Source organism: Esox lucius, chromosome 22 (assembly GCF_011004845.1).
Source record: "Esox lucius isolate fEsoLuc1 chromosome 22, fEsoLuc1.pri, whole genome shotgun sequence".
NCBI lineage: Eukaryota > Metazoa > Chordata > Actinopteri > Esociformes > Esocidae > Esox > Esox lucius.
The window spans coordinates 13,418,071-13,538,341 of record NC_047590.1 but is presented as its reverse complement, the minus strand read 5'-3'; the positions used below and the strand labels follow the sequence as shown (position 1 = coordinate 13,538,341).

At 42.0% G+C, this 120,271-nt stretch overlaps 6 protein-coding genes across 16 annotated transcripts in view; 3 read left to right on the top strand and 3 right to left on the bottom strand.

The window, feature by feature from the left end:
* Nucleotides 1–2,171: 2,171 nt before the first annotated feature.
* Nucleotides 2,172–10,595, bottom strand: tmeff2b (transmembrane protein with EGF-like and two follistatin-like domains 2b). The gene is made up of 8 exons (XM_010864014.3): nt 10,004–10,595; nt 7,968–8,077; nt 7,290–7,419; nt 7,170–7,214; nt 6,632–6,725; nt 5,433–5,581; nt 2,709–2,973; nt 2,172–2,577 (listed from the first exon to the last, which is right to left on the bottom strand). The coding sequence occupies exons 1-8, from the start codon at nt 10,182–10,184 to the stop codon at nt 2,523–2,525; spliced, it is 1,029 nt and encodes a 342-aa protein (XP_010862316.1). The 5' UTR covers nt 10,185–10,595; the 3' UTR covers nt 2,172–2,522.
* Nucleotides 10,596–17,559: 6,964 nt separating this feature from the next.
* pjvk (pejvakin) lies at nt 17,560–19,893 on the bottom strand. Its single transcript, XM_029116573.2, has 5 exons — nt 19,492–19,893; nt 19,022–19,217; nt 18,761–18,902; nt 18,473–18,590; nt 17,560–17,867 (listed from the first exon to the last, which is right to left on the bottom strand). The coding sequence occupies exons 1-5, from the start codon at nt 19,700–19,702 to the stop codon at nt 17,560–17,562; spliced, it is 975 nt and encodes a 324-aa protein (XP_028972406.2). The 5' UTR covers nt 19,703–19,893.
* Nucleotides 19,894–22,242: 2,349 nt separating this feature from the next.
* On the top strand, nt 22,243–61,485 carry LOC105005814 (collagen alpha-2(V) chain). Its single transcript, XM_013133079.4, has 54 exons — nt 22,243–22,520; nt 27,189–27,437; nt 29,970–30,188; nt 31,704–31,720; nt 32,092–32,124; nt 32,336–32,368; nt 32,585–32,638; nt 32,826–32,918; nt 33,149–33,226; nt 33,866–33,910; nt 34,021–34,074; nt 34,577–34,630; nt 34,743–34,796; nt 35,099–35,152; nt 35,339–35,392; nt 35,485–35,529; nt 35,681–35,734; nt 45,834–45,878; nt 46,233–46,286; nt 46,513–46,611; nt 46,819–46,863; nt 47,356–47,454; nt 47,929–47,982; nt 48,502–48,609; nt 48,729–48,782; nt 48,869–48,967; nt 49,127–49,180; nt 49,292–49,390; nt 49,525–49,578; nt 49,761–49,814; nt 49,945–49,998; nt 50,094–50,147; nt 50,435–50,479; nt 51,381–51,479; nt 51,646–51,753; nt 52,026–52,079; nt 52,284–52,337; nt 53,481–53,534; nt 53,627–53,680; nt 54,330–54,491; nt 54,611–54,664; nt 54,834–54,995; nt 55,725–55,832; nt 56,640–56,747; nt 56,992–57,045; nt 57,132–57,239; nt 57,944–57,997; nt 58,229–58,336; nt 58,494–58,547; nt 58,646–58,753; nt 59,104–59,503; nt 59,801–59,997; nt 60,232–60,474; nt 60,575–61,485. The coding sequence occupies exons 1-54, from the start codon at nt 22,433–22,435 to the stop codon at nt 60,719–60,721; spliced, it is 4,839 nt and encodes a 1,612-aa protein (XP_012988533.4). The 5' UTR covers nt 22,243–22,432; the 3' UTR covers nt 60,722–61,485.
* Nucleotides 61,486–68,316: 6,831 nt separating this feature from the next.
* Nucleotides 68,317–89,406, top strand: LOC117593750. Its single transcript, XM_034289909.1, has 5 exons — nt 68,317–68,356; nt 71,134–72,428; nt 87,904–87,988; nt 88,505–88,738; nt 89,298–89,406. The coding sequence occupies exons 2-5, from the start codon at nt 71,156–71,158 to the stop codon at nt 89,404–89,406; spliced, it is 1,701 nt and encodes a 566-aa protein (XP_034145800.1). The 5' UTR covers nt 68,317–68,356; nt 71,134–71,155.
* Nucleotides 89,407–105,417: 16,011 nt separating this feature from the next.
* On the top strand, nt 105,418–117,579 carry LOC105005813. Of its 4 annotated transcripts, XR_004575147.1 has the most exons (4): nt 106,149–108,139; nt 115,194–115,350; nt 116,236–116,271; nt 116,534–117,579. XR_004575147.1 is itself a non-coding variant. In XM_034289676.1 (3 exons), the coding sequence occupies exons 2-3, from the start codon at nt 108,006–108,008 to the stop codon at nt 113,711–113,713; spliced, it is 1,482 nt and encodes a 493-aa protein (XP_034145567.1). In that variant the 5' UTR covers nt 105,418–105,551; the 3' UTR covers nt 113,714–114,053. The 4 variants fall into 4 exon arrangements, 3 of the variants coding, with proteins under 3 accessions (XP_034145567.1, XP_034145566.1, XP_019897758.3); XM_034289676.1 differs by lacking the exons at nt 115,194–115,350; nt 116,236–116,271; nt 116,534–117,579 and adding exons at nt 105,418–105,551; nt 112,366–114,053 and having other exon boundaries at nt 108,006–108,139; XM_034289675.1 differs by lacking the exons at nt 115,194–115,350; nt 116,236–116,271; nt 116,534–117,579 and adding exons at nt 105,418–105,551; nt 112,366–114,053 and having other exon boundaries at nt 108,003–108,139.
* A 2,579-nt stretch (nt 117,580–120,158) lies between these two features.
* Nucleotides 120,159–120,271, bottom strand: part of LOC109614907 (collagen alpha-1(I) chain-like) — a 7,565-nt gene continuing 7,452 nt past the window's right edge. For all 8 annotated transcript variants that reach the window (XR_004575148.1, XR_004575149.1, XM_034289680.1 and 5 more), the window contains one exon: nt 120,159–120,271. This exon is cut by the window's right edge. The gene's annotated coding sequence lies outside the window, so the exon portion shown is untranslated.

Here is a 120,271-nt window from a genome sequence, read left to right as displayed (position 1 = left end):
AGGGGGTGTGTCCACACAACACAGATTATTTCACCGTTCAGACATGACCCCTTTAAATATAACCTATGTGCGTCTCCCGAAGTTAAAATGTTTCTCATATCAAGTTCAAAGGAACAGCTCGAAGCACGAAAAAGCCCAAAAACATCACCATGGAATAGATCGGAATTCCTCTTTCAGATGGACTGTAGTTATGTGTTATTACACCCCGATCAGATGGAATGTCACTTAAAGAGACAGAATTCTCCGTGTTATAACATGACCCCTGTGACATACTGTATGAATGACAGGACACACACACACACAGCCCAGTCTTCTTAGGGGAAGGGAGAGGTGATATCATGGAGGTTCCATACAACACTACAATCATTAGGAAACCAGCGTCATTACACTATGTGTGTGTGTTATGTGTGTTGTGTGTGTATGAGCACAATGTGGAAACATGGCCGGGTGAGATCAGAATAGATCCTGTAACCATGACCCACACAAAGACACACAGACACACCAGCCCTCACACTGGAGTGATCTTACTGTTGGGAGTCTGTGAGACTGTGTGAGTCTTGGCCAATTATGCAAGGTGTCGAAATATGTGCCAAGCAGAGATGGGACAGAGCGAAGAGGGTAGAGAAGTAGCAAGATAGAGATAAAGGAGGAAAGAGGGGGGTAGAGGGGAGGAAGAACAGATAAAATGTGTATATTGTGCCTCAGGGGGCTGGGAGAAGAAACAACCCCATTATAACTCTCCTGGAAAGAGAGAGGAGAGGAATGAGGGAAAGGATATAGTCTAGAATACCTGGAAAGAGGGGATGGGTGGGGTAGTGGGAAAGAGGGAGATAATAAGAGTGTAGGATGGATGTATGGCAAGGACTTGTAGGAATAGGAAAGGGCTGAGAAGAGAGTGGGGAAGGCTGCAGAGTGAACTAGGAAGCTGCTTGCCTCGATGTCAAAAGCACATGCATGCGTTGTGTCTGTGTGCGTGTTGTGTCAGGAACGCCTGGAATTCCCAACTGGTCCCTCCTCGGACTATCGCTGGAGTTCCCACCCTCAGCTGAGTTCACGCAGGACCCTGTGATAGTGTTAGACCGACAAACAGACATTAAGGTTTTACTAAACTTGTGGGGACCCAGGTCATTTTTTTTTTTTTTACGTTATTACCATTTCAAATCATATTTTCCTAAACTGTTAACATAACAGAGACCCTTTCTCTAGAAAACCTCACTGTGATAACGACACCATAAATGCTTTTTTGGCCTAAACTTTACACCTTCAACTACAATGTTAGTTGAAGGTGAAATGTTAGTTGTTTCAAAATCCTTTTAGGGATTTTTGGTCCCCACCACACAATGTGTTTTCTAAATGATTCCCTATTTTCCCTATATCCTTACTTAATTCTATCCATAATATCAAATGCCAATACCTAAATTTTTTGCCAGAACCTAAGGACAACGCCTAATACTACAGTATATGATTGCCCCTAATTAAAAAATAATCCCAATTTTTACACCGAACTCAATTTTAAATGTTCTCTAAACATAACCTCTTAGCCAGAAATAGTATTCTTCCCTATAAGAAGAGGCAAATAAATCTGAATGTCAGGCTTTTCTATAATTGTTGTGAATTTATAGTAAAACAATAATCCCATCCACACACACACACATCACGTAAACATGGCTAATTGCTTCAACCATTCACCCATCTCCATTTTATAGATAAAATTGATTCTGTAAAGTAAGCAGGTTAACTCATTGAGGCACATTTGTTTCATATTTTCACTGACATCTGAAGAATCCGAATAAACGGAAGAGCCAGCTTAGACTGCAGAACAATACTACCATCTAGTGGCCAGATTGAGTGAGTGCAGCTCAGACGCCACAACTTCACATCAATCGGCCGCGTAAATAACACGCACAACCTACTCTTTAAGTGGAGGAATGAAAACACGTGGAGCCAGACAGTCTGCTGGAGAGACACCCACACCTCTGATGTTTTGTGATTGTTCTCCGGTGTTCTAACAGCATCTGTGCTGACGGCTGATGTGGCAGCATTGATTTCAGGGTAATGGCTGAGGAGCACTCAAGACTTTGACGGCTCCGCTCTTCAAACCGCCTGCAGACAGACTGTCCCATAACACCTCTCTCAATGGACACACACCCACACACACACATGTGGTATAAATTATTTATTCACAATATTGAAAAAGGGTGACATCATCATCATTATCGTTCCCACATTGAGGTCCAGACCCCCCTGAGCGTTAATACTAAAGTAGTCCCATTTGGTGGTCGTGTTTCCTGCTCACATTTTGCTGTCAGTGAGCTCTCAGGTCGCTATCCATCCTTAACCTCTAACTCTTCCATTGAGAAATAACGGCCTGCCTCCGCAGAGATGTCTGGACCGTTATGGCACATTTAGACACTTAGTATGGACCAGATAAGATACAAAGTGAGCAGACGGGAGAATGGTGGGTAGTGGTAAGTACATGTCTGGGCCGTGTCTCTGCATGTGTGTCGGGTGACGAGTGTGGCTTACGGGGCTCCGGTCTGCTTCTGACCTGACTTCCTCTTTCTCCCAGGACACTTCCTGTCAAATAAACAAAAACAACACCAGCAACAACAGTGAGGACCACAAAAGATGGAGGAGATGATAATGAATTAGAGGGTTACATGACAAATGTGCGTACTGACCTTGTGAGTGTGTGTGTGTGTACTGACCTTGTGACATACACCACCACCAAAGAAATCATAGTTAACTGCAGTGCTCCGATAACCGAGGCAATAAGAACGTAGCGGATCTTTCCGGTACCAGGAACCACAAAGAGGACACTGTAGTCGTTTTGTTCACACTGTGGCCCACTGAACCCGGCGTGGCAGTTACAGGAAGGCAGGCCCCGTTTGTCAGGGTACTGACAATCTCCATGGAGACAGTAGTTCTTGTAGCGGTCGGGACAGGGGATGTAAAGACCCCTTAGGCCCTCCCCTGAAAATGAGAACAACCAACGGTAAGTGAGGACCTACTGGACTGTATATTATAGGCATCTGGCGCTGAATGTGTTGGGTCCAGTGTGCCGGTAAGGGCACAGAGGACAGACAGGTGTTGCGGTTGAAGGGTTTAATATATTTGCACTGACCCACAGTGACATAACATGGACACTAGTTAATAGATGGACATTGGTTTACATTAAAACGTGTGTATGGGCAAAAATGGAATAATTGGTATTGGCCAATTGCTGTAAATTTGCCTGATATTGTACTTTGATATTGTTTCCCCTGTCTTCATTTTACCGTGGTGCCACGACCAAAGCTGCCAAAACTAGAATAAAATAAATTCCTTTTTGGGGCCTGTCAATTAAACCAGCACACTCTATGCAGACCGTCCGTGCAGAAAATCTGAGTGTGTATTAAATGTTTTAATCAATACACAGCATACTCATTCGTTTTGCCACCGGCTTGGTGAGTATTGGTGATGAATCTGAAAAAAACCCAGCTGTCGTAGCGTACCTAGCCTACGTGGAGTTAAAAGCATCTACCAAGAGAGGGACAATGTTAACTTATACCCTCAGGGAGATCGCATTGCTGTGTTCGCCAGTCGCTGAAAGGTACATTGTGTATCCACAAAAAACATTTCTGAGCACCACTGAGCACCACACCACGACGGACTTACCCTATCTGAAAGGCTACGTCCCTTTGAAAAAGTTTAAGATACCCAAGACGAAGAACACAATCTAATTCTTACTACCCAATGGTACAGTCACTGCCTTGCAATTAGCTGGGTCATTGGCTTAGCCCAGGGGATTAGCCCAAGGGTCCCCCAGAGGGTGATGCATTTGGCCTGAACTGTCTAGGTTTGGGGTTAGCAACGGAATATGGTTGACTTGCCTTGTCGCGCTCTAGCGACTCCTTGTGGCGGCTTTGAGGCCTGTGAGCTCAGTCGAAGTCAAATGTCAGGGAGTGCAATTCTTCAGAAAGGTTTAGAGGAAAGCATTGGATGTGTTTTGGAAGACACATATCTCAACTTTGACTATGAGTCATCTGGACACATTTCACAAAGACAAATAGGGTCAAAAGCTCTAGTATGAGACCCTGTCGTTCGGTAAATGAACGACAGGGATGTTTTAGGGGATTGAGATGATGCAATGCTACTGAAACAATCAAACAATCAAACAATCAAACAATCAAACAATCAAAAAGCATGACTGGTTGGGGGATAGCTTGTGTCCAGCCCCAGGCATTAGGTTTTACATTTCAATTTTGAAAGAAGCGAAGCATATCACAGGCAAGCTTACGCCACACCAGTGAACATTTAAATGTGTCATATTATCTTCTGATCTGTTGCTCATGCTTCAATTCATATAAAACGACTGAAATAGGCTATTGTTGAGCAGCTGTGCTTTCTCCTGCATCAACAGCGCCCCGGGCGATGCAGGACCATGGACAGCACTGTCAAACACAGTGGGAACACCTGCCGATAAAAGAGACTGCTAAACACTGAATGGCTGGCAACTCCTGATGAGGCACACCGGCAACCAATTCAGCCCCAATAATGGGCAGCATAAAAGTGCTCCTGAGGAACAAAAAATGGCAGAAATCCACTAATCCAGTGTCTGATACTGGCACACTATATAATGGATACTTGAGGAACTCTCAAATCCATTTTATGTTATTTAGAGGTGGATATAAATAGCAAAATTAGCCTACTGAATAATGGCAAGTAAACAGATATGACCTCATTAAAGCTGACATAAAATATACCTAGACTGAAAGCAGGAAAGGCAATGGCCCGGATTCATGAAACGTGAATATGATCACATTTCATCTTAAAAAATATAGTATCTCTTATTTCTGTTGTTCATGCATTTGTAAGGTTTGAATTGCCTTTGTGTATGTAATGCGCTAGACAAACCTATAAGTGAGAGTATAAATAAACCAGTGGTTATGGGTCGAGCAGTTACCCTAATGATGGTAGAGCTTGGTCTTCTACTGGATCTCGGCTCTGGGCTGAGACGTGAAAAAGTATTCTGTAACTGTGCTGATTTTGTCATGGAGAATGACGAATGGTTAATTAGCCATTTTAGGCTATAACTTATGCTGAAAGCTGTCAATGTATAGGTTGATGATCACCACACCCGCATAAATTAGGGGTGTGACATATGTAAATAAGGACATGTGCAGCATGTTCGCGTGTCCTCTGTTTTATCAATCTGTGATGACATCTACGCTCATTTCAAAGAGGTGCGACAGTTTCGTACATCACACTCGGAGATGAAACGTACATCACTTCCCATGCTGGAGTCTGAGATCTTTTCTGTGGTTTCATGAATTAGGTCCAGTTTCTAGCTACCATTCACTGCTTACATTTGGACGGGACACAGAAGGTCAGGGTTGTGGTTCACTGAATGTAGTGTGTGTGTGTGTGAGTTTGTGTGCGTTTGTTTGTACCTTGGCAGTGGCCCAGGTGTGTGACCTCAATCCTCTCCTGTCTCTGGCAGGAGGCTTCCTTGACCTGGCACGGGTTGTCATAGGAACGTACGTCTGAGGCACACACAGGGTTAAAGCTGATGTGGGAACAGTCGATGTTGCACACACACCTGAGGACAGACGAGATTCAAAGTGTGTGTGGCCATGTTCATCGTGCATTAGTATACACACAGGATAATTGCTGAGTTTATACATATTTAATGCCGTCTTTCGTTCACATTGTGCATTATAGAAACTCGACACCGTTCTTCCTCTCTCCTCCCTTTGTCTCTCTTCCTCTCTACGGTCTACCTCCCTCGCTCCTTATGTTCCTCCCCCCATCCTTCTACACTCCCTTCTTCCTTCCTCTAACCTCCGTAACTTCCAACCTCCACGCATCTTTCTCCTCTCCACCTCCCCCACTCCTCCCTCCTCTCCACCCACCATACATCCTCTCTCTCACTCTCCATCCTCTCTCACCCTCCATCCCCTCTCTCACCCTCCATCCCCTCTCTCACCCTCCATTCTCTCTCTCACCCTCCATCCTCTCTCTCACCGTCCATCCCCTCTCTCACTCTCCATCCTCTCTCTCACCCTCCATCCTCTCTCACCCTCCATCCCCTCTCTCACTCTCCATCCTCTCTCTCACCTTCCATCCTCTCTCTCACCCTCCATCCCCTCTCTCACCCTCCATCCCCTCTCTCACCATACATCCTCTCTCTCACTTTCCATCCTCTCTCTCACTCTCCATCCTCTCTCTCACCCTCCATCCCCTCTCTCACCCTCCATCCCCTCTCTCACCCTCCATCCCCTCTCTCACCCTCCATCCCCTCTCTCACCATACATCCTCTCTCTCACTCTCCATCCCCTCTCTCACTCTCCATCTCCTCTCTCACCCTCCATCCCCTCTCTCACCATTAATCCTCTCTCTCACTCTCCATCCTCTTTCTCACCCTCCATCCCCTCTCTCACCCTCCATCCTCTCTCTCACCCTCCATCCCCTCTCTCACCCTCCATCCCCTCTCTCACCATACATCCTCTCTCTCACTCTCCATCCTCTCTCTCACCCTCCATCCTCTCTCTCACCCTCCATCCTCTCTCTCACCCTCCATCCTCTCTCTCACCCTCCATCCCCTCTCTCACCCTCCATCCCCTCTCTCACCCTCCATCCACTCTCTCACCATACATCCTCGGCGTCCACGTCACACTCGGCTCCGAACTGACACATCTCACAGGACGAGTCCCTCGGTTCAGCGTCGGCCTCTTCGGAAGCTCCTAAGAAAGACGGAGGCAGGCGGTTTGCGTGTGTGTTCGTGTGTGTTGGTGTGTGTACGTGTGTGTACGTGTGTGTTGGTGTGTGTACGTGTGTGTTCGTGTGTGTTCATGTGTGTTCGTGTGTGTACGTGTGTGTACGCGTGTGTTCGTGTGTGTTCGTGTGTGTACGTGTGTGTACGTTTGTGTTGGTGTGTGTACGTTTGTGTGTGTGTGTGTTCATGTGTGTTGGTGTGTGTTCGTGTGTGTTGGTGTGTGTACGTGTGTGTTGGTGTGTGTTGGTGTGTGTACGTGTGTGTACGTGTGTGTTGGTGTGTGTTGGTGTGTGTACGTGTGTGTTCGTGTGTGTACGTGTGTGTTCGTGTGTGTTCGTGTGTGTTGGTGTGTGTACGTGTGTGTACGTGTGTGTACGTGAGTGTTTCAGTGCATTCGTATAAAGACTCTGACCTGGTAGAGAGAAAACCACGCCATCACCAGATCCAGAACCAACGTCTGTAAGAGAACACACACACTAACTTGTAGATTTGTATTCATAGTACAGTGGTAGTGAGTCCACATCAGCGGTACCTGCGGGACATGGATCCTGAGATGAGGCCAGAATCTCCGTCTGAAGTTTACAGGCGTCTTGTCTCAGAAAACACTCATTCTGATAAGTGTGACTGTTGGAACCACACACCGGGGCATATTCAACACCGCACTGCAGGGAGACAGAGAGAGATGGGCATGTGGAGGCTTTACCGGGGCCATGCTTCGAGGACGAATCAGAACAAAACGTCAAGAGTGTTTCATATCCGCTTCTTTATGGCAAACACATGGAAATGTAATGCTTGTTAATACACTGTGTGTGCTTATGTGTGTGTTGTATTAGCAGCTGAAATGAAAGCAGCGTGACTGGTGTTGCAGCACAGAGGAGCTTTGTTCACTCGGATTAAAAATACAAGATGACAGAGATGCCTCAAAGCAAAAAGAGTGGAGAGAGAGAGAGAGAGAGAGAGGGAGAAAGAGAGAGAGGGAGAAAGAGGGAGAGGGAGGGAGAGAGATGGAGAGAGAGGGAGAGAGAGAGAGAGGGAGAAAGAGAGAGAGGGAGGGAGAGAGAGGGAGAGAGAGGGAGAGAGAGAGAGGGAGAAAGAGAGAGAGGGAGAAAGAGAAAGAGAGAGAGGGAGGGAGAGAGAGGGAGAGAGAGAGAGAGAGGGAGAAAGAGAGAGAGAGGGAGAACCAGGGAGATGGATAGAGAGAACGTCTTACTTCAAAGTCACAAATGCAGGTGATGGTCTCTCCTGTCTTTAGACACTTTCCGTCATACTGGCAGGAGTCCGTGTCACACTGGAAGACATCAGAGACCCTCTTCTCGAAATCTACACAGGGAGAGACGGAAAACATGGATCCAAAATGGCTCTCTATGGAAACGTCATATATCCAGCATGTCTTCAAGAGGCCTTGTTAGTGCTGCACTTTAGCCCAGGGCTATGGTAACTGCTGGACCATGTGGCTAGCCCACTGTGTGTCATCTGTAAGACAAATGGCAGGGCCAGAAGAAAAGCCAAATTACTGGGGTATTTTTAATCTCCATTTATCTCTGGCCCTCTCCTCCAAATAAGAAAGGCATGAGAAGAGGAACAGAGCCAGGAAATGCCACATGATGCAAATACATTTAGGTTGTGGTTGAAAAGGATTACAAAGGATTTCAGTTAATTTGTTCGTCAATTGAACACAAGGGCCCACGGAAATTAGACTCAACCCAACGCCTCCATTGAGAAAGAAGAGGTCCAGGGCAATACACAAGCCTGTTACGAAGTAATCTGGCACTTTCAACAACTTTCACCCACAACTTTCAGCGACATTATAGTTGTCAATATACTCAAATAATATGACAACTTGACTTACAGTGCATTTAGATGTTACCACCTGGTTCAAGCTTAATATAGTGCTAGTGTTAAGCTGGAATCAAAATGTGAATGATATTGATATAAAATAATCTGTGTAGATACTATAGAATTTATAGAATATGTATCATCAACTGTCAAAATGAAGTTGGTTAACCCAAACCCTTACTGAACAGACTCATTACTATCAACACTGTGGAAAACCTTGTACTAACTCATTTTGTTTCTGCAAATGTTCATGTTTGTACATGTACTGTAAGCATTAACAGTGTACTGTACTCTGAACATTTCAAGACTCAAGGACCAAGAAAACAGATTCCAAATAGCTTCTGCGGTGTTACAAATTTTCTATAATGACAAAATGTGAACGCCTTTTCAATTTTCTGAATAGGTTTGAAGATAAAAGGTTTTAGTCGGACAGCGAAGGTTTGCTTTATATCTGCAAGAAACATTGCTGAGCCTAATCTGATGCCAGCTAATAAAGACAATGTCAACATGCCGGACTGACCAGAGGGTACCTTATCCAGATATTACTCAAAGTGCCTGTGATTGTGAATAACATGGCCAATGTTTTTCTAGGTGGTTCAGAACTAGTCTGATGAATACCCTCGCCTTTGCTCTCTGACCAATCCTTCTGAGGCCAGGTTGCAACGACCTAGTTTGACAACACCCAAGCTTTAGCACGGCCGGCTAACTGGGTCAATAGCCAGTTGACTTGAATCCACCCTTATCCCTGAGAAGGAAATGCGGAGCTATCTGGTCCAACAACAACACTACTCGATGGAAACCTTTTTTTTCGAGGAGGGTGGACTTTTTTATTGACAGATAGATTCGTAGAGGGAGAGATATGAAGAGGAAACTGTGGTGAAGGGTGATGACAGGTGAACCCTGGTTTCCAACAGGCAGTGTATTACATGGGACGGCACACATGGCAAACTTGACCATGGTTTAAAACTTTGTCAAACCGTGACCAAATACAGGCTAGGTGAACCAAGCCATGCCACTGAAGTGTCGACAGAGAGAGGACTTGCGTTCCTAATGGGAATTCCATAAATACCTCGGAAACATGTTTTGTTCTGGTTCCATTCTAATCCTTTATTCATCCTATTTATTCAACGTCCTGGGACGTTCCACAGAAATAAAACATATTGCTCTCAAGAAAAAGTCAAATGTATGGATTCATCCATGTGCGTGTGAGTGTTGCTTCATTTACAGATTAGGTTGTATATTTGCATTTTAAATATAAAACCGGCATAGTCTTCACCTGACTCACTGATCCCCAATCTTATCACATTAACATGCGCGCGCAGACGTGTACATACATATATAAACACAACCACACGCGCGCACAGATGTAGCTCATTAACATTTCACTTCCCGTCAACAAGTTATGTTTACCCGTGCAGTTCCAGCCGGTAGGTGTCTGGCAGTCGCTGGGGGAAGTGGTGGGAAATGCTTGGAGCGGTCTCATCAGTAATAAAATTACAACAGTCACAGTGGCTAGCCAAATCCGTTGAAACCGTGTCCCTATCCACAGAGGCAGGCATCTGGGCTCCGGATGCCCTGCACGGAACTGCATCTCACCGGCAGGAATTGCGGACACTCCGGGGGCTCCTGGTCTGTGATGGAAATCAGCCGAGGGAGAACGCACATTTTCCGAGACCGAGGGAGCAGACGCTGCGTCCCATGAGGCTTTGTCCTTGATAAGAAGCGCACTTTCCCGGCTGAGGCTAGACAAGGCTGGGATGCCGTTGGTTTTAAACCGTCCGATACGCTAAGTGTTTGAGAGAGTGATAGGGAGGTAGAAGGCATACAGGTGATATGAAGAAGAGATTCAGGGTTCAATTGTAATCCTTCAGTGAGTAGCCTACCGAGGACGGTGTGGTAGTAGATTCATTCTTTATACACCACTTGGTGTCACTGACAATCAGCAAAGATATGATGAAGATTGAGATGGCCATAACTTCAGTAGCCTAGCAGGGGAGGAGGTGCCAAGGTCAGGATATCCTCTGATTGGTTTACAAGATAAGAGAGTGTGTGGGTGTGAGTGGATGTGTGTGGGTGTGTGTGTGCAAGCACCCGCACAATCCAGGTCTGTGTTTTCATGTTGGGACGCGAAGTCACCAATAGCATAATGAAACATGATGAATCGGTACAGACAAGGTTTTTCGCAGGTCTTCACTAGGGAAAATACTTTACCAGGTTTTTGGGATAGGTTTAGGGAAAAACGTACAATTGGACCTAGTTTTGTAATTGTGGTTACTTTTAGGGTTCGGCATTAGGGCAAGTTTAATTTAATCATACAGGTTGGTGATTGAGGTTTCAGTTAGGTTTTGGGCTAGGGGATATAAAACATGGATTTTGATGTTTCAGGTCCTTACATTGATAGAAAAGCAAACGTGTTCATGTTTTACTAACCTTATGGGGACCCCACACTGGTCACCACCAGTATTTCTACCTTAGGGGTTACATTTAGGGTACAATTGGGTTCAGGTTATGTTTAGTGGTTAGGAATTTAAAAGGAAATTCTTTGTTTCCCTACAAGGATAGAGATTCCTAAAATCTGTGTGTGTGCAGGTGCGATTACAAGCTGTGCTGTGTGTATGACAGATGTTTCTTGATGCACGTTATTCATGCTGAGAGTCGGTGGAGTGGCACAGTTGTGCAAGACCGTTTATTGGGTGATATAGCTCCTGCCTAAACTGCTCGTCAAACTCCGTTAATGCCGTCTAAATATGGTAAAATGTTTGTCCTCTGTTGAGCAGACAACAGGAAAAAATGTAATAGCTGTTTCCCAGTCATGCTCTCGATCACACTGTCCGACCCAGCCGCTGTTCTCTGGGAGATCCGTAGAATTGTTCTCCTGTCGCTGAAAGCAATATCCTGTATATCTAAAAACTATTACCAGCCACCTTCTGAGGTTACCTCTTTCCAAGAACGTCTTCCTGTCACCGAAGGCAAACCTTTGATCTTGAATTCTTACCCAGTCAGGGCGGGGCAAGTTGTGTGCAAATAGGATTTTTTTCACTGCCTTTGGAAAGTGTTCCTAGCCATTCTCAACATGTTGTGGTATTACAGGTTATGTACACACAATGCCACATGATGACAAAGCAGTTTGTCTTTAGGAATTTCTGCCAATTTATTGAAAATAAAAAATTGAAATATCGGATACATGGAAGTATTCGGATCCTTCGTTTTTTCCCCTCATGCTCTCAGAGTCCTTTAGACACCAAGTAATTTGCCTTTTACTCAATAGTGGTTTCCGTCTAGCCACCCTACCAGAAAGGCCTAACCAATGGGGTGCTGCAGAAATGGTTGTCATCCTGTCAGTTTCTCCCATCTCTGCAGAGAAACACTGGAGCTCTGTTAGAATGGTTATTGAGTTCCTGGACACCTCCCTGACCAAGGCCCTTTTTGCCCAGTTACTTAATTTTGCCTGATGTTCAGCTCTTCCATTTCACAATGTGGGAGCCCACTTCGCTCTTGGGAACTTTTATACATGTTTTATAACTTCCCACAGAACTATGCCTCAACACAATCTCAGAGGTCTACAGAGTTCCTTAGACGCCATGGTTTGATATGCAGTGTGAAGGGTGGGATCTAATATTCGCATGTGTGTGACTTTATAAAGTATGTCCAATCAATTGCATTTGCCACAGGTGAACTCCAATAAACTCCTAGAGACAATCTCAAGAATGATCTAGGACACAGGAAGCCTCTGAGCTCAGTCAAGGGTCATAGTAAAGGATATGTGTACCAAAGTACATGAGAAATTGTAGTTTTTTTTTATTTCCATACATTCCGCACACATTATTATTTAATTTTTAACTTTGTCATTATGGGGTTTTGTGAGCAGAATGATGGCAATTGCTTTTTTAAAATCAGTTATAAAGTACGTATAGAAACATTCTGGTCTGAATTTTATTCTGAAGGCCCTGTATATACAACCTTTCCAGAGTTTACCGTATGCACACCACATCTTCCTAGTGTTTGCTGCCATCTAGTTTCCCAATGTAACTATTGGTGGCACCTATATGAGGTATTGGGGACTTTGGGGGACTTTGAAAATGTGTATTTAAAAGTTTTCCATTTTGTCCACAGTTCACAGTGTGTAGCCTGCCCCAACTGGCGAGGAATGGTTTATAGATTTGCTTTTGGTAACGGGTTAATGTTTCTCAGAAATAGATCCAGCTGAAAATGATGTGTTACTTAGGGCTAATGAAATGTTGCCTTAAGGGACAGTAGTACAGTACAATGCAACAGATCTCCCTGGTTTTAAGCTTCCAGAGAAACATCACAGACAGGAACATTAACTAACACACACAGATGCATTAGATCTGATAATTGTGTGAGGGAACATGTTGGTTCTTTTAATCTTTTCCTCGTTTCCCCTCAGGTCTCGATCTGTGTGTGAGTGTGTGTGTGTGTGTGTGTGTGCGTAAAGCACAATCCCCTCTTTGATTGATTTCCATGTCTGGAACGAATGGATAACACTGCAGCCCAGATAACCCCAATTTAGCTGTTGGCGATGAAGGAAAGGTCACATGAATGGATACACACACGCACCCGGATGAACACCTGTGTCCCGATGTAGTAATCTGATTAGAGAGTTTCATCCAGACACGCTAAGAACCCAACAGAAAGGAAACAGATCATGCCATCGCATCATTCACATTCAATTTACAAAGTGTGCCTCTTTATAAATATCCCCTTTTTCTTTCCCCATCCCCCTCTTTCTCTCTCTCCCCGTTAGTGTGATCTCCAGTGCCAAAGATCCTCTTTCCTTCTAATCAATGTGTGTTCCAGACTCATCACACATTAGGGAACCGTCAGCTTCCATTAACACAGATGTTGGCTCGCTCACCAAGAGTCTTCCCTCTCAAGTTCTCCCTCACCCTGATGACGGGTGGATATGATCTCTGTCCGTAGCAGCCTGCAGTATATGCTCCAGTCTAGTCTTAAGGACCATTCTCTCTTTCTGATAGTTCTCTTTCTGAATGCTCTCTTTCTGAATGCTCTCTTTGTGGATGCTCTTGTTTTGAAGGCTCGCTTTTGGAATGCTCTCTTTCCTAAAGCTGTCTCTTTAAACACACTGAACACTTTCTGAACACACATTTTCTGAAGACTGCGAATGTTCTTCTAGACATTATTTTTGAACAGTGTTTCTGAACACTATTACATTCTGAACACTGATTCTGAACACTATGTAGTTCTAAACATTATCTCACCCCCTTGTTGCTATACTTACTTTTTTATTCTGTGTCCACATTTCGCCATAATTGTGAGGTTTGAACTTTCTCAAAAAGATTGTAAAACAAGGTAAAATCCATCTTGCAGGGACAGTTCACCAGAGGCTTAGGGGTTAGGTTGAAATTAACAGGTTAGGGAAAATCAAATTTAGTTTGGGATTCATTTGTGGCCCAAGAAATCTAGAAATTCCTAACGTGCGTGTGTGAATTTGTGCGTGTCTGTTTATTTAACAATGTGGATACCTGTATGGGAATGTGTATTTGTGAAGGTACCTTCTGTGTGTGTGTGTATTTGTGTATCTTCAAGGAATGTGTCCTGTCTAAGCAGATCCATGTGACTCTACCCCCTCTGTCTGTCCTCATGTTGGTTTCAGGAATATTAGATTTAAGTTAGGGAGATAAAATCTGCATGGCCCCTAAAGTGGACCACCGCAACTCAGATAGCCCCCCCCTCGCCCCTCTTTCCTAAACGCTTTCACCCTGCTTTCATATCCTTCCCACTGGGAGAATTCCAGTCATTCGTAGTGACGGGTCATCTGAGGTTTTGTGCTGTGTTGCGCTAAAGAAATTCCTACTTATAATACAGGACTCGTTCCTGACCCAATCAGGATAGAGGAAGGGAGAAGGGGGTGTGGTTTGTTTACCAGCATGACACAAGACTTCAGCTTTTCTCTCCTGTATTCTCCAGTTTCTACCCTGATACATAGATTTAATAATAATAATAGTGATAATAGAAACAATAGTAATAATATAACAACAATGATAATAAGGATAATAATAACATAATAATAATGATAGTGTATAATTAATCAGTGCTACCATGGTGATGGTAGTTGGTTGTTGGCCAGGAGTCAGTCCTCACTGGCGTGGCGCATGGAACCATATCTCTCAGGCAATCAAATGGGGTATGCTTGCATACATCTAATCTTTCACCTCAAAAAGAGGAGGGAAGAGCTGTTATGTTGGATTACCCTTGGACAAATGGAGTTGAGCGAACATCTGACCAATCGCAGTATTAGAACGTTGGTGAAACAAAAGAGAAACAAAAAAGCTACAAAATAAGTCATGTGTGTGTCAACTGCTGAAATCCACCCCATCATAACACAACCCCCACATATCCAAATCTCTCCATGCACAAATGGTGACCATGCACAGGGTTTCAAGTGGGAGTAATTAACCATTGTGGTAAGTGAACAAAATAGTTATTAAATTAGTTTTTGTCGACACCTTGTGGATTTTGGATGGAAGCACAGTTGTGGGATATAGAGTCGTGGCCAGAGGTATGGGCACACTTGCACTTTGTTTAAAAAAGATTGATCTAGAAAAATATTGATGTTCAAATGTCTTTTGGTATTCACATATGTGTTTCTTTGGTTTGCAAACTCATTCCATATGGAAATCCTAAAAAAGCCCTGAATATTACTGTTAATTTCTAGAAGTTGTTAAAAACAAACTTTCAAGCAGGCTTTTTTCCTTTTCTTAGGAATTGAACTCACCCAGTTGCACGTGCCTGTAACATTAGAATCACTCTCATTCTGTTTGAACAGGGAAATATCTCCTGTATGTGTCTGTGTGAGCTGCAATAAGCATGCAAGAAAGAAAGAAAACCGGTGAATTGTCTGAGGAGGTCAGACACAGGATTAAAAGCGAGCATGAACAAGCTCAAGGCTGCAAGTCCATGTCCAGATATAAAGATTTTCGTGTTCCTACTGTGCGTTAAGTTATTCAGAAATGTGAGGCCCATGTCACTGTGGCCAACCATGCCAACCAAATGATTATTCTAATAGTAGAGAAAACAACTCAATCTACCGCCACAAATTCGAGTTGACCTTCAGACACAAGGTGTTAGAATGCTATTTTTGTTTAATTTCTTTTAAATGATCCATTTGCTTATGATATATTTGCATATGAATTAAAGAACAAACGTTAATTCAAGGGGTTGAACAAAAATATTGTATGAAACGTTTAGGAATTACAACCATTTTCATACACAGTCCCCTTATTTCAGGGGCTCGAGAAATCTTTGCAGGCAATGACTGCTTTTAGTCTGGAACGTATGGACATCACCAAACGCTGGGCTTCCTACTTTGTGATGCTTTGCCAGGCATTTACTGCAGCTGTCTTCAGTTGTTGTTTGTTGGTCTTTCTGCATTAAGTTTTGTCTTCAGCAAGTGAAATGCAAGCTCGATCGGGTTGAGATCAGGTGATCGACTCGGCCATTGCAAGATATTCTACTTTGCAAATAAAAAATAACCCTGGGTTGCTTTTGCAGTATGTTTTGGGTCATTGTCCATCATTTTGCTGAATTTGGCTGAATCTGAGCAGACAATATATCCCTATACACTTCAGAATTCATCTGGCTGGTCTGTCTACTGTCACATCATCAAAGAACACTAGTGACCCAGTGCCATTGGAAGCCATGCATGCCCATGTCATCACACTGTGTTCCTGCTATCTCTCTGATTGATCTTTTTTTGCAGCCTAAGGATGGCCTGTTTCACTTGCATTCAGAGCTCCTTTGACCACCAGTTATGGGTTCACAGCAACAGCTTCCAAATGCGAATGCCACACCTGGAATCAACTCCATACCTTTTGCCTGCTTAATTGATGAATAAATAACAAAGGAATAGCCCACACCTGTCCATGAAACAGCTTTGAGTCAATTGTCCAAAAATTACTTTTGGTCCCTTGAAAAAGAGGGGGATACATACTAACGAGATGCAATTCCTAAACCCTTCCTCCAATTTTGATGTGAATACCCTCAAATTAGCATATTTATTATTTAACTGTAACCTGAAAATATTTTGGTAAACAGCCAGAATAACAAAACCTATGTCAATGTCCAATTATTTCTGGAACTAACTGTAAATACTTTTCCAGAAACTAATATTTAATTATTTGAGACAATGTTGTCTGAAGAAAGTGCAAGTGTACCAATACCTCGTCACAACTGTATTTACAGAGTCCAACAGGGTTGGGTTGGATAGATATCTGTACATGTGAAGTCTACAGACAACCTATACCACAAAGATGGCATGAATCCTTATTAAAAAAGGAATTCATCCAGCCATGATGTCAAACTTCAACTAACTGACCTGATGCCCTCATAACACACCACTACAAACACTCAGCTGATGCAGATCTGAAGAGGCACATGGGCACCGGGAGGGAATGTTCTCCTAGACCATGCGCCACCCACTCTATGCCCCCCCCCCCCCCCCCATATGATCTGCTGGTCCATTTTTAATACCCTGTCTGAATTATTTACACACTCCTGTTGTGGCTGTGTGATCCACAGGACGCAGGTCATGTGTCGATAATGGGTGTGTCTGTTCATTAGGATACATCCAGCGGGTGTCTTGCCCCGACTGCTGATTGGCTGAAAGTCATGGCATAAGTTCTGTGTTGCTCGCTTGTTAAGAGTCAAAACAAGCAAAGGCAATTTGACTCCCAGGCAGGGCCAGTGTGGAAAAATTAAGATGTATGCACTCACTAATTTAAGTGGCTCTGGGTAAGCCTCGCTGCTAAAATACTAAAATGTAAAAAAGAAAAAGTACTATGGAGAGAGGGGGAAAAAAATGCAAGCGGGACATTCACCGGCCTCGTGCCAGCCTGTTGCCATCCAAACGACGGCATGGCACAGCGTTATTAAAGAGGCGCTGTTTTCATGAATCCTGGCGTCACTTTTTCACTCCCTCCACCGGTTCACCTCAGCGTCTTGTGCCACAGGTCGAAGCAGGGCACGACGTGGAGCCTGACGTATTTATGCCTGGTGCTGGTGCATTCCAGACAGCCGTAGACGGTCTCCCGGGGGGCCGGGCCCCTGCCGCACAGGGCACAGGGGCCCTTGGGGATGTTGTGGTTGAGGAGATTGACGCGGGTGTGGGAGTCCCCTCTCAGGTAGGCGCTGGAGACGTCTGTCATGCTGGCCGACTTCTCGTAGTAGTCCGTCACCGCGTCGTCCATGTAGGTGTCTGACTGGGCGTGGGTGAGCTCCTCGAACGTCCTGTCGTCTTGGCGGGGGAGCAAAGGGGAGGATTGACGTGTCAGTGGAACATGTGAAAACTGCAGGGATTATTACCTTGTCTTTTACATGTTTTCTTCACATAACCCTGTGCTTTTAATCAGCTTTCTTTTCATGTTTTTTTGTAATTCAACAAATGTATGTTATCCAGCTTAAGGAAGCAATCTCAGGACGTTAGTCTGCAAGTATTTTGTGACCTATCAACTCGTAAACAGCATTATACTGAGAGGGTTAGATCAGATTTTTAAATGTAATATGATCAGGAGGATAGTTTTCCAGAACCTTCCCACCTGCTCTGAAGGGGTTCCCGTAGACGATGCCGGACAGGAACCTGCGTAGTCGTCCCATAGAGAACCGACCAATCATACCTCCCAGTTGTTCTCTGATCAGCTCCCTCTCAAATCCACCCGACGACTCTGGGCTAACACAGATATCTGATCAGGAGAAATGGAGGGGACGAAGTCAGCTACATTTGCGTGTGTTTATGTTTGTGACAGAAAGGGGTGGATAGATGAGGGAAGAAATGAAGACAAGAAAATCCTAAATGTTTGAGTTGGAGTCTAATTGGGTCAGGGTTTCTTTGGTCGTTCTCACCTAGCCGTCCATCCAGTCGAAAATACAGTTCAAATATGCTGAATGCAATGGTGGTGTGAGCTGGGATCACTATGGCCTTGTCCCGACCTCTGGGGTTTCGACCATCGTCGATCTGAAACTGGAATCCAAGGGTCGCATAGTTGAGAAACATTGCTGTCAGCCATTCAACCATACGCTGCTAACACACACGTGTCAGGTGTCAGCGTGTGTGTGTGTGTGTGTGTGCGCACGGCGTGTCCGTGCGGGTGTGTGTGCTCGCGTGGCGTGTCAGTGCGCGTGTGCGTTCACCCTCATAGTCGTCCCTCTCATGCCGGCGTGGACAGTTAGAGAACACTGGCGCGTCGTGCGGATGCTCTCCATGACAACGCAGAGAACACTCCGCCCACTTTCTTTTGACTGACGGATCAAACAGTGGTCCAGATCCACTTTCCTACGATGGGAGGAGAATAGAACACATTCACGTTAACAGAGGGTTCGTGTCAATGACCTATCCGGTAAAAAAAAGGCTGTAGCTCAGTACAAGCTCAGTGTCCAACATATGCGTCTCACCTGGAGTTTAGTTCCTTTAGCAGAGTCGGAACCTCCACCTCGTGTTTGGTGACAATCCCAAAGGAAGCTTTGACGGCCACGGAGTCTGAGCCACTGATGTTGAACCCCACGTCGTTCATCAGGTGGTTCCCTAAGCGTCCGTTCAGTGACACGTCGGACTTGTCCTCGTAGTTGAGGAGCTGGTACGACGACACGCCTGTGTGTGAATCAAGCAGCCCGGGTTTTAAAGACACGCCACGTTGTACAGGCCTTGCTTGAAGTCTGCGCTGACGCAATGGCAGCGGTTTAGGTACATTTGGGTGAGCTAAAAATGAAGACCTCTGTGCCCTGAAGTTGCTGACACTTCCTATGAATGCCCGCTCTATAATGGGTCATGAACTCATTATAAGGCCTTATGAACGTTTCATAATGCATTACAATGCATGACATAGGCGTTAACAATGTGTATTTCTCCTGTCGCTGTACTGTACCTGCTGTGATCTCCTTCTCCCCCACCAGGATGTCTTTCAGGGAGAAGGGGGTCGAGGCATACTTGGTCTTCTTCCAGAAGTGTCTCTTTCTCTTCCTGGTGACCAGGCTGAGGGGTTGGTAGCGATCAGCCTCACTGAGGCTTGGTACCGGGATCAGCCGACCCGTATCGCCCACCTGTTTCACAAAGTTCTTAGTCGCCGCCGCAAACATACTGGTGACTAAAAAACAAGCTCATGGGTCCAAGAGGCACTGCTAGAAAAGCATGAAAGACACTGGTAACGTGTGCTGTTTAAGTCTAGCAAAATATCAATCCTTTAGTGAAAGAAAATGAACGTTTCTTCTTTTCTTTGAGGAGTTCACGGTCAGAGGTTCTACACGGTGGTTCTGAAAATGTGTCTCCCAAACAGGTGAAGTGGTTGAGCTGGGTGCCTTATGGCTGAGAATTAATGAATAATTGAGATAATGTAAGGGGATATGAGGAGAAACGTCCCGCTGTATAACGGGACTGGACAAGTAGTGGCCCTCATTCTTCCTGTCATGTGACCAGTGAGCTCACATTGAGTTCTGCTGTAGATCCTGTGCCAGTTGATCTTTGAAGTCCCAGATGTTGCAGAAGCTGCTCTTGTTGGGTTTGAGGGCCAAGAGAACAGTGGTGAAAGAACATGAAAAACATAGGGTTGTAGGATTTGAAAAGGCACTCCCTCAGTAGGCAAGAACCACTGTTTTGTAGTGGATGTCCTCCTGTACTAATCTCTTTTTGTTCATTTTTCTATTGGTCATAAATTATTTTTTATGTTTTTGAATTGATCTAACGATTTAAAGGTACAATTAAGAGTAACAGTACACAGTATTTTTGTGTACACTAGTGTAAAAGCGTATTTTTCCGTCTACCAGGTGTTAAATAATATGTATTTGAAACATCTGGTACCAAAGTTAGTATGGGAGTCTGGTACCAAAATTAGTATGGGAGTCTGGTACCAAAGTTAGTATGGGAGTCTGGTACCAAAGTTAGTATGGGAGTCTGGTACCAAAGTTAGTATGGGAGTCTGGTACCAAAGTTAAACTGATGTCAGAGGGATTCCAATCCCTCATGTCCAAGGCTTTCCCCACCCAAAGATCATAAAGTGCATGTTACAATATGACCTGGCGTCTCCTCCCTTGTAATTTGGCTTTTTGGCTGTGGAATGAAACATAATATGATTTATTTATAAAACATTTTAAAGAAGTATGAAATGGTTTGTGGTGAAACTGTGTTTGTATTCCCTTTGGTCCATTAACAACCGGAAGAGAAAGTCATTTCTGCAGCTCAGATTTTTCCAAATGGGCTATTATAGAGATTAGACTTCCAGACCAAAAATAGATATTGCTGTACAAACATAGTATAAACATGGAGTTCATAAAGTTCTAAGAAAGCTTTAACTTCAACTAAGGCAGCTAAATAAGGTGAGATCCTTTTGTGAAGCTGTGGAGTTAACAAGCTTCCCATTGCAATCATGGCTGCAGTGCCATTCACACTGCTAAAACCAAGTGCTTTGAAACACCAGAACGAGTGACAACTGAGCCGCCAGCAAGGAGGCAAAACCACTTCCTTGCTAGAGTTTTGAAACACATCAACCTGATATGTTTGAAACATTTAGTGGTTTTCTGTATCACCACTTAATTAGGAACTAGGAGCACTGCCGTTAAAGGTTGAAAACACAATTTTGGTGATTCAATTTCTGTTTAGGGCAGATTTTAGTTGCTTTTCTGGATGATTTCAATGTTTAACAACTTCTTAAAATAGTTAAAGCCTTCTTAAAATAACTAGGTAGGACTCCCACAAAGCGCAGTTGTAGGAAGTACAACCAACTTAATGGAGAAGCTATCAGAAAAATGTGTGTGTGTGTGTGTGGTAATTTATTGTTTATAATGGTAGGGTTTCAGAAATGTTTGGAAAATGGCAGGGACTACAACTGTTGAGCCAGGACAGAGAGATGTTTTGACTGGGCTGAGGAAGAATACCTGCTTTAGGTGTAGGATGGCCATGAGACCAGAGGTTGCCGGGGTTTGACGGCACAAGCTGGGAGCCTTACAGTCAGTGATGACAGGTGCCTAGAATAGTACCCACACCACTTCATGTGTGACATGATGGTGTACTGTATTAATATTACTGTGTGTGAACCTGCAGGAGAGTGTCACCGCTTTGATGTTTGGTGTGTCCTGAGTCACGTCAAGGTCCTTTGCACTTTTAGCCGGGGACATATTGGACATCAACCGTGATGGAGAGGTCTTGGAGCACACAGGCTTTCCCAGAGGAGAAGGGCTTGAGGTGATGGGCCGACATCCAGATATGTCAGACGCACATTTGGGAGAAGAATTCTTTAGGAAATCGCTAATGAAATGTTCTCCTCGGTGGCTTTACACAGAAAAAGGAGAAAAAGAATAGTTACACCTACATTCCTACATCTTGTCACATTTTTGAGTGGTCACAGCTCCACACGCTTGTCACTTCAGAAGGACTAAAATGACACCCATCTGCAAGTTGCAAGGATTTATTGAAAATGGAAGTCATCGGAAAAAAGCCAAAGATATCATATGGATTCCATAGCTGATTCATTCTATTGCTTTTTAATCTGTAATCAATACCTATTCGTTTTCAATGTCATCAGTCCAACCCTGGCTGCCTGAGACACAGAACACAGAAAAAAATGAAGAAAATTAGAGGTTAAAGACAACCCTTAAAAGAGGGAGTGAGAGAGAGAGGCTGCGAGAGGGAGAGAGAAAGGGATATAGCGAGAGCAGAGTTTGCAGTGTCGCTCAGGCAGTTGTTCTCCTCTCAAGGCTACGTGGATATTATGGGATGGTACAGTGCCCTGCAGGAATAGTATAGCTGTCTTTTCCTCCTCTCCTTCCCCTCTCGGCCTCTTCGCTGTCTGGAAGGTGCCGGTCTCAGGTGCAGACATGGCCGCCTCTGTGCAATCTAGGATTATTTTCTGCCTGGCTGTATCCCTTCAGGTGTTGTCAGCAACCGGCCAGGATGGGAATTTAGGTGAGTAAATTGGGGTTCACTGAACTACTTTTGGACTGACTTTACTGACTGACTGAATAACTGACTGAATAACTCACTGACTGTTGACTGGGTTGATTGGTCTGAATTTTTACTGAGTGATGTTATTTGCTACTCTCGTGGGTCAGGGGAGATGAAGCACCTCAATGAGAGGATATGACACCTTTCAAATGTTTTGAACTTTTAGGCAGAGTGATTTACAACGTGACGTTGTGCTGCGTGCACAGCACACACTGAAAAATGTACTATGTAATTTAGCAGTGAAAATGACCTTTGAATGTAACGGGAGCCCAGTCAATATTGAGGTTTTCAGCTGAACATTAAAGACCTCACTTTAAAAAGGGCTGTCTGTGTCCCTCCCCAGCGGAGACATTAATGTGCGTTTTCCAATGAACAGCAACTCACAGTTCACAAGTGATTCATTTTTATACATACGGCACCAGTCAAAAGCATGGACTCTTACCCATTCAAGCTAATGAGTGTGTCCAAGCTTTTGACTGGTAAAGTATGTATTTTGTATTTTTCTGACGGGGACAGTTGGAAGGAGACACTAGGAAGACAGGTATGTCGAGGGACAGGAAGGGCACAGTCAGTCAGCTGACTGTGCTCCTTTTGCCGTGGGCCATTTGTGGTCCAATTCATTATTTTTAACCTATGGCTCGATATATTTGGATCATGATTCGTCCTTTTCAGAGTGGCTTTATTTGACTGATTTTTGGCTTTACTCATGAAGGTTAATGAAATATACTGCGTACAGAGACAAGTAGCCTGAGGGGTGGAGCCAGGGATTGAACCCCAGTCTCTGGCGTGGATCAGCACATGCCCATATAAAGACCCTGGCACGTTACATCTACAGCAAGATTACGCGGTATTCCGGCTCATGGCCCTGGAGACGTGGTACGGCCAGCGACCAACTGGCCAAATCATGTGCATGCAGGACAATATACCCTGCCTCCGCTACCACAGTGAAGAAAATAATGTGTTAAAATTGATGAATGTCACATTGATTATCACACATACACAACTAGCCTCTGTTCAACACTTGCAACCAAATCATTTGGGGTTACTGCTTCAGTTTGCCCACAGTTTTAATGGCATGCGTGTTTTATTGGACAGGGAAGTAGGAAAGGATGCAGGAGAGTTTTTGCTGAAAGACCAGTGGGGCAGATTTGAATTTGTTCTGCAGCAGTACATTTGCATTTGAGGCAGTGGCTTGGACGGCTGGACCACCCTAGAGACAATATTTACCAGGTTAAAACACATACCGCTGTGCTTTGAAGAAATGCAATGGAAATTATTATGAGATCCCCCGACATTTGTTGCATAAGGCCACCCTGTATTTTGCACCTTGCTTGTCGGTTTGGAAAGCAACACGTTTTGTGTTGTTTAAACACAAAATGTGCCCTTGAAGACACCTAAATCATTCTAAGTGGACACTTTTCCCCATACCCTTTTATATTGCCTTTTCCGTCCATCTACCTATTTACCCATTTGTATTTATTTTTCATTCCTGTTTTTTAAGTTTTTGTTTAGTTTACACAGTAAAATATGCAGCACTAAAACGGGTAATTCTTTACCAGTAGGAAGTGGTTTGTTTTATAAGTATCATCATTCCACCCACCCACAGCTGGTTTAATGCAGTTTACAGGCCACACAGACCTGCCACACAGTCAGACTCTGGACCACGTTGGACCCAACATCACGCCCAAAAACAATGCTAAAGTGTAGCTCTTTATAAGATGATTAAACAGATTAGCATAACACAACTGGTTAAGGTTCTCTCAGAAACGGTGTAAGAGACTAGCATGGACACAAGGACAGAATCCGTACATTTGGTTTTCGCCAAGCATAACAGCGAAGAACAGGTTCTTATTTACAAGAATAGCAAGAACACGTTAGCAAGAACATATTCTTATTTACAAGAATAGCCTGGCAACAGTTGCATCTTTCATAGACAGGCTACGTGCTAAAGTGGCATTGTGAGCGTGACTGACTGACTTACTTACTGGCTGGATGCACTATTTTAGTGAAAGGTTGAGGCCGACAAAAGGGTTGTAGAGCGCTATGTCTATAATGATGTGGGGACGGACCAAAACAGGCCACTGATTTTGGTCAGAAATTGGCTAGAAAGTGACTGGACACACCCTGCGAAATGAGGCATGCTGTATATAAATACGCTTCATTCTGTCTGAATCCACAAAATGCATATTACTCTGGAAGTATACAGTCTTTGAACAGGGATTTGGCAAAATGATTCTTGATTCTCTTTTATCCAAAGTTTTACACTAAGAAGTTAGTCCTTGCTGGTTTCGCAACTGCTTGGGCATGGTGGTTTAATAATTAGTTGGTTTAAATCTTGCCAGGCAACTGCAGTGTTAGCTTCCCAACTGATGCCCGGGACTTCGATTTCTCTTCATACAGTAGTGGGTTATGTTGTTTTTTACCAATAAATCACTATACAGGGTTTCCTTCTCGGTAGTGTCTGCACTTCTTTTATTGTATGAAGTCACATATCGTGCACCTGTTGTAAGGAAGATTTCATTGAGAAGATTCAATTGTGTTGTATTTGGAAAAAGGTTGTGTCTGTGTTCGCCTGTAAAATGTCGTACTCATAGACGCTGCTTTATTATGTTGGATAATTTGAAACCGTCATCACTGGCACCTAACTTCACAGCTGAGCATCAGAGTGTCTCGAAGACCAGTGTGACGCAGGAGAACCCATGGCAGACGGCCACATTGTATAATCACATCAAGAGAAAATATGTTACCATCCGTGCACAAACCTCAGACAGATTCAATGTACAGCCACTTCAGGCCTCACTTTTATAGTGATTTAAACTGATTCTTGGAAGGAATAATGTCAACATAAAATTGGTAATAATAGACTTTACCTGGAAACAGCTTGAGAAACGTGTTGCCCTGACTTCAACAAATATAATTATGTTTTAAAAATGGGAATGGAAGTTGGCCCACACGATGAAACGTTTATATTCCTCTGCTGTGCAGCTACCTGGGTGTGGCCTCTCATGGCTGTCAGAAATACAGCAAAGCCACAGGCACAAGCGTAACCTATAATAAAGCCTGCTGTGGTTTTCCCTGAAATAACTCCTGCTTTTGAAATGCAGCCACTGTCTTGGGGAGAGGCCCTCCCACATAATTAGTAGGCCTACCTTTAAAGTTAAGTTCATCATATGGAAATCGCTAAGTTTAAAGTTAGATTCTGTGGTGCTTTCACTCATAGTGCAAAGCGGCAGGTGGTCAGTATTCCTCCCAGTTTCACATCCCCTTCATTTTCAACAGAGTGAAGGGGGAGACCCCGCTCACGGCGCCTAGATAATGGCAGGGGTAATGGTTGTGTTTTTCCTCTTGCTGTATATGTAATTGGTGCAATGTTTGTCTGATTCACAGGTGATGAATTGTGAAATGATCGCACCTCTGTTCTGTGGCATCAGTTTGCTTTATCATGTTATTATCTTCAGTTAAGTCGTAGGGACCTCTCTGTGGGGTAGAGCAAAGTATATATTTATAAAGGTATTTAAAATAAGATGAAACCCATCAATCTCAAGGCAGATTAATTTAGTGAGATTACTGGGGTTGATTTATGTGATGTTGGTGCCTTATTCTGTATATTGACTATATTTAGATATAAATGTTCCAGCTTTAAAATATATGTGGTGACGTATGTTACTGGTGTAATTTTGCTCTGTACAAAAATTTACGTCTAACATAATGTAAATCTTTGCTATGGCCTTTTTTCTGGATTTAGAGTCAATTACAATTTTTCATTTTGACAACAAAGAATTTCACTGAATATAATAGTTGAGCTTATGCACAAAGCACCCATAAATTCTACCCTGAGGGCAATCTATGACGGTCCTTCTCACTGTAACCGTGTGAAGTTGCAGATCTTACTAAAACCCTAAATTGCACATTGCACACATTTTCGAGTATACTTGATTTGGGAAAACCAAAGAATTTCAGACGTATACTTAAAGACAATGACAGCAACACCACAATATTCACATAATAAGTAGACAGTGTCTCAGTTCTCCGCCACCCAGTGGGTATAGATTAAACATGCACAGCATAAAATAATTATCATCAGGTTACTTGGTTATAGAAAACCCCTTGTCCCTACTTAGGCCTGCAAACCCCCTCCCCCAAAATGAGACTTTTAGCACTTGTCACTGACTGAATGGGTTGAAGTGGATGAAATTTGAAGTTCAACTGATTACAGGATAGGGCTAAGTACATAACATGTTAAGATGAATGGGTTGAATGTGTGACTGAAAAATGCTGTATTTTTTTCAGGATATGAGCAAAAAAAAGTATCCTAAAAGGTTATTGTTGAGGGTTAGAACTACCTAATTACATTACATGAAACAGGAAATGTACTACAGGGTAGGATTAAGTACATGACGTGTAAAGTTAAATGTACTACAGGATAGGATTAAGTACATGACATGTAAAGGTAAATGTACTACAGGATAGGATTAAGTACATGACATGTAAAGGTAAATGTACTACAGGATAGGATTAAGTACATGACATGTAAAGGTAAATGTATTACTGGATATGATTAAGTACATGACATGTAAAGGCAAATGTTTTCGATGTATGAATCCAAACCCTTTTTTCTTGTTCCGGTAGTGGGCAACGGGGACTGCATAGAAAACAGCAAAGTCTACAGCAACAATGAGATTTGGAACCCCGAGCCGTGTAAGATTTGTGTGTGTGAACTGGGCAAGGTTACCTGTGAGGATGTCCAATGTGAAGACCTAGACTGTATGGAGACCACCACGCCCCAGGGAGAGTGTTGCCCTGTGTGCTCTGTAGCGTCAGACACTCAGAGTCTGCAGTCTGCTACTTCTGATAATCTACTACCGGAGATTAAAACAGGTGAGTTTTCATTGACTATGTTCCCAACACTTTGGATGTAGCTCTACTGAATATTTAACTACATTCTGTGTGTAAACTCACTAGGGAAGTGTCCTAAAATGTCATTTCTTGCTGAAATGAAAAATAACATATAGAAGATCCTGTGTGCTTAAAAAAAAAACGTTTTGCAAGCAATGTGGGGTGGCAGATAGATGTAGTTGTTAGAACATCTGACCAGCAACAGAATGGTTGATAGATTGAACCCCAGGTAAATATCTGTAATTCTGTACTTGAGCAGAGGATGATTGCTCTTGTAAATCGTTCTGGATTAGAGGCATCTGCTAAAATGTTATGACTGTTGTCATTTAAAACACATAATTGTGATTTTAGTTATTGCCACCACTGGCAAATGATTGTAAGAACTGAACATATCAATGTAACCACCACAGACTAAAATAAATGAATATGTTATTATAACATGAAAAACATGAAATTGTCAGTAAAAATTACAAAATCTGAATGACATAACTTGCTAGACAACACAAGTTAACAGAAACCAGAAACCTGAAACCGCAATTTCAAAGGAAAATTGTATACACGAAAATGTTGACAACATTTGTTCAAAGCATAGCTTTGTTCACCAGGGCTCCCTCTTTTATATTAGATACATTTCAAGAGTCCATAGTTTTTTATATGGGGGAGGATACAACTTACAGTAATATTCTGTTGTGATGATCGAACAACTTATTTGTCCAAGTTAGATAAAATTTAGTGTGTTTGTATAAAGGGGCAATTTGTAGAATGTTAGAATTTTTATATCAGAAAATAAATCAGTGTGAATGGTTTAAACATATGAAACAAAATTTACTTACACAAAGTTAATTTGGTCACACACTAAACATACTCAATTAAATGCAGAATTTCTATTGGTCAAATGAAAAAGCTGCCCCCTCTATCGCCTCCTCTGATGACACTAAGAAGTGTTGATTTTTCCTCAAAATAACTGACATTAGCATACATGAGAAAGCCAAACCACTAGCTAATTTCCTAGTTGCTGACATTCAGTTCACTCAATTTCTGGTCAAATGAGAAAACAAGCATGTGTAGTGAACCATAATGCATTTTCTTATATTTATGAATGCACCTTGCTCCAAAAGGTGGGAACAAATAAGTTATATCTCCTTAAAGTTTACATTTTGATTATGGTTTTTATAACAATGTCTATTATATTGTTACTAAAATAATAAATGTAATTACCCATGACACCCCTTTGAAATAGATAAGAAAGACACCACCACCTTTCAAAGTGTTTTTTTGCCTTGAAGCCTGAAATAAAAACATAAAATCATCATTATATCCAAGCGAAAAAACAATTGTACTTTTGATCATTGTCATGTTGAAACATGAACCGTCTTCCCATTTTCAACTTCCTGGCAGAGGGCTCCAGGTACTCTTCAAGAATCTGTTTATATTTTGCACTTTCCATTTATCCTTCTATCCTGACAAGTGCTCTACTTCATGCTAAAGAGAAACAGCCCCACAACAGGATGCTGCCATCGTCGTGTTCGACTGTAAGCATGGCGTTCTTTGGGTGGAAAGATGTACAGTGGATATAAAAAGTCTACACACCCCTGTTCAAATGCCAGGTTTTTGTGACTTAAAAGAATGAGACAAAGATAAATCATGTCAGAACTTTTTCCACTTTTAATGTGACCTATAATGTGAACAATACATTTGAACAACAAACTGAAATCTTCTAAATCTACTAGTGGATGTTTTTTTCTCCACTGAACTCTCAAATGTGCTTTGTCTTTGTAATGAGGGGTTTATGCACTACCCCTATCTGTCCAGTTATGAATTGACTGTTCTTGCTGACACAGTCTGGCCACGTCCTGCATTGGCATTCTCAGTCACCTGGGAAAGAGTTGCTCTTCGGTTTTTCCTTTACATATCGCAGTAATGTGCGAGCGTCGCAGTCACTGAATGCATGCTTTCATCCACAATTTCTAATGCTGTTTACTGATGTCTTACCCATACATCTAAATGCAGATGTCATGGAAGCTCTTGCCCCAACTATGCCCCCTCTTTTTAAATGACTTAGTCCCTTTCCTCCTGCCATACTGATCCAAAATCGAGGTAATAGGTCCTGCTAAGCATTTTCATGGAAGCATTTGCATTTGTTGTGTTCCTCCACCCATTTATTCATGTTTTACACCAGTTTGTATGACATTACTACAGTGTATTATAATACATTATAAACTGGGTTCTTTGAATCCTGAGTGATGATTGGCTTATAGTTGTGCTACATGAGACCACACCATGGCTATGATATTACATAATTTTAACTGCTCTTTTTGTGTTGATAACTGGTTCAAAATAACAATAAGGCATTTCTGTGGTTTGTAGTATATTGCCAATACCAATACACCACAGCTAAGTGCTGTGTCCAAGCACTCCACAACCCTTTGGATTATTGGATTATTTCCCAAATTTTTCTCAGTCTTTCTAATGGCACCCATGATGTCTCCATATTATGTCATTCAATGTCCACAGAGGAGAAGAAAGACCAGTCCTGCACGGACAACGGAAAGGTATACGCCCACAACGACATGTGGAATCCAGATCCGTGCAAGGTGTGTGTGTGTGACAGCGGGGCCACCATCTGTGAGGAGATGCAGTGTGAGATCGTGGGGAACTGTGAGAAGGTCACCATACCCGAGGGCGAGTGTTGCCCCGTGTGTCACAGCTTTTCCAGCGCTAACAGGAGGATAGGTGAGAGCGATCGTATGTGTACATGCAGTACCCTACATGATTAATAGGGGACAGTGAAGATCTTTTTTTCATCCCTATACCCCAAGCGTTTAGATTGCAAATCAACTAATTACTTCAAGGTTATTGTGTGTTGGTTGTGTAGAGGTTTTTGTTAGGTCAGGTGTGTTCATTTATGCAGGTATAATGCACCTGTCACTGTCTAGTCCTGATTAGGCCTTTGGAATGTGCTATTGGCTTTAAACAACATCAGGACCTAAGAGGTATTTAAAGTCAAGGAGCCATTAAAGGCTGAAAAGTCGGCTTACCAATAACAACAGTTGGGAATGTCATTTAAAAGCCAAATAAGACCTCTCCAGTGGATGGCTTATGAATGTTCATCATAATGACAGGGGGGAGACTGTCTGATAGAATACGAACACTAGGCATGGATGTGTCAACCACTGGATGTGTCAAAAACAACCATCCACAGCAGTCTTCACTAGCAGACCTGCAGAGGCTACATGGCAAACCACTAGTTAGCCTGAAAAACACAGGATGGCCAGGTTACAAAAATAGCTTTTACAGTTCTTGAAATGGGCCTAATGGACAAATGAGACAAATGTAACATCAGAGTAATGGCAATAGCAAAGTACAGGGAAAAATAATAACTTCCCAAGAGCCTACAACCTCATTTATGATATACGGAGGAGGGTGTGGAATGGCATGGGCATGTATAGCTGCCACTGAAACTGGCTCACTTGTCGTCATTGATGATATGACTTCTGGTTGCAACTGGAGAATTATAATTTTAGAAACATCTTGTCTGCAAACGTACAAGCAAATGCTGTCATAATAATGCTATGTTGTACATAAATGTTGAACACAAACATACTGCTATAGCAACTCATTTTTAATGGCCAAAAAGTGAAAAGTTATTGACTGGCCAAGTCAATCTCCAAATGTATATCTGATTGAACCTGCCATTAATTTGATAAAGATGAAAGTTAAGTCAAAAAGACTTTAAAACAGAAAATACTAATGCGACCAAATACTAATAATTTACTACGTGCTAAATTTAGACATTATATTAACCTGTCCCAAAACGTGGTTCCCTGAAAGTGTTTTCATTTCTAACTGGTGAAACCAATAGATACACGAATCACCTCAAATAAAAACATAGAATGTATTATTTATTCACATAGTGGTTGATATTAAATCCAAACTTTTGGAGCCACAAGAAGATAAAATATTTCATTGTTCCAAAACTACAGACTTCACTGTATACTTAAACATGTATGTTTATAGATGGGACCCACTTAATACAGTCATATTGCCACAATAAGTTTGTTGTCTGGGGAATCCAAGGTAGCAATTGCCCACTCACCAGGCTAATGGAGGTGGCTCACAAACAGCCAATCTGTAGGCAACACAGTAAATTTCATCATGCTCCACATTGTAAAGACATTGAAGATGATATGTCAAATAAACAGTTGTAATGTTAAATTAACACCTTTGCTTTTTCTTCCTCTCCCTAAGATATCATGGCGTTTAAGGTGAGTAATATTATTATTATTAATATTATGACATAGCATATCCTCCATAGTCCATTTTCCTCTTTCTGGTTTTTACTTGGAAACACTCCTGAACGTTTAAATATAAAGTTTCAGTGGAGTTGCAACTGAACCCAGGTTATTGGGCCCATGTTATCTGAACTCTTTATGAGTTACACTCTCAAGTCCATTGTCATTTTCTTAGTGTTTTACATTTTAATGTATATATAAAACAACACAAAAAAATTCTGTACACTTCAATGTATATTTTTTACTCTTTTTCTTACTAGACTTGTTCAAGCACATTAAAATGCATTTACAGTATTTATAAGAAATAAATAGCATGTAACTGATTGATCCACTGTCATTTTCAGGGTCAGAAAGGTGAACCTGGTGATATCCCTGATGTATGTATGTTTTCACAGTTCCATTGAGTTGTTTGCTGAATATTAATTCAATTATAAGTTCAAGTTCAAAAGGTTTATTTGTCATTTGCAATAACAAGTTACGGCAATGAAATTCTTGGTTTTCCTTGGTTATAAAAACCTTTATCAATATAAATATGTTATCAAGTTACTTTATACCTGAACAAAGGTTTTTTGTGTCTTATGCTTCCAGATTGTGGGGATAGTAGGTCAACCTGGACCAATGGTAAGCCGTATTCTCATACTGTGTTTGTGTAATTCAGCTGGGCTCTCCCAGTCCCAATTGAGGTTGAATACAATTCCTTTCAGTCCTCTAGATGGTGCTGTTGAATTTAACAAGAGAAAGACCTGATGCTGCTTCATTAGTCTCTTTCCACAGCCACAATTGGACAGCACTATCTAAATTAATGATGTCTTCGTACTATCCGTGTCAATGTCTCAGGGTCCTCCTGGAGCGCAAGGGCACAGAGGATACCGTGGATTTAAGGGCAGAAAAGTAAGTCTCACGCAATTAAACTTCACACACAATGAAGCGTGTTCATTACAGTACTTTGATTTAGTGAGATAATCCTTACCCCAGGACCAAATCGCTGAATCCCTTCTCCTCAAATCATGTTCACTCATGTTGTGACATTTTCAGCATGCTGCCGCTCATCAGTTTGCATGTATTTCCCAAAATCAAGGGTGCACAGGGCCCAGCTGGAGTTGACGGGGAACCAGGAGTCCCAGGGAACCCTGGAGAGCCAGGACCCCCTGGCCAGCCCTTACACCCTGGGGTGAGTCAATCCGCCTGTCCTGTGGGGCTGACATATCAGTCTGTAACTGTCTGCTCAACCACACTGCCTCTTCATTTGACCTGCAGTGTGGGTTGTGGCAATTCCAGTACATTGTGTTGCTCCTTGGCTGAATGTGCTATGTTTTGTACAAAATAGTTTTCCTTCCAGATGGTTACTTTAAGAACTTCCTAATTGTTATAACCTATTAAGAACACTCTTCTCTCCGCCAGGGTCACCTGGTCTCTCAGATGGCTACAGGCTTCGGTGAGAAATCAGCTGGCATGATGGGAATGGTTTCTGGCAGTGGGGTGAGTATGTATACATGCCGGGTGAGACTGAATTTGAACAGGGATTTTGACAATCAGGTTTAAAAGAAGCATTAGACTTAAGCAAAGCCATGCTCCCATGGTAACGCTCCTGGCTCTGCGCACATAAACGGCTCCATGCCTGAGTCCAGGGTTCAATACCTGTGTCACCTCTATGTCTCTTCTTCATTGTCCACTCAACTTAATAGGATAACATGATTTTATTATTTGATCTTACGTATTATATTTAGGGGAATACTATCAGGAAAAGTATTAGTTTTTGGAAAAATTGGGAAATGAACCGGAATTGCTGTTAATTTAAGGATGGCAGGGTAACCCAGTGGTCAATCCTTCGTTCAGTCTGTCAACCCTAATTGCTTCTAGGCCATGGCTGAAAATAAGGGTTCTCAGTCATAAATAGCTGGTAAACTAATGGAAAAAATAAAATGACATATAAAGCAATTAAAGAAAATCAAAATTTTTGTCCACTCCGTGAAACATCAGCTCGGTCAGATTTTTGGTCCAATTTTCTTCAGAGGTCTGGAAAGAAAATGTCCATGTTTTATGTTGTTTATGTTGTGCCTATAGACTGATAGTACTCATTATACTTACATCGGAATTTTATCTTCATAACTGTTTCAGGGTGAACCAGGGCCAAGAGGGCCACCTGGACCCTCTGGTGCATCAGTAAGTCCAAGATGACTATGTACCATTTCACACATATTGTAGCTAATATTGTAGCTAAGAGTAAACAGGCAGATATAGGATCATGTCCTTTTCCTTTTTTTGTCTTGTAGGGCCCTACAGGAGCACAGGGGTCCCCAGGAGATGTTGGAGATCCAGGACCCATGGTCAGAACCAAGCCTTTCTCATAGCAGCTAACGAGGCCTGAAAACGAATTGCTCCAGAAATATTGTTGAGTGTGTTTGGGTTTGTCATGTCTAGCCCCCCACTTCTGCACTTGATGTTGCCGGTTTTCTAACCACTAGTCAATAAAACACCTCCTCCACCTGCTCCCATTGTTGAGGCAATATTCTGTAACCTGAACTATACTGGGGGGCTCTGGTATAGCAGCTGGTGCAGAAGGTACGTTTTACTGAGGACAAATAATGACAAATAAACTAAACAAACACAACACCATCTAAACCACAACCAATATTGCCTGATGACTAGAGGAGCCGAGGACTAGTTAAAGGGGAGGTGATTAATGAGGGATGGAGTCCAGGTGTGTGCAAAGATGCCGGTTGCCTGGTGATGAGGTTTGCTAGGACTGGTGGTTAAACAACCGGTGATGTTGACTGCCGGACCTGGGGTGGAAGCAACATTGTGCTTAAACCCACTGTCTTTACACAGGGGGCCTATGGTCACAGAGGACCTGAGGGCCCACCAGGAAAACCTGGACCAGATGTAAGTAGTCAATGTCAGTTTTTCTTCATGCTTTCTTTTGGTTAGTTTAAAACTATTTTTGTTTTTAATAAGATGTCTTCCAGTAGACTATGTTCATTTTGTGATTCCTCAGGGAGAATCGGGCCCGGCTGGAATCGACGGAGAGAAAGGAGCAGTCGGATCTTCTGTGAGTAACTATGTCTCCAAGCGTTTACACAAGCTACTGTTTCTTATGGTTGAAATTGAGCTATGACTCAACCCTGCAAGCCTTTCACTCCCTCACTGCACAATCTGTTTCAAGATAAAACTAAATTAACGTAATGTTTTTGATTGTACCCTTTTCAAACTGTTTCCATCTAAACTGAGTGAGGAATAAACACAGGTTTCACTTTATTCTGCTGTCCGCTGGTCATCAGCTGTGTTCACAGTCATTTTTAATCATTTGGAACATTACTTTAAAAGACAGTCATTAAATGTGGTGTTTTTCAGGGGCCCAGAGGTTTCCCAGGACTGCCAGGTCACCCTGGATTAAAGGGCATAAAGGTCAGCAGGCTAACCTCCATCAAGCTTTTATTTGTGACACTTATCGTCTTATTGAAAGCGTGTATGTACTGTATTGGGCATATTATTGAAATAGTTTAATTCGCATTTGGTTGTTAGGAATGAACTGTGAGATTTATCAGCGAGAAGCAGACCCATTAATGAACACATTATTCACCTCTTCAACAGGGCCATGTAGGTCCTCCTGGAGCCAGAGGGGAATCTGGCGCTGCTGGGTTAAAGGTATATTCTCACACACATATCTGTATTTGTCTGTCTCTGCAAGAATAGTATTCTTTATTATCTTTACCTTGTGTGTGTGTGTTATGTTACAGGGTCCGTCCGGAACTCCTGGTGGAATTGGGCCCCCTGGACCTGCGGTGAGTCATCATCAATTATTATACTGATCATAAATGATTATGATTTAGATGCCAGTTCTTCAAAACACGTTATCAGCTGTAAATATTCTGATATGTTTCCAGTCTGATAGCTCTGCCATATATTCGTATCAATGTGTAACATTTATTTCAGGGTCCAGCGGGAATGCAAGGGGAGAGAGGAAGAAGTGGCCCTGCTGGACCTGTGGTAAGAGAGATTCAAGTTTCAGCAGTCACAAGACAATCGACATTGTCTTGCAGTTGCCTACTCTGCAATTTGGAAAAAATAGATCAGGTGTAAAAATAAAACAACTATCATAGTAATACCATTAATATTCAATAACAATAATAATAATAGAAGCAGCAGTACTGTATGTACAGTACAAACATATACTGCATTTACACTGGATATATGTCTGATGTATGGGTAGGCGCACATTGCTTCTGTCCCAGTTGAGTCAGGAGGACTGGTTCGTATTCCATCTTTACCTTTGTGCTTTTGTACATTTCGTGTTGGTGGGCAAACTGGTTTATGCGTTTCAGATAGATGTGTTGGGCAGCTTTTTAGTCATAAAAAAAAAAAAGTGTTTACTTTAACTCCTCATAACAAGTCTACTGTAAATGCTATCTGATTTTGCACACAATAGAACTTAGATACTCAAAACATTTATTATTTGATTGAAAAAAGTAGGGACAAAAATTATTTTTACATGTATATTCACATTTTAGACATTAAATGTTTCTACAAAAACAATCCATATTTAGGTTACATTGTACCTCACATTATGTAAAGATGCCAAACCGCTGTCCAAATACATTAGGGTTGCTGTCCAGAGCTTTATTATACTTGTAGCGTCTGGTGGGCAGTGTCTTGAACCTGTGACCTTCGGTTCCCCAGGAGGGCACACTACCCACTGCTCCAAATAGGGATAACCCAATTGGAGGGGCGAGTAGTGGGCTTACCAAGGTCGCTACATACTGATAAAAACAATCAGTACTGATACAATTTGTAATAGCTCCAAACGTGACCTTCCAAGATGGCATGCATCACATTTTCAATCTAGCCAATTGATATCAAAAATTTCGATCAAAACTAGAGGTTTGCAAGGGTGAGGACAATTGTAACTGTCTCATTCGGAACTGTCTCAAATGTCTGTGCACCCACATATCACTCGATTTCTTTCGATTGATCCAACCAATCCTACGTGGTACATCTCTAACAAGAACATTTAATTGCTATGGAAATGATTATGCAAACTAAGATAAGTCTATCAAGGGTTTTATTCTCTCTCGTAATGTAAATAAGCCCAGAGAATTTAGAAAAATAAATGAAATTCCATCCATCCATCCATCTTCTACCGCTTATCCGGGGCCGGGTCGCGGGGGCAGCAGTCTAAGCAGGGATGCCCAGACTTCCCTCTCCCCAGACACTTCCTCTAGCTCTTCCGGGGGGACACCGAGGCGTTCCCAGGCCAGCCGGGAGACATAGTCCCTCCAGCGTGTCCTAGGTCTTCCCCGGGGTCTCCTCCCGGTGGGATGGGACCGGAACACCTTCCCAGGAAGGCGTTCCGGAGGCATCCGAAAAAGATGCCCAAGCCACCTCAGCTGACCCCTCTCGATGTGGAGGAGCAACGGCTCTACTCTGAGCTCCTCCCGGGTGACCGAGCTTCTCACCCTATCTCTAAGGGATCGCCCAGCCACCCTGCGGAGAAAACTCATTTCGGCCGCCTGTATCCGGGATCTTGTCCTTTCGGTCATGACCCAAAGCTCATGACCATAGGTGAGAGTAGGAACGTAGATTGACTGGTAAATCGAGAGCTTCGCCTTGCGGCTCAGCTCTTTCTTCACCACGACAGACCGATACATCGACTGCATTACTGCAGAAGCTGCACCGATCCGTCTGTCAATCTCCCGTTCCATCCTTCCCTCACTCGTGAACAAGACCCCTAGATACTTAAACTCCTCCACTTGAGGCAGGCACTCTCCACCAACCTGAAGTGGGCAAATGAAATTGTTTTTAAAATACATACTAAAATTAACATACAAAGAATTCCCTTGAAGCACACACAGACAGAATTGATTTTCTTGCTACTGGTTTATTTGAAGGCTTCTCTCCAAATCCACTGTGAAAACTAAACACACTGTGTTGACGAGAAAATATAGAAACAATGTTAGCTAACATAAAACAATAGCATGTGGAATTTTTGTAATATATTTTTATGTGGAATAAATACAATTTTACCAAAGCCCAATGAAACTTCCAAAAAAGAGAACTATTGTGCTAAATAAAAAAATATATAAATAACAAATGCAACTAAAAATTTTCTTTCAATTATGACATTGGTCATAGAAAAAGACAACAAATTAAAAACATTAATCACCTTAGTCGGCCTCAAGGAGTGTAACAACCTTCTGTATAGGTCTTTCAAAGAACACCGTTTTAGTTGTGGGTTTCCCCTTTTTGTCAAATGTAGTTTTACTAACCAGCAATCTTACTTTTCTCACTTTACTATCTGACCCTGGATCAATATCTGTGATTCTGGCCAGCTTCCATTCTATTCTATTCTGTTTTGGTTTCAGAATGTCTTGTAGAAGGACGATGTTGTTGACCTTCATGTTCCTTCTGTTAAAATGAACATTCAAATCATTTCATCTAAGAACCTGGATGACTGGTTCGTTTTTCATCCTTACATTTGTGCTTTTGTACATTTCCTGGAGGTGGGCAAACTGGTTTATGCGTTTCAGATAGATGTGTTGGGCAACTTTTTAGTCATTTAAAAAAAATATATATTTTAGTTTACTTTAACTTCTCATAACAAGTGTACAGTCAAAGCTATCTGATTTTGCACACAATAGAACTTAGATACTCAAAACATTTATTATTTGATTGAAAAAAGTAGGGACAAAAATTATTCACATGTTTATTCACATTTTAGACATTAAATGTTTCTACAAAAACAATCCATATTTAGGTTACATTGTACCTCACATTATGTAAAGATGCCAAACCGTTGTCCAAATACATTAGGGTTGCTGTCCAGAGCTTTATTATACTTGTAGCGTCTGGTGGGCAGTGTCTTGAACCTGTGACCTTCGGTTCCTCAGGAGGGCACACTACCCACTGCTCCAAATAGGGATAACCCGATTGGCAGGGCACGTAGTGGGCTTACCAAGGTCGCTACATACTGATAAAAACAATCAGTACTGATACAATTTGTAATAGCTCCAAACGTGACCTTCCAAGATGGCATGCATCACATTTTCAATCTAGCCAATTGATATCAAAAATTTCGATCAAAACTAGAGGTTTGCAAGGGTGAGGACAATTGTAACTGTCTCATTCGGAACTGTCTCAAATGTCTGTGCACCCACATATCACTCGATTTCTTTCGATTGATCCAACCAATCCTACGTGGTACATCTCTAACAAGAACATTTAATTGCTATGGAAATGATTATGCAAACTAAGATAAGTCTATCAAGGGTTTTATTCTCTCTCGTAATGTAAATAAGCCCAGAGAATTTAGAAAAATAAATGAAATTGTTTTTAAAATACATACTAAAATTAACATACAAAGAATTCCCTTGAAGCACACACAGACAGAATTGATTTTCTTGCTACTGGTTTATTTGAAGGCTTCTCTCCAAATCCACTGTGAAAACTAAACACACTGTGTTGACGAGAAAATATAGAAACAATGTTAGCTAACATAAAACAATAGCATGTGGAATTTTTGTAATATATTTTTATGTGGAATAAATACAATTTTACCAAAGCCCAATGAAACTTCCAAAAAAGAGAACTATTGTGCTAAATAAAAAAATATATAAATAACAAATGCAACTAAAAATTTTCTTTCAATTATGACATTGGTCATAGAAAAAGACAACAAATTAAAAACATGAATCACCTTAGTCGGCCTCAAGGAGTGTAACAACCTTCTGTATAGGTCTTTCAAGGAAAACCGTTTTAGTTGTGGGTTTCCCCTTTTTGTCAAATGTAGTTTTACTAACCAGCAATCTTACTTTTCTCACTTTACTATCTGACCCTGGATCAATATCTGTGATTCTGGCCAGCTTCCATTCTATTCTATTCTGTTTTGGTTTCAGAATGTCTTGTAGAAGGACGATGTTGTTGACCTTCAGGTTCCTTCTGTTAAAATGAACATTCAAATCATTTCATCTAAGAACCTGGATGACTGGTTCGTTTTTCATCCTTACATTTGTGCTTTTGTACATTTCCTGGAGGTGGGCAAACTGGTTTATGCGTTTCAGATAGATGTGTTGGGCAACTTTTTAGTCATTTAAAAAAAATATATATTTTAGTTTACTTTAACTTCTCATAACAAGTGTACAGTCAAAGCTATCTGATTTTGCACACAATAGAACTTAGATACTCAAAACATTTATTATTTGATTGAAAAAAGTAGGGACAAAAATTATTCACATGTTTATTCACATTTTAGACATTAAATGTTTCTACAAAAACAATCCATATTTAGGTTACATTGTACCTCACATTATGTAAAGATGCCAAACCGCTGTCCAAATACATTAGGGTTGCTGTCCAGAGCTTTATTATACTTGTAGCGTCTGGTGGGCAGTGTCTTGAACCTGTGACCTTCGGTTCCTCAGGAGGGCACACTACCCACTGCTCCAAATAGGGATAACCCGATTGGCAGGGCACGTAGTGGGCTTACCAAGGTCGCTACATACTGATAAAAACAATCAGTACTGGTACAATTTGTAATAGCTCCAAACGTGACCCTCCAAGATGGCATGCATCACATTTTCAATCTAGCCAATTGATATCAAAAATTTCGATCAAAACTAGAGGTTTGCAAGGGTGAGGACAATTGTAACTGTCTCATTCGGAACTGTCTCAAATGTCTGTGCACCCACATATCACTCGATTTCTTTCGATTGATCCAACCAATCCTACGTGGTACATCTCTAACAAGAACATTTAATTGCTATGGAAATGATTATGCAAACTAAGATAAGTCTATCAAGGGTTTTATTCTCTCTCGTAATGTAAATAAGCCCAGAGAATTTAGAAAAATAAATGAAATTGTTTTTAAAATACATACTAAAATTAACATACAAAGAATTCCCTTGAAGCACACATAGACAGAGTTGGTTTTCTTGCTACTGGTTTATTTGAAGGCTTCTCTCCAAATCCACTGTGAAAACTAAACACACTGTGTTGACGAGAAAATATAGAAACAATGTTAGCTAACATAAAACAATAGCATGTGGAATTTTTGTAATATATTTTTATGTGGAATAAATACAATTTTACCAAAGCCCAATGAAACTTCCAAAAAAGAGAACTATTGTGCTAAATAAAAAAATATATAAATAACAAATGCAACTAAAAATTTTCTTTCAATTATGACATTGGTCATAGAAAAAGACAACAAATTAAAAACATGAATCACCTTAGTCGGCCTCAAGGAGTGTAACAACCTTCTGTATAGGTCTTTCAAGGAAAACCGTTTTAGTTGTGGGTTTCCCCTTTTTGTCAAATGTAGTTTTACTAACCAGCAATTTTACTTTTCTCACTTTACTATCTGACCCTGGATCAATATCTGTGATTCTGGCCAGCTTCCATTCTATTCTATTCTGTTTTGGTTTCAGAATGTCTTGTAGAAGGACGATGTTGTTGACCTTCAGGTTCCTTCTGTTAAAATGAACATTCAAATCATTTCATCTAAGAACCTGGATGACTGGTTCGTTTTTCATCCTTACATTTGTGCTTTTGTACATTTCCTGGAGGTGGGCAAACTGGTTTATGCGTTTCAGATAGATGTGTTGGGCAACTTTTTAGTCATTTAAAAAAAATATATATTTTAGTTTACTTTAACTTCTCATAACAAGTGTACAGTCAAAGCTATCTGATTTTGCACACAATAGAACTTAGATACTCAAAACATTTATTATTTGATTGAAAAAAGTAGGGACAAAAATTATTCACATGTTTATTCACATTTTAGACATTAAATGTTTCTACAAAAACAATCCATATTTAGGTTACATTGTACCTCACATTATGTAAAGATGCCAAACCGCTGTCCAAATACATTAGGGTTGCTGTCCAGAGCTTTATTATACTTGTAGCGTCTGGTGGGCAGTGTCTTGAACCTGTGACCTTCGGTTCCTCAGGAGGGCACACTACCCACTGCTCCAAATAGGGATAACCCGATTGGCAGGGCAAGTAGTGGGCTTACCAAGGTCGCTACATACTGATAAAAACAATCAGTACTGGTACAATTTGTAATAGCTCCAAACGTGACCTTCCAAGATGGCATGCATCACATTTTCAATCTAGCCAATTGATATCAAAAATTTCGATCAAAACTAGAGGTTTGCAAGGGTGAGGACAATTGTAACTGTCTCATTCGGAACTGTCTCAAATGTCTGTGCACCCACATATCACTCGATTTCTTTCGATTGATCCAACCAATCCTACGTGGTACATCTCTAACAAGAACATTTAATTGCTATGGAAATGATTATGCAAACTAAGATAAGTCTATCAAGGATTTTATTCTCTCTCTTAATGTAAATAAGCCCAGAGCATTTTGAAAAATGCATTCTAAAATGAACATTCAAAAAATTTCTCTAAGCACACACAGACAGAAATGGTTTTCTTGCTACTGGTTTATTTGAAGGTTTTCTCCAAATCCACCGTGAAAACTAAACACACTGTATTGACGAGAAAATATAGAAACAATGTTAGCTAACATAAAACTATAGCATGCATATCATGTGGAATTAAATACAATTTTACCAAAGCCCAACGAAACTTCAAAATAAGAGAACTATTGTGCTAAATGAAAAAATATATAAATAACAAATGCAACTAAAAAATTACTTTCAATTATGACATTGGTCATAGAAAAAGACAACAAATTAAAAACAAAGTCAAAACATTAAGCACCTTAGTCTGCCTCAAGCAGTGTAACAACCTTCTGTATAGGTCTTTCAAGGAACACCGTTTTAGTTGTGGGTTTCATCTTTTTGGCAAATGTGGTGTTACTAACCAGCAATCTTACTTTTTTCACTTTACTATCTGACCCTGGATCGATTTCTGTGATTCTGGCCAGCTCCCTTATATGTTTTGGTTTCAGATCATCTTGTAGAAGGACGATGTTTTTGACCTTCAAGTTCTTTCTGTTCTTGTGCCACTTTTGTCTTGATTGCAATTTCCAAAGATATTCTTTCTTCCATCGAGTCCAAAACTCATTAGCCGAATACTGCACTTGACGCTACCTGTTTTGAAGATAAAGATCTTTATCAAATTGTCCAGGGGGGGCAGAATTATTGTGCACGTCATCATAAGAATGTGGTTTAGAGTTAAAAGTTCAGGTCCAGATGCGTCATTCAAATGTTCAGTGGTCAGTGGTCTGCTGTTAATGATGGCCATAACCTCATGCAAGAACATCCTTAGGAAGGCCTTTGTGCTGACTGGTTGAGAATATCAGTAAGAAAACTTCTTATGGTTCTTATTTGCCTCAACTAGTCACCGCCCATGTGACTTGCTGTTGGTGGGTTCAAAAGGAATTCACATCCTAGAGTCTTCATTCTTTCTTGATCCATTCCTTTCATGAGTTCTGTCAACTCTCTCCTTGCACCAACAAAATTGGTTCCTTGGTCACATTTTAGTTGAGGAACATTACCTGTTATAGCAATGAACGCTCTTAAAGAATTGAGAAATGCATCAGTTGTCATGTCATCAATCATATCTAAGAGTATGGCCCTTGAACATAAACAGCTAAGCAAGAGACCGTATCTTTTGAGATCCTTCCTTCCTTGACTTTGGCTACAAACACTTGAAACCTTCTGGTGTCATTATTTATGTAGCTGAGAACATCTGTGGAATCCATCCAAAAGAACTCTTGCAGATCTTGGATTTCTAGATCTTTCTGGAACATGACAAACTGCTGGTTCGAACTGCAACAACTGCTGCAGAGAGTTCAAGTCTCTGTATAGTTGTGAAATTTGTAGGTGGAACCCTGGACTTTCCAGAAAGCAATGGACTTCGTCTGGCTCGCGGGTAAGTACCTTTCAACATTGCCGAAACTGGGAGGCAAGAAGCATCTTTTGATTTGCATTTCAGTAAACTTGGGTAGGTCTCTGATCCAGGGCTCCCACTGAGGTCTTAAGTTTTCCGGAAGTATGCCCAGTCTTTATATAGAAAATGTATGTCATGACAGAATTTTCATTGGAACATTTGGTCATTGTCTTTGCTCCGAAGCTTTGATGCCTTTGGCATGTTGGTGGTTTTTCAGTCTCACCTTGTTTCAGTGGTGCAGTGATGTGACAGAGTTGCAGGCTATATTTGCTTCTCTTGTCAGAAATTTGTCAAATTGGCTGAAGGAGGGGAATTGGTTACTCTCTACTTCGATAACCTTTTCGATTCCATCTCGCTACTACATGGCAGCCTTGCAACTACAGAGAAAATTGGCGTACTCTCTGAGCTCAAAGCTGTCCTTAGATCCCATCTTGGACCACACTTGAAGCATGTCTCTGGACAATTTCGCAACTGTAAATGGGTTTCTATATCGCTCCTCCAAAATCTCCCATGCAGCAACATAGGAAGATTCAGTTCTGAGTAGGAAATAGTCATTGAGCACTTTCTTAGCTTGTCCACTTACATATTTACAGAGGTAGTATATCTTCTCCTTCTCTTAAATGTTCTTCTGGTCGATCAGTGCTTCAAAAGGAGAGTTTCCAGTCTTTGTATTTCAATGGATTGCCACTGAATACTGAAGGTTCATGTATTGGAATTCTGTTTGCACTTAAAGCACCTGTCAGCACCATAACAAGCTTTGTTGAACATTAATTTGAGGAGGTGGTTATAGCTTGTGGTACGGGAGACATACAGGGACAGAGGACTTGTGGGAGCAGCCACTTTGTTATCTGCTACCATCTCATGTTCTAGTGTGTCTTTCTGCTCTTTTTCTTTGGCCCCTTGATTGTACAGCTGCATTCTTGCTTGTCCTGCATTCAGACATTTCACTGCTTCTAAATGCTGTATCTTTTCACTGTTTTTCCTCCAGAGTCCATTATAAAGCTACATGCTCTGCTTCTAGTTACTGGTTTTAATTTTAGCTTCTTCTGCCTCTCTGTATTCTTCGTTTCACTGATCAGCTGCTTTCCATTGAGCTTCTGCTTCTAGGTGCAGTATTTCCAATTGTTCTCTTGTTTTTGTAAAACTTTTAGAACAGCTTGGCTTGCAGCAGCTTCTTGTCATTTTACCGAAGACCTGCTTGAATGCTCTGAGGTGCCTTTCAAGATAGAAACAATAGAACCTGCAGGTGCTTGAGTTGAAGAGAGAGCCTGCTTCTGTCCAATCTTCAAGCTCTGGATACAATAAACGTAGAAATCTCTACACATAGATCCACTCTTTGATGTGTGTCCTGGTCTGGAGTTGGGCCTTTACGTAGTTCACCATAAACATGCTGCATATCTGCAGAAAGAACTGTGATGTCACCAATGATATCATTAAGCAGATCATCAGATAAGGACTCTGTTAATTGTGAAAATGGCTTCTTAGAAGATTTCACTTGTTCTCCATTTGTCATAAATATACAGCTCTGGAAAAAATTAAGAGACCACTCCTAATCTTTCTTAAATCAGCATCTCTACATTTATGGCAGTCATAAATCTAATTTAACCGGGAAAAGTATAAAAAACACTGCTGTGGCCATCACTATCCTTTTGCAATAGGACCAGCTGGATCACAAAAACTGTGCAAGTAGTACCACAAAGGTAATTTGAATTAAAAAAAAAATTCAGCATGACAAAAGAGTTGAAAAGAAATGCTTTGAGTGAGGAAAAGAAGAGTTCAATTCTGGCTTTACTGGCAGAGGTATACAGTGAGCTTATTATAAACCTATATAATTCTTCTATTTGCTCTTTGCATTCATTAGAAAACAAAACATTTCCAATATTTACACTTTTCCATGTTTAAAACGAATTATACACTATGCAATATATTGCATTCTGAAGGTTTCCCCGTTATAATAGGATTATGACGTCATTGTTAGTGCTGATGGCAGAATACTAGTAGGAAGTAGTGACTTAATTTACCTATGGAAAAATGCGCTCTTGCCAATAGAGCTGTACACTTGGATTAACTGATTCTATATATCATTGTTTACAATCAGCCATCGTTCCATTGATGGTTTAGTCATTTCACATAACTGACTGGCCGTTGGGACTCAAATGTTCACTTCCTTGACATGAATATATGATTGTATGATAAAATCTTCTTCAGTTGTGCGTGTCTCTCCATGCAGGGGAAACGTGGTGAATCAGGCCATATTGGAAAAGCAGGGCCACAGGTAAGACCTTTAGGATGTTACCTCCAACTAAATATAGTGGCACTCATGTGTTGTATTTTCTATGGACCACATGAAGTGTAGCTGCTGCTGAGTTATGAAATAAACAAACATGAAATGATAAAGAAATCATGTGGTATAAGTGAATAAAATGAAAAGGGAAACTGAATCAAACTTACTACTTTCCAGAAAAATATTGGAAATATTTGTATGAAAGTATAGAAATATACAAGTAACTTATTTTATTAAGTGTAAAATGTTATCTAAATTAGTGTGTATATGGTTTCTATAGTTCAACCTCAAGTGTGGGCAAACTGTAGACTGCTCTTGCAACAACCCTGCTGCATGTGATTTTAGGGCCCTATGGGAATCACTGGAGCTCCCGGGTTCCCAGGTGGTCCAGGTATGAAGGTGAGTAGCCTACATAATGATGATTAAACTCACTTTGATGACAACTCTCTATTCAAACCATTTGTTTGTCAAGACTAACATTCTGAACTGTAATTCCAACCAAGAATGTCCGGTTACTATAATCTGTTTAAGTTGTTTAATTCAGTAAGAGCAATGCATGGGTTGATTAATGGATTGTAAGGGTGCCTGCAAACACAGTGTGGCTGTGACATTCTGCACTGTCTAGGGTCAACCAGGCCCAACAGGAGCACGGGGATCCCAGGGCCAGCAGGGGCCAAGAGGGGAAGCTGGACATGTTGGACTAGCTGGAGCTCCCGGCATTCAGGTTTTTGTCTAATTTATAGTGCTACTGATAATTTTTCTCACTTTCCAATGTGCCTCAAGATGTAACTTTTATTACAGAAAGTGTTTGTGAATGTGGTTCCTAATAGAAATATTTAATGTGAAATTAAAATGTATGTTAAATTTACAAATGTACTTTATCCTGAACTGTTGATTAGATGTTAGAGAAATTACATACTTTTTTCTGCAGGGTCCAGCAGGAACAGATGGAGCTGCAGGAGTCAAAGGACCATCCGTAAGTACGATAAAACGTTTATTTTAATGTTTGTATTTTTAATTCCATACTCACACATGGACTATTACCATAAAATTGCCTTTGTTAAAATTAACGTCACATTAATGTATTGGGGAGAATCAGTTTGAATGCAAACTGATATTGCTGCAATTCACCTAGGAGATTAATTTGTATACTGATTCATCATCTTCATCCACTTCATACTGATTCATAAAGTATAAATATATAAAACAGACGCATTTTACCTCTTCGTAAGTTTGTTTCAGAATGTTTTGGCACATACTTGGTTATGAGTTGCATGTGATAACACTGGCATAATTTGAATTAATTTGAAATAAATCATTTAAAATGTAAAAAACTTCACTTAGTGGTCCTTGGGGAAGCATTTCACTGTTAAGTTTACACCTGTTGTACTTGGCACAATTGAAAAATACAATGTAATTTCATTTGATATACAAATTTGCTGCATGATTAAATTATGTTTATCAACAGGGAGCTCCAGGTATTCAGGGTCCAGTTGGATTGCTTGGCCCCGTGGGGCCTCCAGGTCCACAGGGAACCACTGGAATGGTTGGGCCCAAGGGTCAATTGGTAAGAAATTAGTAATTTAATTGATTATGCCAAGAATGGTGTCAAGGCCAATGTTTTTAATACAATCGAGCATTGGAACCAAACTCTTAGATAAAAGATGCAATCCAGAACATAACAGAGTTCTTTAGCTGTCCCCATAAGAAAATCCTTTGATGAAAGCTGTTTGGTTTCAGGTAGAACCAGTTTTGTTAGTAAAACTTTCCACAAAATGATCCAAATCGGTTTCATATGAAACCCTTAATCTGGAATCAGAAGGGGTTCTTCTGTTGGGACAATTGAGTAACCATTTTGGAATACTTTTTTCCTAATAGTGCTTAAATATAAATAGAGTTTAAAGTATGGGCCACATTTTTCATTGAAAAATGTCAGTACCTCATGTTCATGATAACTCCACAAGAAAGCTAGAGATTTTACATTGTCAGTCAACATGAAATATATAGAATCTTGCAACACCTTTATTTTGTTTTTTCACAGGGTGATGCAGGTGTTCCTGGAATCAAAGGAGAGGCTGGATTAAAAGGAGAATCTGTAAGACATGCAAACTAACAAACGTGTGCAAACGTGTGTTGTTACTGAACACATTGGTAAAACAAACAGCATAGGCTGGAAATATAGGATGTGAACTTCTACAATAAGGATTTCAATTTGGGTAACTGAAGTCAGGTTTTGTAATCAATGAAATTATATTCAGATGTGGGTTGCGGGTGCTGTCATATAGAAAAAACTCAAGGTTTTGTTGCCAAAAAATTGTGCCCCCGAAAACATATCTTTTGAAGTGGAATATAGCTTTCTCAAAATCGCTTTCAGAAGATATCAGGGGAAGAGTTGTTGACGCTCATACTATGACATTATGCTAAAAAAGGAGGATCGAAGTTGAGATTTTCTCCAGTTGGGTGGAGCAGGACAAGATGGCAGGGAGATTAAAACACCACTGGGGGATTACAAATTATGCAAGAAATGTTATTTTCTGATCCTCCTTTAATGGCTAAGCTTTTGGGACTGTCGGATGATGTGACGCCAATCTTGTTGATTGTGTTGTCAATGCAGGGGACACCTGGTGACCATGGAGCAATGGGTCCCATGGGAGAGGAGGGGAAGAGGGGAGAACGGGGTGACACTGGAGCTCAAGGTGCTGCTGGACCCACTGGAGAGAGAGTAAGTTATTCTGCTCCCTAAAAAACCTGTCTGTTTGTCGCTCTAATATCTCAATAACAGCAAAGCAATTCAATTTAAATCAAATCCACATTTTCTGATGAACTGTTTTTAACTTCCAGGGTGCTCCTGGGAATAGAGGTTTTCCTGGACAGGACGGGTTACCTGGTCAAAAGGTATGTGGATTCATCTTTTGATTGCCAGATGTTTTTTTTGTCACTGAGAGTAAGAATATAAACTTAACACTCCATTCTGTGACCAGGGTGCCCAAGGGGAAAGAGGCCTTAGTGGGTCACCTGGGGCCAAAGGGGCCGATGGTGATCCGGGGCGCACTGGGGAGCCAGGTCTTCCTGGGGCCCGGGTGAGTTATGATTACAGACCCCTAACTCTTCTCTGCATTTAGAAGTAAACCATTCTGGTAATGCTTATGTTTAAATTGTACATAAAATATATATTGAACAACAGACATTTTTCTAATTATTTTAATTACTTCAAAAAATGATACTGTTTCTTGCTACAGGGACTGTCAGGCCTACTGGGCCCACAGGGACCAGAGGGAAAGCAAGGACCAATGGTATGTTGATGTGAGGCCCCAAAAATATATTTACAATCAAAGATAGAATCTATAGTTGAGCCAAACAAAAACCCTTGTCACCCCTCTACTATTTCCACCCTCCTCTGCTAGGGGGAAGGAGGAGATGATGGAGGACCAGGAGCAGCTGGGCCCACTGGTACCAGAGGTCCAGCTGGAACAATGGGTGGAATAGGACCAAAAGGCTTTACTGTGAGTAGTCAGCATGATATGTGTGTGTTTAGTAAATGAGCATTGAATTAACCTTGCAATGTTTGGGCGGATCAACACCGGTATGCTGCTCATTTGTTTGACAAAGGGGTAAGGGTCATTTGTCGTCCTCACAGGGAGACCCTGGGAAGCCAGGAGATGTGGGGACCCCCGGAGTTGCAGGACAGAGGGTACGTACCCTACCTTCGTCAAATCTAAGAGGTGGAACTGCCCCTCAGACTAGTTAACTGCCCCTTAGACTAGTTAACTGCCCCTCAGACAAGTTCATTTTCCAGTTCCCATACAATGTCTTCTCTTGCTGTAAGCTTGCTGTTTAATTCACCCTGACCATTGAGGCCTGTTTCTCTTACAGGGGGCTAATGGCAAAGACGGAGAGATGGGTGCTGGTGGAGTGGCTGGTCCAGCCGTAAGTGTATCTCATTAATAATCTGTTTAAATTGAATGATAGATACACTCAGCTTTAATGTAAATACTGAGTGGGGTTATGGTGAACAGTTGCCGGTTGTACTAACGAAGATAATACCTGACTTTGTCAGGGAGTTGCGGGGAAGAGAGGAGAGCAAGGTCCGCCTGGTGTGAATGGCTACCAGGTATGCCTTTGATTTACCTTGTACTTGCATGAATAAGATGATGGTAGTAAACAATGAATGGTCATTTTGGTTTATTGTTTTGTGATTAATGTCAGGGTCTGCCTGGAGCTGCTGGACCACCTGGGGAGTCTGGGAAGCCAGGGTCTGAGGTACAGTAGGACATCACGTTGCACTGACAAAAAAAGATTTTACACTTAACTGACAGTTTATTGCTGTTAAATCCAGAAAATATGAATTCTATAGATTTAAATGAAACTACTTCAGGCATGTATATGTTTTCCTTCGCATGCAATCACTGCATTTTTCAACCTGACTTACCAGTTTTGTTTTTATGATAAGCTCACATTAAGCGTGTTCATACTAGTTTAATGATTGGTCTGATTTACTCACAGCTGAAAGTTCACTCATTCTTTGTTTTCATATTTGTCGTTTCCAGGGTATCGCTGGAGAAGGAGGGGCAGCCGGACCAACTGGTCTACGGGTATATTATCTTCATAACTGCTCCATTTATCACTTGATGTATTTTTGACTTCTGCAATGTATTCCGATATTTGTCTAACACATTAGATCAAAACATTATATATTTCTGAAATCTGAAAGAGGTTTTCTAACCACACCAGAGGAAATAATGTAGATATTATACCCAGAGGAGACATGCCACAGCTATTAGTGTTCTTTGTACCCCAAAAAATGATCTACCTGAATATTATAATTTGTGACAGGTCATGTTGTACTCTGTGACACTTGTATTAGGCTTTTAAAAAAGCCTTCAGTTCTATTTAAAAATTGGTGCTACTAGGGGAACAAACAGTCTTTGCAGGTGAGAGACCCATCATCATCTATCATGCCATTATCTTCTGCACATGTTTTGTGATATGGCTGCAGATCGCACAGGACAGCCACTCTTCTGCGCTTTTAGGATAGTCTCTTTTCCCATAGGCAGATGAATGTGGCTGGAGAGCTAACTGATGTGGTAGTGAGCTGGATCGCTATAGTTAGCTAAGTATGCTACCAGAAAACATGCTAGCTAGTTTGGTCACTAAGCAGACAATCAGTTTAAACAGACAAGGACAACATTTAAATGAGTGATGTGACCAAATAACCGTGTATGCAACTTAAGGAAGTCCCAAAATGCATATTTCCCCCATTCAAAGAACATAAATGACTGTCCCAGATTACTTAAAGCATTTGTCTCACATTATCAATCATATGTTGATAATGTGGGACAGCACAAAAATGCTTAAAAAACCCAAAAACTAAACCACATTTTCAACACTTTAAAGTAGCAACATTGTCTTATTTATGACAGATGTATACCCTTAACATTAATCTTGTGAAAATTGCTGGTAAACAGAACGCTAACAGGTCTGATTGTATGGTAGGGTGAGAGGGGCACCCCAGGAGAGAGAGGCGAAGTGGGACCTAATGGGCTGCCAGGGCCCAAAGGGACTTCAGGAGGACCGGGACCAGAAGGCCCAAAGGCATGTACCTCATCATAGACATTCACTCATTCATTTAACCAGGTTGTCCCATTAAAGTCTTCAATGAACAAGACCTAAAGGATATTATCATTGCAATGATTAGCCTTAGATATCCAAGGTATTTCCCATTAAAATTAGGTTATTGTATGTGTGTTCTCCCTACCAGGGTGGGGCTGGGACTAAAGGAGCTGTCGGAGATGTAGGAGGCATAGGCCTACAGGGGGTGCCAGGGGAGAGGGGTCTTCCTGGATCTCCTGGTCCAAAAGGAGATGTGGTAAGGACTTGTGTCGGATGGGAAAATATTAACCAAAACTGCAAGTCCGTAATTAAATGATGATGTACATTTTCAGATGTCATTAGGCATGCGCTCTTATCCAGAGCGACTTGCAGTTAGCACTTCAGATTAAATGACATCAGAAGGAACTGCTGGTTTTGAACCTTTGTATTGGTCTGTCAGCCCAGTACAGGACTTATTCACAGTTCAGTATTGGGCTGATGGGCGTTCATTCAGAAGCCTCCTTTTGCTCACTCCTTTTCTCCACAAAGGGTTCGGTTGGCGAGAAAGGGCCAGAGGGCACCGCAGGAACGGATGGGCCCAGGGTAAGTACATATCTACGCATCGGATTGGAATAAGGTTTGTGTTGCTGGACCAGAATTCGTTTTTTAATGGTAGGATTATTTTCAAGATTGTGTCAAACTCATTGCTACCTCCGTGTGGACTGTGGTCACCTGTTGAGGCCCTCTTTCACAACCTCAGTAAGATAATTATTTGTTTTTCCTCCGGTTTCTTGTTTTCATGTGAAGGGACTCCCTGGTCCTGTTGGACCACCAGGAGTGAGTGGCCTTAATGGGGAAAAGGTGAGTGTATTGTAATGAAACCTACTATGGGTGAAATGGGCTAATAATACATGTTACCAATTTCTTTCCCCGTGTCAGAGGGACAGTCCTCATAGTATGCTAGACTCGCTTGTTAGCGCTGTTCTAGTTGCTGTTTCCATACAGCATGTCCAGTTGGTAAGATCTGGGTCTAGGCTGGCTTCTAGATTTATTATTGAGATTTTTCTTGGGTTTTTAAGGAGTGAGGTGAAAAGTGGATAGCGCGTATTGTGCAATGTGTGTTGTTTCCAGTCTGTAGTATTATTGTTACTATGTTGTGTAAATTTTTTTGGGGTTACTTATAAATTAGTATATGTATATTGAAATGATGAATATTCATTACCAGAAGCAATGCCATGGAGGTTGCGATGCAATTAAGATGCTGATGCAATATCGTAGCAATATAGTGGACGACACCTGCATCTGTTATTGTTTGACAGCTCACATAGATTGGGGAGAACAAGTATTTGATACACTGCCAATTTTGCAGGTTTTCCTACTTACAAAGCATGTAGAGGTCTGTAATTTTTATTATAGGTACACTTCAACTGTGAGAGACGGAAACTAAAACTCCCAACCCCCTATTGCTTTTGCAAAGCAAATACACCATGCAATGGCAAATACTAAAAGTTCCTCGCCGCCATTGCTTTTGAAATGTGATGCACTCACAAAATGCAAATAAAAATGTGTTCATTTATTTAATTATATGGTGTATTTAGCCTCCAGATGTTACTTTTACCTTAGGGCTTAGGCAAAAACTTTTACCAAAATACAATGTGGGCAAAAGAACTGTGATTAATGGAATTAATGTTTTTTCCTGTGACTCCCAAGCACTCCCCATGAATCTATGCAATTTATTTTATTAATAGAGCTCACTATGAATTAAATATGCCCATATCATCGAGAAACTCTGTCACAGTATTATTTCTTGAGTCATTTGCTCATCGATTCATTTGTTCATTATATCCAAACACAAAAGTGTATTAAAAAAACACTTTTACATGCCAGCTTAGACCCCAAATGAACATTGGCCTTTCACTTTGCCAAAAACACACAGATTAGCGGAATATGATAACACTCATATTGCGTGCATACCACACCATATCCTTATGTACTTTGTTTCAGGGAGAGGCTGGCCCTAAAGGACCCCCAGGACGTCGAGGGGCGAGAGCGGTTGCTGTAAGTGCTGGGATTCGTTGATATAATAAATGGCAATGTTCTGTAAATTGTTCCCATTTACTGAACTAACAGATGTCCGTCATCCGTTATAGGGGTCTCCTGGAGAACCTGGACCAACTGGAGCAGTAGGATTCCCTGGGCCTCCTGTGAGTAACAAACCTGTGAAGTGCATGCCTGATGGTATACTTTATGCCTGGCCTCGTCATACCGTCCCAGGGCCGGCTCCAGGCATAAGCAACATGAGAGGTCGCTTAGGGCCCCTGACTGCTAGGGGGCCTCCAACTTTTAGGGAGCCCTCAACCGTTAGGGGAGAGGGGGCTCCAAATTAAATTTTGCTTAGGGCCTCCAAAAGCCTAAAGCCGGCACTGTACTGTCCCATTGTTTTATGTAGGATTGTGTGACAGCTGTATGGAGAGATCTGAATGGGCCTCATGGGGTAGCTCAAAGTATAGTTTGGGTACATACTGTTGTCATGACACTAGAAAATGTACATAGGTGACATTGTCTGATTTCAAGTTGGTCCATTTTAATCAGACCACAAGCAAATTCATTTTCTTGTATAAAAGAACGCTTGCTAAGGAATGCTTCTAAAATGGAAATGTGCATGAGAACCAGCTAAGATTGTTAGATGGTTAGTTTGCTTATGACCTCAGCTGAGCAAATCTCCAACCCAAAGGGGAGCCTTAAAATACCCACTAAAATACCCAATGCTCATTCCTCAAGCCCAACTCTAGTAGTGTTGCACGGTGATGAAAATGTCCAGCAATCCCAATGATTGTGTTTGTCTTTTGGCAGGGTCCGGATGGGCAACCTGGAGTCAAAGGGGAACCAGGAGAGGGAGGGCCGAAGGGTGAGGCTGGAGCAAATGGACCCCAAGGACCTGCTGGTAAAATGGGTTCACAGGGTCCTGTTGGTGTGACAGGTCTGAAGGGTGCCAGAGGAACACAGGGGGCCTCGGTGAGTGACTCAGACTAAGGAATTATCTACTGTCAAGGTCGGATGCATTTCTATGGAGTTTATCACATTTGTCTTTTATTGCTATATTTTCTGATTAGAAAATCAAATGTCATTTTCAGGGTGGGCCTGGTTTCCCAGGATTACCTGGGCAAGTTGGTCCAGCAGGCTCCGCTGTGAGTAAATCAGACCAATCATTAAACTAGTATGAAAATAAACCATCACAGAGAATACTGAATATTTATTTTTTAATTTATAAATGTTTAATTTGACCAGTTGAGCGCCATTGACATTATCAATGAGGAACAGTTCCTTTGATTAACTTTATGGTCTTTTTTCTTTCAGGGTGCAGTAGGAGCACCTGGGGAAATTGGTTCCCCTGGTAAATCAGGTGCTCCTGGGGTTAGAGGTGAGAATGGAGGCACTGGGCGTGTTGGAGAAAGAGGGGCCCCGGGTCCTGCAGGACCTCCAGGTGAAAAGGGAGAGCCTGGAGAGGATGGACCAGGGGTAATAATTGAGAGTGCTGCCTTAGCACTAGTTATATTTCATAGCTGTTTTGTTTACCTCCGAGGTGGCCAACTTCTCTGCAATCGTGGGGTCTTCCTACGGTGCATTTAGAAAATATTCAGACCCAGTCAATTTTACATATTTTACAGCCTTATTCTAAATGGATGACATTCATTAGATACAGCTCTGATACAGATGAGGCACAGATCACGGGAATGGCACCAAAAAAGACTGAAGCCACTCAATAAAAGTCGGAATACAGCCAGCTTGAAGTTTTCCAGTGGACACCTAAAGGACTCTCATAACATGAGAAATAAGATTGTCTGGTCTGATGAAACCAAGATTGAACTGCCTGGCCTGAATGCTAAGCATCATACCTGGCGAAAACCAGGCACTGCTCATCAACTGGCCAATACCATCCTTTATGTATAGGTGTGCCAAGCATATAGGTGTTTAGTTTGTTTACCAAGAAAACGTGAGTCTGCAATCACTGGCAGAAGTACTTCAATAAAGTACTGCCTAAAGGGGTCTGAAAACATATGTAAATAATAAATCATTTATTTTATGATATATACAAACATGTCTGAACGTTTTTCTGCCTATTCGTTATGGATTACAGATTACAATTTTTTTTTTTCATTACAGAACATAAGGCTGTTATGTAATGAAATGTTTGCTAGACTAGCTTAACGTTGCCATCAGTTAAAATGTCTTCTTGATTTCTCACAGGGTCCTGATGGGCCGACTGGAGCACCAGGCCTCTCAGGACAGAGAGGTGCTGTGGGCATACCTGGACTTAGAGGAGAGAGAGGGATGGGTGGACCCCCTGGTCCTGCTGTAAGTAAAGGGTCTAGTCTTTGGATCTCAAGATCATCTTTTAATCATTTAGCAGATGTTGTTATCCAGAGTGTTTTGCTGAAAATAACTCCTCCCGTGCTTCTGCATTAAAATATCATTTTTGTTAGCACGCCTCCGAAAAAATAACCCTAACATTAACCCTCACCTCAACCCTAATCTAGGAACATGTAATGCAGGTAGCAGTGCAGAGTTAGCTAATTTGCTTCAAAAGATAACAGTATACATGTACCTTTAGACATTTAACTGACAGTCTCATCCATCATTGGTTTACACATTTTAGGTAACTACAATGTTCAGGGACATAATAGCTAGATGACATAACCATTAGGCTAACTGCTAGCCTACTGTACCTAACTGCTGCCTCCAGATACCAAACTATTAAAGAAACTTATCTGTTATAATAATTGTGAATAATAATTGAATTTGATTGGCTGTTTTAGAAGAATGAGTGGATTTGCTTTAACCTTGCCAGAGTTGCTTAAACATCAACCTGGGAGGCAGCAGTGGCCTGAAGATGCATTTCAGGGCACCTTTATAATGTAGGCAAGCAGTTTACATAAGCAACCAGAGATTATAATGTTTTATGGTTTTTTAGCTTGGAATTTCAAACAGAAACCTTTCAGCCACTAGATGATCTTCTGGATGACTATGCCCAATCATTTGAGAGCATAGAGCATTGTACACCTAATGTGTGTATGAGAAGCCTCAGGTAATGTCTATCAGATACACAGTACACACAGTGATCCATTTGTGTCATGTTCAGTGATGTTACCTTTCTTTTCCTAGGGTGCACCAGGAAAACCAGGTGCGACCGGAACTCGGGGGAACAAAGGTTCTGTTGGTCCAGTCGGGTTAGCAGGGGCAACCGGACCAAGAGGGGACCCTGGACCTACTGTATGTTTTCACATTGAAGTGTTAAATATAGTTTGTATGTAATCTGTTATGTAATGACATGGACCAGGAGGACAAAACTGTAATCATGCCAGCTATTGGGGATTTAAATCAAATCGACAAAAATGCTAGATTATAATCACATACACACATGTCGATTCACTTGAAAACCAGGTCCCCACTGTCTCAGTAAGATACTGAACTATACAGTACAGGTTGCATTTAATGAGGCAATCTCTATTTACAGGGTATTTCTGGAGCTGAAGGGACATCTGGCAAAGATGGACTCATAGGAGACAAGGTGAGATGACTATAGACAGATACTTAACCAAAATGGGTAAGGAAATAATTTCTCCAGCTAATGTGTGTGTGTGTGTGTGTGTGTAGGGAGACAGGGGGGAGCCTGGTGCTGAGGGTCTTGCTGGAACTCCAGGACTTCCTGGTTCTGCTGGTCCAGTAGGTACCTCTGGTGTTCCTGGTAACAGGGGAGACAAGGTGAGTAATATCCTGGATACTGACAAACTACTAAAATACTGGCAAATACTGTCACACCCTACCAAATCCTGCCATACCCTATCAAATACTGTCACACCCTACCAAATCCTGCCATACCCTATCAGATCCTGCCACACCCTATCAAATCCCGCCACACCCTATCATGTATTGCCAAACTGCCAAATACTGCCACACTATCACATATCTCACTGCCACCCAACAAAATGTTACCACATTACATCACTAAAACATTATCACACTAGAATGTTATCACACTATTATATTATCAAACTTCCACACTACAAAATACTACCACACTCACACATTATAACACTATCCCGTTATCACACTATCACATTATCACATTGCCACACGACAAAATACTACCACACTGCCACATAACAATAAAACATTACCACAGTAGGACATTATCACACTGACCGCATTATCATACTAACACCATCACAAACTACCACATAATACCATACTACCACATTACCACATGCTACCAAATACTACCTTACTGTACCACACTGCAGTGACACAGATCATTTCTACATTAGCACTCACAGGTCTCTTATACATCTTAGGCTGACGGTTAAGAGTAATCTTGATCAGAGTATATGTGGCAAAGTTGTTAGTTCAGCACCAGCCTAACCTCCGGTTGGTTCCCTTCACATTGTCTTTGTGTTCTTTGTCCCTAGGGTGCCAGGGGGCCCCCAGGGCCGCAGGGAGAGTCAGGGATCCGGGGGAAAGTGGTAAGACACCATTAATACATTTCCTACTTAACAGACTGTATAGTGGTAGTAGTATGCTATTTGACTCAATGTAGTTCATAGTCATACTGCATGCTACTGGGACAGTAACCAGTATGTACTGACCACGTTATATTATCTCTTAATATTTTCAAGATTTTAGCAATTCAGCTGGAACAAACTGTCCAGTCTTTCAGAGAAAAATTATAATGGACATGGCTTTTCTGATCCCAGGGGCCCCAAGGGCCACAAGGAGACAAGGGAAACAAAGGAGACCAAGGAGAGAGGGGGCAGAAAGGACACCGAGGCTTTACTGGTTTGCAAGGCTTACCTGGAACAACTGTAAGTTAAAACTGCCCAAACACTATAGGCATGCTCTGTCATTTAATATAGGCCTTTGGAAAATTGTATCAAGCACACATAATCAATGAAAGGCTGATGTACTGTAACTGTTCATTCTGTCAGCCACAAACAAGGCTAATTAATTTCTATTTTATAGGGACAATCTGGTGATGTTGGGGCCATAGGCATTGTAGGACCTAATGGACAGAGAGTATGTACAATTAAAAAGCTGTCAATGTTGCAATATAATGCTCCATGCGTAAATACTGTATGTTGGACCTATATAAATCCCATTGTGCTTTTCATCAGGGGCCCCCAGGTGTGGTTGGCCCTTCAGGAGGTGAAGGACTGATTGGAATGACAGGACCCATGGGCGCCCCTGGGTCTCGAGGAACTGGTGGAGACATTGGACCTCAGGTAAGATGATACAACCATAAGCAATATTTTGCTATCCCAAATACTGCAGAAAGATCTCAAAGGTCTCTATGCAGCATTTAGGATACTTTAGACAGTTGGAGTACAATGATGAAGTACATACTTTTCCTGGATTGAGATACATTTTCCAAGCCATAACCTGCGCTGAGTCCGCTCTGTCCTAATTAAAATGATAGCACTGTCCACTTACAGCAAGCATGAAGCCAGATCAGGTGCCTACTGTGAAGTATTTTAAGTTAAAAGGGACTGTGTTGAAAATGTGCAGACTGAGTTAAAAAGAAGGTACAGCATCCCATCGTATCTATTTTCTTGGTTTCTCTACTCTTTTCCAGGGCCCTCCTGGAGAAGCTGGCCCCCCCGGTCCCCCAGGGAGCCCTGGCCCTCCCACAGCCGGGGCCGAGATGTTTAGCCTCAGCAGCCCTTTTGAGTACGACTACGGCGAGGACCAAGGTGGACCACCTTCACCCCCGGAGTTTAACGAGGAGGAACTGAACCCCCCTGAATCCCCTCCAGAGTCTACAGGAGACTACTTCGACACCCCTCCTGAGTTCAATGAGGATGAGGCACTTCCCAACAAGGCCTCAGCCCTCTTTATGTCGGATGAAGGGGTTCAGACCACACTGAAGAGCCTCAGTGGGAACCTGCAGAATATGAAGTGCCCAGACGGTAGCCAGGCCAACCCTGCCAAAACCTGCCGAGACATCAAGCAGTGCCACCCCCTTAGAAAGAATGGTAGGTCCACTTGTCACAACAGACTGCGTGTTTTTTGGTGTTTTTTAGTTCCACTTCGTTTCTTTTTTGCTGTTTTGTAGAAGCATTTTATTTTTTTTGTTAAGAGATCACCAATGTGCAACAACCAGGTCTGATTGGAAAAGGCTACTACAACTGTGTTTAATATTTGAGTGTTTCAGCTGATTGTTACTTTATTGACAAGTAAAGTAAGCGTATTCAGGAGATTATTAGGCAGGTGAAGAGGTACTTGGCTTAGTTATGTATCTCCAATCTGATATTTCTGTCCACCTGTAACAGGGGACTACTGGCTGGACCCCAACCAAGGAAGTCCTAAGGATGCCATCAAGGTGTTCTGCAACATGGACACTGGTGAGACCTGCATCTCAGCCCAACCCAGCTCAGCCAGCATCCCCCACAAAACATGGTGGACCAAATCCACTCCCAGTGCCAGCCAACCTGTTTGGTTTGGAGCCAACATGAATGGGGGAACTAAAGTGAGCATAAGAAATTGACCTTACTGTATGAAAGGCATGAAATGAAAGATGTCAACTCATTTTGTGAAGAGCCTGCTACCATACAGCACAATAAATTAACTGAGCACTCTTTAGAATATATCCCCTGCTGCTTGTATAATACCAGTGTAAAATGTATTTGTATCAGAATCCCTGAAGATGCTTGTGAAAAAATGGTGGCCCTGTGAAATCGACTTCTTACATTTCTGATTTCAGTTTAGCTATGGCAACAAGGAAGAACTTCCCAACGCTGTGACCATTCAGATGAGGCTGATCCGCCTTCTGTCTAAGGAAGGTGTCCAGAACATCACCTACCACTGCAGGAACAACGTGGCCGTGAAGGACGAAGCCACGGGCAACCTGAAGAAGGCCCTGGTCCTCAAGGGCTCCAATGGACAGGAGTTCAAGGCCCAGGGCAACGCCCGCCTCAGATACATTGTCCTGGAGGATGGCTGCTCCGTAAGTCCCCTACATTCCCTCCCAGGTGATTTTTATGTTGCAAAGGCCGTGGAATTGAACCTAGAATTACAGTTGTTTTTTCATTCTTTTGTCTCTTTAGCAATCCAGTGGTGACTGGAGCAAGACTGTGATTGAATACAGGACTCAGATGCCAGCGAGACTACCTATCATAGACTTGGCCCCCATGGACATTGGAAAGGAGGACCAGGAGTTTGGCTTGGACATTGGACCTGTGTGTTTCTCTTAGACCTAACACCAGTGGATGGATTTCTCTAACACTTTGAGGAGTGAACTTTTTCAACACCATCAACCAAGCAGTCCCAATTTACAAAAATAAGTAATGGTTATACCAATCCCAGATTAGGTTTAAGCAAAATAAATGCATCAATAAGTCCATGATGGTATTAGAATCAGATGAATGCTGTTGCTCATTCTCCTTGCGAAAGGAGACTCTTGGACTAACTGCTGAAGCAATCAGCCTTGTACATAACGGCAGGTAGGAGAAACTGTATTTCCGGCCTGCCGCTGACATATTTATTGCGTCTTGTCAAGAAATCTCAGTTAGTTGTTAGTGCAATGGTACTGGTAGCAACTTTTTTAATATGAGGAATACAAGTGGAGCAAATCAATTTGAGTGATTGAAGGCGTAAGATTTAAATATGTGAAATCTTTTGTAAGTTATTAGAATCAATGTTTAAACCAGTTTGTCAGTGAATGCTACTAATATAACAAGTATTTAAAAAAACAAAAAACATTGTACTTCAAATGTAAATGCAAAAAGAATGCCAATGGCTCTTCACATGTTTCATAGTTTCTGTTGATTGTTGATATTATGATATTTTCTTCTTTTTATTGATAGTGTAACACCTAATAAAATAAATGAAGCCCTATGCAATTAATATGATGTTAGGTTTGGGTCAGGAAAATCAATATATTTCTATCTAAGAACACATAATTACGAGTTATGTTAGGGGTCTGAGAGGTACTTTCATGAAATGAAAAGTTATCCAAATTACTCAAAAAATTGTTTTCTTTCAATTTCCTACTTTGGGAAATTTTTGTTCTTTTAAATTAAATTACAATTATTCTTACAGATAATAATTATCTGTAATTTTTATCAGTAATAGTTGACCCAGAGTCAGTGTCAATGAATAAATCACATTAGAAGATTGCTGAATGTTTGTGTAAGCATCTTTCACTTGATATAAAACACACCAGGGCTTGGTGAGAACAAGATGTTTAGTTTCTTACTGAATTCCAAAAGTTATTGTACAGGAACGTTTTGTTCTTTTGGCTCTGTATTTAAGCAGTTTTGGTAATGATACATTGACGATTCAGAATAAAGTGCATTCATTTTAAATTTACTGTAAGGGTATATTCATCCTATTTTTCCCCCCACTTAATTCTACATACCTACTTGATTTTACCAATGCAACTTGGGGTTCACTTATTTTTGCACCTGTACTAATTCTTTTTTTTCTAGTAAGCACATGATTTCCTCTAAACCAACATATAGAATTGGTAACTATACACCTGTTATGTTAGATAAACATTTTTAAGCAGCACTGTAAGTACCGAACAAGTTATTTCTAAACATGTCATTCAATATGGATGAAATACCATCAAATAAAAGCAGAGATTTCTTATTTTTCAGTTAGCTAGTCTGAGAACCTCTGGGACAAATTGAGAACATCTGGGATGTTATGTATAGGTGCACCAAGTAACGCCACAGACAGTCCAGGAGCTCACTGATGCCTTGATCCAGGTCTTGGTGGAGATACCCCAGGACACCATCTGCCGTCTCATCAGGACCATGCCCAGATGGTGTTGGGAGTGCATACAGGCACATGGAGGCCATACTCACTACTGAGTCACATTATGAGTTGCCTTGATAAAATTCATGCAAGTTAGAACAGGTTGTGATTTCAATTGTTTACTTTGATTTCAGGTGTGTGTTTGAATCCAGCCCTCAATCAGTTGCTGATTTTGGTTTCCATTGACAGTTGTTACGTCCTCAACAAATTACACAATGTACAGTAAAGATTTTAATCTTTAATGTATTTTGGTCATTGAGACCCCATGTGCGATAAAAGTGTTCCTTAAATTTTTTTGAGCAATGTATTTAAAAATGACATTATATTGCTTGAACTGCATTTCCAAAAGGCCAAATGTTTCTCAGAACCTACGCGGAACTTCTGAAAACCTGGCAAATTTTGATACATTACTGTTAAAAAAAATAAAAAGATTTCCGGTAGCCTTCCAGCTCACCACATTTACTTCTATTGTTTTATCCAGTATCTTGCAATGTACAAATTAAACACTGATTTTAATAATTATTTTGGGTAGGGGCTATAGGAGAGTTTTTTCCCCCAAGTGGTCAGGGAGCGTTACATGAAAATGGGTTTTGCTGACGGCAGGCCATGCATTTTAGTTTCAGAGAGATCCAACTACCTCCAGACATCCCTAACTATAAATAAGATACACTCCCCAGGTTACATGTGTTTTAAGTTGACCGAGGGTCTTGTTATACAAAACACTGGTGGTCAGTAGTAAAATACTAAAATTACCACAAGTTGTGTTAAGAATATTAATACATTTTGTCATTATAATTTCACCCAAATTCTCCAGCATGATGATGGGATGATGAGAACTACCCATTCTGGGCTTGGAGAAGGCTGGTATGATTGCAATTCAAATGTCCATACAGTTTATAATATGGTAGGAAAGACAGAGTAAACCTCTATTAAACAGTTAACAGTTTTATTACTTGCAAGGAGTGAGAAAACAGTCACAAAGTAACAGTGGACATTGGAAATACATTCAATACTTGATCTGTCTTTACCCCCAATCAGACAAAAGGTTTACATTTACATCAACATCTCATTCTTCCTTTTCCACATTAACAACCCTATCAACATCTCTAGCACTCCTATTCCTGTCTAGACACAAAGACTCCATACTTTTCCAATACACCCAATGGGAAGCCATGTTGGTCATGGAGTAAGCTTTATACAGAATATTCAGACAAAGCCATTACTCATTTCCTGAGTCAATGTAGCCTTTCGTAGGTTAGCACACATTCATATGTTACAGTTGATCTAGATAGTTAATTAACAGGATAGGGAATAACCTAACAATTTCTTGATATTATATTTCATATTGATCTTATGAACAATTTTGTGCTGATCCGTGGAACTCATTAAATTAATTTGGATATAATGGATTCATCCAATGAATAATCAATAGTCAAGTACACATACCCATAAACTAGCCCAAAATATCCTATTTGTTACTCACAGAACTCTCTTTCTTTGCCAATACATCTGCCCCAAACTGCCAAGGGAAGCTGCTGGAGCTGCTGCCCTCACGACCCGATACCGGATAAGCGGATGAAGATGAGATGAGCTTACAATCAGGATAACATGGACCTCTAAAACCACTTGCATTTTGTTCACTGACCTTTCTTGTCAAGAGTAAGCCCCTTAGATTTGCTATTTTCCATTTTTACATGCATTATTATATACAGGGAAGAGGTCAAGAGGTCAATGGCCTGGCGGCATGGTGCGCTGACAACAACCTGGCCCTCAACGCAACAAAAACCAAGGAGCTCATTGTGGATTACAGGAAGTCTAAGATGGCAGCCTCGCCCAAGTCCTCATCGATGGTACTGAGGTGGAGCGTGTGTCCAGCTTCAAATTCCTGGGTGTCCACATCTCTGAGGACCTCTCCTGGAGTCTCAACATCTCAGCCCTGGTCAAAATGGTACAGCAGCGCCTGTACTTTTTGAGGAGGCTGAAAAAAAGCCCACCTGTCCATCAAGATCCTTGTGAACTTTTAGCACTGTACAATCGAGAGCATTCTGACAAACTGTGCCACAGTATGGTTTAGCTGCTGCTCCATAACCGACCGGAAGGCTCTGCAACGGGTGATGAAAACCGACCAGCACATCACTGGTGCCCAGCTTCTTGCCATCGCAGACCTCCAGCGGAAGCGGTGTCTGAACAGGGAACGTGGGATCATCAGGGACCCTTCTCACACATGCCACAAACTGTTTGCAGTCCTTCCATCATCCAGGCAGTACAGGTCTCTTTGGTCCCTCACCAGCAGACTCAGGAACAGTTTCTTCTCATCCACGTTAACCCAGCTGAACTCTGTGACCCAGAGAACTCTGTGAACTCTGTCACCTATCACCTACCACCCCCCCCCCCCCCCCACCCGCCTCTCATAGCTGTTATCCCAGCATTTCAGTTGCACATATACCTTGTACATTCAATTTGCCTTTTTGCACATTAAGAATTGCCATTGTGCTTGCATTTCTACAGTTGTCACACACGCATGTCTACCTGGGGACCTCATTGCTGCTATCTCTGCATCTCGGATCCACATGCTACCTTAATACATCACCCCCTCATTTGCCTCGTTTGCACATCTTGAATGCCTTTTTGGAATTGCCATTTTTACCCTAACAACTATTATCCCATTTGTAACATACAGTATACCTAATACTTACAATATTTCTGCCCTCCTCTATTTGCCTTATTGCACATTTAGTATTGCCAGATGTACTGCATTTGCCTTCATTTTACATTTACACATTCCACTGGTAATTTACATATACTTAATACTTGTAAATACTTGTAAATCTTCTGCCCTCTTCTGCCCTCGCGGTACAATTCTTTGTTGGCGTACCTGCACATTAATGCTGTGGAAATACTTCCTGTTTACATAATCTCCTTCATTTACTGACGGAGCTGTGAAAGGAATGATTGCCATCTTGGCAGCCAATCACACCTGGAAACCCTAAAATATTTAACTGATTAGTGTTTCAGATCTCAAAGCTTCATACTAAATAAACTGATTACTACTTGTAATCAGTTTATTTATAGAGTGATACCTACAATTCTGTGGAATTTTTCTTTGATGAGTCTTGTGGGTCTGTGCCTTGGGAACACAACAAATGTGTACAGTAAAGGTTTCAGTGCAAGATTCAAATCTCTGACAGCCCGACAGATTTGCTTTGGAAATATGCATTGAATTGCCATGTTTTGATATTGTGTTAAATACATTTTTAAATCACTGATTTTAAATCATTTAAACATTCGGCACATGCATATAAATCCTCCCCATCATGGTGACGTGACAGACATGGCGGTTTTTGAGAAAGCTGCTATGGTCATTTTTGGGGGCTGTCATTTGGTGCTAATCCTGGTCCTTTTTTGAACCCTTGCATTTAGATTGTTAGAGGGATTCTTAATGCAAAACCTGGAGGTTTAGAGGTGATTATGAGTAGGGAGTATGAGTACAATATGGGCATTATTTCCAGACTTGCAAGAATCAATATGGTAAACATTTTGGTGGCCCATATGATAGAACAGGAAAGGTAAGCTATGGTCACCCGCAAGGTGGCTCTCAAAGATGGCACTCGTGCAATTTTCTATTGTCTACAGGCCTGATTGCCATAACACATGCAGCAGTTTCACCCTTTTAAAATTCCAATCTAGGGGCTTTATTTAGCCTGTATTTGTTTGTCCTTATGAGATGTTTACTCGCACTTTTAGGTTTCATTTTCATTCCTCAATAAGAACAGTTCTACAACCGAATGGGGACAGGATCCGGATTCATCATGTGGCGCTTGAAAAATGCACAACGTAACATCAAATATGATGGGTCAAAGCCACATATGAAGGACAGGGACGTCGCTAGGCCTATTTTATGGGGGCTTTAGCTCCCCTAAAATATTAATTACCCCCCCTAAATAAATCAATTTATCAGTCAATATATTTTCTCTGTGATAACTTTTTTCATCAACCGTTCCATCGCATCTAAACCTTTTACAAATGGTATAGAATTGTGTTCATTTGGCAGCATGTTCAGTTGAGTTTGATGCTTCAGATGAGCGTAACTAGCTCATCTGAAGCGAGCTCTCTTCTGTAAATAGTAGCTCACGTCTCCCTACTATTGTCCACCCATTATCGGACGTCAGTGGTTTGAAAAGTAAATCCTCTCAAGTGAATATGTACCATATGTAGATGTTCATTTACTATATAAACTATAAGTGACAAAAGTATTTTGGATACATATAGTAAAGCCGGTAAGTGCCTTTTGTTGGTTACTTCTCTAAAGTGGTGAACCTATAAGCATTTTTATTTTGTACTTCCACAGTATGTGCTTGTTGTGATCTTTCATTTCAGTTGCCAAGATGCGTTGTTGACCTGGGCGATGCTGTTACCTTGGAAAATGCCAACATGGGCGTCTTCTGAGATCGGGTCCTCACCCATGAATGATAAGGAAATACAGGGTGCTGTGCAGATGCACAGAGAGGCCTCAACTTTAGAGGAAGAACAAGAAGTTCTCTCTCCATTCATGTTTTTATTAAATTATTTTGAAGACAATGAAACATTCATGGATGAAATGGACAAAAGAGGACTTAGTGTTAATTTTGAGATTCTCGGTTCATTGTTTTTGTTGATAAAGATACCTATTAGCTGTCTTTATACTCAGCTAATGCTGGCTTCCACACAACAAAACTTACAAGATCCAGAAAACACAATATAGTTTGACGAGACAAACAGAAAAGAAACAGTTGTTTAGCAAGAGGAAACAGGAAATTGTTTTGGAAGTGTTCACAGATGTTGACCTGTTCTCTATATGGTGCAAAGTGAAAGTTGCCACCTTTCTGCAACAGGCTATAGACAACACAACACTTCCATTTACCAATTTCTACTTTCTAGAACATTGCTGTTACATTGAATAGTCCAAGTCAAAGAAAGTAGAAAAAAATCACAATGATTTGCTTTTAAACTTAGCTGACACTAAAGTTGTTGCTCACAGGTCCACTGCAAAATGTACCTTACATAGCATTTGTGTAGTATGTGGATTCTATGGAAAATGCATGAATGGTAATCCTGTGTAAAATTGTGTCCTGTTTCAGTTTGTAGAGGTCAGATCAACTATACTGTAAATGCAATAAGCAGCATTCTCAACCATCAACCTCCTAATGATGGCCATCTACTGTATCACATATAACCAAGCAATGGCTACTCAAACAAGAACTCACCATGGCAGGGATAGTAAGTATGACTGTGCATTGGTGTGTATGTATGTGTCTGTATTATAACTGCAGATTTCTAAACCACTAGTGTCTCATTCTTCTCTGTAACCAAAACATTTAAAACAATTTTAGAGGCACTACAGTCTTCAAATTCATATATTTCAGTTGTGTTACCAAACATTTTTTACCCTGAAAAAAAAATACAAATCAATTGTATATCAGTCTCTGCGAATGATCTTGGAAAAAAGTAATTTTACATAATTGAAACAAGAATAATCAGACTAGAGTGCTTTTTTTCAACATGTAGTCAAAGCAAATACACTTTTGTTTTCTATATCCATGCTTGAACCTAGTGTTATATCTTGACAAAAGATATTGAATGAAATCACACAGACTCTGAGATAAAGTTGTAACGTTGGTTAACTCTTCTTCCTCCATTAGTACACTCAATGTAATGACGTCATACCCATGCATGATACCTAGCGTCGAACCGTGTGTCAAACCAGGATGTACTGAACAATGTCAAACATCAGTGGGTGTAACTTAATATTCAGGAACCCCCATTTTAACTGACCAATGGCGAACATTAATGGGTGTGACTTAATATTCAGTGGGCGTAACTTAATATTCAGGAACCCCCATGTTAAGTAACGCCCCTGACTAGCGGTCTGAGATATACCTTTGTGGCTTTTCCACAGTAGCCTAGATTAAGTTAACTGTTATGGTTTTGCACAGAGATGGAAGATAGTTATATGATAGCCTACTCCTAGTTAAATCTTGAAGAAGCCGTTGCCTTACACAATTTGTTAAGTATCGTCAAGGGGATTTGTGGTAGGTACACATATTTTAATTTCTTAATTGTTCTTAATTGATTGTGGAAGAAGTCCTGAACTCAATTGCCAGTCTTTTACCAAGATAAATTGTATTTCATTTGAAGTGTTTCACATTTATATTGCATACATTTAATTGAGTGCATACTTGTATCTCATGATAGCCTATAAAAATGTAATAACAGACTTAAAATGATCAACTGCCACCCACCCGATTTTGGTCAAAAAGGCCTGTTGAAGTATTAAAAAATAATCAATGAAAACACATTCTGTTCCCTATATCTTCAATATCCTTTCAGAATTCATTCTTTCATTATATATACTTGATGATATTAGCTTTGATGTTATTATGAATATTCTACGAATAGATTGCCAACATTTTGAATCTTTTGTTTTGGTGATTATTTTAATTGACTTATAATAATTACTCACCAGCCGCTTGAAGCCCTTCATGATGATGGAGGTCAGTGCTACAGGGCACTAGTCATTCAGGCAGGTGATGGAAGGCTTCTTTGGTTTAGGGACAATGGTGGTCTGCATGAAGTAGGTGGGCATTGCTGACTGAGTCAGGGAGATGTTGAATATAGAGGTGAAAACCTCCGCTAGATGGTTGTGTAGTCGTTCTGGTCCTCAGCAAGCCTTACCAAAGGAATGGCGTTGGTCACCTCAAACCGTGCGTAGAAGGTGTTGAGCACGTCAGGGAGTGAGGCAGCGGGACGAGTAACACTGCTATTTCTCCCTTCGTATTCTGTGATTTGTTGAAGTCCACCCCACATGTGTCTGGGATCAGAGCTGTGGTAGTTAGACTCCAACTTATCCCAATAGTCTCTTTTTCCATCTCTAAAAGCCTTCCTTAGGTCATATCTGGAACTCCTCACAGCCTCAAGGTCCCCAGAGCTATAAACAGAGGACCGTGCTCTGAGCTTAGCATGGACATTACCATTAACCCAAGGTTGTTTGTAGCTGTTTCGTATTTGGGAATAACAAGGGTCAAGTGTCTGATCACCACGGGTAGGAAAGTTAATGTGCTGTTGGTATTTCCTCATATTAGCCCTATTGAATTTGCCAACAACAATACCAGCTGCCTCAGGGTGAGCGTCTTCTAGTCCACTCCATATAGGTCCTCTAGCGTGTACATTTTAACGGCAAAACCTACCGGAGCAGTACACTGAACTGCTCCAGTAAGAAAAAGTTTGTATCCAGCAATGAACAAACTTCCAAAAGTGCTTGACGATCATACTGTATGAGCAACAGTAAAACATGTACAAAAATAAAAACATACAAACAGTAGAAAGCAAAAACTACGTAGTGAATTTGGAACCATTGTCAGTGCTACCTTCCTCTATAGCGCACCAGCAATCAATCATGTTATACTGAATATGCGCCACTAATAATTGTCTGTGTAGACACGGTTGTCCCTAAAAATAAATGTTTCCATAATCTAAAAAAACATAATGATTAAGCTTCTATGTGGTCAGTACATTTTTCAGATGTGATTTCTGAAAGGATATTGAACCCATGACAGTGGGAGCTGGATTCTGTAATTGCTTTAGCTCCTTTCTGCTTTCAATATCCTGATGAAACACATTCATATCTGGATTGAAAAATGTATTTACTAATTGCATTTGAACCAATACTTTTATCAGGACCAATATGGCAAATAAGATAATTATTTTGATTTTGTGGCTTGTTATTGCTAAACATACAGTGACTGTGGGAATGAGTTTACTACTTATTTTGGCTAGGTTTAGAAGTTACAGTAACTATTGAAATCTGTGACAAAAAATCTTTATTGTAAAATGGCAACATTGGAGAAAGCAGTATTTGCCTGCCTGACAACGCTTGATACTTAGGGCTCAGTCTGCCTGTCTATTGTATTTGTCACGTCCTGGCTGTGCCCCTAGCCATCTCTGCGCTGGGCTCGGGGCATAGTCAGGACAGGACAGGAGGTGGCACATCTAGCCACCTCCAATCCTTTTGGTCTCCCCAATTGGAGGCAGGTGTCGGTCGTTGCCTCCAATTGGGGAGCCTATTTAAGTCCCTTGTTTTGCTTTGCCAGTGTGGTTCATTTCGGTTTTGTCTGTGTATCAGTTAGCCCACGTCACTGGTTGCTGCTGGTTGTTTTGTTTGAGTCCTTTTGTTTCATTAAACATGGACTATTCCTGTTATTTCTATTCTGCGCCTGTGTCCTTCCACAACCCAGCCACTGACAATATTGTCCCCGACCAGAAGTGTTATCAGAATTTATAAAGATTCAATGCAAATTGCTGATATTCTGGCTCCTGAATTTATTAAAACAAACTGTGGCATCTTTCATACAAGTAATAACCAGATTTACTGGAAAGTTGAGAGCATGATATTTGAAATTATGAGATTATAATTGGAAAAAAGTATTTATACTTTTGTTTTTGGCAACTGAAACAGGATAACTGCGTAGCCTGCTCAGCATTTACAAAACATCATTGTTCACATTAAAGTTGCCTGCATTTAATCTGATAAACAAATGGTGAAACAACAATAATTCATTTGACAAATGTAAAGGATAATTGGAAAAAAGTCATTTCTACTCATAAATATGTGTTAATGTTATTGTTTGTGTTTGCATATTAGCAGGATGAACATGTGCCTAATATCCCTAATTTACCAGTGACATACATAGGAGTGTGTTTGGTGATCCAATTTGTGATGGTGATGATAAATCATGATTTGCATGAAGTGTAGTAGTTGATATCATAGTTGTGTTCTTTTCTTGATTGCTGTGAATTTTTCCCAATACAGGTCAACAGACCAGGAGGCTAGCATGCGCCGAACCAGGAATTGGAAAGTCAGTTTAATCATCTTGATTCTGTCTGTGATTGCATTACTGACATTCAGGACTCACTCTACTCAATCTTGCACCTTTCATCCCTCTGCTCTTTCTACCTGCCCTGTTCATACAGCCAATGGCACTATAACAGCAGTGAAGGGCTCAACAGCTCTAATGGTGTCTGCATACAAGGATTACAGAGGTCAGAGAGCCATTTGCATCATTGCTGTGGTCAACAGACACCAAACCACACCTCTGTACTGTGTGTTTTGCTGCACAGGAGAAGCCTCTCAGGTCACTCCAGCCACTGTTTTAGCTCACAGTGTCCACTACGGATACCCATATGTGGCCGCAGACATCCTTTGTTTTGAACGCCCTGGATGTAACGTGACACACGTCACTGTCGCTACACCCATCGAGGACATGGACCCCCTCAACCTGCCATTTCTGAGCGTCCAGAACAGAGAGGTGGAGGAGGAGTTTCCCTTTTACCTCACCGTGTGCATGTCCAGCATGTTTGGAGACTACAACAACGTCTTGCAGTTTGTCCAGACCATGGAGTTTTACAAGCTCCTGGGGGTACCAAGGGTTGTCCTCTACCTCACCAGCTGTGGGCCTGACCTAGAAAAGGTCCTCCAGTACTACACAGAGGAGGGCACTCTGGAGGTCATCGACTGGCCCATCGACCACTTCCTCAAGCCCGCTACTGGGTGGGAGTTAGAGGAGCTGGAAGGGGACATCCACCTCAATGGTCAGCTGACCATCATGAATGAGTGCATCTACAGAAACATGTATAGGTTGCGGTACGTCCTCCTGGCTGATGTGGAGCAGCTCCTTGTCCCAGTCGCTCACAACTCTCTACAGCCCCTCATGGAGGGCCTGCAGGGTCAGCACCCAGACGCAGCCGTGTTTTTCATGGAGACTCATCTGTTCCCTGCTACGGCTGGTAAGGCAGGTCTTTCTGCACAGAGTAGGGCACTGGGGGTGAATCTTCTGGACTATGTCTATAGAGAGCCTCTGGAGGAGGATGACTTCCGCTCCGACAAGATGGTGGTCAACCCCCGGAAGGTTCTGCAGACGGCTATATTTGAGGTGACACAGAGCTACGGAGACACAGTGAGGGTTCCGTTCGACTTGTGTAAGATCATGCAGGTGACAGAGGCTCCTAGGGAGAACTGGACCAATGACCAGCTGGTCCTGGACAGAAGCCTCTGGAAATTCAGAGATTACCTTGTGCCCAGTGTTGATGACATCTTACAGAAATTAGGTTTTTATAAACATTTGTTTGAACATTGAGTACTTTAGTTAGTTGAAAGTTATTTTACATTGACAAATCATGCAGCTAAAATGAATTGTGAAGTACTGAAAGTAGATAATGAATGCAATTATTAATGTATGTAACACTCTCGATAAATGTGGGGAAAATGAAAATTGTCTGTATGTTTGATAACCTTTTTTTCCCTCTATATTTTGTTTTTATATATACAATGATTTCTTCACCATTGCAATCATTCTGAGGGGAGCTCTTGGGTGATGAAAAATACCAAATGTATCCTCCCTATGCCAGAATTCTGACATTAACTACTAAATCACTATTGACTAAATATGCTAAATAAAATCAATAAATATTGCCTTTTTAAAATATTGTGGGGATTCACATTGGGGATGGTATTCTGTTCACTATAGACCTTTTTGACCCCTCTACAAACATAGCGCTTATGGTTGTGACCATAAAGCTCTATTTTGGTCTTTACAGTGTAAATTACAGTGTGCCAGAAGCTGTGAGGTGTGTCAAGGTGTTGCCTGGCAAATTACAACCAGGCTTTTTTGGGGCATTGGCGCAGTAAAGGCTTCTTTCTGGCAACTCGACCACGCAGCTCATTTTTGTTCAGGTATTGTCGTATTGTATTCCTTGAAATATCCACACTATATTTTTACAGAGCTCCTGAGGTTACCTGTGGGGTTTTCTTTGTATCCTGAACAATTCTTCTGTCAGTTTTGGCTGAAATGTTTCTTGGGCTACCTGACCTTGGCTTGGTATCATGAGATCCCTGAATTTTCCACTTAAGTGATTGAACAGTACTGACTTGCATTTGCAATGCTTTGGAAATCTTTTATATCCTTTTCCATCTTTATAAAGTTCCATTACCTTGTTATGCAGGTCTTTTGATGCAGGTTTTTTTTCTGCTCCCCATGGCTCAGTATCTAGCCTGCTCAGTGTATCCAAGTGAGAGCTAACAAACTCACTAACTATTCATACACAGACACTAATTGCAATTTAAGCCACAGGTATGTGAAATCCACCTTTAATTGCCATTTTCACCTTGTGTGTCTGTAACAAGGCCAAACATTCAAGGGTATGTAAACTTTTGCTCAGGGCCATTTGGGTGATTTCTGTTATTATTATGATTTAAAAAGGAGCCAAACAACTACATGATCATAAATGGATTCATATGATCACTATCCTTAAATAAAATACATTGTTTTGCATGTGATAGAACTTTGAAATTGAGAAGCAATATATGATGTTTTTATCATTTTATATTACATTGGCAGTTATGAGTTTATATTCATTTCTGAATGGTGGTTTAATTTAGTATGCTGTGACCTAGGTAAATGAGTAATTAACAGACCATAGGGTCCTCTGTTTATCTGTTGAAGAGATCTTAGCTTGACCAGAGAATGACCAAGCATCTGTTCTGTGTTCAATGTGAGAGTAATTTGAGTAGGGGGCATGGCCAGTGTTGAAGTTACAAAGACGCCTGTCGTATCTAGATTATTTGATTACTCAGAGTGAGGTCATACTAGGTGGCCGTATATCGATTATCCCATGAGCATGTAAAAATTAAAAAACCTTATAGAACTTTGGACTCAAGACTGATTACATTTTCTTTTACATGCATGATCAGTCATATTTTCAAAATCAATTAAAAAATGTCACAATTTCTGCCAGGGTATGCAAATATGAGCACAACTGTACATAATACCAACATTTTCCAAAACTCTCTGGGTTTAATTCAATCTGGAAAATATTTTAATTCATTAAAGAGGGGGACACAATTTCCGCCATAGACCTGTGTCCCGCTGTCAATCAGCTGAGGCGATAGCAAAAGGTGATGTGAAAACATGTAAGACTAGATAGAGTGCAGGTCAGGCCGCAGGCTGTTAGCTAGCCTGCTAGCATAGTGGAGTCTTCGCTTGATAGACTTATCTTAGTTTGCATAATAATTTCCATAGCAATTAAATTTGCATGTTCATGTTAGAGACGTACCACGCAAGATTGGTTGGGTCAATCGAAAGAAATCGAGTGATATGTGACCTGCCCAGAAATTTTAGACATTTCCGAATGAGACAGTTAAAATTGTGTTCACCCTCTAGATTTGATCGAAAATTTTGATATCAACTGGCTAGATTGAAAATGTGATGCATGCCATCTTGGAAGGTCTTGTTTGGAGCTATTATTAATTTTATCAGTACTGATTGTTTTTATCAGTATAATAATACTCTGGACAGAAACCCTAATGTATTTGGACAACGGTTTGGCTTCTGTACATAATGTGAGATTGTTTCTGTAGAATAATTTCTAAAATGTGAATAAACATGTGAATCATTTTAGTCCCTACTTATTTCAATAAAATAATGAATTTTTAGGGTATCTAAGTTCTATTGTGTGCACAATCAGATAGCCTTGACAGCACTTACCAATTGCATTGTGGGATCGTTGACGCTGTACCCTGCCTGCTCCTACCTTCCTGGCTACCTACCAAACTTTTTTCGACTTTACTCTATATAAACTAATTGTTCAAATTCTACTTTAACAGTTTTACCAACGCCATATTTTTCATCTGTTGACCTCTTACCCAACTTTACTACACTGGGACTCTTTTTGGACATAATTAACAGAACTACTCACCCCTGAACACCCGACGCTAAGTATCATTCAAATGCCTTATCACTGTAATTGTTGTAGCTACAACACGGAGGAGAACTATCGTCTTCAGGTAAAGATAGCAGAGTTAGAGGCTCGGGAATGATCGGCATGCATGTTCTACCGGTGGCCTTGAAAAACTACAAACTTTAGTCATCGGCGATTCCATTACCTGCAGTATTAGACTAAAGAATCAGCCGGCGATCGTACACTGTTTACCGGGGGGCCGAGCCACAGAAGTAGCTGCAAATCTGGGTCTGGTGCTAGCGAAATCTAAAACTGGCAAGTATAGAGAGTACAGAGATATTGTTATTCACGTTGGCACCAACGACGTTTGGATGAAACAGTCAGAGGTTACGAAGCAGAACATAGCATCAGCGTGTAAACTAGCTAGAAAGATGTGTCGGCATCGAGTAATTGTCTCTGGCCCCCTCCCAGCTAGGGATGGTGATGAGCTCTACAGCTGACTTGCGCAACTCAATCGCTGGCTGAAAACGGAGTTTGTAGATAACTGGCTCTCTTTTTGAGACTCTCCCAGAAATAGGGCCAGGCCTGATCTGCTGAGGAGCGACGGACTCCATCCTAGCTGGAGTGGTGCTCTTCTTTTATCTAGGAACATTGACGGGGTCTCACTCCTATAGCCTCATCATGAGATAGAGTGCAGGTCAGGCCGCAGGCTGTTAGCCAGCCAGCTAGCACAGTGGAATCTGTCGAAAGCATAGCCAGAGTAGTTAGAACAGTTTTACCTATTGCAACTGTGACTCGTTCAAGGCTGAGAAAAGTTAAACAAGTTAGTGCTAATGTAACGGCTACCGTAGCAACGGCACCGTGGAGAACAGATTGATTCCTGTAAACCAGGAGAGAAACGAGGAGACAGTGTATCAGGTTCGAGCTCTCTGCAGTAATTTATTTTCTGAATTTTCTTCAGCAAACAGCAAAAAATATCTTCATGTGAATGTGCGCATGGAAAAGTGTGTTTGTTGAGCTGACTTGCTCTCTAACGTAATGTGCACGTTATCAGTCGACCGTTACTCTGCCGGACTTTGCCGTCTCTTTTCAAACTCGTTATAAACAAAATCATAAACCGACCCTAACGAAAATTATTTCACTAAAACAGTCCACTTATATCCCACATACATTTCAGCATGGCTAAATTCTACCTCTGAGGTGTTTTTGTACATTTACCCACCTGTAAACCAGGAGAGAAACGAGGAGACAGTGTATCAGGTTCGAGCTCTCTGCAGTAATGAGAAACTCACAACTCACGCAGCTACAGTAAACCCGTCACCAGACCCTGCCCCTGCTGGCTTGGAGCAACCACTACACAATTAACTTTGAAGCAGAAAAATCACATAAAAATAAAACCCTTGGGATACTTATTTTTTTCTTAAAAAAAAAAAATACTATAACTTGTGCTCAAATAAAAGACAATAATTGTGAATATTCTTAAAACACAAATACGACACTTTTTTGGTCGTCACACTAACAATAGCAACCTTATTAAGATAAAGCTTTCCTCCACCTCGGTCACAAATAAAAATGACTGTATCACTTCATCATCTCAAAATGGGACTCCTAAATGTTAGATCCCTTGCTCCAAAGGCAGTTGCAGTGAATTAATTAATCTCTGATCATGAACTGGATGTTATTGGCTTGTGTGAAACGTGGCTAAAGCCTGATGAATTCACTGCCCTGAATGAGGCCTCTCCTCCTGGCTATACTAGTGATCATATTCCCTGTGCATCCTGAAAAGGAGGGTGTGTTGCTAATATTTATGACAGTAAATATAAGTGTACTCTCAAACACATCACTGATTTTAATTATTTTGAAGTTTTACTCATGGAAGTTAACCAGGCTGATTAACTGTTTACAGGCCCCCTGGGCCATATACAATGTTCCTCAATGAGTTTCCAGAATTCTTGTCTAACATTGTAGTCATGGCAGATAGTATTCAGATGTTTGGCCATTTCAATATTCATATGGAAAAGTCCAATGATCCTCTTGAAAAAGCCTTTGAAGCCATAATTGACTCAGTTGGTTTTATCCAACATGTCTCAGGTCCAACACACTGCCACAATCACACCTTAGATTTAGTCCTGTCATAAGAAATAGATATTGTAGATCTAATAATTTCCCTCCAAAATCCTGGAATATCGGATCACTGTCTTATTACATTTACCGTTAAAACAAGAAATCCACTTGCTCCGCAAACAATGAGTTTCAAAAGCTGTACTATAAATTCTTCCTTTTATCTCTTTAAATACTGTTGATTGGCCTGTATTAAGTAAAGACTCCTCGGATAATTATGTTTGTAAGCGTTTGACGCGTCTCTCTTATTTGCAAATAATTTATAAAACTGTTACATTTTGCCAAGAGAATTTCATCTCTGTACTTCCTCATTTAAGAGTTCTGATTGATAAAATTGCCATCACATTTTGGGGGCTCATCCAGGATACTAACCCTGGGGTCTCGTAATCAAATCATACCGGGTTATCAGTGCACGGCCGGTGACTGGGTCCCAGAGCCCAAATCATCCCCCGCTCGTGGACTGACTGTGAAAAGGGTGAGAGTCAGGGTGCTCAGCTTAAATTATTTTTGGGATTCCTCAGCACAGGTACCCGGGCTTACATTTTGAACTCAGGAGGTACGTGCACAATACAGTCAGCACTTAAGAGAACTTTTAACAGTGCAGCGGTTGGACCACTGTATAAAACACAGGTGTAAGGTATATCTCGCGAAAGGGCACGTTGATAGACGTACCAGGGTGACTGATGGCGGTATGACGGCCCCATTGTGTTTGCTCTGGATCCGGCGTTTTTGCCACGCTTGGGATTGCTGGGTATATTGATGGGTTGGTGCGTTGGTATGTTTTTGACAGCTCCTCGTATTTGCTGTGGACTGGCCAACATTGCATAACTATGGCGTTTGGACATGAACAAATGTTTATTTGAGTGTTATTAGATTTTCCGGTGACTGGCGTTTTCGTTCGGAGATGGATGCGCAGCCTGCCGGGCTGATTGGAGGAATATGGCCAAGGTGTCGTATGGAAGTTACAGAAGGTATAATATAAAGTTGTTTGGAAGGCGTGGGCTACGGTATGTAGAAAGTGTTGACTGATGGAAGCTTTGGGAAAGTTTATGTGGGGTTTATTGATCTCTGTGTTGTAGTTCCTCTTGCTAAGGTTAGATGGCTCGTCCCTCTGACCGCCTGCCACCCTTCCGAGATGTCCCACCAGGCTGATTGCTGGGACTCCTTGGAGTTTTGCATCGTCCCATCCCACACGGCGACACTGCATTGTTGGTGAACATTTCCCTACAATCGACGTAGCCAACCCCGCCCGTTTGGTTTCGCTCTATGGACCTTGTGAACGTGCTGATGGAGGCCGTTTTTGCTCCACTTTGGAAGTGTTGAGGGAGTCTATGCGGGTGAAGAAAAGCTCCAAAAGTGGGGAGTATTACACACCAGATCCGGAATCTCAAGTGTTTGCAGACCAAAAGACCAAAGAAGACTACAGACCCGGGGTTGAGGAAGAGACTATGCTAACCGTTACGTTTAAATTTATGAAGCTACCTCTAGACATTCGGCTGGACATTGGGTTTGGGAAAATACCTATAGGAATCAAGGCTGTTTAGATGTATTGTTCCCGCAAGAAAATAGACAGTTCCGGCTGCCTTTTTGGCCTCGCCGCGGGCGATCCGACTGGAACACGCAGGAACGCTGAACCGCCTGAGGGAGGGGTGCTGACGGTCAGAGGAGACGGACCAGGGAGCATCAACCTGTGAGATCATTCCTTAATATAATCCTGTTTTTTCTCTAACATATTTGGAGGATACAGGAGTTACAGCTTTCATACCATACCATACCATCTTCTTCCGCTTATCCGGGGCCGGGTCGCGGGGGCAGCAGTCTAAGCAGGGATGCCCAGACTTCCCTCTCCCCAGACACTTCCTCCAGCTCTTCCGGGGTGGACACCGAGGCGTTCCCAGGCCAGCCGGGAGACATAGTCCCTCCAGCGTGTCCTAGGTCTTCCCCGGGGTCTCCTCCCGGTGGGACGGGACCGGAACACCTTCCCAGGAAGGCGTTCCGGAGGCATCCGAAAAAGATGCCCAAGCCACCTCAGCTGACCCCTCTCGATGTGGAGGAGCAGCGGCTCTACTCTGAGCTCCTCCCGGGTGACCGAGCTTCTCACCCTATCTCTAAGGGATCGCCCGGCCACCCTGCGGAGAAAGCTCATTTCGGCCGCCTGTATCCGGGATCTTGTCCTTTCGGTCATGACCCAAAGCTCATGACCATAGGTGAGAGTAGGAACGTAGATTGACTGGTAAATCGAGAGCTTCGCCTTGCGGCTCAGCTCTTTCTTCACCACGACAGACCGATACATCGACTGCATTACTGCAGAAGCTGCACCGATCCGTCTGTCAATCTCCCGTTCCATCCTTCCCTCACTCGTGAACAAGACCCCTAGATACTTAAACTCCTCCACTTGAGGCAGGCACTCTCCACCAACCTGAAGTGGGCAAGCCACCCTTTTCCGACTGAGGACCATGGCCTCGGATTTGGAGGTACTGATTTTCATCCCCACCGCTTCACACTCGGCTGCAAACCGTCCCAGCGCATGCTGAAGGTCCTGGTTAGAAGGGGCCAACACGACAACATCATCTGCAAAGAGCAGAGACGAAATTGTGTGGTCCCCAAACCTGACACCCTCCGGCCCCTGGCTGCGCCTAGAAATTCTGTCCATAAAAATTACGAACAGAACCGGTGACAAAGGGCAGCCCTGCCGGAGTCCAACATGCACTCGGAACAAGTCTGACTTACTGCCGGCAATGCGGACCAAGCTCCTGCTTCGGTTGTACAGGGACCTGACAGCCCTTAGCAAAGGACCCAGGACCCCATATTCCCCAAGCACCCTCCACAAGATGCCGCTTTCATATGCTTTAGTAAACTATGTGGTTGGGTTTACGGATTTATGGGTTTATGGATTTGAGAAAGTATGGTAACTAGAAGCTATTTTTGGGGTATTTTAATTATAGCACCTGTAGTTAGAAAAATTCCCATGCAGCTAACCTATTGCGGGGCGATTTGTGCAGAATTTTAAGCAGTTAGACTGCGGCAGTTGGGCTGCGAGATGGAGTAGTGAGTACTCCAGTATATAATGGTTTTCAGATGTCATCTTCATCATCTCATCTTCATCCGCTTATCCGGTATCGGGTCGCGGGGGCAGCAGCTCCAGTAGGGGACTCCAAACTTCCCTTTCCCAAGCCACATTTGCCAGCTCTGACTGGGGGATCCCGAGGCGTTCCCAGGCCAGTGTCGAAATATAATCTCTCCACCTAGTCCTGGGCCTACCCCGAGGTCTCCTCCCAGCTGGACGTGCCTGGAACACCTCCCTAGGGAGACGTCCTGGGGGCATCCTTACCAGATGCTCGAACCACCTCAACTGGCTCCTTTCGACGCAAAGGAGCAGCGGCTTTACTCCGAGTTCCTCACGGATGGCTGAGCTTCTCACCCTATCCCTAAGGGAGAAGCCACCCCTTCTGAGAAAACCCATTTCAGCCACTCGTACTCACGATCTTGTTCTTTCAGTCATGACCCAGCCTTCATGACCATAGGTGAGGGTAGGAACGAAAATTGACCGGTATATCGAGAACTTTGCCTTCCGGCTCAGCTCTCTTTTCGTCACAACGGTACGGTAAAACGAATGCAATACCGCCCCTGCTGCTCCGATTCTCCGGCCAATCTCCCGCTCCATTGTCCCCTCACTCGCAAACAAGACCCCGAGATACTTGAACTCCTTTACTTGGGGTAACGCCTCATTCCCTACCTGGAAGAGGCACTCCATCGGTTTCCTGCTGAGAACCATGGCCTCAGATTTAGAGGTGCTAATCCTCATCCCAACCGCTTCACACTCGGCTGCGAACCGGTCCAGTGAGTGCTGAAGGTCACAGACCGATGATGCCATCAGGACCATATGATCCGCAAAAAGCAGGATCATTCTGATGTTCGACTATCTACCGAACCCTCCTTTCCAGTACCTTTGAGTAGACTTTCCCAGGGAGGCTGAGAAGTGTGATACCGCTGTAATTGGCACACACCCTCTGGTCCCCTTTTTGAACAGGGGAACGACCACCCCGGTCCGCCACTCCTTAGGCACTGTCCCTGACTCCTACGCAATGTTGAAGAGGCGTGTCATCCAAGACATCCCCTCCACACACAAAGCTTTCAACATTTCTGGACGGATCTCGTCAATCCCCGGAGCTTTACCACTGTGGAGTTGTTTGACTACCTCAGTGACTTCTGCCACGAAGCTTCCCCATCAGCCTCCAGCTCTGCCTCTACTATAGAGGGTATGTTAGTGGGATTTAGGAGTTCCTCAAAGTGTTCCTTCCATCGCCCAATTACCTCCTCAGTTGAGGTCAACAGTGTCCCATCCTTACTGTACACAGCTTGGATAGTTCCCCGATTTCCTCTCCTGAGGTGGCGGACGGTTTTCCAGAAACACCTTGGTGCTGACCAAAAGTCCTTCACCATGGCTTCCCCAAACTCCTCCCACACCCGCTGTTTTGCCTCTTTCACAGCAGAGGTCGCAGCCCTTCGGGTCTGTCGGTACACTGCAACCGTCTCTGGAGTCCTCCGGGATAACATATCCCGGAAGGCCTCCTTCTTCAGTCGGACGGCTTCCCTGACCACCGGTGTCCACCAGGGTGTTCGAGGGTTACCGCCCCTTGATGCACCTAAGACCTTTAGACCACAGCTCCCCGCCGCAGCTTCGGCAATGGAGGCTTTGAACATCAACCACTCAGGTTCAATGCCCCCAACCTCCACAGGGATGCCAGAAAAGCTCCGCCGGAGGTGTGAGTTGAAGATCTTTCGGACGGGGGCCTCCTCCAGACGTTCCCAGTTCCCCCGCACTACCCGTTTGGGTTTTCCCGGTCTGTCCAGAGTCTTCCCCCACCCCCTGACCCAACTCACCACCAGATGGTGATAGGTTGACAGCTTCGCCCCACTCTTTACCAGAGTGTCCAAAACATGCAGTCTCAGGTCCAATGACACGATCACAAAATCAATCATCGACCTTCGGCCTAGGGTGCTCTGGTACCACGTACACTTATGAGCATCCTTGTGTTCGAACATGGTGTTCGTTATAGATAATCCATGACTAGCACAGAACTCTAACAACAAACGACCACTCGAGTTCAGATCAGGGAGGCCGTTCCTCCCTATCACGCCTCTCCAGGTGTCTCCATCATTGCCCACGTGTGCGTTGAAGTCCCCCAGCAGAATTATGGAGTCCCCTACTGGAGCCCCATACATGACTCCATTCAGGGTCTCCATGAAGGCCAAGTACTCCAAACTCCTGTTCGGGGCATATGCACAAACAACAGTCAGAGATTTCCCCCGCACATCCCGTATGCGTAGGGAGGCGACCCTCTCATCCACTGGGGTAAACACCAAATAGCGGCACTCAGCCGGGGGCTTGTGAGTATCCCTACCCCCGCCTGGCGCCTCACGCCCTGGGCAACTCCAGAGACGAATAAAGTCCATCCCCTATCCAGGTCTAACTGATAGCGCTCCACCTCCCTCACAAGTTCCGACTCCTTCCCCCACAGAGAGGTGACGTTCCACGTCCCCAGAGACAGCCTCTGCAGCCCGGGTCAGGTCCGTCGAGGCCCCTGGCCTTCACTGCCACCCATATGGCAGCGCACCCGACCCCAGCGGTTCTTCCCATGAGAGGTGGGTGGGCCCATAGGATGGAGAGGGGGGTGCCACGCTACTTTTTCGGGCTATGCCCGACCGGGCTCCGTGGCAAACCCGGCCACCAGGCGCTCGCCGGCGAGCCCTCCCTCTGGGCCTGGCTCCATACGGGGGCCCCGGGCTTCCTCCGGGCAGGGTAACTCCTCCTCTTCATCGTTTGTGCATAGGAGTTTTTCAGTGGTTTTCAGATGTTGAATTGTGAATATATCTGGTTATGGTCGACTTAGTAAATACATTTGTCCATTTTGGTATTCCCTGTGCACGAGGGTTCCGATTGGCTGCATTGTGTATTCCTTGGTAGAATGTTTGTGTATCTGTTCGAGATTGTTGTTAGCCTGGAAGTGTTGCCTTTGCCAGGTTTTGCTTTGTTGGGTGTGCACTCGGGTGAACGCATTCATTGCGTTGTTGTTGTGATTCTTTTGCAGGGCCCACTTTTTCGGATTTTGCCTTGAAAATTGCCTTCTAGTGTTGTGCTGGTGGCTGGCACATGTGGAGGTGTTCGCCTGCTAACTTGGGATTGTATACGAAAATAATGTCCTAAATTTTATTTGAGGGATATATTGGAAATTGGTACAATGCTACTTCTCTAATTTAGTTAAATAGGATCTTGTGGTTTCGTTATGAGGGGTTAATAGTGTGTTATTTCTGTCCTTTTATGGAGCAGAAGGCAGAACATGGCATTAGTCTTTAAAGTTGAGGAAAACGCGGTTTCCTATGTCGACTGGATTTGCATCCAATATAATAATGGCCTGCAACAGAGGGCAAGATAGCCAAAGCCTGTTTATTTCCCGAATAAATAAACCCGTAATGTTAGACGTCCTATTTTAAATGTTCAATTGGGTTTGGTTAATTAATGTAGTTTCACTTTGTTTGTATTTACAAAGATACCTGGGATAATACTTTTTCAGACCTAAGCCTGATGCTCGTTACTGGTGTTTAAATTCTAGCCTGGTAAACTGACGAATGGGGTAGATTGATGTGACTGTGTTTAGAGATTTAGGTTGGAGTATCCTGGGGATCACTCCCTGATTGTTCTTTGATTTTAGTGATTTCATACATCTGTTTTCTGTTAACTTGGCCTTTCTTGAGAGTTGTTTTCCCCCTACTGTTGCTGTGTTGGTAAGATAAGCAATTTCTTTTTTGCAAACAGCAAAGATATTTGATGGGTAGAGCAATAACTATGAACTTTCAGTTAACGTGGGATTTTGGCTAAGTTGGAAGCATGTAAACTTTTACTACTGGCAGTCTGAAGACCATGTTTGTGTGTGGAAACTTGGCTCCAGGAAGGTGGGCAGACCCCCTGGGTGGGCTTTATCAACCTTTCCCCCTCACATCAAAGTAGTTTATTACATTTGAGTGTTCTGACTGTTCTCACCTGTGGTAATTTCCCCATTATGAGTATGTTCAGTTTTGGGTTAATCACATGTTAAGTGCAAGCTGACTATAGCTTTTCTGTCGAAATGTATGGTTTTTAAACATATTTGTGGAGTAAGGGTGGAGACCTAAAGTCTTCCAACATTGTTAATTGCTAGAACAATCTTGATGTCGTTGCATGACATATGCATGAAAGTAGCGATTTAGTTTATCAAACTTTGTTCATCATATTAATCTCATGCATTATGGAAGAAGTGGGTCCATATGGAAGAGAAAGTAGCGATTTTGTCTGACCGCCACTATTTTGAATAACATGAACATGCATCTAAGTTGAAAATGACTCAAAGCGTGAAAGCAGAACCATTACAGGACATGAAAAAGAAAATAAACAAAGTTGTCACACCCAGTGAAAATCCCAAATTTGCATATCAAAATGTGCATTTCCTCAGGCAACGGCCACAGTTTGTTTGATATTTGATTATTGAAAATTGGCATATGTTACAATCAGCATCCCTTATTTTGAATAACTTGAACATGCATCTAAGTTGAGAACATTCCCTAGACTTTATTAGATTCATAGTCATGATAAATGTGTTGTTTCAGCTCAGTTTGGCCTTTGCCTGTGGAAATGCAAACTTTGATATGCTAATTTGGGATTTTCACTGGGTGTGACAACTTTGTTTATGGGTTATTCTTCCTCCACACGAGCGACCGTGTGGCACAGTTGTTTTTTAAATTTTCTTTGTGGATGTTTTTATCATATTCACATTTGTTTTTGTTAGATTTTCAGACAATCGGCAAGGTGGTGTTTCGAACCTGCGACCTTATTTTCCACAGTCAGGAGTTTACTTTAGTTAGACTATATTTGTGACATTTATTTTGATAATGTACACGTCTATAAAATGTGTTTCAACACCTAAATGTGATATAATCGATAAGTCGGTAATTACATTTCATCATTTTACCTTCACAGGTCCTGGAAAATAAATTTTTATATGGGCTTCAAAATAAATGTAACGTATTTTCTATAATAAATAACAATTGTATTGAGAGCATTGTTGACGGTGAAATACATTTGGAAAAAACTGAAATGTATTTATACATTTTCAAATACATTTCGGAATAATAGCTGAAATGTATTTTAAATATAGTTAAATGTATTTATACATTTTTAAATACAGTTAGGGGTCCCCTGCTGGAGATGCTGCCCCAGCGACCCGATACCGGATAAGCGGATGAAGATGAGATGTTTCTTTGAGGTGTATGTTGAGACAAAAAGGTTTGCTTGCTACTGTCTGGCCTCAAGATAACACCACTGTGTCCTATGAGATTGGAATGTGTCCCTAATTGATAAGGGGACCATTCACTAGGGTCTGTTATCCTTAGGTTAGTAGACCATCCCCCATTCCAGGGTGAGCTCTGGGGAGATAGGCCATAAAGGGGGGGGGTCATGATTTATGACAGGATTACAGAGTGTCTTTGATGTGCTAGGATAATAAGAAGAGACTTGGAGAAATTCACACTGAGTTACATCTTGTAGAGAAATTAGGTTAAATAACAGTTATGTTAGCTGACCTTTGAGATGGTGTGACATGTTTTGATTTGCAATAAGGTATTTGATCATTTATGTGAAACAATGGTGAATTTGATTGTGGTTCCGATACAACACAATCAGATGTAAATTATATAGCGACTGAGATCTGGTTAGGCGAACTGAGAGTTGTTCATGAACTACTCTTTGAGAGTGATATTTCAATGTAAGCAAACTATCTTAAATGATGAGTAATTGGAACAGTAATGGGAAATGGGAAATTGTGTTCTTCTGTTCTTTGTGTTGGTTTGTTATTTGTTGGTTATTAAACCAACTATAGAGAAGAGTGGAATTGTTATTTTGCTACACTAGCAGATCCGAAGCACCAGAAATGTTTATGTTTTAACTATACTGTTACTGTTTACAACGGTTCTAATCTATTTAGACAAAGGAAGCAGAAAGGCATTGGAAATAGTTTTGAGTGTTTGGTAGGACTGGGCTCTAATGCATTAGCAAGATGCAACAAGCTAATGTAATGGACATATTCGTGATGGTGTACTGTGCAGTTGCAACTCATTTTCTCAAGGAGAATTCACTGACAGGTACAGGACACTTGAACGCGATTCAGCAATAGAGGACTGGTTGGAGCCCAGAGAGACTGAGTTTGGCTTAAAGGACAACTGTGAGGTGGGCTGAGATAAGATGGATCTCTAACACACACACACACACAGACTGTCCTACAGCTACGAGCGGAGTCTACCCTGGGGTGCCGCATGTCTACAGGGATGCCTGGTTCCTGACAGCTGGACTAATTCTAGTCCTGACGATTCTGCCATGAGATGGAGAAGGCAACCTCCAACCAAGAGGAGGCGAAGGAAAGCTCCGGTTCTGGACAATGTTTACTAGGGCACGGAAAGACCATGCTGTCATGCCACGCTGATTGGGTCCATAGCAGGTACATCTCATCTGCGGTCCAGGTAGCTGAGAGAGGAACCTGGGGTCGACGACACACACTACAGGAGGGCTTAGGTGTTTAAAGGGCCTGCCAAGAAATAGTTAATAACTGACTGTCTGACATTTGGAGGAGCAGAACATTTGTGATGACTTTGGAGGTACATCTGATTGGAACCATGGAGAGGACTTTTCAGTGAATTGAATGATTTTAACACAAAAGGTTTTGCTGTACTATGTTGTAATTCTGTATAATGAAAATGTGTGATTTTGGAGTTAATACAAAGATAATGATCTAGAAGCATGTAAATGAGGATCCAGACATTTCAGATTTGTTCCGTTCTCTAATCATTAGGGTAATGATAACGACAGGGTCATGTTGTTAAAGAGTACTGTTTTGTTACAGTCTACATCTTAATGAGTAAACTGTTTAAGGATTGATGCCAACTGTTGACCGGGTATCAAGAGGATGTATTGTTGTGGAAATTTCTCTAACCAATGTATTCTCACTGATTAAAGGACTGATTACCCTTGTTCAAATTAGAAAAGGAATGTGGGGGGATCTGGAATTTGCCTAGGGGGCATCATTGACTGGTATCGGCTGGTTATAAGGGTATTCATTAATCTGTGCATCTGTATACCTCCTCAGGACATCTATTGTATGTCCGGGTTCGGTTGGAACTCTTAGAATTTAAGAGGTTACCTATGGGGGGAAGGACAGCTTGTTCTTTGTGTGAAGCTTAGGTTAATAGAATAAAGGGAATGTGTCCTGTTGAGTTGGGGCAGTTGTGCAGGATTTTACCACACCCCTTTTCTCTCTTTAAATACTGTTGATTGACCTGTATTAAGTTAGAGACTCCTCGGACGATTATGTTTGTAAACGTTTGACGCATCTCTCTTATTTGCAAATAATTAATAAAACTGTTAAATTGTGCCAAGAGAATTTCGTCTCTGTACTTCCTCATTTAAGAGTTCTGATCGATAAAATTGCCATCACAACATGCATGCATGCATACATACATACATACATAGATACATAAATAAATGCATACATACATACACACACACTAGCAGTAGTGGCACATCTGTAAGAAAACCTAGGGGCCCACTCCACCCCCTCGAGACACAGATGATTCCGATAGCTAGCGATGATTCCGATCATCATCATCTCTCATTTCCCCAGGTCGTTGCCCTTTCCACCAGTACATGCCGACAAGCCGGTGGAATACAGGATCAAGTCATGGGTGGCCTGTGACTCGAAATCCAGCTACGCGTTGAAGATGCAAGTGTACACTGGGAAGCCGACCGTCGAGGGGCTGAAAAATAACTGCATTTTTCAACCTGACTTACCAGTTTGGTTTTAATTATGACAAGGGGTTGACTGAATGTTGTATTGGTTTGTATGTTGTATTGGTTGTACCATTTGTATTGGTCTGTGTACTTATTCACCGTCCAGTAGTGGGCTGATGGGCGTTCATTCAGAAGCCTCCTTTTGCTCACTCTTTTTCTCCGCAAAGGGTCCTGTTGGCGAAAAATGGGCATTTTATCAGACCACAAGCAAATTTGTTTTCTTGCAAAAAAGAACCCTAGCTAAGGAGTATTTATAAAATGGAAATATGCATGAGAACCTGCTAACATGGCTAGATAGTTTGCTTACCACCTCAGCTGAGCAAATCTCCAACCCAAAGTGGAGCCTTAAAATACCCACTAAAATACCCAATGCTCATTCCTCAAGGCCAACTCTAGTAGTGTTGCACGGTGATGAATAAGCCCAGCAATCCAAATTATTGTGTTTGCCTTTTAGCAGGGTCCAGATGGGCAACCTGGGGTCAAAGGGGAACCAGGAGTGGGAGGGCCGAAGGGTGAGGCTACAGCAAATGGGCCCCAAGGACCTGGGGAAATTGGTTCCCATTGTAAATCAGGTGCTCCTGGGGTTAGAGGTGAGAATGGAGGCACTGGGCGTGTTGGAGAAAGAGGGGCCCCAGGTCCCGCAGGACCTCCAGGTGAAAAGGGAGAACCTGGAGAGGATGGACCAGGGGTAATAATTGAGAGTGCTGCCTTAGCACTACTTATAGTTCATAGCTGTATTGTCTAATAGTTTTTTCTCTGCAATCGTGGGGTCTTCCTACAGTGCATTTAGAAAATATTCAGACCCAGTCAGGTTTACATATTTTACAGGCAAAAACCAGGTACCTCTCATCAACTGGCCAATACCATCCCTTATGTATAGGTGTGCCAAGCGTATTTGTGTGTAGCGTCATGCCCATTGTTGGTTTACCAAGAAAACGTGAGTCTATAATCAGTACAATAAAGTACTGCCTAAAGGGGTCTGAAAACATATGTAAATAAAAAATAATGTATTTTATGTTATATACAAACATGTCTGAACTTTTTTCTGCTTATTTCGTTATGGATTACAGATTGATTGGGAAAAAATACTTTGGCTGTTACGTAATGAAATGTTGAAAATTGAACCGGTCTAAATGCTTTCTGAATGCTCTTTATGTAGTTATTTTGAAAGACTAGCTTATAGCTGACGTTGCCATTTGCCAACAAGATTTGTACACAAGTTAAAATGTTTTCTTGATTTCTCACAGGGTGCTGATGGGCCAACTGGAGCACCAGGCCTCTCAGGACAGAGAGGTGCTGTGGGCATACCTGGACTTAGAGAGAGAGGGATGGTTGGACCCCCTGGTCCTGCTGTAAGTAAAGGGTCTAGTCTTTGGATCTCAAGATCATCTTTTAGTCATTTAGCAGATGTTGTTATCCAGAGTGTTTTGCTGAAAAGAACTCCTCCCGTGCTTCTGCATTAAAATATCATATTTGTTAACACGCCTCCGAAAAAATAACCCTAACATTAACCCTCACCTCAACCCTAATCTAGGAACATGTAATGCAGGTAGCTGTGCAGAGTTAGCTAATTTGCTTAAGATAACAGTATACATGTACCTTTAGGCATTTAACTGACAGTCTCATCCATCGTTGGTTTACACATTTTAGGTAACTACAATGTTCAGGGACATAATTGTTTCTAGTTAGATGACATAACCAAATCCTGCCATACCCTATCAAATCCTCTCACACCCTACCAAATCCTGCCATACCCTATCAAATCCCGCCACACCCTATCATGTACTGCCACACTGCCAAATACTAAAACACTATCACATATCACACTGCCACCCAACAAAATACTTCCACATTGCCACATTACATCACTAAAACATTATCACACTAGAATATTATCACACAATTACATTATCAAATTGAAACACGACAAAATACTACCACACTGCCACATATTGGCAGACCGGGGTGGTGGTCCGAAATCGTGTGGTCCCCAAACCTGACACCCTCCGGCTTCTGGCTGCGTCTAGAAATTCTGTCCATAAAAATTACGAACAGAACCGGCGACAAAGGGTAGCCCTGCCGGAGTCCAACATGCACTGAGAACAAGTCTGACTTACTGCCGGCAATGCGGACCAAGCTCTTGCTTCGGTCGTACAGGGACCTGACAGCCCTTAGCAATGGACCCAGGACCCCATATTCCCGAAGCACTCTCCACAGGATGCCGCGAGGGACACAGTCGAATGCCTTCTCCAAATCCACAAAACACATGGGGATTGGTTGGGCAAACTCCCATGAACCCTCCAACACCCCGTAGAGGGTATAGAGCTGGTCCAGTGTTCCACGGCCCGGACGAAAACCACACTGTTCCTCCTGAATCCGAGGTTCTACTATCGGCCGTATTCTCCTCTCCAGAACCCTGGCATAGACTTTCCCGGGGAGGCTGAGAAGTGTGATCCCCCTATAGTTGGAACACACCCTCCGGTCCCCCTTCTTAAAAAGTGGGACCACCACCCCGGTCTGCCATCCCAGAGGCACTGTCCCCGACCGCCACGCAATGTTGCACAGGCGTGTTGTTGTGGAAATTTCTTTATACAATGTATTCTCACTGAGTAAAGGACTGAGTCCCACTGTTAAGATAGGTACAGGAATGTGGGGGATCTGGTATTTGCATAGGGGACATCTATTGTCTGTCCAGATGCAGATCAATGGGTTTTAGGACAAGATAGGAGAAGATACAACAAGGGGCAGTAAGGTCAGTTGGCCCCTTTGGGTAAACATTACAGTAAACATTATGGCAGGAAGGATAAGATAGAACAAAGGGAAAGGTGTTTGATTGACATGAGACAGATGGCAGCATCTTACCACACCCCTTTTTCCTATGTAATAAATACTGTCGAAATGATGTTTTTATTTAGAAACTATTCACTGTTACTTTGTAACCTGTATACTTTCTCCTTGCAAGCAAGATTAAAACAGTTTATTGCGCAATTGATTTCTCCTGTCTTACCTACCATTTTCATACAACTATTTGGATTTTAGAAATTGCCATCACAGTGTAAACCAAGACAGCCCCACAACATCCAGAGACTTGAGGTACTCAGGGCGGATCTCATCCACCCCCGGTGCCTTGCCACCGAGGAGTTTTTTGACCACCCCTGTGACTTCAGCCCGGGTGATGGACGAGTCCACCTCTGAGCCCTCATCCTCTGCTTCCTCAATGGAAGACGTGACGGCGGGATTGAGGAGATCCTTACACAGTATATGCAAATCTGGGATACTACATTTAGTGTGATATTTTTTGCTACGTTACACTAGGTTCATCAAAATTAACAAAACGCAAAATATGATATATATTTGCAACAACATTAGCAATTATTCAAATGGGCTTAAAGATTAGATTAATTATCAGGGTATTTTGTGGAGCCAGCTACTTGATAATCTCACTCAGCAAATTACAATTCCCAATGTATCACCATGCCTAAATTAGAGGAAAATGCCTAAATTATGGACCACTGTTTCTATTGCCCAATAGACTTCTTTCAGGGTGAGGACCTATCTAATATCAAGATGAAAAATATCATAATCGCCTTCTATTGTTGGTTCTCAGGGTGTGTTGAGCAAATGCTCTTGTTTTTTTGATTAACTTGTTGTGTTAAATCATAATAATGAAATGACACAACCATCAACTGAACACCATGCCCTGGTAGAGTCTGTGCGAGGGCCAATTCTTACAACACAGTCTAAAACTCACAAAATGTGTGAGAATGGAATATGGAGTATGGAATAAAAAATACAAACAAATACAAATAAATTGATAAATCGTACTTACTGACTGTCCTTTGAATCCTGCAGCTCCACCTGTTCCTGCTGGACCCTGCAGAAATAAACAAAAAGTATGTCTTCGGGTCATTTCTCTAACATCTAATCAACAGTTCAGGATAAAGTAAATTTGTAAATTTAACATACATTTTAATTGCATTGTAAATGTTCTCTGAACTGTAATTCACATTCAATATTTCTATCAGGAACCAAATTCACAAACACTTTCTGTAATAAAAGTTACATCTTGAGGCACATTGGAAATTGAGAAAAATTATTAGTAGCACTATAAATTAGACAAAAACCAGCTAGTCCGACATTTCCAGCTTCCCCTCTTGGCCCCTGCTGGCCCTGGGATCCCTGTGCTCCTGTTGGGCCTGGTTGACCCTAGACAGTGCAGAATGTCACAGCCACACTGTGTTTGCAGGCACCCTTACAATCCATTAATCAACTCAGAATGTCTTGACAAACAAATGGTTTGAATAGAGAGTTGTCATCAAAGTGAGTTTAATCATCATTATGTAGGCTACTCACCTTCATACCTGGACCACCTGGGAACCCGGGAGCTCCAGTGATTCCCATAGGGCCCTAAAATCACATGCAGCAGGGTTGTTGCAAGAGCAGTCTACAGTTTGTCCACACTTGAGGTTGCACTGTAGAAAGCATATACACACTAATTTAGATAACATTTGACAGTTAACAAAACAAGTTACTTTACATTTCTATACTTTCATACAAATATTTCCAATATTTCTCTGGAAAATAGTAAGTTTGATTTAGTTTCCCTTTTCATTTTATTCACTTATACCACATGATTTCTTTATCATTTCATGTTTCTTTAATTGGTAACTCTTCATGGGGACAAACACATGAATGAGGGCCACTATATTCAGTTGGAGGTAACATCCTAAAGGTCTTACCTGGTGCCCTGCTTTTCCAGTATGGCCTGATTCACCACGTTTCCCCTGCATGGAGAGACACGCACAACTGAAGGAGAATTTGTCAGATTGTCTCATCATACAATCATATAATCATGTCAAGGAAGTGAACATTTGAGTCCCAACGGCCAGTCAGTTATGTGAAAGGACTGAACCCTCAATGGAACGATGCCTGATTGTAAACAATGATATATAGAATCAGTTAATCCAAGTGTACAGCTCTATTGGCAAGAGTGCATTTTCCCATAGGTAAAGTAATTCACTACTTCCTACTAGTATTCTGCAAGCAGCACTAACAATGACGTCATAATCATATTATAACGGGGAAACCTTCAGAATGCAATATATTGCACAGTGTATAATTCATTTTAAAGATGGCAACGTGTATATATAGGACATTTTTAACAAGTTTTCTAATGAATGCAAAAAGTAAATAATAGAAGTATATAGGTTTATAATAAGCTAACTGTATCCCTCTGCCAGCAAAGCCAGAATTTAACCCTTCTTTTCCTCACTGAAAGCTTTTCTTTTCAACTCTTTTGTCATCCTGTTATTTTTATTCAAATTACATTTGTGGTACTACTTGCACAGTTTTTGTGATCCAGCTGGTCCTATTGCAAAAGGATAGTGATGGCCACAGCAGTGTTTTTTATACTTTTCCTGGTTAAATTAGATTTGGTTCAGGTAATCACCTAATCAGTACCTCATTACATAAAATGAGGTGTGCCTGTGTTGGAATCTAACAGACACTGGAATGGAATGACTGCCATAAATGTAGAGATGCTGATTTAAGAAAAATTAGGAGTGGTCTCTTAATTTTTCCCAGAGCTGTATATTTATGACAAATGGAGAACACAAGTGAAATCTTCTAAGAAGCCATTATCACAATTAACAGAGTCTTTATCTTATGATCTGCTTAAAGATATAGTTGGTGACATCACAGTTCTTTCTGCAGATATGCAGCATGTTTATGGTGAACTACGTATGGCCCAACTCCAGACCAAGACACGCAACAAAGACTGGATCTATGTGTAGAGATTTCTAAGTTTATTGTATCCAGAGCTTGAAGATTTGGCAGAAGCAGGCTCTTTCTTCAACTCAAGCACATATAAAGACTAGGCATACTTTTCACAAATGCAGGAAGTTCATGGATGAAGCAGACTCAGACAGAACCAAATTTGTTTAATCTGAAAGGCTATGCTTTGGTTGAAAAATCACCAACATGCCAAAGAAATAAAAGCTTCGGACCAAATACAATGCCCAAATGTTCCAATGAAAATTCTATCATGACATGCATTTTCTATATAAAGACCGGGCATACTTTTCACAAATGCATGCTTGATACTTTTCATGGATGAAGCAGTCTCAGACAGAACCAAATTTGTTTAATCTGAAAGGCTATGCTTTGATTGTCTCAAGTCTGGTCACTACTTAAAGAGCTGCAACAGTAGAAGTGTTTACAACCTGTGCCACAAACAGCATCCCACCTGTCTGCATGAGGAGCGAGCCAGAGAACAAAGACCAACACAAGGCAAGCAAAGTCTAAGTCAAGAAAAGTACAAAGAACGACCTCAGTCAACACAACACAGAGAAACAACCACAGCCACTACTTCAAATATTGTAATACAGGATGAAGCTAACAAGCCAACAGCTACAAAAGTCCCTGTCTGGCTTTCATCCACAACCCAGCCAGCACAATAAGTACGTGTACATGCTCTGTTGGATTCTCAAAGTGACACAATCTTTATTCTAACTGATGTAGCTGAAGTTTTGGAAACAAACACATAACAAGTCAAGCTTAAGCTCTCTACAATGACATCAAGAACCACAGTAGTAACCCCTCAAAGTTTGAGGCTTACTCTGGTGAGAAGATCTCCTTACCGCCAGTCTACATGGGTGAGTTTATTATTATTCCACAAGATTGTTTCCAACAGTGAGAACGTAATGGCAACCATCCCAGAAGTAGAATGCCCTGCAATCAAAGATCTAGACATGGCCTTGAGTTTATCGCATATGGAGAGAGCTCTTGGAGTATTGGTGCATCACTATCGTAGAAGAGGTGTGCTCTCTATCATAGCCTCTATGTATGATCCCCTGGGGTTCATGGCACCCTTTGTCTTTCTGGGGAAACAAATAATCCAGCAAATGTTCTGAGAGACGTTCAGCTGGGATGAGAGACTTCCAGAAAAAGGCCTCAGTGGGAATCCTGGATCAGAGACCTACCCAAGTTTACTGAAATGCAAATCAAAAGATGCTTTTTGCCTCCCGGTTTCGGCAACGTTAAAAGGTATGAGCTTCACCATTTTGCAGATGTGAGTGACTGCGGATATGGTGAATGTACTTACCTGTGAGCCAGACAAAGTCCATTGCTTTCTGGTAATGGGAAATTCCAGGGTTCCACCTACAAATGGCTAAAGGGTTTTGGACTTCATGGAAGAAAGAATGTATTTTGAAATTACAATCAAGATAAAACAAGAACAGAAGGAACCTGAAAGTCAACAACATTGTCCTTCTACAAGATGATCTGAAACCAAAACAGAATAGAATAGAATGGAAGCTGGCCAGAATCACAGATATTGATTCAGGGTCAGATAGTAAAGTGAGAAAAGTAAGATGGCTGGTTAATAAAACTACATTTGAGAAAAAGGGGAAACCCACAACTAAAACGGTGTTCCTTCAAAGACCTATACAGAAGGTTGTTACACTCCTTGAGGCCAACTTCATGTTTTTAATTTGTTGTCTTTTTCTATGACCAATGTCATAATTGAAAGTAAATTTTTAGTTGCATTTGTTATTTATATATTTTTTCATTTAGCACAATAGTTCTCTTATTTTGAAGTTTCGTTGGGCTTTGGTAAAATTGTATTTATTCCACATGATATGCATGCTATTGTTTTATGTTAGCTAACATTGTTTCTATATTTTCTCGTCAACACAGTGGCCCTCATTTATCATTCTTAATGCGTATATGTTGGCGTAAGATTTTGCTTATACTCCTCTCACCGCCTGATTTATGAAGCTGTGCGTACCTTTAAAATCCAGGTGTATGTAATACCTGCCCTTGATAAATGCCGTGGCTGAAAACGATCGTCATTAGAATAACACGTGGGGAGCAGAGGGGAGGGGAAACATTTAAACATATATTAACGAGATAATAGGAACCTGGTGTGAACGATTAAAGACTTGATACGAAACAAGTCCGGAATGCGGTAGTATGATAATGGGAACTGAAGGTGCACGGCCTGGTGGCGCTGCCGCTCCCGCTCACCGTACCGTGACAATATGTCAAAACAAGATGTTATCAGACTGCCTGAAAAGAATGTGTCGAACCAGTCAAAAAGGTGTCGAACCTGACTCAACTGGGACAGATGCAATCCCATTTGCACCTACCCATACATCAGACATATATTCAGTTTAAATGCAGTATATGTTTGTACTGAACATACAGTACTGCTGCTTTTATTATTATTATTGTTAATAAATATATAAGCACTAAGCATGCAATTCGCTCACTCTGGAAGTCTATAGTTCAGTCAGATAACACAGCACAAACATTTCTGAGACACCCAGATACTCATATAGTCCATCTTCTGAAGGAGGATTTGAATATTAGATGCAGAAATACAACACTATTTTGGCGTCCAATAAACAGCGGAATATGAACTGAGACATTACCAATAAGTTTCAGTGAGATGTGTTCTATTTTTATTTCTCCTCCATAAACTGCCACCTTAACGTGGTGGAGGGGTTTGAGTACCCGAGTGACCCTAGGAGCTATGTTGTCTGGGGCTATATGCCCCTGGTAGGGTCTCCCAAGGCAAACAGGTCCTAGGCGACGGGTCAGACTAAGAGCGGTTCAAAACCCTTTAATGACGGAAAACATTTTGAGGACCGCGACGTCGCTCGGTATGGCGCAGCCGGGGCCCCACCCTGGAGCCAGGCCCGGGGTTGGGGCTCGTATGCGAGCGCCTGGTGGCCGGGCCTTTCCCCACGAGGTCCCGAAGGAGCGATGTGGGGCCGCCTTCCCGTAAGGGGTCGGTGCGCAGAGGATCGGGCGGCAGTCAAAGGCGGGGGCCTCGACAACCCGATCCCTGGACACGGAAACTAATTCTAGGGACGGGGAATGTCACCTCTCTAGCGGGGAAGGAGCCTGAGATCGTGCGTGAGGTTGAGAGGTTCCGACTAGAGGTAGTCGGGATCACCTCTACGCACAGCTTTGGCTCTGGAACCACACTCCTTGAGAGAGGATGGACTCTTCACCACTCTGGAGTTGCCCATGGTGAGAGGTGGCGGGCTGGTGTGGGTTTGCTTATAGCTCCCCAGCTCTGCCGACATGTGTTGGAGTTTACCCCGGTGAACGAGAGGGTCGTTTCCCTGCGCCTACGGGTCGGGAATAAGTCTCTCACTGTTGTTTGTGCCTACGGGCCGAACGGCAATGCAGAGTACCCGACCTTCTTGGAGTCTCTGGGAGGGGTGCTGGAAAGTGCTCCGACTGGGGACTCCATTGTTCTACTGGGGGACTTCAACGCCCACGTGGGCAACAACAGTGACACCTGGAGGGGCGTGATTGGGAGGAACGGCCCCCCTGATCTGAACCCGAGCGGTGTTCAGTTATTGGACTTCTGTGCTAGTCACGGTTTGTCCCTAACGAACACCATGTTCAAGCATAAGGGTGTCCATCAGTGCACGTGGCACCAGGACACCCGAGGCCGCAGGTCGATGATCGACATTGTTGTCTTGGACACTCGGGTGAAGAGAGGGGCGGAGCTGTCAACTGATCACCACCTGGTGGTGAGTTGGATCCGATGGCGGGGGAGGAAGCTGGACAGACTCTGCAGACCCAAGCATACTGTAAGGGTCTGCTGGGAACGTCTGGCAGAGTCTCCTGTCAGAGAGATCTTTAACTCCCACCTCCGGCAGAGCTTCGACTGGATCCCAAGGGAGGCTGGAGATATTGAGTCCGAGTGGATATATCATACTAAATGTAGTATCCCAGATTTGCATATACTGTGTAAGGATCTCCTCAATCCCGCCGTCACGTCTTCCATTGAGGAAGCAGAGGATGAGGGCTCAGAGGTGGACTCGTCCGTCACCCGGGCTGAAGTCACAGAGGTAGTCAAGAAACTCCTTGGTGGCAAGGCACCGGATGGAGGATGAGATCCGCTCTGAGTACCTCAAGTCTCTGGATGTTGTGGGGCTGTCTTGGTTGACACGCCTGTGCAACATCGCATGGCAGTCGGGGACAGTGCCTCTGGGATGGCAGACCGGGGTGGTGGTCCCTCTTTTTAAGAAGGGGGACCAGAGGGTGTGTTCCAACTACAGGGAGATCACACTTCTCAGCCTCCCCGGGAAAGTCTATGCCAGGGTACTGGAGAGGAGAACACGGCCGATAGTAGAACCTCGGATTCAGGAGGAACAGTGTGGTTTTCGTCAGACTTGTTCCCAGTGCAATGTGTTAATGTGGAAAAGGAAGAATGAGATGTTGATGTAAATGTAAACCTTTTGTCTGATTGGGGGTAAAGACAGATCAAATATTGAATGTATTTCCAATGTCTTCAGAGAATCTTCACTGTTACTTTGTGACTGTTTTCTCTCTCCTTGCAAGTAATAAAACTGTTAACTTTTCAATAGAGTTTTACTCTGTCTTTCCTACCATACCATCTGTCCGCATTGCCGGCAGTAAGTCAGACTTGTTCCCAGTGCATGTTGGACTCCGGCAGGGCTGCCCTTTGTCACCGGTTCTGTTCATAATTTTTATGGACAGAATTTCTAGGCGCAGCCAGGGGCCGGAGGGTGTCAGGTTTGGGGACCACACGATTTCGTCTCTGCTCTTTGCGGATGATGTTGTTGTGTTGGCCCCTTCAAACCAGGACCTTCAGCATGCACTGGTATGGTTTGCAGCCGAGTGTGAAGCGGTGGGGATGAAAGTCAGTACCTCCAAATCCGAGGCCATGGTCCTCAGTCGGAAAAGGGTGGCTTGCCCACTTCAGGTTGGTGGAGAGTGCCTGCATCAAGTGGAGGAGTTTAAGTATCTCGAGGTCTTGTTCACGAGTGAGGGAATGATGGAACGGGAGATTGACAGACAGATCGGTGCAGCTTCTGCAGTAATGCAGTCGATGTATCGGTCTGTTGTGGTGAAGAAAGAGCTGAGTCGCAAGGCGATGTATCGGGGGTGGGCCTAGTCTACTTGGTACGATCTATAGCCTCCTGCGTCCCCAGGAAGCCACTTGTGACCCCCGAAATGTGTTACAAAGGCCTCCCATATACAATACATTGCCTCTGGCAATGTAATACACAGGCACTGGACGTAGACTAGGCCTGAAACACATCCTGTGTAGTAGTGATTTATGTGTTTTTGACATATTGCGGTCCGTAGGTCGCCCATAGACACACCGTTTTCGACGTGCTCCATCAGGGGAATGGGGTGATGAATCATCCACACAGTTATGCTAGCTGTGTGCAGTTTTTCATTCTGCAATTGTACAATTTGTATTCAGCAATTGTACACTTTGCTCTCTCCCATTGACAATACATTGCCTACTCCTCAAATTTCACCTCACACTTTAACAGGTTTCAGAGTGTCGTAAAGAGCTGTGCTTCGGATTTGTTCATCGGGGGTGGGCCTAGTCTACCTGGTACGATCTGTAGCCTCCTGCATCCACAGGAAGCCACTTGTGACCTCCGAAATATGTTGCAAGTCATCCCATAGACAAAACATTGCCTACTCCTCAAATTTCACCTCACGCTTTAACGGGTTTCCGAGTGTCGTAAAGAGCTGTTCTTCGGATATGTTCATCACAGGGTGGCCTCGTCCTGCGTCCACCGGAAGTCATGTGTGACCCCACCCCCCAAAGCTGTTTCGCCCAATGGAATCCATTGGGTGACCTATTGTGACCCTTATCACTCACAGACAAGCCATTTTCGATGTGGTGCATCAGGGGAACTCTAACTTTGCTCTTCATCTACTCTACCTCTTGTCTACACCCTGTCTACACCTCCTCTATTGCTGCTCGCCTCTGCCCCTCATCCATCACTTCTTTAGTCCTCCATCATTCTGCGACTCCGCTCTTCCTATATCATTACACACCTCCTCCTGATCTCCCCACCTCCTCCATCATACCGCACCTCCTCTATGACCATGCGCCTCCTATATCACTCTGCACCTCCTCCTGATCTCCACCCCTCTATCAGTCCATGCCTCCTCAATGACACTGCGCCTCCTATATCACTGGGGACCACCTCCATCATTCCACACCTCCTCTATGACCCTGTGCCTCCTATATCTCTCTACCCCTCTTCCATCAGTCCATGCCTCCCTCTATGACACGGTGCCTCCTATATCACTCTGCACCCCCTCCAGATTGTCTCCTTCTCATGTACAGTTGGGCAGTATTTCCTACCCATTCATATACATTGCAAATTTATAGGAGTCAGCCTACCTGACTTGTGCCATTTGTAATGTAAATGAATGGGTAGGAAATACTGCCCAATTGTACAATGTAGAAAAGGCTGGAAATGCTTAATTATGAAGCCTGTTAAAATTGCCTCTTGACTTATGCATGGAATATCCAACTCTCATGTCTTTAAGAAGTCTCCTTCTCATGTACAATTGGGCGGTATTATAAGTACATTTGCCCAGTAAATGTCAGAATTTGGACTGGGGGAGTATGGACTGAAGTGTAATATGGGGTAATTCAATTGGGTGTACAATTGGGAGTACAATTGGTACATACTATGAGTACATTTGCCCAGTAAATTTCAAAATTTGGACTGGGGGAATATGGAGTGAGGTGTATTATGGGGAAATTCCATTGGGCGTACAATTGGGAAGTATTATAAGTACATTTGCCCAGTAAATGTCCAAATTTGGACCGGGGGAGTATGTTACCATGTGTTCTATGAGTAATCCCATTGAGCGTACAATTGGGAAGTATTATAAGTACATTTGCCCAGTAAATGTCATAATTTGGACTGGGGTAGTATGGAGTGAAGTGTATTATGGGTAGTCTCATAAGTTGCACAATTGGGCAGAATAACATGTACATTTGCCCAGTAAATGTCAACATTTTTACTTCGGGTTTTTTTTTTGGGTGCGTATGGCGTCAATGTACAATGCATGCCCATTCATTTTTGTACAATTGGAGAGTGTCGGCCCTTCCCTGTAGAAAAACCCTGATGGGGTCCTTTTGTAGGCTACAAAACAACGTGTCTTTATGGGTCTCTTACAGGGATAACGAGTTGATTTCAGTGCCAGTGCATAGGTCCAAACCGAGTTTGGGGAAAATATGAACGCTTAAATTACGAGTCTGGTCCTATGCTCTAGCACTGAAATTAGCCCATTTCAATGCAAGAACTCCTAAGACAGACCCTCAAAGACGTGCCGTTCTCGTATATTATTTTCTGTGACGGAACAGCTAGAACAGCTTGTTTTGCTTTGCTGCACGCTTTAAGTCACTCTTGTCCAATCAGAAGTCTTCGATGTTTTCACATCATCTTTTGCTATCGCCTCAGCTGATTGAAATTGTGTACCCCTCTTTAATGAATGAAAATATTATCCAGATTGAATTAAACCCATTGAATGTGTTGGTGAGGTAGAGAATCAAAAGCAGTGAGAGTTTTGGACATTTTTTGTACTATTTATTTTGACTGACAGAGGGACACAAATTTCGCAGGTGCCTGGCAGAAATGGTGTCCTCCTCTTTAATGAATGAAAATATTTTCCAGATTTAATTAAACCCATGGAATGTATTGGTAAGGTAGAGAACTAATTACAGTGAGAGTTTGAAAAACGTACGTACTATGTATTTTGATAGGCATGGGGACACAGATTTTGCTGGCACCTTGCGGAAATGGTTTCCCCCTCTTTAATTAATGAAAAGGTACTCCACATCTAATTAAATCCATTGAATGTGTTGGTAAGGTAGAGAATCAAAAGCTGTGGGAATTTTGGAAAATGTAGCTACTATGTATTTTGATTGACACAGGGGCACCGATTTGGCCGGTGCCAGGTGGAAATGGTCCCCCTCTTTAATGAATGAAAATATTTTCCAGATTGAATTAAACCTATTGGATGTGTTCTCAGGATATTGAAAGCAGAAAGGAGCTAAAGCAATTACAGTATCCAGCTCCCACTGTCTCTCCAATCAGCTTTGTTAGCCTACATATTGAAAATATCCTTTCTGAAATCACATCTGAAGAATGTACTGACCACATAGAAGCTTAATCATTATATTTTTTTAGATTATGGAAAAACTATTTTTTAGGGACAACCGTGTCTACACAGACAATTATTTGTGGCGCATACAGTATAACATGATTGATTGCTGGTGCGCCATAGAGGAAGGTAGCACTGACAATGGTTCCGCATTCACTACGTAGTTTTTGCATTCTACATGTGCTGGTCATAAAATTAGAATATCATCTAAAAGTTGATTTATTTCAGTAATTCCATTAAAAAAGTGAAACTTGTATAATGTATACATTCATTCCACACTTACTGATACATTTCAAGTGTTTATTTCTTTTAATTTTGATTATTATAACAACTAATGAAAACTCCAAATTCAGTATCTCAGAAAATTTGAATATTGTGAAAAGGTTCAATATTGAAGACACCTGGTGCCACACTCTAATCAGCTAATTAACTCAAAACACCTGCAAAGGCCTTTAAATTGTCTTTCAGTCTAGTTCTGTAGGCAACACAATCATGGGGAAGACTGCTGACTTGACAGCTGTCCAAAAGACGACCATTGACACCTTGCACAAGGAGGGCAAGACACAAAAGGTCATAGCTAAAGACGCTGGCTGTTCACAGAGCTCTGTGTCCAAGCACATTAATAGAGAGGCGAAGGGAAGGAAAATATGTGGCAGAAAAAAGTGTACAAGCAATAGGGATAACCGCACCCTGGAGAGGATTGTGAAACAAAACCCATTCAAAAATGTGGGGGAGATTCACAAAGAGTGGACTGCAGCTGGAGTCAGTGCTTCAAGAACCACCATGCACAGACGTATGCAAGACATGGGTTTCAGCTGTCGCATTTCTTGTGTCAAGCCACTCTTGATCGTCAGAAGCGTCTCGCCTGGGCTAAAGACAAAAAGGACTGGACTGCTGCTGAGTGGTCCAAAGTTATGGTCTCTGATGAAAGTAAATTTTGCATTTCCTTTGGAAATCAAGGTCCCAGAGTCTGGAGGAAGAGAGGAGAGGCACAGAATCCACATTGCTTGAAGTCCAGTGTAAATTTTCCACAGTCAGTGATGGTTTAGGGTGCCATGTCATCTGCTGGTGTTGGTCCACTGTGTTTTCTGAGGTCCAAGGTCAACGCAGCCGTCTACCAGGAAATTTTAGAGCACTTCATGCTTCCTGCTGCTGATCAACTTTAAGGAGATGCAGATTTCCTTTTCCAACAGGACTTTTCACCTGCACACAGTGCTAAAGCTACCAGTACCTGGTTTAAGGACCATGGTATCCCTGTTCTTAATTGGCCAGCAAACTCGCCTGACCTTAACCCTATAGAAAATCTATGGGGTATTGTGAAGAGGAAGATGCGATACGCCAGACCCAACAATGCAGAAGAGCTGAAGGCTACTATCAGAGCAACCTGGGCTCTCAAAACACCAGAGCAGTGCCACAGACTGATCGACTTCATGCCACGCCGCATTGCTGCAGTAATTCAGGCAAAGGAGCCCCAACTAAGTATTGAGTGCTGTACGTGCTCATACTGTTTATTTTCATACTTTTCAGTTGGCCAACATTTCTAAAAATAATTTTTTTGTATTGGTCTTAAGTAATATTCTAATTTTCTGAGATACTGAATTTGGGATTTTCATTAGTTGTCAGTTATAATCATCACAATAAAAAAAATAAACATTTGAAATATATCAGTCGGTGTGTAATGAATGAATATAATATACAAGTTTAACTTTTTGAATGGAATTACTGAAATAAATCAACTTTTTGATGATATTCTTATTTTATGACCAGCACCTGTAGGTCCAACCCTTGGGAAGTGTGGGGCGTATACATTAGGTAGAACAAAACTTCACTGGGGCATTGTTGTGATGTAGTGTATACGGCTTTCCCGGAGGAGGGTATATTTGCAGACCGCAAGTCGGGGGCATTACTTAGGGAAATTAATAGGGAAATTCCTTAATATTAACTAACGCCCATTGACATTTTCCATTAGTCTGGTGTTTTTGGTTAAGTGCGTGCGTTTATTACGGATGAATTACAGGGTCAATGATTTCGTTAAGTGTTTCCATATGACAACCTCTAGCTATATATTTAGGGATTGGTAACGTGTTCACTAAGATCGTTTATCTACTCAATTATTTGAATCTGAGATTCGAATAGTTTGCTAGTTACGGATAACAGAAACTGGTCCGGGTATCATTCGTTCATTTGTATGTTCTTTTAAATTGGACAACGAAATGACAAGCAAATAACTCCTTTTTCCGTTTTTTTCCTGGACGGAAATCAGAAAAACCACCTGATATTTTGATTTTCCCCTGTGGGTGGTGCTAAATCTGGAATGCCCGTCATTGGCCAAATACACAGGACACGCATTTATTGTTTTTGAAATTAAGAGTTTACCCGAAGCCATATGGTTATTTTTCACCATCTACTTTAGATTTGTTAGTCAACTATACAAGCTGTCAGCCTATTGTTTGGCTTAACCTACTGAATAAATGTATTGCAATTGCCCAAATGTACATTTGTTACGCATTATTTCGTTGTCCAAGCAAACAAATAAACGAATGAACGAACGATACCTGGACCGTACACGAACCTTACTCTCTTCCTTTTTATTTAATTAATCACTGGTTAGTTTTGAACTCCCTTTACCTGGTTACTTAGATCTTAATTAGATACTTCCCTAAAGTGGTGAACCTAGTTAGGCACTTTTATTTTGTACTTCCACTGTATGTGCTTGTTGTGATCTTTCGTTTCAGTTGCCAAGTTGCGTTGTTGATCTAGGTGATGCTGTTGCCGGGGTAAATGCCAACATGGGCGTCTTCTGAGACCGGGTACAAGTCCTCACCCATGAATGATTAGGAAGGGTACTGTGCAGATGTACAGAGAGGCCTCAACTCTAGAGGAAGAACAAGAAGTTCTCTCCCAATTCAATTGTATTTCAATCTCTGCGGATAATCTTGGAAAAAAGTAATTTTACATTATTGATACAAGAATAATCAGACTAGAGCGCTTTTTTTCAACATGTAGTCAAAGCAAAAACACTTTTGTTTTCTATATCTATGCTTGAACCTAGTGTTATACCTTGACAAAAGATATTGAATTAAGTCACACGGACTCTGAGATAAAGTTGTAACGTTGGTTAACTCTTCTTCCTCCATTAGTACACTCAACGTAATGACATCATACCCATGCATGATACCTAGTGTCGAACTTTGGGTCAAACCAGTATGTACTGAACAATGGCAAACATCAGTGGGCGTAACTTAATATTCAGGAACCCCCATTTTAACTGACCAATGGCGAACATTAGTGGGTGTGGCTTAATATTCAGTGGGCGTAAATTAATATTCAGGAACCCCCATATTAAGTAACGCCCCCGACTTGCAGTCTGAGATATACCTTTGTGGCTTTTCCACAGTAGCCTAGATTAAGTTAATTGTTCTGGTTTTGCACAGAGATGAAACATAGTTTTAGGATAGCCTACTCCTATTTTAATCTTGAAGAAGCCGTTGCCTTACACAATTTGTTAAGTATCGTCAAGGGGACTTGTGGTAGGTACACATATTTTAATTACAAATAATAAATTTTAGATTTCTTAATCAAAGTTCTTAATTGATTGTGGAAGAAGTCCTGAACTCAATTGCCAGTCTTTTACCAAGATAAATTGGATTTCTATTGAATTGTTTCACATTTATATTGCATAAATTGAATTGAGTGCATACTTGTATCTCATGATAGCCAATAAAAATGTAAAGACAGACTTAAAATTATCACCTGCCACCCACCCGGTTTTGGTTTAAAAGGATTGTTGATATATTAAAAAATAATCAATGAAAACACATTTTATTCCCTAAATCTTCAAGATTTCAAAAATTTATTATTTCATTATATAAACTTGATGATTTTAGCTTTGATATTATTATGAATATTCTTCAAATAGATGGCCAACTTTTTGAATCTTTTCAAAAAATGTGTGATAAAAGTTTTTGTGATTATTTTAATTGATTTATTAATAATTAATTAATCTATTATATTCAATGTTTTGGTTATTACTTTAATTGACCTATTAACAATTAATACAACTATTATATTATATTTTATTCTGTAAATCTTTTTCAGTAATGGCCATAGAAACTTCAAAACGGATGCATACTATTCTAGTCTTCATTTTCAAATTTTTATCCACTGATTTGGTGAAAAAGGTTTTTTAGATTTTTGAATAATAAATAAATCAATGAAAAATGTTATTCTGTTAATTTTCACTATCGTTTTCAATGATTATCATAGGAAACTAAAACATGCAGTTGCCTGTATCGTCCAGATTTGGCAGTGTGGATCTGAGAGCATCAAACTATAGGCAGCAATACATTGACAATATGTTTATTATGAAAAATGGGAAAGCATGACTGCGTTTGTCCCATCATTTTACATATACGCATCCAAAAATAAAGGAAAGGACATCAAACAAAGCATCAAACAATATTCTGTCAGCCACCAGAATTAATTAGAACAAAGTCAGGTGTCAAATATGTTTTGTTCATTAATATTCTATCGAGCTGAAATGGCTTAGATTTCGTACTGTTATTCACATGCCCAAATGATTGTCGATGCTTCTTATCTTGAACTTTGATCAACTAGATTAAGTCAGCAGTTAACACACAAAAAATAGTTATGTCCTGGTTAGGCAGTGCAGTAGATAGACTATTTCTCCTATAAGAGTTTTGTCAAATTGACCGCCATAATGGAGGTAGGCTACCGTTCAAAAATTTGGAGTCACAAACACTGGCGTAGCTGTCTGCGATGCGGCAGCACCAGGGCCAGCGATTCTCTCGTCTTTTCACTTGATGAAAAAGTTAGTTTTCCTCACATTTAATGATAGTTATTGTATAAATTTAATTCACGAATGAAAGAAAAATTTATGTTGTTTTGCCATGAATGAAGAAAATACGTTATTATGCCATAAGCGTCCATCTGGGGTAAAGTGGCACATTTGCAGGCAAATTTGCGCCGGAACAGTGGACGTGCACTGTGACGTTTTAAAGATGAAACTCCGCGACTGAAATTTCGCCTCCAGTTAATTGTCAAGGGAGTCACGTGACCATGCGCTGGAGGCAAATGTGGGATACACAGGAGGGCGAAGCTGGCATGAGAGGTGCAAGAAAATAGAGCTCCCCTCTATAATAAGCAAAATTAAGACTAATTATGCTAGCCGGCGTTGGGCGATAGCCAATCAGAAAATGTGTGTCTGTTCCTCCTTTCTGCTGTATCGCTGTGAAAAGTTCCTACTATAGCCTACTATCACACTATCCTACAACCGACATTATTCATTTTTTGCCGTGTCCGGATTTCCAGAGCTGTACAATGTCCCTGTTCAAATATTACTACTGAGCAGGAAGACATTTCATTTCGTGTTATTAATTGCTAATTAATAGAATACGTTGTCATCAAATACACAAACACTACACTAGCTACTGTAGCCTAGTACGGCCTTAATAGCTAATATCTTTTTGATTTGAAGAATGGCGAAAAATGAACTTTTCCACAATATTCATATGTTTTTGAGATGCATCTGTAATTCAATTGTATTTCCCATTGACCTATTCAGTTAATCTGTTACAGTGATTCGTTCCACTCTTTGGAAATATATATATATAACGGGTCAAATTCCAATCACACCAATAGGAAATGTAATGTTTATATGGAACCCTCAAATATGCATGACAAAATAATTCTACTTTTTCTTTTTCATTCTAACACCACAGTCCCAGGTTATCTGGGCTGAGATCAAAATGTTGTCAAACTAAGGTGATGCCCCTGTTGATAGACACACTTTTCACCACTATTTATTTTGTAAGAATGCCACCAGACTATACCAGCTTACTGTGAAACCGGTTTATATTAAAACAATATGACTTTCCCTGATGTCTGGATAAACTCTGATCCACCCTGTTGTTGGTTTTGATTGTATTACTAACCCAAAGCTAACATCGGCTCATTATTAGTAGATGTTAAGAAGAAGAAAAATAGGGCTTTCTGAACCAGAGCATATATATGTTAACCGTGCTGAGATGAGAGAATCCTCTACAGCTCAACCGACTGAGAGATTTGACGGGGAGGTGGAAAATCCCACAACTGACAGGTAAACTTTTTAAGGAGTATTTCATAGACTGGTAACTTTATTGAATAGGGTTGTGTGGTTGTCCCAAGGACAGTATCTTAAAAGGGGCATTTCACCCTGGGACTTTGTATCCTACATGACTTAAATATATTTTCTTTCATTTGAAAAAGCATGTTCAAAGTCAGTCTTTTATTTGTCAAGTGCACTGAATATCATGCGTCATTCTGAACAATGAAATTCTTGTGACATGGCACGCGACATCTACGTAGTAATTAAGAAATTAATAGAGAAAATACAAAATACACATAACAGTAGTAACTAGAAGCAATAGAGAAAATACAAAATACACATAACAGTAGTAACTAGAAGCAATATCAAATAATGTAGAAATGGGAATACAGACAAATCTTCAGTGCTGTAATGCCTATAAATGATACATACAAATGTGCTAATGTGCTAATACAAAACATGAATGTACATAGAAAGTGACCAGAGCATATGAAGTGTTCATGTCATCAATAGAAGGAGCTTTATGGTCTGTGGTTAAAAACCCTTTGTGTGTCTGGAAGTGCATGTCCTGATTCTCAGGTAACACCAACCAGACGGCATCAGTGTGAAATGCCTAGGTGGAATGTAGTCTGTTATGAAGTTCTGTGCTTTCCTAAGGCATCGTGTAAGGTAGATGCCTTGCATGGGAGAGGGCAGCCGATGATGCGCCGTTACAAACCCTGTGGCTCTAGAGGCCTAGGATGGATGGTAAAGAGACCTGTAACATAAAACTCATGCAAAGTGTAGTAGTGTAAAGGAACAGTGAGTACAAACGACACAGACAACCAAAGCTACCATCAAATATGAAACATTTATTATAAACACACGGTAAAGGGGGTAGGGAAAAGGGGATGAGCTGGACCCAAGAAATGAAATAATAAAGTTTAAAAAAACTAAACTGAACTTGCCTGCCTCAAGAACCACTTAGCTCACTGCTAAACTATATATTTTTAGACAATGTTTTACTACGGATTGTGTAGGAAAACAAAACACAGAGGTTATTCAGAGACTAAACAGCAAACAATGGACTAGACATCAGCAAACAAAACACCACAGCAATACATAATCACATGAAACAGGCCAAAGTGAGATGTATGCGTTAAAACTATGTGGTGTATGAATGACCAAAGGAGTGTCTGTCTGTCAAAAAGATATGTACCAAGAGTTTGTGTCTATCTAACTGCATGTGAGATAAAGCAAAAAGAGTCTCTGGGAGAGAAAAAACTGACTGGGTTATTTAAACCAGGGATGTGTGATGTGATTGGTTTGATTGGTCCCCTTCAGCATTCAGAAGATGGAACAGATGACTGCCAAGTGAGACACACAAACGACCACAATCAGGAGCATACAGGGTACCTGCATGCGTAACATGTGCTCTGCTGACTTCACCACGCTCTGGAGGGCCTTGCGGTCAGCAGCTGAGCAGCTACCATTCAAGGCCGTAATGCAGCCTGAGAGGATGCTCTCAATGGTCTCATCTTCATCCGCCCTCAGTGGTGTACCTGTAAAAGTTGGTGAGAGTTTTTACTGACATGCCAAACTTCTTGATTCACCTCAGGATGTATAGGCACTTTTGGGCAGATTTTACCACCAAGTCTGCTTGCCTGGACCAGGTGAGGTCACCTTTGATGAACAGAGGAACTTGAAGTCGAAGACTCTCTCTACTTCAGCTCCATCGATGTGTATGGGGGCCTGATCCCCCTCTGCCGCTTCCTGAAGTTCACAATCATCTCCTTTGTCTTGCAGACGTTGAGAGTTTATTGTCCTGGCAACAAGTAGCCAAGTCACTTACCTGCTCTCTGTATTCAGTCTCATCCTTTTGAAGATGAGACCCAGGATGGTGGTGTCGTCTGCAAACTTAAGGATGACGTTGGAGCTGTGTGTGGCCATGCAGTCATGCGTGAACAGGGAGTACAGGAGGGAACTGAGTATGCAGCCCTGAGTGGCTCCGATGCTCAGGGTCAGTGCAGAGGAGGTGAGGTTGCCCATTCTCACCACCTGGGGTCTACTCTTCAGGAAGTCCAGGATACAGTTGCGAAGGGAGGTGTTAAGACCCAGTGTCCTGAGCTTGAGAACAAGCTTAGCCGGCACAATAGTGTTGAATTCTGAGCTGTAGTCCACGAAGAGCATCCTGACGTATGTGTTACCCTTTTCCAGGTGTGCAGTCAGGGCGATGGCATCGTCCTTAGATCTGTTGGGGCGCTATGCAAATTGAAAGGGGTCCAAGGTGTTAGGAAGGGTGGAGCAGATGTGGCTTCTCACCAGCCGCTTGAAGCCCCTTCATGATGATGGAGGTCAGTGCTACAGGGCACTAGTCATTCAGGCAGGTGATGGAAGGCTTCTTTGGTTTAGGGACAATGGTGGTCTGCATGAAGCAGGTGGGCATTGCTGACTGAGTCCGCTAGATGGTTGTGTAGTTGTTCTGGTCCTCAGCAAGCCTTACCAATGGAATGGCGTTGGTCACCTCAAACCGTGCATAGAAGGTGTTGAGCTCGTCAGGGAGTGAGGCAGCGGGACGAGTAACACTGCTATTCCTCCCTTCGTATTCTGTGATTTGTTTCTGTGGTAGTTAGACTCCAACTTATCCCAATAGTCTCTTTTTCCATCTCTGATAGCCTTCCGTAGGTCATATCTGGATCCCCTCACAGCCTCAAGGTCCCCAGAGCTATAAGCAGAGGACCGTGCTCTGAGCTTAGCATGGAGATTACCATTAAACCAAGTTGGTTTGTAGCTGTTTCGTATTTGTGAATAACAAGGTTCAAGTGACTGATCACGACGGGTAGGAAAGTTAATGTGCTGATGGTATTTCGGCAAAACTTTCCTCATATTATCCCAACAACAATACAAGCTGCCTCAGGGTGAGGGTCTTCTAGTCCACTAATTACTCCATAAAGGTGCTCTAGCGTGCACATTTTATCGGCAAAACTTACCGGAGCAGTAGATTCAACTTCTCCAGAAAGTTGAGAAAAAGCTGTATCTAGTAATGAAAAAACTTCCAAAAGTGCTTGACGATCATACTGTATGAGCGACAGTACAACATGTACAAAAATAAAAACGATACAAACAGGAGAAAGCAAAAACTACCTAGTGAATGCAGAACCATTGTCAGTGCTACCTTCCTCAATGGCGCACCAGCAATCAATCATGTAATACTGTATGTGCCACAAATAATTGTCTGTGTAGACGCTGTTGTCCCTAAATGTACTTTTTTTTTTTCATAATCTAAAAAAATACAATGATTAAGCTTCTATGTGGTCAGTAAGTTTTTCAGATGTGATTTCAGAAAGAATATTGAACCCATGTAGGCTAACAAAGCTGATTGGAGAGACAGTGGGAGCTGGATACTGTAATTGCTTTAGCTCCTTTCTGCTTTCAAAATCAGGATTTAAGAATGTATTTACTAATTGCATTTGAACCACAATAGTTTTATCAGGACCAATATGGCAAATAAGATTATTATTTTGATTTTGTGGCTTGTTATTGCTAAACATAAAGTGGCTGTGGGAATGAATTTACTACTTATTTTGGCTAGGTTTAGAAGTTACAGTAACTATTGAAATCTGTGGCAAAAAATCTTTACTGTAAAACACAGTTAAAATGGCAACATTGGAGAAAGCAGCATTTGCCTGCCTGACAACTCGTGCTCAGTCTGCCTGTCTATTGCATATTGTACCTGACCAGAAGTGTTATCAGAATTTAAACAGATTCAATACAAATTGCTGATATTCTGGCTCCTGAATTTATTAAAACAAACTGTGGCGTCTTTCATAGAAGTAATAACCAGATTTACTGGAAAGTTGAGAGCATGATTTTTGAAATTATAATTGGAAAAAAGTATTATACTTTTTGTTTTTGGCAACTGAAACAGGATAACTGCGCAACCTGCTTAGCGTTTACAAAACATAATTGTTCACATTAAAGTTGCCTGCATGTAATATGCTAAGCAAATGGTGAAACAACAATAATTAATTTGACAAATGGAAAGGATCACTGGAAAAAAGTCATTTCTACTCGTGAATGTGTTAATAATATTGTTTGTGTTTGCGTATTAGCAGGATGAACATGTCCCTAATATCATACATAGGAGTGTGTTTGTTGATCCAATTTGTGATGGTGATGATAAAGCATGATTTGAAGTGTAGTAGTTGTTATCATAGTTGTGTTATTTTCTTGATTGCTGTGAACTTTTCCCAATACAGGTCAACAGACCAGGAGGCTAGCATGCGCCGAACCAGGAATCGGAAAGTCAGTTTAATCATCTTGATTCTGTCTGTGATTGCATTACTGACATTCAGGACTCACTCTACTCAATCTTGCACCTATCATCCCTCTGCTCTTTCTACCTGCCCTATTTATACAGCCAATGGGACTATAACAGCAGTGAAGGGCTCAACAGCTCTAATGGTGTCTGCATACAAGGATTACAGAGGTCAGAGAGCCATTCGCATCATTGCTGTGGTTAACAGACACCAAACCACGCCTCTGTACTGTGTGTTTTGCTGCACAGGAGAAGCCTCTCAGGTCACTCCAGCCACTGTTTTAGCTCACAGTGTCCACTACGGATACCCATATGTGGCCGCAGACATCCTTTGTTTTGAACACCCTGGATGTAACGTGACACACGTCACTGTCGCTACACCCATCGAGAACCTGGACCCCCTCAACCTGCCATTTCTGAGCGTCCAGAACAGAGAGGTGGAGGAGGTGGAGGAGGTGGAGGAGTTTCCCTTTTACCTCACCGTGTGCATGTCCAGCATGTTTGGAGACTACAACAACGTCTTGCAGTTTGTCCAGACCATGGAGTTTTACAAGCTCCTGGGGGTGCCAAGGGTTGTCCTCTACCTCACCAGCTGTGGGCCTGACCTAGAAAAGGTCCTCCAGTACTACACAGAGGAGGGCACTCTGGAGGTCATCGACTGGCCCATCGACCACTTCCTCAAGCCCGCTACTGGGTGGGAGTTAGAGGAGCTGGAAGGGGACATCCACCTCAATGGTCAGCTGACCATCATGAATGAGTGCATCTACAGAAACATGTATAGGTCGCGGTATGTCCTCCTGGCTGATGTGGAGCAGCTCCTTGTCCCAGTCGCTCACAACTCTCTACGGCCCCTCATGGAGGGCCTGCAGGGTCAGCACCCAGACGCAGCCGTGTTTTTAATGGAGACTCATCTGTTCCCTGCTACGGCTGGTAAGGCAGGTCTTTCTGCACAGAGTAGGGCACTGGGGGTGAATCTTCTGGACTATGTCTATAGAGAGCCTTTGGAGGAGGATGACTTCCGCTCCCACAAGATGGTGGTCAACCCCCGGAAGGTTCTGCAGACAGCTATATTTGAGGTGACACAGAGCTACGGAGACACAGTGAGGGTTCCGTTCGACTTGTGTAAGATCATGCAGGTGACAGAGGCTCCTAGGGAGAACTGGACCAAAGACCAGCTGGTCCTGGACAGAAGCCTCTGGAAATTCAGAGATTACCTTGTGCCCACTGTTGATGAAATTTTACAGAAATTAGGTTTCTATAAACATTTGTTTGAACATTTAGTACTTTAGCTAGTTGAAAATAATTTTACATTGACAAATCATGCAGCTAAAATGAATTGTTAAGTACTGAAAGTTGATAACATATGCAATTATTAATGTAACACTCTCGATAAGTGTGAACCCAATGGCAAAAATTTAAATTTTCATGATGTCTGTATGTTTGATAACCTTTTTTTTCCTATATATTGTTTTTATCTATACTATGATTTCTTCACCATTGCAGTCATTCTGAGGGGAGCTCTTGGGTGATGAAATATATCAAATGTATCCTCCCTATGCCAGGATTCTGATATTAATTACTAAATAATTTAATGTCTAAAAATGCTAAATAAAATCACAAAATATTGCCTTTTTTTTGCCTTTTTTAAATATTGCCCAAGCTTCACAGTTCGGATGGTATTCTGCTCAGTATAGACCTTGTTGACCCCTCTCCAAACATAGTGCTTATGGTTGTGACCATAAAGCTCTATTTTGGTCTTGTCACTCCAAATTACAGTGTGCCAGAGGCGTGTCAAGGTGTTGCCTGGCAAATTACAACCAGGCTTTTTTGGGGCATTGGTGCAGTAAAGGCTTCTTTCTGGCAACTCGACCACGCAGCTCATTTTTTGTATTGTCATATTGTGCTCCTTGAAACAAACAAACCATCTTTTCCAGAGCAGCTTGTATTTCTCCTGAGGTTACCTGTGGGGTTTTCTTTGTATTCCAAACAATTCTTCTGGCAGTTTTGGCTGAAATGCTACCTGACCTTGGCTTGGTATCATGAGATACCTGAATTTTCCACTTAAGTGATTGAACAGTACTGACTTGCATTTGCAATGTTTTGGAAATCTTTTTTATATCCTTTTCCTTCTTTATAAAGTTCCATTACATTGTTACTCAGGTCTTTTGACCGTTTTTTTCTGCTCCCCATGGCTCATTATCTAACCTGCTCAGTGCATCCAAGTGAGAGCTAACAAACTCATTGACTATTTATACACAGACACTAATTGCAATTTAAAAAGCCACATGTGTAGGAAATTCACCTTTAAATGCCTTTTTTGTCTGTAACAAGGCCAAACATTCAAGGGTATGTCAACTTATGCTCAGGGCCATGATTTAAAAAGGAGCCAAACAACTATGTGATCATATATGGCTTCATATGATCACTATCCTTAAATAAAGTACTTTGTTTTGCATGTGATAGAACTTTGAAATTGAGAGTTACAACTGCAACCCGGCCCCTCACGTGACAGTGGAAGAGTAACTGGTTCCGTTCAGAGGTGGTGCATGCATGCATACTTACATACATACATACATACATGCATGCATGCATACATACATAGATAAATACATACATGCATGCATACATACATACACACTAGCGGTAGTGGCACAACTGTAAGAAAACCTAGGGGCCCACTCCACCCCCTCGTGACCTTTTTCAGTGACACCGATGATTCCGATAGCTAGCGATGCTACCGATGATCATCATCATCTCTCATTTCCCCAGGTCATTGCCCAATCCACCAGTACATGTCTAGCAAGCCGGCAAATACAGGATCAAGTGCTGGGTGGCCTGCGACTCGAAATCCAGCTACGCGTGAAAGATGCAAGTGTACCCCGGGAATCCGACCGTCGAGGGGCTGGAGAACAACCAGGGCATTCAGGTAGTGCTTGGTGTGACAGAGCTGCTCAGAGAACAACCAGGGCATTCGGGTAGTGCTTGGTGTGACAGAGGGGCTCAGGGGGCACAACGTGACATGCAACAATTTCTTCACCTCCTACAAACTCGGACGGCAGCTCCTGACCAGGGAGATCACAAATGTGGGTAGGAACAAGCCCGAGCACCTGGCCACGCTGCTCGTGACGAAGGGCAGAGAGGTCTTCTCGTCCAGGTTCACCTTTAGGCCGAGCGCAACTCTAGTGTCCTACCTGCCCAAGAAAAACAAGAATGTGGTACTACTGAGCACACTGCACACAGAGGCGGACGTCAGCGAACAGTGAAAACTGTGCAGAGCGCCAGAGCCCATGATCAATCTGAGTGCCATCCCACCCTGGACCCGGCCCCTGCCCCTGCCCCGGCCCCGGCCCCTGCCCCGGCCCCTGCCCCGGCCCCTGCCCCGGCCCCTGCCCCGGCCCCTGCCCCGGCCCCTGCCCCGGCCCCTGCCCCGGCCCCTGCCAGTAAGAGGAAGAGGTGTCGGAGCTGCCCACCCAATAAGGACTGTAAAACCCACACGGTGTGCAGCAGGTGTAAGAAGTACGTCTGCAGAGGCTGTGCACATATGTGCTGTCCCACGCGTACTGTCCCACGCGTACTGTCCCACGCGTACTGTCCCACGTGTGTCGATTGTGGGTTTACAGAAGAAGGGACGATCTGACCTGCGGGACACAGGGTGTGTGCAGAATGCCAAGCGATGCAAGGACTAATTATACTTATACAAAGTGTTCCTTCGCATGCTAGAACTGCATTTTTCAACCTGACTTCCCAGTTTTGTTTTAATTACTGACGGAATGTAGACTCACTGTTAGGTTTTCATACTTATCGTTTACAGGAAAAGGAGTGGCAGCCGTTCCCACAGGTTCTAGGAGTAAGTTATTTTCTTAACTGCTTTATTAATCACTTGACGCCCATTTCAGTTAAAATAGATCCAGTATATAAAGGTAACCCTGATGCTTTGCATATTACATTTTTTAACCCTTGTACCTAAAAGTCAGGACAACAAATGTATAATTATTTTGGATTGTAATGAGTTACTCATCCCTAATCTTAGTAAAATAAGTTTGATAATGTACAGTGCTGTAAAGACATTGCTGGTAAACAGAACGCTAACAGGTCTGATTGTATGGTAGGGTGAGAGGGGCACCCCAGGAGAGAGAGGCGAAGTGGGACCTAATGGGCTGCCAGGGCCCAACAGGACTTCAGGATGACCGGGACCAGAAGTCCCAAAGGCATGTACCTCATCATAGACATTCATTCATTTAACCAGGTTGTCCCATTAAAGACAGTTAGCGAAACCTAATGAATATTTACATTGCAATGATTAGCCTTAGATATCCAAGGTATTTCCCATTAAAATTAGGTTATTGTATGTGTGTTCTCCCTACCAGGGTGGGGCTGGGACTAAAGGAGCTGTCGGAGACATAGGAGACATAGGCCTGCATGGGGTGCCAGGGGAGAGGGGTCTTCCTGGATTTCCTGGTCCAAAAGGAGATATGGTAAGGACTTAACCAAAACTGCGAGTCCCTAGTGTAACTAAATTAGGACATACATTTTAGTCATTAGGCATGCGCTCTTATACAGAGTGGCTTGCATTTAGTACTTCAGATTTTATGATATCAGAAGGAACTGCTGGTTTTGACCCTTTGTATTGGTCTGTCAGCCCAGTACAGGAATTTTTCACAGTACAGTAGTGGGCTGATGGGCGTTCATTCAGAAACCTATTTCATTTTCAAATATATTTCATTTTACAGAAATTAGGTTTCTATAAACATTTGTTTGAACATTTAGTACTTTAGTTAGTTGAAAATAATTTTATATTGACGAATCATTTACATTGACGAATCATGCAGCTAAAACGAATTGTAAAGTACTGAATGTAGATAATGTATGCAGTCTTTGTAATGTATGTAACACTCTCGATAAGTGTGAACTCAATGCCAAAAATTTACATTTTCATAATGTTTGATAACCTTTTTTCTCTATATTTAGTTTTTATCTATACTATGATTTCTTCACCATTGCAGTCATTCTGAGGGGAGCTCTTGGGTGATGAAATATATCAAATGTATGCCAGAATTCTGATATTATTTACTAAATCACTTAATGTCTAAAAATGCTAAATAAAATCACAAAATATTGCCTTTTTTTTGCCTTTTTAAAATATTGCTCAAGCTTCACAGTGGGGATGGTATTCTGTTCAATATAGACCTTGTTGACCCCTCTCCAAACATAGTGCTTATGGTTGTGACCATAAAGCTCTATTTTGGTCTTGTCACTCCAAATTACAGTGTGCCAGAAGCTGTGAGGCGTATCAAGGCGTTGCCTGGCAAATTACAACCAGGCTTTTTTGGGGCATTGGTGCAGTAAAGGCTTCTTTCTGGCAACTCGACCACGCAGCTCATTTTTTGTATTGTCATATTGTGCTCCTTGAAACAAACAAACCATCTTTTTCCAGAGCAGCCTGTATTTCTCTTGAGGTTACCTGTGGGTTTATCTTTGTATTTCGAACAATTCTTCTGGCAGTTTTGGCTGAAATGTTTCTTGGGCTACCTGACCTTGTCTTGGTGTCATGAGATACCTGAATTTTCCACTTAAGTGATTGAACAGTACTGACTTGCATTTGCAATGCTTTGGATTTTTTTTTTTATATCCTTTTCCATCTTTATAAAGTTCCATTACATTGTTACTCAGGTCTTTTGACCGTTTTTTTCTGCTCCCCATGGCTCAGTATCTAGCCTGCTCAGTGCATCCAAGTGTGAGCTAACAAACTCATTGATTAGTTATACACAGACACTGATTGCAATTTAAAAGGCCACAAAAGACAAATGTGATAAACTCCATATAAATGCATCCGACCATGACAGTATATAATTCCTTAGTCTGAGTCACACCAACAGGACCCTGTGAACCCATTTTACCAGCAGGTCCTTGGGGTCCATTTGCTCCAGCCTCACCCTTCGGCCCTCCCTCTCCTGGTTCCCCTTTGACCCCAGGTTGCCCATCCGGACCCTGCCAAAAGACAAACACAATCATTGGGATTGCTGGGCTTAGTCATCACCGTGCAACACTACTAGATTTTGGCTTGAGGAATGAGCATTGGGTATTTTAGAGGGTATTTTAAGGCTCCCCTTTGGGTTGGAGATTTGCTCAGCTGAGGTCATAAGCAAATAATCTAGCCATGTTAGCAGGTTCTCATGCACATTTCCATTTTATAAATACTCCTTAGCTAGGGTTCTTATTTGCAAGAAAACTAATTTGCTTGTGGTCTGGTTAAAATGGGCCAATTTCAAATACGACAATGTCACCTATGTACATTTTCTAGTGTCATGACAACATTATATAGCCAAACTATACTTTGAGCTACCCCATGAGACCCAAACAGATCTCTGTATACAGTTGTTGCACAATCCTACATAAAACAATGCTGGCTTTTGGAGGACTTAAACAACATTTTATTTGGGGCCCCCTCTCCCCTATCGGTCGGGGGCACCCTAGCTGTTGGAGGCCCTCTAGTGACCGCTTAAATTGCCCTGGGACAGTATGACCGAGGCCTGGCATAAAGTATACCCTCAGGCATGCACTTCACAGGTTTGTAACTCACAGGAGGCCCAGGGAATCATACTGCTCCAGTTGGACCAGGTTCTCCTGGAGACCCCTATAATCTGATGCGTAGATGTGTACTTACCCTGAGCCCATCCATTCCTGCTGTGCCCTCTGCCCATTTTTCGCCAACAGAACCCTTTGTGGAGAAAAGGAGTGAGCAAAAGGAGGCTTCTGAATGAACGCCCATCAGCCCACTACTGGACTGTGAATAAGTCCTGTACTGGGCTGACAGACCAATACAAAGGGTTGATAGATATTGGGCATGAAAAGTAGCTGAATTACACAATGTATGAGAGTATTAAGGATCTCTGTACGAAGGACACTAGGTAGGAAATGTGATGCCCCATTTCTGATGATTTCCACACATCCTGTCCATACCTCCTGATAGGAGTTTTCCATCTGACTGTCATAGACCCTATGAATAGACCCATGGGCCGTAGGTTGGCACATACCATTGTGAGGAAACCTGTCTGTACCTGATGATATGCATGTATTTTAGTTCTATTCTCTTGTTAGAGGAGTGGTTCGTTATCTTGTGCTATATGAGGTACCGTATCACAAGCAGTTGGTATCTACTACTGAGGGGCCTCACACAACCTGATAAGCTGTGGAGCCAAGAAACTTAAGAGGGGACACTATTAGGCCATGTAAGGTTAGGATGTAGAATACACGTATGTGATTGGAAGACAGACAGATATTGGTGGGGATGTGCTTGGGCATAAATACTGTGTCCACTTTGTAATCATTGGAGAGAGATTTAAATGAGAAATGGAAGGTCAACATCATAGACTCATGCTGAATAAAGATGGATCTCCCCTGACTTCCGATTGCATTTATTTTGTTCATGGATCAAACTTGGACAGAATCTAACAGGGTCAAAACCAGCAGTTCCTTCTGATGTCATTTAATCTGAAGTGCTAACTGCAAGTCGCTGGATAAGAGCGCATGCCTAATGACTAAAATGTAAATCATAATTTAATTACAGACTTGCAGTTTTTGGTTAATATTTTCCCATCCGACACAAGTCCTTACCACATCTCCTTTTGGACCAGGAGATCCAGGAAGACCCCTCTCCCCTGGCACCCCCTGTAGGCCTATGCCTCCTACATCTCCGACAGCTCCTTTAGTCCCAGCCCCACCCTGGTAGGGAGAACACACATACAATAACCTAATTTTAATGGGAAATACCTTGGATATCTAAGGCTAATCATTGCTATGTAAATATTCATTAGGTCTTTAATGGGACAACCTGGTACATGCCTTTG

Coding starts and splice junctions, on each gene's coding strand:
- LOC105005814 (XM_013133079.4), top strand. CDS start 22,433: ATGGCCGCCTCTGTGCAATCTAGGATTATTTTCTGCCTGGCTGTATCC. Junction 51,480..51,645: donor CGGGACCAGAAGGCCCAAAG/GCATGTACCTCA, acceptor TCTCCCTACCAG/GGTGGGGCTGGGACTAAAGG. Junction 57,046..57,131: donor ATGGACTCATAGGAGACAAG/GTGAGATGACTA, acceptor GTGTGTGTGTAG/GGAGACAGGGGGGAGCCTGG.
- LOC105005813 (XM_034289676.1), top strand. CDS start 108,006: ATGTTAAGAAGAAGAAAAATAGGGCTTTCTGAACCAGAGCATATATAT. Junction 108,140..112,365: donor GAAAATCCCACAACTGACAG/GTAAACTTTTTA, acceptor TTCCCAATACAG/GTCAACAGACCAGGAGGCTA.
- LOC117593750 (XM_034289909.1), top strand. CDS start 71,156: ATGCGCCGAACCAGGAATTGGAAAGTCAGTTTAATCATCTTGATTCTG. Junction 72,429..87,903: donor TGACATCTTACAGAAATTAG/GTTTTTATAAAC, acceptor CCTTTCCACCAG/TACATGCCGACAAGCCGGTG. Junction 88,739..89,297: donor CTGGAGAGGATGGACCAGGG/GTAATAATTGAG, acceptor GATTTCTCACAG/GGTGCTGATGGGCCAACTGG.
- tmeff2b (XM_010864014.3), bottom strand. CDS start 10,184: ATGCAGTTCCGTGCAGGGCATCCGGAGCCCAGATGCCTGCCTCTGTGG. Junction 8,078..10,003: donor TACCGGCTGGAACTGCACGG/GTAAACATAACT, acceptor CTCCCTGTGTAG/ATTTCGAGAAGAGGGTCTCT. Junction 2,578..2,708: donor GTGGTGGTGTATGTCACAAG/GTCAGTACACAC, acceptor TTTATTTGACAG/GAAGTGTCCTGGGAGAAAGA.
- pjvk (XM_029116573.2), bottom strand. CDS start 19,702: ATGTTTGCGGCGGCGACTAAGAACTTTGTGAAACAGGTGGGCGATACG. Junction 18,591..18,760: donor TGAGAGGGACGACTATGAGG/GTGAACGCACAC, acceptor CTTGGATTCCAG/TTTCAGATCGACGATGGTCG. Junction 17,868..18,472: donor TCGACTGGATGGACGGCTAG/GTGAGAACGACC, acceptor TCCCCCGCCAAG/ACGACAGGACGTTCGAGGAG.